General features: G+C 40.4%; 1 protein-coding gene across 1 annotated transcript; it reads right to left on the bottom strand.

Annotated features, from left to right (window-relative positions):
- Positions 1-28422: 28422 nt before the first annotated feature.
- On the bottom strand, positions 28423-135555 carry LOC128362608 (protocadherin Fat 4). The gene is made up of 17 exons (XM_053323425.1): positions 130459-135555; positions 77981-78112; positions 71678-71939; positions 70543-70893; positions 67403-68325; positions 65518-65692; positions 53908-54088; positions 51553-51803; positions 46957-51306; positions 45298-45402; positions 44576-44883; positions 40420-40505; positions 39009-39188; positions 38434-38558; positions 36640-36857; positions 33354-33615; positions 28423-31593 (listed from the first exon to the last, which is right to left on the bottom strand). Exons 1-17 carry the CDS (start codon positions 135553-135555, stop codon positions 29684-29686), a joined length of 14916 nt encoding a protein of 4971 aa, XP_053179400.1. The 3' UTR covers positions 28423-29683.
- Between the last annotated feature and the right edge of the window lie 8624 nt (positions 135556-144179).

Below are 144179 nucleotides of genomic sequence, written 5' to 3'. Positions count from 1 at the left end.
TTTCACTTCTGGCTTTGTTAACATTTCCAGCTCCATTGAAGAGCAGTGGATGAGATATTTCCAAACAGGGTCATAGCAGCAGCTGCTAGGAGCAGTTACTTGACATTTTTCACAACGATCAAAGAAATATGCAGATTTAAAATTTGTGCATCTATTTTTCTTTCCTCATTTTTCACAGATGTAGTTAGCTAGCAGATGACATCTCCAGTCTTCCTCGCGTCTATATATCAGAGATGTGGGCAATGATTCAGACGTCTGGAGTCAGGCTACAACAACAGAACATGTGCTCCACATCTACAATGTGAGAGAAGCTAATTCCTATTAAAGAGAAACATTTAAGAACATTCAATCTTATTGTCAAAAAGAGGTTAAATTCAATTACAATGAAGTTCTGGGTTTGTCTGTGTTTTTTTCTGTTTTTAAGCATGATTTGTAGGTTTGGGTTTAAGGGCTATCATCATCATCAGTAAACAAAAGGCCAAACCAAACAGATTTGTTTTTCACACACAGGCTGTACATCCTTCATCCCCTCTAATCCTGCCAAGCGATGCTGCGTTCGGGTCAAAACATCACCCTTAAACTAAGGAGCCGTTTCCCCAGGGCCAGATCTAATAATAGCCCAGCTTGAGATCACCTCCACATCTAACATAAAATGTGGCTGTGGCCCGGTTACGATCATATCTTCCCGTTTTTCCACTATTTTTTTGCCATCATGAACCAATCTAAACCAAGCTGGGGAATGTTCCCTGGAATGACAATTAAACGAACAAAGAGCAACCTGTGCAATGAACCAAAACAAATGGGAAGAGCTTGCCGTTGCCAAAATCTATAACCGCGCAGCAGCATTTTATACACAGTTTAAAAAAACAAAAAAACATAATAGTAAGGGTGTGTTTTCATCTCGCATGATGTAGTGTGGAGTGATACGTTGTTAATTTCCTGAACTGTCGGAGTCACACATATGAACACATTGCACCTGTCTCCCTCCCTACAGGTCATCCAGCAATGTGACAACTGAGGTCTTGTTTTGTCTCTAATATTCCTGAGTCCTTAATTAAATGATCCAAATAGGATTAGTATGAAGTCTTTGAAGTTCCGTGTTCTTTTCCTCTGGTGAAATATCGAGACACTGTGCTTCTTTTGATCAGTGCAATCAAAATCAACTTTGGAGTGGTCCTGCTGTGTCGGATCCAGTCCAGGAATAGGAGCTTCCGCATGGCTTCATCTGCACTGTGAAAGCGAAGGGATTCCCTTATTCGCCATAAAACGTGTTATGAGCTCATGATTATAAAGTGTTCAGCTGTTGTTCCGGCATGTATGAGGTAAGATGCGTCTTAATCACCACATTTAGGTGCATGCATTTAACTGAGGTAAGCTCATTGCACCAAATTAGATGTGAACGTTAACATCCTTGTCTTTTAGATTTTTTTTTACAACAACAACATCTTACCCCCCCCCACCCCCCCAAATCTCCCGGGGTGCTGTGGGGTGTGCGTTTGCCCGGACATCTGAGCTAATTAGCGCTTTCTTCCGGGATGGGGGGCCGTGTGTGGTGGGGGTATGAGTCCACATCTATAGCTCGATTCACAAATCTCACCTCTGGGGTTGTCGTGTGTGAGAACCGGCGTTTCAAACTTGTTTTGAGGCGAGTTCAAAGTTATTGAGGAAGGATGGCCCTTTGTATCCCCTTTCATTGCACTGAGGAGACTGAATGGAGTGAAAAGCGTCACCATGACGAGCTCAGTCATCTGTGAAAATAAGTGCCGGTGTAGTTTCACTATAGTTAACATGTAGCCACACATTATGATGCAGTAAGGTGTTTATATAATGTAGGATGATGGTCTTAACTTAACAAAAAACATTTAAAAAACCAACAGCTGGTGATTTTAGCCATTAATCAGTCATCTTATTGGACATTACATAACAGGCTATTCAGATTAACACCTTTGTGTCAAACCTTTTCCACTAGTTTATTTTGAGTCTTACTGAGAATGAAAAATATTGAGGATTCAGACCACAGTTGGACCGAAAGTGAAGGTCTAACTTGTGTGCATGTTATTACCCCAGCTTTGAGTTTTTATGATAGAAAACAATTGACCTGAAATGAAACAATAACAAAACGACACAAATAACATGTGCATAATGAAACACTATGGACCCAATCAACTTTTATACAAGCACAAGCCTTGGTTAAGTAATGTACAAGGCTTCAAAATGAGACTCAAATGCTCACACATGGTGGAGTAACTGTGGTAGCTTTTGATGTCCTGAGCATCTTACAAGCTGATTAAACACAAGCTTTACAAGGCCTGTGAAACACTAGAGATGACTCTCCACAAACTGAGCGGCATGTGGTGTTGCAGTAATTAAGTTATTAGGTCCTTGAGTTGAATGTCCATCCTCTGCAAGCTGTTGCGAGGCAAATTTATGGCTCAAATTAGATCCACAGCTTATTACAGCCTGAGTGGTATGGAGCTAATTTCAGCAGGGCGAGTAAGAAGTTGGGAAAGGCTTCGACCAAAATCTCAACAAGTGTATTTGTCCATATGGACCTGTTTAAGGCTGAAATGTGTTCCTTACATAGCGCAGCGCTCAAAGAGTTATGAATTAGACTGTGACATGCAAACAGGTGCACACCGCCAGAAATATCCACCGGCTAAGCTAATGTTTACTCTGAGTGAGTCACACCAGGCGTAATGATTATCATTCCACACCCTGTCCAAGATTCCCCTGTACTGTATTAGCAACATTACCAATCATAGTGTCATGCTCCGTGTTGATATCCAATCAGCTCGTTTGAATAGCATCAAGATGTGTTAATCCCAGATGCTGAGAGGGGACTGAGTTTGAGGGGCCAAAGGCCAAAAAGCGTACCGATATTTGAACTTGTGATTTTACTTTCTGTTACAATTTAGTTTCTCCTCACAGTTTTTCCTATTCTTTCTTCTATCAGTTTTATTTTGATTGTTACAATTTAGGACAATGTATGTCAAAACTTGATTTTATTTTTTTAAATGTCTGCTAAATGAAATGATAGTACTTGAAACAGAACTCAGTTATCTTATGTAAAACAAACATCCTGTCAAGCTTCACCATTGTTCAGTCTATTCATTGTAAAGAATTGAAGTTTTATTCCCATACATCCATATAGCAGCTAAATGTTATATGAAATTTCTAACATTTTGACATTAGTTTTTCTGTAAATTTTACTCGGATTGAAGTCACTATTACTAACTAGGCAATTTTTGTACATGAAAAAAAAAAAACAGGAGTAACCTCTTTTGGATTTGACACCACAAATGGAAAAGTCATGGATAAAGGTGCTGACATTTAAAAATACCACTCCCACAAACATTATCACAGCAATCAATCTGTAGTCACCTGAGGTTAGCTCGTCCATCAGGTCACACACGGCACATAATTGGAAAAATATCAGTTGGGAATTAGCTACATGTGCTATGTCTTTTTTTTTTTTTTTTTTTTTAAAGTGGGACAACTATAATAAGTAGGATACATTTATTTGACCTGTGTTTCAGTAAAAACACATTTTAATACCTTAGTATGGGGAATATTTTTTATCATAGTTTCTGGATTTTAACAAGATATCTGATGACAGAACAAGTAAACAAACCTAAGAACCAGACAAAGTATTTAGTGCCAACTTTCAATACTTGACACCAAGGATGCACTGAGCCAATCCACTGGATCAGTGTTTGGCTCGTTACCGACCTTGTTAAGCAGATCAGGTACCCGACAGACATGACGGATCCACATTAAATACAACTTTCTCATGAGCATTATTTCAAAATCCACTGTCTCTATCAGTCACATCCCTAAAGCCTAAGTGAACTGGCAACTCAGCCCCATGAAAAATCCTGACCTCGTGAAATTACATAAAAAAATATCCCAATAACTTGTCCACATTGTTGATTACAGATTATAAATTTGGGGAAAAGAGAGAGACAGAGAAAGAAAGGGAGATTTGCAGATACTAGGAGATGAGGTATTTTTTTGGAGAGGAAATGTTGGATTTGTGTGCCCCTGCTTGACTCACTTCAATTCTTGATGATACTGACACATTCAGATGGTAGTAAAAGAGTATTGAGGTTGATTTCACGGCCATTCACTTTTTCCTTCTCTACTGCTGACTGCAGGATGTGTTCATGATGCAGTACAGTCGTCAAAATGATGAAAAATGAATGGTATGTCATTCAAGTGATGTTATCAGAATTTCCTGCTTTCTGTTACCATTAGCATTCTCATGTGCTGACATTATCTCAGAGCAGGCTGACAGGCCAGCTGAGTCGGCGCTTGGCAGGCTGACCCACTAACCCAGACCCGCCCTTGGCAGGACTTTCAGCTACTGGTGAGATTTACTACAGGCAGAAACTGGCCAGGGCTTTCAGTTTAAGTAGGAGATCACAACTCTGGTCAGCGGATACAGACCTTTGAGTTATGACAAGGAGATAAGTATCTGCTACAGACCTTGTATATTTTAAATCATATGTGTTCGAATTGAGGATTTTCGGAGGATTCAAATGCCTGAGAGTCATTGCATATTCAGAGAGTAAACTATAGCTTCAACCACAAAAACTTAAATTGGTGTTTCCAATGAAAGCAGCAAGAACACATTCCAAGAATAATGTATGGATATTTCTATATCCATCTGGAAGTAACAGATACTGGGAGCTAAAGAGTGCTGCTGTGTGTCCTTCTATTTACTTTTGACCTTATCAATCATGCCAACATCTTACTTCACGTATGCACAGCCGTTGGACAATGTTTTTACTGCACGATACATGAGATCCACTCCAGCATGTATTTTTCATCTGAAGTGAGAAATACCAAGTTAAGGACTTAGTTTTAATGTATAATTACTTGGTTGTCATACAGCAATTTGACAAAATGTGCTTCTGCAGCACAGGAATGCAAAAACAGCACTCACGACTACATTGGGAAAGCCGTCTGGCAAGCTTCCATAATTTGGTATTACAAGTGTGCGATTTAACTTCACGGGAGAGAGATGTGATTTGTAAAATGTGTGAAATTGAAGAAATAATGATTTACGGTGACATGAAGACTGGGACAGAAGGAAATACAGCGTTCAGAGTAAAAAACACGTCCGAGTTTGAAGCCAGAGATCCTGCTGTAAATCTGTTATCTCTGCAGTCTGGTTGACAGAGGGCAGGGGGTTAATCGAGATGATGGAGTTTTAGAGATTGCTGTCCAAACATTATACTCCTAACTAAACTGAACTGATTTGTTTTATCTCCAGGTATCACTGCCCACATACTTTGGATCTCCAAGAAACTCTGCAGCTAAGAATAAATGTTAAATAAATTGTGCAAATATATACAGAATGGTCTATGATAAGAAATATTGCTGCTGCATATTTGACTCAAATCTAAGGTGTTATCACAAAAAGGCTCTCTTAAATTACACAGCACACAGCATGAAGGCAAGTTTTCATCTTTTCTTCAAACTGACCAAATATTTTTGAAACACTCTTAGGGTCAAAATCGTTTTTTAATACATTCCCTGACTCCTGCCTGCTCTTCTCACTAAGGTTACCCTTGACATTTGGGGGGAGGTTGTGAAGTTTTTCATGGACTCCTGGGAGAGAGCGACACAGAGCTTGGACTTCTCCAAGGTGAGGGATGTAATGTGTTTTCCAGAAGTGACGAACTTTAAACTGTAAAACAGAAATGCTGACATGCATAAGAAGTAGCCTCAGTAAGATAAACAAAGTACCTACAAACTAACTTCTTTTAGCCGCAGAGTTAAAATGACGCTGTATCTGTGCTGCCTTTGATCTTTTCTATGCTGTATTTGTGATGTTCTTAGTTATAGCAGATACTTTGCTGGTGCAGTGACCCAGTTTCCCCTCAGAGATCATTTAAGTTTTACTGTGACTAAACTTATCTGCAGATCTGAATAAAAAGAGTGCTGTAATGTATTTTCAGCAGTCTTTTTGGTGTAATTTCAAACCTACGCTTCACTGCTTTAACTTGGGTCCATTTATTGTATTTCAAGTCCTGAAATAATAATGTTTTAATCCAGTTTTAGTCCATTAAAGATTCTGACAGTCATCAAGTTTTCTGGAAGTTTTTTTAATATATATATATATATCCTGCCACAGTGATTTGTACTCAAACACTATTCAATGGAAGAATTATTTCTGTTGTGCAGGAAAGAAAAGAAAATCTATAAATCTATCAATTGTTGATTCCTGTAGTAGATCTTAGTGGCATTTCAGCAGTATGCCTGATTCATAATGCAAGCCGATTGGCCGCCACTGTCAACTGTGTATCATTCATATAAGTTAGTATATTTAAAAAGATTGTCAGATCCAGTTCAGTCAGCCAACTGACATTTTGACATGTCAAAAACAGAGGTATAAATAATAAAATGACTGATGGCTGAATTCCATTTAGCTGCTATGGTTTCAGGGTCCTGGTGTTTTGCATGCTGGCTCGCTATCATGGCTAAACCGCTGTTAATGTTATAAGACACACCTGAGATTTCAGTCAAATGTCAAAATGTCTGCTGTGAAAAAGGCAAACTATGTAAATGTATGTACAGGGTTAATACTTGGCGACTAGGCTCTGACCTTGTTGGTCCCCACAAGGAAGTAACCTACTTATCCTTATTTTCTCCAACATGTCCTCTCAGGCCTCTCCTTGCTGGACCATTTAGCCGTCCTGGGACCGATCTCTTTCCCTTGGCTGCCATTTCCAGGGGTTTTGCATCTGGATCTTCATCTTTCAGGAGAATCAGCCTGTAACTCTTGTCTCGTTCTCTCTTCCTTGTGTGCATGGTTTCCTTGTCTCTCCCCTTTCTGTGCGTGTGAATGGTGTGATGTGAGTTTTCCAAGTGTATGTGTACAGTGTCTTCTTCCCAGGTATCCATGGTGATGGAGGTCTTGTAGCTTAGGTTCTGTCTCTGTTTGGTGGTACCTGGAAGTTGTTCAATATCCTCCCAATATATTCTTCATATTTGTAACCAATTGTCTATAATTTTGTCATTTTGTTTCTCCATCCTGTAATTTTGTTATCTGGTCTTTTCTGTAGACACATGTATTGCATGTCTGCCCCTCCTCTTATGGTCTTCTTGAGGTTTCTTCCATTTTTTCCCCCTGTTAAAGGGTTTTTAGTGGTGTTTTTCCTCATTCAAATCAAGGGTCGAAGGATTTTGGAGGACAGGATGTTGTATTCTGTATGGATTGTAAAGCCCCACGAGGCAAATATATGATTTGTGTCATTGACTTGACATGACTTGAACACAACCTAAATGTGAAATGATGCAATTATGTTCATTGACTGGCCAATAATGTCAGCTGCCATTCAAATTTACTCTTGGACAAGGGAGATTTGGACATACACTGGTGTTTTCCACTTTTTTTGGGTAGTTTCGATTTCCAACAGTTAAGCATCTGTTTATTTGTTCCCCACAGGAAATGAACTGGAACTCTTTCACTGTGGGTTGGCTCAGTAAACCTGGAATTTACACAATGATGATATAGTAGAAAATGTGATTTCACAGAAACTTCAAAATGAACAAATTACTTGGGATTAGACCGATGCTTGTGTGCTAATAATGGTAAAAGTATATCAACCATTACAATGGTCAGTACAGTACACTGGAGGCGAAATGAGATTTTGCTTCATGGGAATTTAATTTATTTTTTCCAGGTTTTCTGTTGCCAGTTTAAAGCTGACGATACAGCTGACTACAGTTTGCCTTAAGAAGCTGCTAACCTGCCTGAAAAAGTTCATTAGTTTGTTTTTGATAGATTTTCCACCCTTCGAAATATAAAATTCTGCAGGAAACAATGAATCCACAGAACGTCTTTGAAAGTTTATTGCAGAAAGTGGTCAAAATTATACAGAATTTTGGCACCAATTATAAGCATTTGGCAGCTTCAATCGTAAACTATCACTGTCAGTATCAGCTTTCACATGCTATTGGTTTAACAATTACTCAGCCTGGCCTGAACATATAACTTTCCTGGTAGTCTTTTCTGTTCAGTTCCATTATCACAGTTTGGAAGTTGGAAAAAGAGAAGAGCAAGCACATAAATCCTATTGGCTGAAGGCAAGAAAGGCCTTGCTGACTGAGTTTTGCCACTATTTCAGCTTCCATTTATAGTGTGGCAGCACTTCCTGCTATTGTGTGCCAGGAAAACCCGGGCCTCTTGGCTGCTCTCTAATGTCCTGCCTCTCTTATCCAGCCTGAAACTTCACACAGGCACACACCGACCAACACAACCACACACACACACATTGAGTTCTTGGTACAGTGCCTCTTACCACTAACCAGATTAGTGAAGAGGGCTCTTTCTTGGACACAGCTCAGAAAGTGCTTTCTCTAGTCGATAAAAAATCATGTTGAACCACTCAAAATCCAACCAGCGGCCAGAGGTCCTCGACCAGGAAAGGTTCTGGATCCCCAAAATCACATGGGACTATAATTGGGATTGGAAAGTTTTTCAGTTGGGAAAACTTCTGGCTCTGGATATCACAAACAGGCAGCGCTGTCAAACACACTATAGAGGAAGCATTTCATTGCTACACCTCATCAATGAGCTGCACAGAACGCGGATTACAGATTCAGACTCCAGGCTTCACTCCTTTTCAGCTTCATTCACGTCTCATCCATCTGAGCAAATGGCAGCACAGACTCCTTTTGTCTCGGACGCCAAGGTCCTGGAGTTGGGAAAACCATCAAGACACTGTAAATCATCTCAAGGGCTGAGTGTCAGCCAAAGTATCCGCAATTACTGGACCACATCTTCGTGGATCACAGTTGCGGTCGACCTCTCACTGTAAATGTCTTTTAACATCTCTCTCGTCTCTTAAGTGGAAGGTTGGGCCTCTCAGCTTGAAAATGTGTTTTTGGAGATGATCTAATTACTTTTTCAGACAACTGATACAGACTGCAGAGTGATGAGCCACAGCTGATGAGATGACAGTGTGTGTGCCTTTACATAAATGTCCTGCCCTTCCATTTCTTGAGGAGTAACGTACTTTAAGAGTACTCCACCAATTTGGCATAGGCACTCCTATAACATTGTCTAGGCCACCTATAGCCTGTTTTATTCCAAGCAGTTCTTCCTTGTCAAAGCCTGGTACCAATACATTCATATGAATAAAAATGACCTGAATTTAAGCACATATTCATTTGGTTAAAACCTAAATGGAGCTGCCCATCAACATAGTTCAAAAAGTAATTAATCCAGTCATGTATAACCACCTATATATGGGTATACATGTGTATAAATGTCAGACTGTATTTTATGTTGTATTGTACACGTCCTGTTTTATTTTGAAAGTCTAGTCTTCCCTGTGCTGTCAGTTTTACTTCCCCTCTTTGTTCTTTTTCCCGCCTTAGTTGATTACCTATTTGTTTCACCTGTGTCTTGCCTCCCTGTGTATAGAAAATTCAAAATTGACTGTCATTTTACAGACCAAACAATGAATCAAGAAAATTATCAACAGATTATTACTAAATATTGAAAATCATTGTTAGCTGCAGCCCTAAAAGTGCAAAGGTTAAAGTTAGTGTCAATATAACAGATTTATGTTTTAAATGGCTTATTATAGAAAACTACAGGGAGGGTCAGCTTTACTGCCTCTAGAGGTGTCTAGAGGCAGTAAAGCTGAGGTACTATAATCACAAAACCACTGAATGCTGGAATGCAAAGAATGACCAGCCATTGTGTTATTCTTAGTATTTGTTTTTCTCATTTTATAACCATGAGAATATACTTCATCAAATGCAACAAAAAAAGCTAGAAAATATATGCTTGAAGTCAGTCACTGCTCATTTAGGATTTCTACCCATTTTCATGTCAGACTGGATTTGAAGGATTGGTCTAGAATATCTTAATAGAGCTAAAAAGTGTCAGGTTTAAAGGGTTAAACGAAGCACAGCAGAGTCTTTGGAGAGGCAGTATAATAAAGCATTATTAGATGTCAGTTATTCCAGGCAGCCAACTCGTGGAAAGGAATAATAGCGTGAATAGGTATCTACAGAGTTGATATTTTTGCGTCTAAGCTCTGGCATCACCACTTTCCACAAGCATACATCAAGCTCAGCGCAGCACAGATTGGGGGGAACGCTTGAATAAAGTTCTCTCCCCGAACCCCCCATTACACACAGCTCAGGATGCCAGCTATTGTGTAGAATATACTGTGTGTGGGCCGGCAGCTCCAAAAACGACCTGGTAGGCACCGCAGACCACAAAGGGAATGTGTAGAGTCAAGCTGCCATGTGGATATTCCCCAACAGATCATCTCAAGCAATTGCAGGACAAAATAATATCTAGTGAACTGAAAAAGCAGAAATGTAAACTTATTCAATCCAACATCAGGCTGAGACATGGCAGATATTTTTGTGCACAAATTGCTTAAATGGCTTAAAGCAAGAAAGTTTAACACTGATAAGTAGAAAATGTCTATTTTTACAGTAAGCTTGATGTTGGCAAGCACAGTGCAGCTGCAGCACAATGTGTACAACAGCAGTTTAGATGTAATTATGACATGAACAGTAAAGCAAAGTGACACATAAAACCACTGCTTGTGACTTGAAGTGCTTCTCTGATGCTCCGCTGAACATAAATTGTGTGGGGAAGATGTGAAAGTTACTACATAGAAAATGTGTTAATAGCTATGTTGAGATTTCCAAAAAAGCCGACATCACAGAGAACTCACAGCACTTAAACATTAGTTTTCATAGCTCAGCATTACTAAATCAACCTCGTAAAAGCATCACAGTGGTGGTCTAAAGCAACTAGCCAAATTACATCTGCTCAGTCACATCAAGAAAAGATACAAACCCCAATTAATATCGCACACAGTTTGCATGAGAGCAAAAATCAGCGGGCGACAGAGGCCAAAATGTGATATGATGCTCATAATAGTTGCAACTTGAAGTCAAACCAAGCACAAAAAAACAGTATCTGAACAGAGCCAACATCAACTCACAACATGCAGGTTAGCATAGGCAGATAATAGCCAGCTTACTTTGTGAGGCAATAGCAGCTCAGTGAGTAAATCCTTCAGGAAGAGGAAATGCAGCCCTGAGCTGCTAACAAGGCCACACAGAACTCCAGCTTCTGGGTTTGAGTGTGTATTTGAGGCCAACAGGTGATCACCGCCAACAGTACAGATTATTCCTGCATTAATGATCCGGAAAAACCTTTACCAGACTGCTGGCTAGCAAAGTTTATCATTAAATAAATGATAAAAGTGTGTAGGATTTAGTGGCATCTAGTGGAACGGACTTGGAAGAAATTAAATATAATAGTCACAAGTATGTTTTAATTAGTATATAATCTGGAAATAAGGATCATTGTGTTTTCTTTAGCTCAGAATGAGCCCTTAATGTTTGCATAGGGAGCGGGCCACACAGCCCACCATGTTGCACTGCCATGTTTGGGCCTTTTGCATTTGTTTGAGTTTCAAGGTTACTGTGGGTTAACGTTTAAATACCATTAATAAAAAAATAAATCAAGCCTCCAGCCCTGACTTCCTGAAGTCTTCCCTTCATTGCATTAAGGGAATGTTTGAAATTACTTTTATTCATTAATCAACATCATACAGTCAAATGTAATACAGGAAATATTCCAAGTATGTGCAGAATCAAGTCTTCTGTCTGCTGCTGTCCATGTCTGTGTCCATTATGAAGTATATTAAGGGTATTAAGCAGTATGAATCAGTGAAAGCATATGATAATATGCTTTAAAAATCATTCTGAATGTATTTCTTAGGGTTTGATTGATTATTGACCCCTACATGGACTGGAAAACTAGCTACTGTAGGTAAAATATCAACCAACTGCAAATTTATCTGAACAGACATTCAGGGATTTTTCCCTGGTTTAATGGCTGTGTGATTGATTGGGGATAAGTGTGGTCATCTTTTCCTCCTGATGATTGTTTTTTCCTACTTTATTTTCTTGTGAAATTATTTCTAATCCACCATTATTCCTGTCTTTTAAAGACAGCAAAGTTTACCAAGGTTTATTTTAATGGAAAGTGGTAAAACATCATCCAGGTTGGAAATGGATGGAGCCAGGCGAAATGGTGAATAGGGCATGCATGCTAAGCAAAACCTTTTCTGGATCAACAGAGATTACAGCAAAAAAAAAATGGTTCATTCAGTTCCTTGTTCTGCAAAACTTAAAGCAGTAATGCTGACACCGGCATCTACTCTCTCCAACTTTGATTACTTGAATATCTTCTTGTCTCTGATGAATTATTTTGTTTTTGCCAACAAAAGTAGCTTTCCATACTCATAGCCAGGGAAGACTTTGCAGGACCTGTAAACCTATCACAATCTATTATACGTGCCCTTACTCAAGATAATGGCATGAAGCGCAGGAATTTAATGCTATCTGTTAACCTCGGAGCCACCTCCGTTTGCAAAGTAGTAAAACTAAATGTAGACCATCCTGACTGGGGGACAGATGGAAATTTAGGCCTATGTGGGTTTCTGCATCCATGCTATCCATCTGATCAGATAATGTGATTGCTGACACTGTACAGTAAAGACAGGAACCATGTGAAGAAAATTTGGTGCCATAAGTCCTTTGAACCGTCTCATAAAAATACCTGAACACTATCCAAGATTGACTTGTTCAAGTGGTGGGTACAAAAAAAGCATTAATAGATCCCATAATTGTTGCTATATAGACTGTATGGCTTTCTGTCTCATTCAGAGCTGTTAAAACTTTTTTGACAGGCCACACCCTGCTGCCAAATCTCAATAAATCTTTTTTCCAAATGGCTTAGAGGGCTGTCTCTGCACCTCACCTCACCATCCCCGAAGACAGTTTTTAAATATCAGCATGTATTTTATATCTCAAAGAGCTGAAATCAAATAAGAGGAAGATGCAGTGTCCAAAGAAAGCAGATTGCGAGGATGGAATACGAACCAGGTGCAGAGTTTGGAGGGTCTTCACAAGACTCTCACCACTGAATTTAAGCGCCTGGAAATATTCAGGCAAAGCCTTCTCAGCTGACCCGGTGAACTCTCAGATGCAGCCCCTTACGCTCTGCTCTCAGAGTACTTATGAGCCCATTTGACATACTTTTTGTACAGTATGATATAATTATACCATTCCCATGGCTGCATACGTGTGCACATAATTTAAAATCAATCACTGCACACATATGTTCAGCTGCTGTAAAAGGAACAATGTGCTTGCGTTTTGTTTTTTATATGTTAATAACTGCCCATCATAGGAACCGGAGCTGGAAATTACCTTTGGCTTTGGCTTAGCACACATGCACAGCGCATTTGCCGTTTTCAGGCCAATACGCCAGTATGAAATTCTCATGTTTGACCCTCTCCAAAATTCCTAGCATTTTGATTTATTGCCGTTATTGTAGCACACCTGCTTCTGTTGGGAGTTTTAGATGCCAAACCTGTAACCTTTCTCTAACCATTACAATTTGGGAGTTTTTTGAATCGCTCCAAGGTCAGGAAGTTCAACACACAAGCTACTGTAAGCAAAGACACCACACAGCTGCTTACCCATAAACAAGCCAAAAAGTTCCCCCAAACAAAGGTAATATTAATATTACGAGAGAAAATACAAGTAACATGAGAGTAACTGTCTTTAGAGCGTATGCATCGTGACACTGCCATGAACCCAGAGATGAGATTCTCAACATACTAGTTTTGTTTTTTATGTGTTTCTGCCATTTGAGCATCATGGCAAGTGTCCATCTGGGAAAACACTGAGGTTGTATTATTTGGAAAGTTTTTTTATTTTTTATGTTGGATTGTATCATTTGTTACATAATAGTTTTATTAGAGTAGAAAAAGTTGGTTGAGAGAAATTAAGTATCAACGAAAAGGAATCTTGTCTTCTAGGAATTATGTTTATATACTACTGGTTTACAACAACAAATAAATATGTAATTTCATCTAGAATACCTTTTTTCACATAATTAGGTAATATTTTAACATCCACTGATGCCATTTTACTTTTATTTTCCCAACAAGACAATATATAAATGCACAGCAAGTAGAGCACAATCAACACTTGGTTAAGGAAAAGATTGTGGTCTAATTGTGATAATGATGATGATGATGATGATGACAATGAGTCAAAAGTTAATCAATGCACAAAGGATTTTATTAATGTCAAATAATCATAAATGCAAAATAATAAGATTATATACAAAAAAAGACCAAGAAACACCAAAGAAATAATACCTGACCAAGATAAAGAGTAGTAAAGTATGAAAGCTATGACGGTAAACTTAATAATACTAATCAAATTATTATTTTCATATGTTCTACATACCACAGATCCAAACACATACACACACACACACACTTGAGTTATTAGTGCCGAGACCACTCAACACTACTAACTCAAAACTTACTATATTGTAGATGGCATAAATCCTCATATACAGGTAATATATGTCTGCCTCACCTAACAAGAAACATGGGAAGCAGGTTTTCCAGAAAGCATCCCAGAGTTCATCAAATATTTCCCACGTGTTTCACTCATACAGCGCAGTATCACGTATCCTGATGTTGTTTACAGAATTTCAACTGCAGCCTTTCATTATAACGTTACACTGGGCCACGGCTTCTGATTTATGGTTTGCTGTACTTGTGCGGAAGAAAAGTATCCAGTTGCAGGACTTACACGAGACTGATACCTTCTTTCAAATTGTAAAACCTTGTATTAAGGAGCCACGGAGGGAGTGAGGCACAGAGGGAGGGTTTTTTTTATTCTGGATGTAATTTTATAGATCTATCCAAAAGGCTCTCTACTCTTGGAGAGAAGAGTGAGCTTTCCCAGCTGGAGATATAAAGGGCTCAGTCCAGCAGGACCTGCAGTAATTGAGCTAAAGCTGTTGTGGCAAACTGTGTGGGCTTTGAGTCAATGCTCAGCAGAGGTGAGTGTATCAGCGGAAAACCTGGGTGGTACTCCAAGAAGGAAGAGGAGTGCTTGTTTAGCATGAATTCCATTAGTTATTGACTCTTCTCTCTCTTGAAGTATCACATGCAGGATAGCATTATCATCCCATGCATAAATAAGAGACTGAAAGCGAACCCTGAAGAGGCATCTGCTTACATTGGCAGTGACTACTAGACAGAAAGGAGAGGTTCAGTGGTGGGTCAGCCATGATAGGAGCTTTTGAAAAGCAGGCTGAACTTGAGCATCTGTCAAGAGAGGAGAATCTTTTCCCTTTTATGCATGATTTCATGGTGACTGATGTGAAAGGAGAGCAATGTTTGTTTTTCTTTGATTGATCAACATGGAGAGGTGGGCTGGATTCAGTGTCCTAGATGCAGATACAGTTAACCTCACTCAAACTCCTTCTGACTTCAATGTCGGGACACATTTTTTCCAATACACACTCTGAAGAGGATGGGTTCCCAAAAGGTTCTTTAATCATGTTTTTTGTTTTAAATGTTGCGAAAATGCTTCTGATTAAAGTCCAAAAGCTATAAATGGATGCTTTTATACTTTTAAAACCTTTTGTGCTTTTAGTCTTTTTGATTTATTTTGTAAGCTTAACCTCATAGCAGACAGGAGTAGTAGTCAATGTACAGTAGCCAGATGTGCTGTGCTTGAGAGTAATTGTAATAAAACTGCTGCATTTCTGGACTATAGACATGCATCAAAGCTGGGAAATAGGACGGTTGTTTATGCATAAATATTCATCCTGATGCATGCGATATGTTACCAGTGTCGCTCTGGAAGCAGCATTAAACAGCTATTTTGGGTGTTGAACACAACTAGCTGAGCATAATACGCACATCTGTCATAATATGGCTTATAAAGTTGGTACTTGTATCTATATTAACAAACAGTTTCCTAAAGGCTTGTACACATCCAGTAGACATGGAGCAACATTAGCGCCCATTAGCGTCATCCATTATGTCACCTTACAAAAGTAAAACTAATTATCTCTCTCCTTCTATTTTCTTTTGTTTTCACCAACTCCTGAGGGAGATATTTGTCTCTTTAGCTGCTAAGTACTCTACTATGCTCACCAGCTAGTTGTTAACTTTCTCTTTCACAGTCATGTGGTGCTGGGCAAGTAGCAGATAATGTCTCAGTGGCTTTTACTGCATAAAACAGCTGCCTGCTTTTGCTTGAAATGGGGTTGCTGAGAGGAAGGTTGGAAAACCAGAATGATGAGCTGAAAGGCACTAAAACACTTCACTTCACTGAGGAGAACTGCAGATAAAAGTGATCATTCACTCGTTCCATTGTTTATATGAAAACATTGGTTAGTGCAGCTCTAAGAGCCTACAATTTCTTTTTTGACTGTTATTAGTTATGATTTTTATTGCATCAAAAGGAATGTTATAATTTTCTATTTTCATGAATAAAATAAAATGTGTTTTAGTGTTTTGCTCCGAACCTGTCGTCTATTTGAATTTATCTTTACTTTGTTTCTTTATTTAAAAAGCTCTGGAGTCTTTGGTTTTATACAGAGAAGTGATAACTACCAAATGACCAGAAAGAAAGTTTATAAGGTTATTTGATTGCAGGTTTTCAGAGAGCAAGAATTAATCTGATTCTAAATCTTACACAAAAGATGTCAGAAGTAAAATAAAACATGTATAATTTTGTCATATTTTTCTTTTTATTGTCCACTACTGCCAGAAAAGGTCCTGAAGGCATATATTGTACAGAAAACCAAACCAGCCACTTCTTACCCTTACTTTTTTATAACCGCTGAACCGACACCACCCAAAACAACCCTGTGCACTAATCTATAGGGACACTTATTGGAAATCAGCGTGCTTTCCCTCTGCAACTTGGATGGAAATTACAATTAAGTCATTTTTTGGCATTTTAATGGTCCAATGACATCAACGGTGACCAAGGAAAACATTCAAAGTCAAGAGAAGTTATGGCTTATTATTGTAACCTTCTACGCCCGAGACTGACAATTATGAATTGGAATTAGATGAATCCGACTGTGTAATAAAAGCTAAACTAAAAACCGCAGGAGAACAAAAGATGTCTTAAAGTCAAATGGCAGGCCGAATGTCTGGCCCGACTTGTTGAAAGTGTGTGGGAGAAGACAGTAGAGTATCACCGCGTGTTGAGGTTTTTAACCCTAAGGCGGCAAAAGAGGAAAGCTAGTGTTCATACTGCATGGCCATGCCATCTTTAAACCACATTATAATTATGCCTCTCTGGTGGAATAGATGAAACTGTAACCAAAGCAGCACAGGTTTGAGTCCCAGCAGGCAATACACTGAATTCCCAGACATGTAATGCAGATAGATGCTGTATAAATGTCAATTAAGGGTTAACGTGGGAGAGAAGCGGTGAGATTTTGTTTCCATTTCTGGAGATCTTGGTTTGTCTGATCAAAAACAATGTTTCAGGAGACGCTGGGAAAGAACCGTGATCCAACCTGATCCTTGCCGTCTTGTTTCTGTATTCCAAAGTGACTTCATAACCCAAACCAGACAGACCAGACAGGCTGCCCTTTATGAGCACCATCACCCCGTCCGACTGGAAACCAAAACCTCTCTCTCAGGCAGACGTGTGAAAGTAATTCTGGACAGTGTGTTACGGCACTTTCCCTCACTCTGCTCCTATTTTTAGAAAAATTCAAAATCAGTAGATCTCTCATTTAATTGGCAACTACGATTCAATAGAAATTGTTCATAGCTAAACAAATGCTGATGTTGACCATGACATTAGAGGTAAACTAAAGTCATTATTTTGAAATGTCACAGGCGCTGCGTTGACAGTTTTCTGATATGGATCAAAATCGTACACTGATGATATCAGGATCAACTGTTTCTGAGATAACATGAAATGTTTCTTTGTTTTTCCAAACAAAAACAGATGTGGATCCTGTGCAAAAGCAAATATTTATGCACCAGTTTTAATTAGCACAGCAATTTAACTATGAAATTAAGCATCTCCATCATAACTCAAGCACTCTAATGCTGAAGCCTGTACACACAATACACAAAAAAATCCAGAAAATGGGGGAGAAGAAATTATGTAAAAATAGCAACAATGTGGAAGCAATTTATGCTAATTAGGCTTTTATTTATGGTCCAATAATTGGGCACATTTGAATTGTTGATGATGTTTTTTCTCCTTATTTTTCTCCCCCTGTGTTCCCCCATTGCTCCTTCTCTCAGAGAAGATCAAAGAATATGCACTTGAATAGATGTTAATGGTGCATGGCTGTCGTCTTAGTCCTGAGTGGTTGAGATCTCTCCAGCGAAAGAAAAACAGCCAATTTGGGGTCTACGTGGACACAATTAGCACAATTTATGTGTGCCTTTCATGACAGCACTCCCGTTTAACCTGCAGGAGGGGCTCCGCATTCATGTCGTTACTATGATTTTCATAACCTTTACCTCCTTTTGCCTTTTCACTGCATTGGAGGACTATAGATCAAACTGTTGGCATTTGAATTGAAAGTGAAGCAAATTCAAAAATAACGGGTATGATACGGTAGCGCTGCAGCATGACATGATGAACTGTGTGATAATGTCGGCATGGAAAACTTGTAGTTGATAAATGATGTTTTGTCTAACAAAACAGCAATCACATGCAACTCATCCTTCAAAATGTCCCACTGGTCAGCCCACCCACAGTAATTTTCCTTCAAAACAGGGAAGCAAATCAATTTTTTTATTTTTTTTGTGCAAGTTGCTTTGCTCTGCATCGCCATTGCCTGAGGCATTGCTTTTACAGTCCTTCTCCCTTCTGAATTTAAATGAGCCAAAATGGTGCAGCCCAGACTGAGCAGAGGAAACAAGGTGCATTATGTAGGTGGGAGGTAACCGTGCCATTGAGAGACAATTAGCATGAAGCCCAGACCTTTGGAAATAGCGCAGAGGCTGCCGAGAGAGGGCCTGACAGAATGAAAAGATTAAGACTTAAGAAAAGATAGCAGGGCATGGGAAAATCCAAAGGGAACTGGGCGACTGAAGTAGCCAATGAGCAAAGGAGACACAATGAGGCAATGAACTTTTTTTTTTTTTTTTTTTTTTGGTGAAAATTAATGTGCTCCTATCAGCTGTCAAGTGTGCACACATTCCTCCATACCTAAAAAGTGCCATTTGTTTTGTACATGACTTTTGTTTCCCGCTCCATATACATGCAAGGCTGTCAACAGGCTGAAAGACAGGCGAAGTGGAGGCTTTTGCAAACTATTCAACTACCAAATTCCACCAGGTGTTAGCAAAACTGGGGATCTGTTGGATTGGATTGTGGTTAAATGGCTGTCATGTTCCAATGAGGAGCCCATATTGTGCTAATGGTTTTAATGAGCCGTCCTTTCAGATGTTACAGCCTTTTCTTTTCCGCGTGGAATTCCTGTTTGGAGGGGCAGATAAATTCAATCTGTATAGTTCCATAGTATAACAACGGGCACAGCTCCATCAAAATGCTGCCAACTCCTAAGCCACCCAGCACAGCCAATTTTCAATTTAGGAAACAGATTATCCACGCTGGTGTTGTGGATTGTGACATTTAGCCTTTGCCATTTCCTACAGGCATCACAACTAATAACCATCCAGGGTTACAACAGGCCTAGAAACAAACATAAGAGGAGAAGCAGAAAAGGTCACAAGGAGCAGTTCCAGCTGTTTTTGTGTACAGTGAGCTGTGTGTTTACTGTATGTGTGTACACCTGTGTGTGTAAGAGTTCATGTCCGTGCTTCACACACATTCACGCCTTCGCACCAGCATGCAGGCAGAAACACTTGGGTTGTATAAACATCCCAACAGCAGGCTGCAGACAAATATGTTGTAATTACATGTAGTGTAGAGCAGCTGTTTCTGTGTTTCCTAATATGCTGTTGCTAAGAGAAGACATTACTGTCCCATTTGTGTGTGGGTTGCACTGCCTGAGCTGTAAAATAAAGTGAAAATGACAAAGTTTGAAGGAGGAGAAAGTTTAGCTCTACATAGTTTCTTTACAAAGACATAAACTATTTTTAGGCGTGTGATTTCTTTTTTTAATTTTTAGGCTGTCCTAGTATCCAAAGAGTTTATTCTTTAACCCAAACGTTGCAGGTTATATTCCTGTATTTAAAGGTTCCTTCATCAAACTTATCTGAAAACTGTAGCCTACATCATTTAAAAGAAAGAAGCAAAGTCTGAAAAGTAAGCTTTATTCTGTGTAGCAGACTTTTGTTCTACCTACCTACCCTAACACCAGGTTTTGATTAATGTATCATTGTATCATTTGTATGTGATCTATACACTGGCATTAAGCACCAAACAGCTGTATTTGGTTCTGGGTAAATAAAGCATGAAGACTAAAGGATACAGTCATGCTACAGCTGTGTGACGCTGTATTTAGGCACAGCAGTGCTTTGAGCTAAATGCTAACAGCCATGCTATCAGTTGCAATAAACAAAAAAAGTACTACTGAGGCTGATGGGAAAGACAGTTTTGCAGGTATTTGGTCATAAACCAAAGTAATGGACATATTAACCACTTAACGCACGCTGTTCCGTCTACGGGACGGGACGGATGTTAGGAGGTAGCCACAAGTTCTTCTGGATGTTTTAAACACCAACCCTTAAACATATATATTCATGCCGTACATCGTTGGAAAGCTTAGATTGTCCTGATTCATTCAAGACCACTCACGACTTATATGGTTGCTCACAGCCGTAATAGTATTAGCGATTAGCTTGGCTAGCCACTCAGCTAAGTGACAAAAGCTATAATGCCTACATACCTTCAAAGTCTTCCCTTTATCCACAACGACCATCTTCTGACTCAGGACTTTCTGTACAGCTCGCCAAATATCCATTCTTGTGAAATATGAAATCCGTTTCCATAAAACCGGAATACTTTCCTCAATATGTCCACGTATTTAGTCCAACACGTACCGTAATAACACACATAACAAACCATATACAGTCCGTTTACGTCATTTCCTGACCTGCACGGCCAGCTCAGACTACACGTGACTAGATGTTTACGACCGTGAGCCCCTCCTGCTTCTGACGACACCACACACAAGCCAATCGGTGTTTAGGATTAGGCAGTACATGTCTCCAAAGCCAATGAGGACATGTGACCGACAACAATGACGACATGGCTTTTATTGACTGCTGTTCTAGCCTATGGAAATATTCGGTGAAATGAAGTTGATAACCTTTTAGCCAATAGTCAGAGGTATGTATAGTTAGAGGTATGACACTAAGCTATTAGGTTTGGCTGTCCATAAACAAACTCCAAGCGTAACCGGCGTGCGCCCGGTGCGTAAAAGAGTTGAACCATATATCATTACGCACTCGGCATTTTGGTACACGGTTGGTTCTTCTTCGACTTAACATATGACTTATACCACAATAAACAGATAGATAGATAGATAGATAGATAGATAGATAGATAGATAGATAGATATGGCCAAACAAAAAATATGGTTATATGTAATAATAATAATAATAATATTAATAAGAATAATAATAATATGGCGTCAGCTTTCATTTTGATTGTAGGCAAAGGGGTTGTGAAGTTATAGGTGTTTGATTGCGGTTATACAGCTTTGGTAACCAAGTGTCCATTTGGAGTCTCCAAAAAGGACCTGAGTAAAACGCATGGACATACCTGTTGAAAAATAATTCTGAAAAATTCATCTTTTGGTCTTTTGACTCCAAATTTGGACTGCATGAAGCCAAGACATGTGGCTGTGGCCTCATTGTGTCTATATCCTGCTGAGAGGTCCCTGAATGTCTGTACACATGTCATTGTAAAGGCAAACCTATGGGCGAGTAAACAACCCCATCATTGTAACCTCTGCCACTCTTTGTCAGTAAGTCACAGAATCACACAGACACTTTTACAAGAATCCTGAGAGTGTTTCCTTTCCAATGATACCAGACACATCTCTGAGTCTCAAACTATGTGGGATCTGTGCTGCTCACAACTTGGGCATGTCGTTTAGGCTAACAGCATAAAAAACAGGGGCGTGTGTTAAGTGGTTAACATTTTGACCTTATGATGGGGTTATACACAAAAAGTCAGGGGAGGATATGAATGCCTGTGTGTTAAGTTTAATGGCAATCTATGCAATTGTTGAGATTTCTCACTAAAATAAAAAATGTTAACCTCACGTTGATGCTAAAGGAAAAGGTCAAAGTGTTCATCCTATGGGGAGCATACATGTTTGTACAGAATTCCCTGAGATATTTTTCACTCTGGACTAAAATGGTCACTGGATCAACTAACTGGCATTAGCATTCCAACATCTAAACCTTTGACACGTATGACCTTTTTTGTTTCTTAGAGTTTCCTGTCATTCTTTTAGACGTCTTTTTCTAATGGAGAAAATGTGCTCTGGACTGCAGGTTGTTTTTCTTCACTGTGGTTGGCCAACGGGGCAAAATGGTAGCAAAGCTGATGCTGATACCTTATCTATCTATGCAAAATATATACTTCTTCAAAATGCATGGAAGAAGCAGATGCCAGCCAGTGTAAGTAATACACAAGTTGCAAAATCATAAAATCGGCCTCTATAAGTGTTTTATTAAATTCAACATGTTTGCTCAACCTGAAGGACACAGACAGTGTGTTTTCCAAAAAGAAAACCAACCGCATTGAGTGTTGTTTGTTTACAATGAAAAAACTCCACTGGGTACCTTTAACAAGAGGCTGAATCCCTGCTCGCTGCTGCTGCTGCTTGTTTCTGTGCTCTGATCCTCTCAAGTTGAATTCATCTTCATTGTCCCTGTGGGGAAATTCTCCTTGTAGCAGATGCATAAAAGCATATAACACAATACACAAGGCGTAATGCAAGACTCCAGAGCCATAAATTCCTGTGTTCCACATCTATAAAACATTAAAATTAAAATAAAGTAATAATGTATTAAAGTATGTCCTTCCAACTAACATAATAAACACATTTATGAAATGGCAATGGAAATAAAAGAGCTTTGACTAGATTGAACTTGTCTGTTGGAGAAAACAAATTTAGATGAAAGAAAACTTGCATACATATGTGCAGCAGGAGAACTACAAATTCCTATTTACAACATGTGTGACACTGCAGTTGAATTGTTTTGATATTATCTAAATTTGAGGTGAGGTATCCCTGTACCACACTGCTACACATGTGCAAAAAAAATAAACTTTTTTTTTTCTCCTACTGATGGTTTCTGATTGTGGTTTGGACTGAACAACAACCTCCCTCAGTTCATCGCGGATGTTTGTTTTGCTGAAGTAAGATCTTGGCAGCAGAAGCAGCATTGTTTTCAGTTCTGGGTAATCTTTTCCCTAACTCAGCACAATAAAAGGAACGCTACTGTCCTGACCGAACCTGTTGCACATGAGTCCGCTGTAAACTGCAAAAAATCCTCAGGAAATGTTGCCCCCACTGAGGTAGACACACAGAACTCACCTTTAATCTAGAGAAGTATGGAGGATCATGTGACACTGATGTTAACTGTCATCATTAGTGCAGTATTTAAACATTCAACTGAATTTCCTGAGTGACCACTGCAGTTGGAAATATTCAAGATGTTAATATAAAAGGCAAAAGTTCAAGTAAATAATCCGCTTTATCAATCAAAGAACATGAATGACTCATAATCATGATTAAAATATCTTGTGCTATAATCAGGATTATAAGAAATAATCATACATCTTAAAGCTTTCGACCAGATTGCTTTCAGAATAAGTTTTATACACAAGTTTTTTTAAACAAAAACAATTTCACGCTTTTATGTTCTCCATTAAACTGCAGCTGAGATCTTCAAAGTCTCTTCAGCCGGTTACATCGAAGCAGTGGCTGGAGGAACAGTAAACATTTAGATAGCCAGTCCACCCACACCACACATATTTAGCTTCATGGAGACTTCTGTGTGTGTTTGTGTGTGTGTTATATTATATACTAGTCCTGGGGTTTTGGCACCGCTTGTGCGATTTGCTTGTTGACCATCATTTATGCAATGTTTTTGTGTGTAAGCCACGGATCCCGAATGATTTGTTGCAGACCCCTCTGGCCGATTGTTAGCAGGAGTAGTGGTCCAAATGAACTCAGAAACTGTAGTTCAAAACTTTGATAAGAGCTGGAATAAAAAATCCACCTGTCAGACTGGTCGGCTGTATATATAAGTATAATGACATTTATTTGTTCAGCACATTAAAAAGTGAATGCACAAAGTACTTAATAATAGAACAGACAAAAAAATAAGCCAAAACAATAAAACGACATTAATGATTTGGACAGTATGACCAATGCTGAAATGTTGACCTTGTAATCCATACTCAGAGTATTTTTCTGAAAAGTTAAGACAGTTAATACATCAGAAAAGCATATAAATGTCTCAAATCTGTGCTATATAAAAATGAATTCATAAAATTTGATTTAGTCTCGTCTAGTAAAATCTGCATGTCCAGTGGAAATGAACACTCAGATTCAGACTGTCTGGAGAGCAGGTGTAGATATTCAAAGGGCACATATCATTCTTTTTGAGATTTTATATTATTTGATACTGCTATAGGTGTATGTTATAAATGGTCAAAGATCCAAAACATGAGGTCAATGTATGTAAAAAGTCAAAAGCCAGGGCTCTGAATGCTATGTTTAGTTTCCTTTTATTCCCCATTGAACTAACATTAGATTGTTTGCACATGCCTACAAAAGGCCATCTGTTTTGTAGTCTTTGTTGCTAAGGTTATTGCTAAGGTTGCTCCACGTATTGTTCACACTGTCCACTTGCAGGTTTCGGATGGGATTTTGCCTCAAACATGTACATATGGAGGTATTTGAGCAGTTGATATTTTGAGAACAGGAGAAGAAAAGAAAAGAAGTTAAATCCTACTACTATTGTCCATTTGTGTAAACTCTGGAAGTTGACCAATGAAGTAGAAAGGGCTCATCGGTAAGGAGGTCTTAAAGAAACACAAGACGGCCTGTTTTTTTTTTACTTTAAATGATGTAAAGACATTCCAATAGAGCCCAAAGTATAAATATATGCATGGAAACGTGTGTCATATGTCCCCTTTAAGTGGAAAATAGTGTCAGGGTTAGGGTTGGGGTTCGGACAACTTGTGGCCAGGTGTAGAATAGCAAGGTGTGAAATAACAGATGGGGTTAATGCTGTTGTATTGAAATGAGATCACGGTCAGGTGAAGATTAATTTCTCCAAAGAGCTTATGGGAACTGCACTTAAGGTTAATCACTAAGCATGTTTTTTAACTCTCATTTCATTTTAAATCGGGTCAGTGTGAGCAATAGCAGCACATCTGTTGCTTTGTGCAAAGTAAAGCAAAAGAACCCGGTGGGACCAGCTGGGAGTATCCTTTTCTTCCCAAAGAATCCATACGGAGTGATGGCTTTGCCTGTAACCAAACACAGTGAGCTAACCAGCACTTAAGTCAGCAGCATCTCCCTAAATTAGAAAACAAAACAAAGCTCCAAAATCGCTGAAACAGCAGGATGTCACACATGGGATCAGAAGCAGATGTGTTGCGTGTGTGGAGACTGACAGAGTGGCTCCCTGACAGCGCAGTGACACTCGACCCAGGGGTTTCGTGATGATGCTGTTGTCTGTTTAGCATCCATCATACACTTCTATAAATGCTCTCAAACTGGTGGCAACCAGGCCCCGCTTACTCCAAGCATACAACGCTGGAGTTAAAGCACGGTTTTACGGTGGCAGAGGAAGAAAGGCCCTTTTCCAAAGATGGGACAGTCATTGTCTTCCTCACACACTCACTCACACACACACACACACACACACACACACACACACACACACACACACATTTATCTTTCCCTTTCATTTCCCAACAACTTCGACTCTTTGAAGCTTTCATGTGTGTTGAAAGGCATCGGCTGGCTGCAGTACACACAGCATTAAAGAACACTTATCGAAGGGGAGCCTCGCAGCTTTGATGCAGATGTGAAATTTCTGAGCGCCCCCAAAGATCAGGCGATAATTTGTAGAACATTAATGTTGTTTCACATGTAAGCCTTCAGAGGATGAACAGGTAATTTGTCCATCAAGCTCCAGCGCTGTATGAAGACTCTGCTAATAAGTGGAGACATATTGAGTGATTTTATGAGAGCTGAGAATATGGGTACATAGTGCATAGGGTGAAAAGGTGTGAAAACTGTGACCCTCATATCTCCCACTTAAGTATGTTATGTGCACATATTTTTTCTTGGACACTTGGAAATTAATAAACAGAAAATTAATTGAAATGATAGAAATAAGGAACTATTCCAATAATGAATGAATGGATTTGAGTCATTTTGTTAAATAAATAATGTTAAAATGATCTAGTTACAGCTTCTTAAATGTAAGGTATATTTTAATCTCCTATACATAAGAAAGTGAGTAAACAATATGTTTGGGTTGTGGACTGTTAGGTTGGAACTTTTCACCATTTTCTGACATCTAAATCTGAAAATAATCAACAGATTCACTGATAGTTAAAACAATGGTTAGTGGCAGTGGTGAGCTTTTTCTGAAAAATTTCTCTAAAACATCTTTGCCTCTATTTTGAGAGCTGGCAGTATAGAAAGTAAAGGAGAGAGAAAGAAGGGATGACATGGTGCTCAGCCAAAGTCAAATCATGTTCAGTATCTTAACCTCGAAAGCCACCAAGACACTCTAATTGCTAGAATAATTAACTCAAAATTTATTAGCCGGGACTTATTTATGTGGGATAACTTAATTTTACAATTTATTTTGGCACTTTTCACATACATGCATTTTATAATCAACTCAAATATCATTGGACACTAACCAACAAGCAATGTGTTCTATGTCCATGCAAGGAATGCACTTTAAATTATTAGCCATTTTAGTCAAACTTAGGGAGGCACTGTAGCTGCATGAGGACACTGGGGATCAGAATAATCAATCTCTATAAGCAAACTTTTGGGAGGATTTTAGTAATTCGTGGAAGTCAATAGCAGCTCAATACCACATCCTTTTATAAATACTGGGGAAAGTCTTGAGTCAACATAGGAACCATCTTAATGGGAATTATGTTTTGATGACATTTGTGGATCCAAGAGGGAAAAAGGGCAGAACTCCATGTAAGCTCCATGGGAAATTGAACGGCGCCTCTTTCACACCTTCATTGAAGATGAATACATTCAGTGAGAAGATCTGCAAAACACATTACGGTGGACTTGTCAGCACAACAGTCAGTAACGCATTTGGAACTCGCTTTGTTCCATGTGAAGTCTGAATCATCATTATTTTATGAAGCAAACACATGATTACTCTGCTGCATGGTTTTTCCAAACTGCATTTTATCACGTGTGGTTGCGTATGATACAGTAATATGTTCCTTGTTGTATCTTTACTAACAGAAACTGCTTCTTGCTTACTTAAATAGCATACATCTGACTCGACAGGAATAACATATGTTGTATTTTCTCAACGACCAGGTCCTATAATGTAACATGCGATGTTCACACTTCAGATAAATACTGCAATTAATCCTTAAACACATCATAAGCTCCTCTGCCCTTCGGTGAAGTCCAGCTGCCATCTGGAAAATGTCCAAAAACAGCATTTGGGGGAAAAAAAAAAGGGAACACTCCAATGTTCCCCCCAAGAAAATCAGGAAGACAGATTCATGTCAGTCCTCATGAATGTTTTACATCCTACTGTACTGTTGAACAATGTGTCCTTTGTGTATACAAGCCTCTCCTGCTTACCTATATGGAGGTTGTGTGGGGTTTGCTGCTGAAGTTGCGGTCTCCTCTGCCTGATATCTTTCAGATCCTGCCATGTCACACTAGACGAGATGCTGTGAGGTTTATTTGAATTCATCTCTTATTTACTTGAGATACTTTCCTCCCACCCACACTCTCATTATCATTGTGAGTGTTATTATTATCTCAGCATCAGCGTGGTACAGCCTTTGGTCAACAGAGCTCTCTGCAGGACCGAGCCCCTCCGCGAGCCCATAGTAATTTACCCAGATTCAGGCTGTCACTCTTCGCCGAGTTCACGGCTCCCTGGGTTTTCTCTCGTGGCCTCTCTACCCTCGATGACGGAGAAGATAAGCATGTTGCATACCGAATCACTGAGCTATGACAAAAAAGGGGTTCTGCTCAATAAGGCAGATGTAAATAATTGTTGAAAGCAATATAGTGCCCTGCGTCGTGGAGTCCGCTTGATGTTTTGCTTGGCTGTGAGTGTGGTGGCTCAGTTTCATTCGGGTCCTGAAATGCCTTTTTAAATGTTTTTTTTCGGACCCGGTATCATTTAAAGACTGCCCACAGTGAGCCTTGAGCACAGAATATCTTACCACCCAAATGATTTGGAATGGGAGGTAATCCAAGCCTGAAGGTGACTAGTTTTTAAAAAATTCCCAACGCTTACACGCATCCTAATAAGTTGCAAGCTGCAGGAAAAGAAAAAGTAAGCAGCTTTTAAATAAATACTTTTTTATTCTGTTATTGGCTTTTTACAGGTACAAAGCATACAGCATGTTATAGTTTTATCAAAAGTGGAAAATACTGATGTTACATATGTAACAAATGTAAAAAATAAGTCTTTAATCTTACTTTCCCCGAAAGTAAGAACATACATTTCAGCATATGAAAATATCCATAAAAACACAGCTTAAGTAATTTAAGTTAATAAACAGTACAAAAATGTAGAAACCATACATGTCAAAATAATGGACAAAGACACCAACAACAAATGATTCCATGATTTCTCATGAATTAACAAAATGTACACAAGTTCATAGTGTTTTAGTTGGGGTCATGTTTATAGGATCCATACATCATCATCATCATCATCATTATCATCATTTTTGCCCGAAAAACACTTGGCAGGTCGGAAAATGCTAACTCGCTTTTGTGACAACACTATCCCCCCAAAAACCTCCTCTCCTACTGAACTTAGGCCAGAAAAGGAGGAGGAAAAGTCCTCCCCCAAACTGAAATCCTCAAATGTCTGTAAGGCAGGGGACTTGATTAATCCTCACTCTTGGAGCGTTTAGCCAGTCTTCTGTGAGAAAACACACCAGGGAAAAAACAGACAGAGAGAACGGGATCATAACATTGGTGGGGTTTACAATACCGTGCGAGTAAAATGGTGCACTTACTTTCACACCGAGGGCCGCATCCTGTCACCTACAGGTGCAGTCCGATCAAACACACATGCTTCCTTTTAAGTAAATTAAAAATTGACCCCTAAAAAGACAGAGGACGGGGGTTTTCCTTTGCTCTATGGCCCATTGGAATTCTCTTCCTGTGAGTGTTAATTTTATCTATCCTCTTATCTCCCAGCTGTGAATGTGATAGAAGTTTTTGGGAAGGAGAGGCAATATTGTTAATAAAGAACAGACATGTTTGATCAAGATAATGTGAATGGAGCTAAATTGAATAAAGACGTGGATTTCTTTTCTTTTCTTTTTTTTTTTCTCCTTTTTTGAGCCATTCGGTGTCAATGGATACATTGTAATGAGGCCTCTGAGAGATGAATGCACGATTGTACAGTCGAGTTTGTAGCTAGGAAAGACTGGTAAACTATTCCAAGGTGGCTAATGAAAAAATCTGTAATGACACAGGTGCCATTTTTCTGCCTTACTGCATTGAAAGTCGTCTTAAAATTTTGAATAATGTGAAAAACATGTAGTCCAATGTTCTCTTGAAATATACAGTCTTCTTTTTTTTAAATGGAGAACATCACCATATTCTACATTGTAATAAATAGTCTCATACATATTGTTCAGCTTCTCCTTCATTTAGAATGGTCACCGAGCCATCCCCACTGTTCATTTCAATGTCTCTTGCTGCTGCGTTTTCGGGAAGCAAGGCTAAGTCCTTGAACACGTCTACGTAATGCCCAAACCCGGGGCCCCAGTTCAACAGATTGTCCCAGTTGAAGCCCCCAGCTTGCTGGCCTAGTTTGTGGGGCAGGGTGTAGTGCTGCTCAGTAGGGGGCATCTGGGAAACACCAGGCCCTCCTTCTGCCCTCCGGCTTGAGTACCGCCTCTGCTTGAGCCTTCCTCCGTAATCCTCATCGTCAGCGTCTGACTCATTGACTTGCGAGAGCTTGGGAACCCGGGAGCTGTAAGACACAGGTTTTTCCCGGTCATACTCCATCTCCGAGCAGGTGAAGGAGTCATGTGAGTCACTTTCTGAAGAGGACTCTGGTGCAGGGATGCCGTCAGCGGGGTTGCGGACCCGCGACAGTGGCCTGCGGCAGTCCTCTTCTGAGCTGGAGCGCCCATGGTCAGCGCTGCAGATGCTGGGGTTGCGTGGACGTGGAGTGTTCAGCCGCTCCACCTCCTCGATGGACAGACCCACAGGAGGTCCTGTCTCCAGGGGGATCTGCTCAATTGGCTGTTTCAGCCGGCTGCCAGGCCTTGAGGTGTGGCCGTGGCTGGCCATGGTCTGTGGACTCTTGCTGCGCCTCCCCAGCCGGGTGGCGTAGTTGAACATGGGTGGCGGCTGGCACATGTCATTGTGCAGGTCCAGTGGGCTGCCCTCACGGCGAGCCAGGTTAAGTTCTCTGGTCGGAGTGTTTCGGTAAAAGGAGGAGGGCTTGGTGAATGGGGCTGGGGAGTGCCTGGAAAGCGGATTCGGGGTTGGGCAGGCTGAGTGGGAGTGGCTGAGTGGAGTAGACCTCAGTGCTTGGGTGTACTGAGGCTGGTAGGTGTAGCTTGTTGCTCCCAGGGGTAAGGGGGACTGTCTGGCGAAGCCCAGCGGGCTGTGTCTCTGGATAGAGAACTTGGGCGTGTGGCTGCGGAATTGCTTGTAGTGCTGGATGATGTCTGCATCTGAGGGGGCAATACTGCTCGCATTGTCTATGTCATAGTGCTCAATATCTGCCTCTGGGCCATTGCAGGGTGCGCAGGGTGCGCTGGGGACTGTCTCATTGTTGTGAGGAATGTCTGTTTCATCATAGATCAGATAAGGGTTCTCCCTCTCAATGATGTCAGGTTTGGGGTTTCCTTCTGGTTGTTTCCGTACTGTCATATCATCTCCATATGGTGGGATATTATCGGGGTCATCAAACGCTACGTTCTCGCTACCCTTCTTCTTTTTCTTTTTCTTCTTCTCCTTGGGTTTCTTCTCCTTGGGTTCCTTTGGCACTTTGGTCTTGTTGCGGTCCTTGCAGTGGTTGCACAGGATCAGGCTGAGTACTACCAAGGCTAGGACAGTGGCACAGCTGCCAACAATAGCGGGCACTGCCCAAATAGGGAGGACCATTGCCTCTGTTGTGGGGCTTGGGCTGCAGACAAACCCACCGTTGTTGGCTGTTTTGCAGACGGTTCCTTGAGGGCACTGGACACCCAGACAGGCCACCAGGGTCTCACAAGTCTTGCCTGTGTAGAACTCAGAGCAGATGCAGGTGAAACCTGAGTGGGGATCCGGCACACAGCTTCCGTGGTTCTGGCAGGGATTAGAGGCACAGTCGCCAGGCGGGACACACTGGTATGTGTACCACTGGTTGACGCACATCAGGCCGTCCCAGCAAGGGCTGCTCTCACACAGGTTGGGACCTCTGCAGCCGATCTTGACAGATGAACTGGTCTTTGTTAAGGTGACAAGACTGTGGTCCCCAGTAAATGGCAGGTTCTCCCCATTGTACTTCACAAAGGCCAGGCAGCCATCGAAACCTGCAAATGAATAAGAGAGGAAACTGATTCAGATAACAAGAAACATAACAGTGACCTGGAGGGGAATAATTTCCGTTTGTCACCAGACTGATGGGTTTTCAAAATGTCTGCTGATGCTGGATCACTTCCTGGTAAATAACAGGAACTGAGAGCTATAATCAGAGCTAAAGGAATTTTGTTTAGACGGGTAATTGGTTCAAGCTTAGGACAAAAAAAACAAGTGAAATTTTCTTGTGGAAAGCACCTCCTAAAAATATAAAAATTTAAAAACGGACCAAATCTATCACTGGCCAGTTTAAGAGAAGAAATATGAAATATTTCTTAAAGCAGAGAATCCATCATCAGAGCCATTATAGCTTCAAGACGTACATCTGTGTTGAATGAATGTCTCTGTGTCTAATTCAATCTTTTGCTTTGTGTATTGCCTAACAGCACTGCCTCACCGATGTAAATAGATTTTTATTGAATTTATCCCAGTGCAGATTAAATCCATTTGTGTCTTTTCATTAGCGCTTGAAAAGTGAGTACACAACTGCTCAGACACACATTGAGGTAAGGGTTGGATAACAGGCAGCCTGCCATGGATCTGCGTGCTCAGAATATGTTTGTTTTGAAATATGCCCCGGTCCTTGTGTAAAAGAGGTCAACAAATCATTCAAATTGCTCATTTTTACCATATTAGTCCATAGTATTATGTTAGTTTTTCCCTCCCCTGAAATTCTGAAATTTACTGTGTTGCATTACCTCCCTCTGGAAAGCCTCTGTTTCACCTCGTCCAAACTTTTCTCAACTCATGCTTGAGGATATCTGATCTCTGATTTAAGCCTAAACTAAAATGAGAGTCCACAGATATAAGATGAAAACACCCAAAACCCTCAAAGGCAGACGCTCCAAGACAAAGTCAAATTAAATGAATAAGTTATTTTGTCCATAAATGATACTCTGATAGAGAAACATTTACTCAACTACTGTACATTCATAGCAAGTAAATCTCTGCAGTGTCAAATAGAAACAGATTTCAGGCCAGTTTCACAGAGTCTTGTTGGACAGCCTCCAAATATGGTCAGCAGTTTGAGAAACAGACTATTAATTCATGTGGTTAAAAAGAAAAAGTACTGGATTTATAAGGGCTCACAAGGTCATAAGCACTGTGTCACACACATATGTTGTATGTGAATATGCACACACATGCTGCATGTTGAAGAGCTTTCCATAATATGTAAAAACACTGCTGCATTAGCAAACAACAGAGGGTAAAGAGAGGGTGTGTTTCTTGGTCAAATGCCAGTTTCTGAGGGCTTCAGCATGCATGTTTGACACTGCGCATAAATATACATGTACATGGACACACATACATGTAAATATAATGTACATTAAAAAAAATAATTTGACTTTTATGGTTAGTTTTGGAGATGGAAATATCCAAACTGAGATGTTTAGACTTAAAATATGACAAATTAGTTGACATAAACACTGAGATGGTGTTTAGATCTTCATGGGACACTAAAACTGTCTAATGTAATAATTAATGTCTAATTATGAAATTCATTGTCCTTACTGAGGTTTTCCTTCTGGTCCAAATATTAAACTGCTACCCCTGCAGTCATAAAGGTTTTTAACACTTAATTATAGACACAAATTATGATCTGATTATGTTTTTTGCACTAAATGTGTTCCACAATATTTATAGTTATAATTTAAACAAAATGAGTGCCTCTCTGTCCCATTCCTCCCCAATCCCAAACCATCTCGAGCCTCACCTGCTGCAGTTTTTTGCTGAGCAGGTCCAGGTGGGATCCCTCCCAGGGAAAAGGTCAAAACGCTGAGACCTCCAAAGTCCTGGGTGGCATGCTGGATCACCCTGGGGTGGCTGCCGTCCACCTGGAGTACAGTGGCTGAGCTGTTCTTGACCAGCTGGAGCGTGTGCCACTGGCCGTCCGACATAACTACGTCTCCAACGGTGCGCTCCACCTTCCCACTGAGACCTGCATCTGAGATGTAGTAGATGTTGCCGTTCCTCAGCTGAGGGAGAAAACAGAGAAGGAGATTGAATACTGAGCTGATGATGGTTTCATGGGTAATTTAACATAATATAAAACATGAAAGTAGACCAATGAACTTTAGGTACTTTGAATGATTTTGTTGGCTAAAGTAAATGTATCATTTCACACTTTGCCTCATAGCGGAAAAGCAAAATGGTTGTAAAAATGCATGAAAAATTGCTAGATTTTATTTAATATTGGGCGATACGGACACAATTTAATATATAAATTATTATAGCAGCTATAAATTCATATTACTGATGCTAAAATGTTCATTAGAAAATACTTGCACTATGAGCTGCTTTACACAGGTCGTTTGTGTATGAAGGTTTTTATCTTAAATCAACTAAGTAGAGTGAATGTAAACATGCACATTAAACAGCATATTTTCATAGATGAGCAATGGCTACTCAGACAAATACCAGATAAATACTTGATAAGTTACTCACTGACTGAATGTGCATACCATTTTAATTCTTAATTTCAAGCATAGGATAAACAACATTTTTGAGGGGACTAGGGTTAAAAATGCTGTTTTTCAGATTAATGCAATGAGTTATCATGTAAGCATTAATCATGATTGATGAAAGAAAGTCTCCCCTCAGTTTCCACAAAACTGCCACTGCAGTGCATTCAGTCTCTGGTGTTGAGGTCAGAGATCGAAAACAAAAATCCAGCTTGAAGCTCATAAATCTCTTTCCCAGCGGGACACACCGCAGTTAATCATGGTCTGCAAACTTGTGTGTAACTAATGTTATTCAGCCAGAATATGATCCGACGATGGTTAACAACACATTCAGAGAAAACACCCTAATTTAAGACACTCTCCAAAAAAAAAGAGAAGACACAGTGCCATCTTCAAAAGAAATTTAATCAATCTAATTCTAACATGTTTGTGGCTTTCACTGTGTATGGCAATCTCATATGTATATTCCCCACTTCGATGGAAAAGTAATCCTCCTTTTTCAAAGACCCCCAAAATCAGCAATGATAAGTAGCTTCCGGAAGAATTGATTTAAAATGGGAAAAACGGGAAGTCCCCTGAGCCAAAAAATATGGCGCGGTCTAAACCTGGAAAATCAATCACAAGGTTTATCTATTAAACATGTTGAGTTTTTTTATATCTCAGTATATATAGTTCTCCTTCTCAACACATGTACATATACAGTATGTATTCCCTTGATGCTCAACTTTTTTTTTTTTTAGGCGTCATAGCACTTATGATACTTTTCTGGATTGTTTAGGAAGTTGTGACGGTGATTCAATGAGCACCAGAGGCTGAGAGAGAGAGAGAGAGAGAGAGAGAGAGAGAGAGAGAGAGAGAGAGAGAGAGAGAGAGAGAGAGAGAGAGAGAGAGAGAGAGAGAGAGAGAGAGAGAGAGAGAGAGAGAGAGAGAGAGAGAGAGAGAGAGAGAATGACTGATACAAAAAAAAGTGGGAAAGGGTTGCTGCTGGTGGTTGAGGGAAGGGTATAAAAGGAAAATTGAAGTGGATGAATGAGTGTTCAGGCCTCTTTTTGGAAGCTGCCCAGGATCAGTTGGAGGGAGGAGTGCTGACCAGGATGAGAGAAGAAAAAAAAGACGAATGGGACTAAAGAGAAAGACCCTTAGAATTCTTAAAGTTTATACTAGAGGAGCGTGTGGGGGATGATGATTTGATGACTATGTTCAGATTTGTAGACATGTTTGTACACCATCCCCTTCAATCTTGCATAAATACGGAATAAAAACTCATCTCGGGAATAGATCCAAGCATCCAGTGGGCGATACAGTATCAGTGTGTGTACACAGAGAAACAGACACAAAGCTTTTAGTGATGCAACATACGTATCATCTGGCAGCTGTATTGGAGGTTCTCGGCTCTATCATCTGAAGTCATCAGATGCATGAGACAAAGCAGATTTTCTGTGCTGGCACTGTGCTGGCCGATGCTAACGTAACACTGGCTGCTTTGCTAAACTAGCCGGCCAGTTGGCTAACTGACAGCGCCAAACCCCAACCGGTTGCCAAATTCAACTGATTCCTCTGCTGCAATTTGTTGTGCTTTTACTAGTGATTGATGATGGGTGCATTTCCTGTATCACAATATCCTGAATTTGGACACAAAGCTTAACAGGCAAATCACTGCATATTATTTGCATAGATCTTGTTTTCCACTGAACCCCACAATGATGTATAAGGTTTAAAGAACATGGCTGGTGATTTTCTATATTTTTCCAATTTTCAACAAATCTCATGAGCAGAGCCAAACCAACAGTGAATTGATCTACTTATATGCATTGTGTGTGTATCCAAAGTCTGATATTTCTTATCCCTCTGTGGCGCAGGGCTCTGTTGTTGTTCAAAAACTATTAAAAACACGTCAGTGAGCCACACAGCTGCACTGGGTGTTATGTTCCTTTGCCCAGAAGAGTTCGGTCACTTTAGTTTGTTTAGAAACGGCTCTGAAGACTTTAAAAAAACCCATCACGTGTTCACTCTTCAGAGAGTAGTTCTGTGGAAAGCAAGATGCCACTGAGCAACTGTTTACAGAGCTTTTGCTAGCTTGTTGTGCTACATGCCACAACCTCTTGACTTTGTACTGAAGTTATTTACCATTTACAACGTAGTACAAAGTTAAGACGTTGCTTTCAATCGTTTTTCCACAACAACGGAGGTCTGCGACACAGAGATATAGATAAATCAAGTTTTGGATACACACACAATGCTTGTAAGTACACATTTATTTTTGGTTTGGCCTTTTTGAACATTTCTCTTGTTTGTATATTTTTATAGGGAGCCTCCCTGTTCTCTGATCTGCTCCAGTTTACCATGTTAATTTACTGTTGCTTTTGTATGCTGATAATGCAAATTCCCGACTCCCTCCAATTTTTTTTTTTTTTTTGTAAGGCTTTAACTATAAAACCACTACCGGAGCTGTGTTTCATTAGAAGTAGACTCAGTCAGAATTTACCCAACAATTTGTGAGCTGTTATAGACTCTCTGCTATCACTTCCTCTCTCTCACCTTAATAGTGGTGTAGTTGCTGCTCTCCTGCACATGCAGCAGAGTGCCGCTCTTACTGCGAGTCCTAAACTTGACCTCCAAGCTGCTGGGACCAGTAGGTTGGGAGGTCAAGCCCTGCAGTGAATGTCTCAGCAGGATGTCTCGTTTCGGGCCCTGCTTCATGGAGTAGTCCAGGCGTCCTGTGCCGTCCAGCGACAGGGCAGTGTCTGCTGTCATGTCTGGGGAAGAAAGACAGAGAATATCAATCTGTCCCCCTTTAACAGTCTGAAGTTGGATGGCGGACTTTCAACCATATATTTCCACTCTGCAGCTGGAGGACAAACAGTTCCAAATGATTTTCCTAATCTGACTGCCATAACCACAAATTGGTCCGTACATTCTCACCCGTGGTTTCAAATACCTTCCCATAACTAAGAGATGTATGTCAATCCCATCCCAGGAACAACCTTAGTGCCCTTGAGCAAGACACTGAACTCGTGCATATACCCTTTTATAGAAGGTGGATTAGGAAAGTAACTTATATATGGTTGTTGTTTAATTAAATACATAGAGCGTGGATTTATTATTCACTTATTAGCTGTGGCTGGTAATGCAATTTTATGTCATGAAAAAGCAACAATTTAATAATATGCAATATAAACTAAACAATTTCATCTAACAATAAACTTCACCATAATCTGGTATTCTAGTCTTTTCCTTCTCAAGCACTAAATCTGTAACCAATAGAAATGTTAATAAAACAGAGACACAAAGAAAGTTTCCAAGAGTGAGGAAAGATGAAGCTGTTGCCTCAATTAAAAGACCCCTCTTATGTTCCCTCCAAAACTGGATTGATGTACAAAACTGACATGAAGGAAAATACTTTTAATGGGTAAAGTGAAATAATAGATGGAATTCAAGTGTTATTTATGATGAATTATTGTCATCTTCTAATGCTCCTCAATACACTGCACAGAAGAGAGTGTATTGTAATGGAAATTGTACACCTGCATTTATAAAGTTGAATATCTGCAGTTTAATTCATTTAAATGGAACCACTGACATATGTGAAGGGTGCATGTTTGGTGACAGTTAAAAAAATTCAACTAGCTTGAAGCTTGAGCTTTGCGGTGCCGCTTTTGTGGTGGTGCACATATGCTTCTTCAAACATCAATTTTCAATGCATCGATATTGAATTAACCGTGATACTTTGCTAAAACTACTGTAACCATAAAACCATTGTGAAAGATGACTGAAAGCCTCTTTAAACCACTTCAATTATTACTGTCGGGGTTGGGGTTTTTACAAAATTTAGTAATTTCCCGTAAACATTTTCTGAATAAGAAACCCACAATTCAGAGAAGCAGTGCCTTCATACTTTTCGTGTCATAAGACAAAACAACAGATTCACCACAAAATCAAACCTGATGGCAAACAGATATAAATAAAGTCTTCCCAGTAATGGTTTTCCAGCAATAATACAAAAGCATCAAAATAAATATGGTATTGATTATTAGTAAAATTGCTACATACTATAGCACCTTACACAGTAGCTATAAGTTTCAGGAAGTTTTTTGTGAGCTTCAAAGGTTTCTGCAGTCTGGTTTAATTCTCTGATGTTGGGTCTGAGTATTTATATAATTAAATACGCAAATGCTTTGAAATAAAACTCAGAATGCAGCAGTGTGGCCTATATTAAGCTACATGGCGCAGTTCGATGACTCATGAGGGAAGAATCATAAATAATCATGACAGAATATTCCTGAGTAAGTGCAACCTCAGCAATAAAAAGACACTTCAAAGGCATGTACTTACATTTCTCACAGAATTTGCCAGTGAAGCCATCCACACACTGGCACTGCTGCCAAGACCAGTGGTCCAAACAGGTGCCCCCGTGTCTGCAGGGGCTAGCGGTGCAGGCTCCTTCCAGTCTTGGACATCTACAGACACAACGACACACAAACTGACAATCAGACAGTCAGTTTGACAAGTCATCCACACAGTCGGTAGCCGGGGGGTCAGCTGAAAAAGAAACTCTACAAAAAAGGGGCAGATGAGCTGTGATTTCTCTCCCTGTGCGGCAATACAAAAAAAAACCCTCATAAAGAACCCCAGAGAATTAGCATATTAAAAGATCTGTCCTCACTATTCACCATCGAGACAGAAAAGAAAAAAAAAATTCAGCAATTGGTTTCCCTCGTCAAAAATCTTCCATTTGTATTAAAAAAAAACATCTTTTTAAAAACTCTCGAGAGGGTTTGAGAGTGTGAACAGATGTCCCACAGCGAGAGTTGAGGAGGTTAGAGAAGACGGACAGATGGGAAGAAGAGGGAGAAGATGGAGAGCGGGTGAAAAGCGGGGAGCAGGGGGGTGTGGTTGGGGGCACGGACCTGTCAAGGATGCCACGCGATGCCAACGCCTGACTGGGCTCCAGCGGGCGGCCGTTGATGGCAAACTCCATGATGCAGCCGACAAAGTCGTGGGTGGCGACCTGACCGCGTCGATGAAGGACGGGTTCTATTGACCTGACGCCTCCCACCGAGAGTCTGTTGGGCTGCACGTCCAGGATCCTGCACACACACACACACATACAAAGTCACACACAAGACGGATGAACAGAAGCACACAAAGCCTTAAATGCATGCAGACACAAAAGCACATATGCACAGAACTCCCAAACCCTACACATGCATATATTCAGAAGTATGCACACACACACAATCACACTCACTAACACATACTTACACAGAAAGACACTGCGGGTCAGTGAGTTTCACAATAACATGGTCCCGAGAGACCCTTACAAAATAAACCTTCTGCAGACCTCTGTGGTCCTCATCTGCCAAATCCATCTATCCCTCTCACACACACGCACTCACATACTGTACACACAAACACACACACATCCAAATACACACAATAACACATGCATGGTCTCAAGTTTTCAACCCACAAGGCCTGGCACTGGGCTGTCTGCGTGTTGAGTCAGTGATCATTTTAATGAAGGTTTACATCATACATATTTACAACAGATGACTTAATTTTGACTTTGACTCATTTTTGCATTATCATTGTGAAAATATGTATCAGAATTCCATATAACAGTTTAAGCAATTGGCACATACAGTAAAGCCATGAAAACAAGCTTTGATTCTCCGCAGAGCTGCATCAGATTATGTAGTCGTTTTGTTTATTGTCATTTTGTTCATCATGACAAATATGAAAGTAGAACTTGAGTAAAATTTAATTATATTTAATACAGATCAGAGATTTTATGTTTTAGGAACATTTCTCAGAAGCAGAGCTGCTACAGAAGCAGCCAAACTTAGCGTTAAGAAAACAGAGTGTTTTAGTGCAGCTTGGCTACTGAATAACTGGATAAAGTGAATAGAATAAAAACTCTGGTATGGTGGTAATAGAATCAGGATGAATCTGAGCTGATAGGAGACAGTTCATATAACAGAAATAAAAAGAGGAATGATTTCAGCTTAACAAAATGACATTCACTTGTATTAAATTTCCCTTTAATCTTTCCTGTTTTCTTAAATCAATCAATCACTATATTTATAGATGATTTATAGTAAAGTAAAACAATGTACGGTACAAAATTGTGATCTTAACAGGTTGACAACAAATTTTGGTTTAATATTATTTCTCCAAACATGAAAAATGTCATTACGGTATTTGTCAAGTTTTCCAGGCCTTGGAACTGAAAGTGTCAACACTATTTTAATGTATGCATCATAGAAACAGAACAGCTGTGTGTGTGTGTGTGTGTGTGTTTTAGTGAATTTTTCTCACCATTCAGTATGAACTGCCACGTTGCTCACAGCACAGTAGCCTGGTTCCTGGTCATCACCGCACAGGTCCACTGTCAGAGATGCAGCCTGCGTGACGAGAGGAGCAGAAACACAAACGCGTCATGTGTGATTCTCCTTTCAAGACCAACAGCTGCTAAATCACACTGTCTGAGACTATTATTGTTCCTGGAGGAGTCTCAATGTCAGGAGTTTTTTGAAAGATTGTGGTTGCAAAACACAAGTCCAACAAGCTGTGTCAGTCAGTGTTGTTTGAGGCAGATGTTGACCCGTCAAACACTTAATCAAAGTCAGTCAGTCTGTTTCTTCCTGTTAATGAGTGTTGTCATGTGAGCATTGGACTTACAATACAAACGCTGTCAGACTTTACTGTTTGATTCCCTGCGTAGCTCAGCTGACTGGAGCTTAGTTATATGAATATTTATTGGAGGCATGCACAATTTCTTTGGCTGGGTTCAGTTCAGAAAAGAGCCAAAGGAAACACAATTTACAGTAAGATAAGTAGTCTAATAGTGCAGTTTGGTGATGGTGGAACAGTGTTGCTATTAAGTTAAGTATTTCTCCAGCTTGGTTGGGCTAGATGTAGATGAGGTAGTTCAATCCCAAATTAATGATCAAAAAATTAAGCATTCATCTTGTATTGGCTCTATTTGTTTTGTTTTTTTAAAGCCATTATGAATCATGAAACTAAAACTATTATTGAAGCTTGGAGTCATTCAGCTATATTACTCAGTTTTATCTGATCTGAACATATTTTATCTCAAATTGTTAAAGTTAAAAATGTAATATTTCAAATTAATTATATAAAACATAGAGTACATGCCTATTAATCAATAAAAGCAAAAATCAATGTCATTTTTGCCTGTTTGACAGTTGAAATGTGGCTTTGATTCTATAGTACTCTAATACTACATGTATTATTAACAGTTGAGAAAGGTCTAATGTAGACAACAATGCCAGTGTTGATGATTTGTCACAATTATCTTCCAATAAGTCAATTAAGTCCAGTGTGGGTTTTATCATCTACATGTTTCTACCATGCACAAAATGTGTCCAGACTAAATTTAAAAATCCCTAAAAGCAGATACTGACCACATGTCTAGAACTACAATCCCCTTACTTTAGACAGATGACTAAATTTGAGTTTCTAAACTAGACATAGGCTAGACTAAATATCTTGTCATGCACTGCAGGCATAACTTTCACTCTGAAAAATCCTGGGTCATAGCTCCACCCACCGAGGGTTCCTTCTACTTTTAATATTATTTGCTCTCTAAGTATTTATATAACTATGTCCTGTTCAATGATTAATGTTCACCAAATGGTTATTTTTCATCATTATATCACAATGGTTGATAGGAGGGTGGCATAAAAATGCCATTTTTTACAGCAAATATTTCCTATTTCCAGTTAAAGGCACTAAAGCTTTTGCCCAGATGTGTGTTATTCTCTTGCTCTGAGAGGGAATGACCCTACAATGAAGAAAAGAAATGGGCTGGTGAGGAAACTGTCCGGAAAAGTGTGTGAAAGTGTTGAAAAGCCAGGGCAATCACGCTCCACCTCGCCTGGATCTTAAGTAAACACGGACCACACTGGCCCGGATCTCCAACACAAATCATCCACGAGAGCACGACCCCACCTATCACACACACACTCCAGAAGCACACGCACACTCTCTTTTCTATTCAGTACACTGGAGTCACACTAGAATTAGACATGGAGACATTGACAAAACCAAATTCGTGTAAGAAACACACAGAAAAATACACTAACACGGTGACAAAACGATCTCTTGGACTCGTTCGTGACTTTGTCTGAAGAACCATAAAAAACCGTCAAAACCACATGAACATTGTATTAATGTCTTTTCCTGTGATCAAAGGCAGTATAGGCATGCTTTACATGCACTGCACTCACTGTCAAGTGTCTCACTGTGGTGGGGGAAATATGTTTTTCAAGAAATCCCCTTGAAAATGAATACCGAATGTAACACGAAGAAATGAGGAGCGTGTTTTTGTGCTTGGCTAACACTGGAGGAAGAAAGGAGGAAAGAGCCACTGGAGATCATTGTTTTCCCCATGACTAATATAATGGGAGGACCATAGCATTGCTCTCTGTTGTGGTGCAGGCACTGAGTAACTGCTGTTACATATTTGTTTTGTCCTTGTTTCTAGGACAAATATTTCAGCTAATCAAAAGCTTGATGATTTGCCACTGGTGTTAATCAGCTGCAGAAAGATATAATCTGTCAAAATTTGCATCTATTAAAGGGTTTGTTGTTTGTTCTGACTTGACCTCTAGCATTGATGTTCCCAGCATTGATCTTCCTCAGATGGTTAGGGTTACATGATGACAATAATTGTTGTTATATGTGTCATTTCACCCAAATTACACTTACTAACCCATATGGTATCAAGCCATGCAGATAGTTGTTATTGGCCTGGGTTTTAACATTACCCTCCTACAGTGGAGGAGAATGGAAATTATCTTTGCTGTGCTCTAAAGCATAAAACATTACATCTAAAAATCACAAAAGTACAGAGCTTGGGAGGTGATATGGATTGTTTTAAAATACAGAGTCCATGTGACTCACTAAAGCATACATATGAGTTACAAAACACATGCAGACTTTATTAAAAAAAAAAAAACTTTCCAGGCTCTGGACAAAAGCGACCTGTCTTAACAGAAATATTGGATGTCATGCAAGAACGTGTCACTGTCATGTAATTTTAGTCATGAATCTTTTTCATTTAGCAAGAAGTGTTGTGGTTAATAACTTTCCCTCTTGTGTTAATATTTAAAAGTAATTGCATGGATTTGTCAGCTGACTTCCAACAGCATCCCATACTTTTGATACATTTGGTGATCATGCTCATGGCATCAATCAGTACTGCTACTGTACTGTAAGATAAACTCTGGAATAATGATCCAATACTGTTTTTCTGAATTTTGATACTGATATGTTATCCAATTTTAAAGCTGGCAACAGCTAAAATGATGTGCCAAGATCTGATTGTGGTTTTATAAAAAGCCTTTAAACAGCATTACATTGAAACCTATAATGATAGAAAAACTTTTCCTTGTGCATTCCTAGACACATTGGCAAGCTCAAATATTTGACTGACCAAACAAGTTGTGTCACATTTATTGTATTTGATTATTAAAAAGATTAAAATCAGATGGTGATGATGATAATGACAACTGCAATGACATATGTGAACTTTCTGTTGCCTCTGATTACTTGGTGCCTTCGTGATGAAGCACTGCATGATATGACATGTCTGTGGTTTCTGTCTGCCTTTGACACTGCCTCAGAATTCGGGCGCAGCAACTAAGACCAGACCTCGAGCCTGACCGCTGAAATAACCCACAGCATCTTTTGCAAACACGGTGATCAGGTTCACTTTACACTGCCTAAGGGAGTTGGCACTTCAGGCATGACACACGCATTTTTCAAGAGCCCTTACACGGCCACCTCCGCATAATATTCTCACAGCACTAACTGCATACAGAATCACAGTTTTCAACGTGTGCTGTATTCCTTTCCATCCCGTCACTCTGCACCATCTCAAAACTGACAATTTAACGATTTTACCAGCTTCCTATGAAACTCCCAGTGCACGGTGGGAAATGACAGATTTGAAGTCCAGCAGGAGAGCTACATTATAGAAGGTTTGACAGGGCCTGGTTGGATTTTTTCCCTCCTTCCTTGCCACTGAATTGCTGGCAAGGAGAAGCCTCTCATTCAGAGCACAGGAGACAGAATTTCAACCTTCAGAGCCATTTTGGATCCTTGTATTGTAAATCACAACGAGCAATAAAATATAATTACAAACCATGAAAACCATAAGCTGGGCTACCCGTGATTTGGGAGAGCTTAATTATCTTCTGATGGTGCAAAAAAAAAAAAAAAAAAAGGCCAATCTGGATGCTACTTCCAGCTATAAAAGCGCAGGACATAAATGCTCTTGAAAGTCCATGTGTAGTCCATATAATGTGGCATTTCTCTGATTTTCCTAAATGTCTTGCTACAAGACCCTTAAGAACTATTAAGATGTTCCATTAAGTTTTTCAAGAATTTATTATGAAGAACATGTACGATATGAGCTAATTTCTAACATAAAAATTGTCGTTCTTACCATCCCAGCTCTCCTGGCGATGACTGTGTGGAACTGCCCATCTGAAACTTTGATCATGGTCATCAATTTATAAGTTCCACTTCCCAAGTTAAAGGAGAAGCGCATCCGTCCCTCGAAGATCTCCAGAGCCAGGAACTCAGCTTTGTCTCCGGTCTGGTTATCGTGGTTGTACATAAGCAGTGCATTGCTCTTCAGAGTAGCAAACTTGATGTATATGTAGTTATTGTTGGGATCAAGAGACGGAAACTCCATGAAGGAGAGCTCCTCAAAGCCATAACTGTTCAGTTCGCAGTGTTTGCCGAAAACCCCTGAGGACAAAAACAGACCAAAAGAGAAATCAGAGAGGAAGCCAATGAATGATTCACAGTGCTGCTGTTACAAAAATATCTACAGATAAAACAGAGTCTCTATTTGGCAGTATCATACCGTACATTCTGAAAATAGCTATATCAAAGCAAAAATCTTCTATTATTATCTTCAAAAAGTTATAAACACCCCATTTTTCATCACAGTTGGACACTTATTCATGACAGAAGCAGCACAAGCCATGAAAATGGAGACACAAAATGAAATGACAGTGTCCACATTTGTTTAAGAAATCACGCATTAATAATGGAATAACTTTCTCTTCTTTTGGGAGATTGCACGTCTGAAATTGTCCATCTTGCTTTTCAATTTACTTGGGCTCACTAATACCCTGAAAGTTTCCTACTATTACTTACCAAACGGACAATGACAGAAATATCCATCCACCCGATTCTGACAGGAACCGCCATTAAAACAAGGGTTACACTCACAGTGATTGATGATGGAATCACACGTTTTGCCTGGGTTCACAGAACAACACAAATTAAAATGGATGGGGTGGCAGACAACACAGGAAGACCCGGGGGGAACACTTTCCCCATAGGCTAAGTCATGCAGATCTTTCATCACATCACAGTTGAGAAATGCACTGCAAAAAAAAAAAAAAATCTGGGCTCTAACAAGTCATTTAACCTTTCACTGAGTCTTAAAATGCAATTTTGTGTTGGAAAAAGCATAGTGTGCACGACAAGACAATGTAATTACACCTGTTTTTTGTGCCGTTTCACTTTTTCTAATATGTCTTGAAAGAAGTGATGCTATTTTCGAATAAAGATCATTTGTCCAGGATGACATCATTTGATCCAAACCAACATCTTGAAACTTTCATAGGAAAAAAAGAAATGATCTCACACAATTGGCAGATTATTTGCAGTAAGAATAATCAGATTTTCAAACTCATTGCAAGATCACATTACGTTTGTTAGGGTATTTCTTTTTTTTGCAGTGCGGAAAGACAAACAGTAGTGATGTACATGAATTGCGGAACATCATAAACATGCAACATCATGAACATAAGGAATGTGATACTGATAATAATAACAAAATCAGACATATGATACTGATAATAACAATAATGGACAGGGCAGATGGTACAGTACAAAAAATGATAGCGAAATGTTGTAGATATATTCTGAAATCCTGAGAAAAGTTGCTTAATGGAGATTGATTCTGCTGCCAAAAAACAGGCGGGGAAAACAGGAAGTTGAGAGTTCACTGTGGGGACATGCAAACTACTGTAAGTCAATAGGTGCATTTCTTCAGGAGGGTCATTCATCATGATGAAAACTCAAGATCTGTGGTCATTTTTTATCGTCATAATAAAAAGGGACAGTAATGACTTGACTTGAGGCAAATCGCCTGCTACAGCCTGCTTTGAAAATGTCTTTCAGATGCTGCAGTCAGTGACCGGACAGCATGCAGAATTCAAATGTTCAAGTAATTACACTTAAAATCCACTCCCCTTTTATCAGGGCTAATAATGCAGTGTATTCATTTCCAAACTAAAAGGCCTGATTGGATCTTTTATAAAGCTGCTCATTTGTCATACAATTCAAAACAGAGCCAAATGAGAAATCCTTGATTAAAAAATCCTTCTGTATACAGCTGGATTAGAAATGTATCTGTGTGTGGTCATAGCTGTGTGCACATGAAGGCACACAATGAAATGTGATACTGGTGAACTGTGTGTGAAGTCTGCACTCAAGTCCTGAGTGGGGTCAGCTTCACATCATCCTTTTTATTAAAGCAAACATGGCAGGCTGATATGCATCACAGCTGATACCCCCCAACTATTAATCCAAAACCCAAACTGTTTTTGGCAGCTATGCTTGTATGCTATGGCTACAACACCTCTTGGAAAGATTCAGAAGCAAATATTTTCCTTGGACCAAAGGCTGCATGTGTGAGTACATTACTGTATGCGTGTCAGTGTGTGTCCCCTCATACTTTTTTCCAAGCCTAACATCAGTGACTGTGTGGTCAGACATAAAATGCAACTCCTGTGTGTGTATTACCTGCAAAGCCGGATTTGCAGAGGCAGTTGAAGCCGCCGGGGAAGTTCTGGCACAGTGCTCCATTCTTGCATGGATTGGAAAGGCATTCGTTGACATCCCTCTCACAGGCCATCCCGGTGAAACCTTCAGGACAGGTGCAGGAGAAACCCCCCACCAGATTATGGCAGGTGCCGCCATTGTGGCAGGGTGAAGGCTGGCACTCGTCGATGTCAGTCTCGCACAGAGCTCCTGTGTATCCTGGTCTGCAGCTGCAGGCGTAGGGCTGCAGGGGGTGGTTGGAAACAAGGATCACTGGGACACTTTCTTCTGTTTTCATATCAGGCCCGACACTGAGACGCCTCTTGCAGCTGCCTCCATTCTGGCACGGGTTACGTGTGCAAGGATCATGGTCCACCGCATCTATTTGCACCCCACTCTGTCTATATAAAATGTCTTTGATACTCTGGAAGAATGTGGCTACGCCGCTGGGGTTAACATATTGTCCCTGGCCCCGTTTCACAGCTGCCATCACGAAAGTCTGGTTGTTGAGCTCAAACACTCCATAAAGCAGTACCCCTGTGCCTAGTCCTGCTAGCTGAGAGTTGGCAATGCGTAAGAAGCTGAGGTAGTGGTTGGTAAGGAAGCTTTTGACTCCTTGAGAATGGAGTCGGATAAGGATGCTGTTGTCCACTGTGGCATTTGTGAAGCCCATGAAGAGGACTCGGGCTGTATTGCTGACTGGCCCATGGACACCATCACTGCTACGGACTGTTAATTCAAAAGTTCCATCTGTTGAGCGGGCTTTGGAATTGAGGTTGCATGTTCCAGTTGGGATACTAAACAGACTGGAGGAGGCAGGAATGAGAGAGCAGTGGAACCTATCCTGAATGTCAGGATCTTGGGGTTTGACATCTCCCAAAGAACCACCCGGAAACATGTTTCCAAAGTAGTGGACAAAGATTTCCATTGACCTTGGCTCTGAAGGGTTGTCATTCTGATCGTTTATTTTGACGTGAATTGTTCCTGTCGAGGACATTTGAGGCACACCAGAATCCTTGATCACAACAGAGAGGTAAAAGTCACTAATCTGTTCTCTGTCGATCTCTCGACTGGTGGTTAGAACTCCAGCTGGACTCATGCTGAAGTAGCTGTTACCAGAGCCAGAACTGTGGAGGCTGTATATGAAAGGGCCTTGGTTGGGTGGTAGATCTGGGTCAGAAGCTGTTAGTGTTGTGACTGCAGTGCCAGCCCTCTGGTTCTCCATTACCTCAGCGTATGCAGTTGTCAAAGTTGGACCGTTATCATTGATATCTTCCAGATTTACAATCACAATGGTGCTTCCGGTAGCAGGAGGTGTGCCAGTATCCACAGCCAGTACAGTTAGATTATACACAGGAGTTGTTTCTCTGTCTAGCTCTGCCGACACAGACACTTGGCCAGTTTTTGGATTGATAGTGAAAACATTTTTAACAAAATCTGGTGCAATGGAGTAGGAAAATCTGCTCCAGCTCGGTACAGAGTCTGAGTCCTCAGCACTAACAAAGGTAACCAGACCACCAGGTGAGAGACCTTCACTAACCTGCACATCATACAGTTCTTGGGTAAAAACAGGTGGATCATTAGCATCAAGGATTGTGATGTTCACAAATACCTCATCGATATCTGCCCCGCGGATGCTTCCTGCGTTTTTGGCCAACACTTTAAGTGAAATCTTTTCATCTTTCTCACGGTCTAGAGTACCTGTGACATAAATCTGGCCTGTTTTCTTGTTGATGCCAAAGCCCTTCTTTCTGCTCTTCCCGAAAATGAGGTAGTAAACCACTCCATCATCTCCTTGGTCTCGATCACTGGCGAACACTTCCCCGACCACTGTGCCTTTTGGAGCAGCTTCAGAGATTTCAAAGTAGTACTGTTTGGAGACAAAGCGGGGTACGTATTCATTGGCTCCCTTTAGCTGAATGTTGACATTGGCGAAACTGCAGCGCTCCTCGTCTGGGACATTGAAGGCTTTTACTGTTAAATGGTAGACCTGCTTAGCCTCGTAATCCAAGAAGCCCTGGGTGGTGATGGTGCCCGTGTTTGGGTCAATAACAAAGAGGTCACTGTCTGATGATTGTATTACGTAAGCCATTACAGCGTTAGCACCTGAATCGTGGTCTGTTGCATTCATTTTAACCACAGTGGTACCACTAGGAACGTTCTCCTGTACAATGGGGAAGTACTCATCAGGATCAAACACGGGAGGGTTATCATTCACGTCAGTCACACGAACTGTGACAGTGATATAGCTGGTTTTTGAAATCCAACCTCCATCAGTGGCTGAAACTCTAAGCTCATGTTGCTGCTTTTCTTCAAAGTCCAGAGGTTGAGCAAGGGATAACACTCCAGTTTTACTATTAAGCACAAACAGACTCTTGTCATTGCCTAAAGTAATATTGTATGTGATAAGGCCATTCATTTCTTTATCTTTGTCTCTGGCAGATACAGTCCTTATTGCTGTTCCCACAGCAAGGCTTTCAGGTACAGTAGCTGAGATTTGGCTTTGTGAGAATTCGGGTGTGTGGTGGTTTTCCTCTGTGACTGCGATTCGCACTGACGTTCGTGCGGACAGAGGAGGATTTCCTCTGTCACTAGCTGTGATGTCAATGCGGAAAACTTTATTCATATCAGATGTTAGGGATGAGGCAACAGTTATCCACCCACTCATTTTATCTAATCTGAATTTACTAGAGCTGTTTCCACCTGTTATTAAGTACTCAACCTCAGAGTTAAGGCCAAAGTCTTTTTTGTCATGAGCTACAACCCTAATCAGTTTGGTCCCAACCTTGACACTTTTAGTGACAGGTGTAAAGTAGCTAGGCGAATCAAACTCTGGAGGATTATCATTACTGTCTACAATGTTTACAATGACGGTTGTCTCACTCATTAAAGGCTTGACTCCACGGTCTGAAGCTGTGACAATGAAGCTGTGGCGATTGATATTTATACTACTCGCACCTGACGAATTCAGATATTTTAATTGCTGCTTCACAAATATCTCTCCAGAACTAGAGTTAATTCTGAAATACTCTGACTGGGACCGAATGAAATAGAATATTTTGCCATTGAAACCCTCGTCAGGATCGGTGGCAGATACCTGTGTGACCAGAGAGCCCACCTCTGTGAGTTCAGGGTAGTCTAGATAGTAAGATGGACGACTAAATCTGGGGGCATTATCATTGATATCTGTTATGAATATGGTGACATCTGTGCTCACTGTCCAGCCAGAGTCATGGGCAGACACTTTGACAATGTAATGATCAGTGTCTTCTCTGTTGAGTGGCCTACTTATTGTTATGTCTCCTGTGTTTGCATTAATACTGAATGGAAGGCTGGTATCTGTGATTGAATATCGGCTAATGGCATTTGCACCAGCATCCTCATCTGTGGTGGTGACTCTGGTGACAGTGTAACCCACTGGGGCATTCTCAGCCACAGTAGCACTAAAGATCTTGGAAAACCTAGGAGCATTGTCATTTACATCTAGTACATTGATGAGGACTTTGACTGCAGTGCTTTTCTGTGGCAACCCCCTGTCAGTCGCTTTGACTTTCAAAGTGTACTGAGCCACTTTCTCCCGGTCAAGTGGTCTGGTGGTTCGTATCTCACCATTGCCTCGATTTATGCTGAAACTGTTCTCCTTATTGCCATCAATGATGGCATATTCCAGCTGTCCATTAGGTCCATTGTCCAGATCCACTGCAGAGACCATAAGCACCCGCTGTGGTGACAGATTCTCCAGTATCTCAGCATGGAAGGGATCCTTATCAAATACTGGGTGGTTGTCATTCACATCCAGCACATTGATGTCCACTTTCTCATAAGAGGAATAAGGTGGAAAGCCTTGATCTCTGGCCTCAATCCAGAGAACATATTTCTGAATGTGTTCATAATCCAGCGGATGCCTGATAGACAACTCGCCTGACAGCTGGTCAATATGAAAGGAGTTATCCAGGTTGCCACTGGCGATGTAGTATGACAGCGGTCCACCTCTCATAGAAGACCCAGTCACTGTTGTGACAACGTGGTTGGTTGGCTGGCTCTCAGGGAACGTGAATACACGCTCCTTCAGCTTGATGACAGGGAAGTTTCCTCCAGTCACAAATCGGACAGTCACGGTGGTTGTATCTGTTTTGGGGTTAGCACCACCATCTTTTACTCGAACTGTGAGAGTAACCTCTGAGTTTCCTGTCAGTTTCTCATTGGCAGTGATGGCACCTCTGACAGGGTCAATCTTGAATTTCTCAGAGTTGCGTCCCATCAGTGAGTAGTGCAGCTGAGCGTTGGAACCTGAGTCCTCATCACTGACAGTAACAGCAAACACCAATGACCCTGAAAACACAAATGTTAATAATTTATATATATATAAATATATATTTTTTTCTTTTCTGTGTGATTGTTTTCATATTAAAGACAGTGACAATGTGCCATCAGAAAAAATGTATAGTAAAAGTAAAACAAAAATATTGGGAAAAATGACTATAACAATAAATCTCTTAAAGTCTTACTTCAATATGTGATGTGCTCACTACATTAACATTATAAATAGCTACGTTTTTCAGCATGCCATGTACTAACCTGCTGCGGTGGAGGCGGGGATGTGGGTGACATAGGGGTGGTGGTGGAAGCGGGGAGGGTTATCATTGATGTCAGCCACCGTCACGGACACAGTGGCGGAGCTGGACAAGCCCTGGGGCTGACCTCCATCTGTTGCCACAACCAGCAGCTGGTAATTGGCCCTGTCTTCTCTGTCCAGCAGGGAGCTGGTGATAATCTGTCCTGTAGCTGGGTTGATAGAGAACTGACCATGTCCTCCAGTTAAGCTGTAACTGTAGGAAATATAAAGGAGGACATGTTTCAGAAAAAAATCATAAACAAGAGATTATGGTTAATTTCCAGCTGAATATGTATTGGCCCATACATGATCTCAGTAATACATTATTTCAAAATAGGGGATATAAGTGTGTGAAAATCTTTTGCAGAAAAGGAAAATCCACACATGGTGACTAATAAGGTACCTAAGGAGATTTGTCCTGCATCTGTATATATTTCTATGATTTTTGTGTTTCAAATAAGTTAATAAAAATGTGAAATTACACATAATCAGTCTTTTAGTCCATTTAATTGTCATACACTCATTAAAGATGTAAATTATCAATATCAGTTGCTAAATATGCATTCACCATTATCAATATATCATTCCCTTACAACAGTTCCACATATTATTTGCTGCATACCCAATTACTGCCAAGTCTTGTTTAGTGCTGTCACAATGTGGTCTATAGAGGGCACTGTTTCAAACTTCACAAAATCAGATTTAATAGAAAAAACATGCATAAATATACTCAGTAATGGTCACCATATTGTACTGGCGTGACATCAGATCAGTAGTCAACTTCAGAAACATATTCTTTCAAATGCAGCCACTGTTTTCAGTTTAAGAGCATACAAAAAGTCACTGTGCTTCAGGTTGCCTCTTTTTGCTGAAGTTTGAGAACTTTAGAATTCTTTATCCAGTTTATCATATTAAATTTAACTTACTTTATTGTGGAGCATGGTAGTTATAAAGAAACAAACATTATAAATAGTCATTAAAACATGATACAGTATAAATAAACATAGACATACAGAACATACACATACTGTACATCACCTAAATAAAACTCATCTGTCGGACTGAAGAGGCCACATTTTTTTCATTTTCAAACAAATATCATGTTTCACCCCCTATCTCACAAGTCTCCAACAGGACCCAGACACAAATGTAAACTGACACATACATGTACACATCACTGCATATTTTGAAAGCTTCTTGAAAAAGCAACCCCCCCCCCCCAGGGATGGGACGACAAATCACAGAACAAAGTGCGAATGCTGAGTGGTAGCAAAGCTTGTTTAGACATCAGCAGCAACAAACTATCCACAGGAACTTGTGGTTTGAACACAGTTCAGAGACAAGTCCAGGTTTTGGACTTCAAGTTAACGGGCTGTGAGAATCAAAAGTAATAACTAACAGTAACCGGTTCTGGTCTCCTTTAAGGGCCTCGAACCCCTTAGAACCCCTGATGGGCACAACTCATACTGTCATAGACAATTATTATCCTCATTACTATGTTTTGGGAAACTGGAGCACGCTGTGGTACCCCCCAATGTGTACCCGGTGGGGTTACTGAGGAGTGAGGAGGGGTCGGACTTGAGTGAGCGTCCGGCTTGAGAGAAGCCGGCCAGAAGCTCTTACAAGCTCCCCCATGGAGGGGCCTGTGAGTGTGAAAAAGCTGTCATCCAGCTTGAAAATCGTAGCCCAAACAATGACTTTGGGTGTTGACTAAAACTCTACACTCTCCTATACTGCTGTCATCAATTGCAGCATCGGCCTGGAATTTCACAAAGCTAGTGATGAGGTAAAACGTTTCACTGAAGGCGAGAGGCAAGCAAAAACCCAGTCATGTATGGCCTTTGAAAGGGTATTTCACACCAGGGAATCAAATCAAACTAAAACTGACCTGATTACTCACAGTAGTTACTGGAACTGTAGAGTGTGACATAGATCTCCTCTGAATTGTAAAAGAATGGCCTCATTAGTCTTGTGCACACAAAATATTTTATTCCTGTGTAAATCTGTCTTCAAAGAAATCAGATTTGAACACACCCAGTGCAAATTATTTAATATTCCCCATAGAGGTCTATGAATGAAAGCTAATTAAATTGTGTATATAATATCTTATTGGTTTATAACTTTCTCTTCTTCTAGATTTTCTACTACTTTCTTTGTCCTGTCATTGAAAACTGAGGCACTGGTAGAGATTTCAGATTAGATTGCAATTTCAGCAAAAACTTTAGGCTTTGTTTTATTAATTAAGGAATCACCATAAAATGTACACACACTTCATCCCCATAAAAAAGGAAAACAAATAAAAATGAGGCAAAAGCTACCTTATAACACCGTTGGCGCCTACATCTGCATCAGAGCTGTTGACCAACAGAACATCGGACCCAGTCGGGGCATCCTCCGTGATAGTAGTGTGGAAGGTTGAGGAGGTGAAAACTGGGACGTTATCATTCACGTCATCCACCAGAACTGTTACTGTTCCTGTTCCACTCAGAGACGGAGAACCTGGAGACAGACGATGAGAGAAATAATGATTAGTAACAATAGCAGTTCACTTTTCTTACAGCTCACTCATTCAAAAAGAACTGAGGGAGAAATCGCCTCAACGGCCAAGACAGAAGTTACTCATCACACTTTCCATTCACATGACTGACCTGAACATGGAGAATTTTCTCACTGACAGAATTAGAAGCTACTTCTTGTGCTACAGCAAGATGGTAGAGGGGACACAGTAACATGTGAGCACTATTAAGACTCCCATTGACTTAACACACGTGGCGACTTATTGTACATGACTTGTCATTCGCAGGGAGATGCACACTGAACCAATTTATTCTCTTGTGAGTGCTCAGCCACAGTGTTTCTGCTGAACTTAATTCAAGCAAATGTCTCTGGCCACCGGTTTGGGTTTCCGTCTGCCGTACTGCCACATCAACACACATCAGCACAGAACACATCAAAAGGACTCGATGTCTCTGAAACCAAATCTTTCAGGCGTCCTTCCTGGGGTCTTGGACACTCATAGATTTAATCTCCACAGCGAGGTATCTATTTTAAGGTGCACGGCACAGAGTGAGTTAGTCTGTGGAATTTGAGGAGAAATGCTATTTTCAGCAAAAATCTAACCGTTTTTCTCCCAGAGCGGGTGACGAAACGGGCTCACAGGGCCCCGGGGGATGGATTTAAATCAATAGCAGATGAAAATGAGCTGCAATGCAGAAAAACCTGAAGAAGAGAAAGATTCAGACATCTGCCTTGCTAGAGTTGCCCTTTATAATCCTTCCATAAATGGCACAATGAACTGCCTGATCTATATTCCAAACATAAACAGAAGTTCAGCCTCGTTACTGAGAGCCACAATATGGGATTTGGGGACATCTTTGAAGGCTCGGAGGTTTTTTTAGTTCTTAATGATTTGCATATGTTTACAATCTTTATAAGGGCAAGGAGCACCTGAGGATTGAGAAAAGCTGAGATCTGCAAGAGGTAAAGTATGAGACTTTTTCCACCTCTAACAGTTGTTCCCTCCTGCAGCTCTCCACAGGAATCTATGTGAATGTGTCAACTATAATACACCCAAATAAAAACATACACAATCCTGAGCTCTAGTCTTCTGTGCCTGTGTACTCAGCTGTTGAAAACATCAGATGGTTGAACTTGCGTACCGTGGGGGCCTGGATTAATAAGAGATAATAAAAAACATTTGGATGGTGGCCACCAAAATTCTCTCTTTATGCGGTGCCGTGAAAAATCAAAACATAAGGAATTGAGAGAAGAGGGTGTTGTGGGGTGGAGGGTCAGGAAAGAAAGCTAGAGGGACATGACAGCTCTATTGCTCAGCCAGCCCGGATTATCTTATAAATACGATAAAATCAGGGCAGCATGCTCATTATATTTCGTGCCAATTCTTAATGATCTTTTCCCCAGTAAAGCCTCCTGAGAAGAGATGATAAAAGTAAACTGAATCTGAGATCACTGAGATTGACATGTCCAGCCTGCTTTAGTGAAAATGGATTTTAACACACAGGGCAAATAGATTTAAGTATGAAGAAATTTAATGTCATACTGAATAAAACCAAAAGATAGTAGTGGAGAAAAAGTGAGCACTGTGAAGCTGAAATTATTGTACATGTATCAGGATGAGCTATAATCGTATATTGTTTCAATTCTACTGCCTATAAGATATCTTATACTGATAAATTGCCTCAAGTAATGTCACCTGAGTCAGTCAATTTTATTAAACAGAACCATTTGAGAAGACGTCCTTAGAAAATGTTTAAAAAAGGCGGACATGTTCACAAATACTTGATTGGTGATATATCATTGGTGTATATCATTGCCTATCACCATCACCATCCTCATAGCACACAGTGGTCGGAACCAACTGGTGTTTCGGACACAAGTGCATAACTTGAAACCTGACAAGATGGACCCTTGTATGATCTTGTGATCTTGGGAACCCATCTTCCTCACAAGCTAAGACCTCTGTAGCCCGCTCCTCATCTCTCTCGAGGCTACATTAGCTGCTCCTAGCAAAACAATCCAGAATCTCTGACCAAATTTTTTAAAGGAGTGATCCTGCAATTTAGTACTGCACTTCCAAAAAGGGACTAAATAATAATTAATCGTTGAGCAAGAAATGAAATCCCCTTACAAGCTCTACATCTATTGTTAGGTTGCTGATGTTAAAGTCTGACCGCCCTGTGGGCAGAGTGGAACATTTCGTTATGAACATAAGAAATTTGAACATTATTGTGGGGTCTGAATACCACAGCAGCTTCTTTCAGGAGAGCAGGGGATTCCTTGCAAAATGAGATTTGATATAGTTTACTGTAACATCATTTCACTGCCTGGCTTTATTATAATAAACAGACATTCGACCTTAAGCTTGTCATCTATCCGGGTTTTCTGGTCAGAACAGAAGTGGCTAACATGAGCATTCAGAATAAACAAAGCTGAATTCCAGAAGCAAAATAAATGATACAAACAGAGGTAACAGTAAACAATTTTTTATCCAAGAAGAGGCCCAGAAACCATCCAACACTAATCTTTACTGACTCATTACCAAAGTGAGTCATGTCAGTCCTCTACAGTTCTAGCTAGGACCTTGATGACTTTTAAAGATCCTGTGTTTATAACCAAATATAGGCAGTGTTGAATTTTGAGGTGATTATGTATTTCCACCTTTACAAATATTTGTGAATACTGCTTATAAACAAGGTATTCCAAAATCATTGGCGATTTACACAGGGACATCCAATGATACATTTGGTGTTACATGCAAAGAATTAACGGCAGCAGAAACACAACCCAAGCAGAACATGTAAATTGTGGTGTTCGATTTAGGTAGCATCCAGTCCATACTGTATCATCATGGGACTATTATGCAATCAAATAACCATAACATGTGGCTAAGTGTCCAAACAAATGTAGTCAGCAGGATTACTTAATTAACATCAAACTTGATTACGGCTGTCTAATCCGCCTGTGCTCGAGCCTGCCTTGTCACACATTCAATGTGATCGTATTGACATGAGTCATCATTCAGGAGGTTGTCATGGCAACAGATTAGTGTGGCTCCTGCTTTTACGGGGCTGATCCTCTTAATTAAGGGACAATCCAAGTCAGCAAGGTGTCTCTATCACTTTAAGTTAACCGGTGCAGAGCCACTGCTGCCAGGCAAAGAGTGTTTGATAGTCAGCTACTCGCTAAGACTGTTGTTGATCAAAGATGTTCTGTGCAGGCTGGAACTGCTGGGCTGATAAGTGGATCTGAGAGGCTCAGTGGCTTTGTCTGCAAAAGCCATTAGCCTCTACCAAGAGACTGAGTGAATGAAAAATATTTGTTTTTGAGTATCAAGCCAACTGCTATATTTTTCTGAACTCAAACTGCCTTCTGTTACAAAGTGAGTGCAGTTGTTGCATTTCAATAGCATTGTTTTCCCCACTAAGAGCGGAAGCAGCCCAAGCTACAAGAGTAGCGCTGTGTGTGTGTGTATGTGTGTATGTGTGTGTGTGCGTGCGTGTTTAATACACTGCCCTCCTTCCAGGCGTTTCACTTTTGCACAGGACGTGATGTCACAACCTGTTTACTGCCTTGGGAGAACAGACAGCCTCCTCCAAACTGGCTTGTGCAACCTTTGACCTGCAATGCCTCTGTCACCAATGCATCAGGGACTCTGAGGTGCTGGACACTGTTACCCCAGCTAATCCTTACTGAGCATAACGCAGAGGCTCCCTGCCCCCTATAGCGAAGACCTAAACTGGGCTCAAATACTCCCAAAGCCTCTTGACGCTCCACTCTGCGACCCTGAACCTATACTGACCCCGCCATTGTCGACAGGAGTGTGATCAATCGGAGCATTTTTCACATCTTCCTCGGTGTATCACTTCGCACAGCATCATGCGCCTCCGTGCAGCCTTAGGACGTGCCTTCTCAGCCTCCTGGAGCTCACTGATATCACATAACCCTTGGCAGCTGTTTCCCCCCAAACCTGCTGTCCAATGTGTAAATAGTTCAGATCTATCTTGTTACATCACGTGTGCTGACAGATATAGTCATCAAAGAACACTATATCTTGGCAGGTATGCAAATGTATGTAAATGACAGTTGTTTCAAATAGTTATGGTTAGGGTGAGACATTTTTAAGATTCATATGACGGCGGCTGCTAAATAAGGAGGTCAACATCGCAGCTGAGCATGTCATCTGTTTCCGATTCTTAAATTTCCTCTGGATACCATACCTGTAATACTAAGAAAAACAATCCCTGCACACTTTTTTATGTACAAAATAACCTCCATCGACTTCTTCTATTTTTGGAAGGAGTGACTCAACAGGAGAGGAATGCTCTCCAAGAGTGCTGAGAAATGCCAGCATCTCCTCAAAACAGTCTTTGCTGGAATCTGGCAAAGCCCAAGAAGAGTGTCAGGGTCAATGATTTAGAGGACTACAAGCAAGGCGGGTGTCACCTCATGCACCGTGGCTCTAGCCGAGAAAGGGGGGGTGGTGGTGGGAATATAACGAGGAAATATGCCTAAATCTGGCAGCGCACAATCTGGCTCACTGCTATACGACAAATGACATAATTTTGCCATGGAAAGAGAGCTGGTGGAAATTTGCTGCAGGAAGTCAGCTGCCTACCGGTGGCTTCCATGCGCTGTGGTTAGAAAATAATTTTTTCCACTGGGCTTTATTCTTCTCTTCCTGCAGTAGTTCTGTAAATTTTACAGGCTTTATAAGGTTTCTACAACCTCAGCCTGTTCTTATGCCCGTAAATTATAGATGTTCATCAGGAAAAATGTGAGAAACTGTTAACATTTCTGTTCCTGCAAAGACTTGTAATTTGTTGATCACTTGTTGCCCGAAACAGATCAAGGTAATCAAGGCACTCCCTCACCTCTGTCTGAGGTCTGTGGTGTGAGCGTAATCTTATTTCAGGGGTTAATCTTTGGTCACTTAGGAAAGGAAACCGCCATCATACTAGTCTCGACCTGACACTACTCTGCTGGTGATTACACCTTCACATCACTGGTATTTGACTCATGCTGAGAAGTTATCAACACCATTGCTCAAATTTCAAGATAAACTGTGTATTTGCACACAAGGAATTTTGCTGTGGCCAGAAAATTGTTTTGGAAGCAAATGCCTCTCATTGGTTACAGTCTGCTCACTGCTTAAAGCAGAGTAAGTGTGTATATGTGTGTTTGATCTAAATTCATTGGTTATTATTGCACACACTAGGAAATGGGGTTTGAGTCCAGGGAAGCATGCTCCCTCAATCGGTAAAGAAAATAAAAGACTTTGTGGTACTATGTTTCCATGAGGTGGTTTTGCCCAAGAGAGCTGTGCTGGAGTCACTGAGCTCTGAAGTGGTATGGATACCATAATGGCTAAGTCCGAGCTAAACCCCGGTGATAACCTGTCTCCAAGACTGAGGCTTTTTATAAACGTTTCACCACGAGAAGACATCAGACTGATGGTATTCAGATAACTGCTTTTTATCCTATGAGCAGCCATTACACTGTGGGATAAAGTAGAAAGACACTGGCGTCAGTGCATCTCATCTCACACAAAGCAGCAACTCAATCCGTTGGGGAGCTCAAAGCACTTGAGCCACATGAGGATTCCTCCCTGCCTTAATTTAATCTAGAAACACCATTACCATTTAATTAAACACAGCACATTCCCTTCAGATCTGGGAATGACACAGTTGGGGCTGTGACAACCAAAACAGAGCGCCCTGTTTGATATTTCACAATAATCCCAAAGAACTTAAAGTGGTTGTTAAACTAGTGGTGGGAATGATATTCAATTCTGTCTGCTAATATTTCATTGCTGCATCTAAGCTCAGATCTAAGCGGTTCATTTCAGTGTGGATCACGTAAGGAGAAAATGGGAGAACCCAGAATAACCCCAAAGAATCAGCGTCTAAAATAACAAGCTTTCAGGACCCTGGGACTAAACTAGACCAGCTGACCATCTGTTGCCTCCTCTTCCATCTTAAAGATCCACAGACAGTTTTCTCTGTAAGCCTCTCAGCCCGAGAAGCATTGTCTAGCATAAACATATGGCAGGGTCTAAGCACCTTATTAGTGTACATTACCACCGGACAAATGACATTAACCTCAAAGGAGGTGCCGGGACCATACTTTCTGAACCGGAGGGGGTACAAATACATGTGTTAATAACGATTAAGCTATGTGTTTTCTGACCACTGCAGCTGCTATGAGGGTAGACACCGCTGTGAGAGCCACGCAGGGGGTTGATTTGAACGAAACAGCAGCACCCATCTCCTGGGAAAGGCTGCAAGTTGCCCTGAGTTGATCACTCTAAGCTGTGTTAAGAAGCAGGTTTGAGTGTTTCTGGTAGCACAAGAGCTAATCCTTCCCTTCAATATATGACATTGACATTGTTTTTTCTTTATTAGCAAAAACCAGAATAGATCTGAGCAGCAAACAGGAAGGATAAGTCTGGGATGTTCAAACAACTGGGTTCATTAAAGTGGAAAGTCCAGGACAGGTTGACTTAGGGAAGACGGATGAATGTGTAAATTTATGAGACAGCCCATCTGTAGCCTGAAGCTTAAGGCTAAACGGTTAATTAAGGTTTATGGACTGCGGCTAGATTGTGCTCTTAAGGGACAGCGTAAATAAAACACATCTTTACTCAGGGGGGAGAGAATTGGCCGCCATCGAGGCAAAATTGACATTTTTCTGCCTCTGAGAACCTGTTGCTTTGCGACAAAGCTTCTTTTAATGTGACCCTGTCCAACACCCATGAATGGCCTCGATGGAGCTGAGTGCAGGGTGCGAGCTGTCCCACTGCACAGTTTGCCAAACATAACAGAGTAAACAGAGGTTTTCTCACAGTTAACAAGCAAAAGAGTGAAAGGGATATCTCAGAAGAACACTCAAAGCTGCTAAGAGAGAGAGAATATTTCTAATAATGATCTCAGAGGCATTCGTCAAATTAAAGCAAAAATGTTATACAGCTTGCCAGTTATTTATGGAGTGCTGTGCCTGAATGCTTTTGCAAAAAATGTCTTTCCCATATGTTACAGATAGAGTTTGGTGGTTTGCACAAACAGGCGATGAATGCATATCTTCGGACAGAAAGCGTTGTTTTTTTCTCATATTTTAGGGCCCGTGGTGAAATTTAATGAAGTGATTTGCCTTTTGTGTTTTTATTACAATGGCGCTTTTATTTGCTGTGTTGTTGAAAATTTGGAAATCCCTATTTAGCAGTGCATCTGTGGACCATTCACTGACTGTTTTCCATTTCATGTTGACACTGCAATACCAACAGATCATAACCAATGTGAGAGGTGGAAAACATACACTGGGAGTGTAACTTTCTCATTATACAACTCAATAATGTTCATACATTGCCCATATAAACTGAAATATGAGTTGAGGAAAGTATTTAAGAGTCAAAGTACTCATACAGGATCAGACACAAATTATATATTATACTACGAGTTATTTAAATTGAATACATGTTATGAACAGCTACAACTAGTTACAATATAAAATAACATTGTGAGAACATGATGTGCTAACCAGGAGAAACAGAGAGAATAAACATCATTAAAAAGTGTATCTTGCCAGGCTCAAGGACTAATCATCCAACCCACACCACCTTTTTAAAACCTGTTATTACTTACCAAAGCTATTTACATAAACATCCAGATCCAGCAATTGTTAAAGGGTGTACCAGGGAGTGGAAAAGAGAAAACAGGCGATAGGAAAAAACTCTGCAAGACCACATTGTTACTGCAAAGTTTTTTAAGAGCTGATCCAGAATGTTACTGCTCTGTTAAAGTTCATTTGAGGAACCTGATATTTTATTTGGCTAAGTCTTGTGTTGCCACTAGACTGCAGACTGGCTGAAACCTTCAGAAATGGACCCCGTTAAAGATTTATTGTGGCGAGCATTGGACAGTGATCTAGCAATGTCCTGGCCACGTTTTAACACTGCGTTATCAGTGTTCGTACAGGACTTCGTTAGTTCTATTTGTCAGACAGAGATAGAGACAGATATATGTTGAGGTAAAGTTCTCCTTATTGTTCTCATTCATAGCTCAATGACAGACTGGAGATTGACATATCCCTATTTAACTTATCAAGTCAATGGAAAAAACTCAGGAAGACTGGGGGGGTTTACACACTAGATTCATGGGAGCCATTAAAGAGAATAAAAGATCCTGCTTTTAAATAGGGATGGTCATTAAAATTCTTTATCTGCTAAGCGGTCGTTTACCCCCCCCCCCCTCCTCCCTCCAAAAAAAAAAAAAAAAACCCTCCAAAATTCCCCTCACCCACCAGCCAAAAGGCCATATACAAACAGTGTGGCACTATGGAGTGATGTGCTGGAGGGATGTGAAAGACATGGGATTTCTATGCAACCGTATCCGCCATAATAGGAATGGGCCAAGGGATTTACTGTGCCTTCTCTTTAATAAATGTGACCAAACGTGGTGCATGTCAATGCGCCCTGAGGACGCTCTCACCACCACACGCAGACTCACGCAAACTCTCTCAAGCGAGCACAAAACACACACAAATACAAATGCATAAACACACAGCAAAAAACAAACAATACGTGCCTGTGCATAAATGAGCAAACATGCGTGAGTAAATGCAGACACATAAAGTGCACATTTACACACACTTCCTAATCTTTGACACCAACTAAACTAAACAATTTGATCTCAGTTTGATTTATTTAAGGATTCTGCAAAATAATCCAATGTTTGACAGTGAGAACTCATACTGTAGTTCCAAAACCATCTTAAACGTTGGCATAAAATCCCTAAAACCAAAATTATACCAGTTCATGATCCAGAGATTAATACCCATGTCAAAATGTGAAAATACAACAATATCAATCAAACATTGATGACTTAATAACGCCAAAGAAAACAGTCTGCTCAGAAAAAGGTGAAATATGTGTCTTAATGTCATTAAGTTTAGGAATGCTGAAAGGAAGAGTATTGTTTGAAAAATGGAAACACACTTCTTAATCCGCATAAAAGGTTCATTGTGCAAGAACCCAAAGCTGAGCAGCTGTATTATACAAAATATGTTTTCTACAATCACAGATGCCCACTTAAAGTCATTCCAGCAACACTGCGTGGTTAAGTGTTTTACTGTGCAACTCTGTTGGAGATCTCATTGATTTACATTCTTCCATGGGGGCATAACTGCTGAGTAGTGGTTTACAAATCTGATTTGCCTGCAGTGAATCCCAGATGTTGGCCCAGCAGTATGATCAGTCTGAGATGCTGCAGCCCTCAATATCTCCCCCAATCTGCACAACTAGTTAACTCAGAAATGCTGCAAACAGCTTTCCATAAACAAGGAAGAGAAAGAGAAAAAATGAAAAAAACTGCACTATCCCAAGTCTGATCTTTAAGTTTCCTCTCAACAAGACTCCTTGTAAAACACCTTTATACAGCTTGTATGGATGCCACATTACAGGGGCTATGCTCAGTATTTCAAATAATGACAGAAGTCTGCCAAATTCTACTGTTTGCTCAAGCCAGAACTCATTATGAGAACCAGCACCCGGTGAACTCTTTTTTGTTTCCATCCATTTCATGACAGTTTTCAGTCAGCACAGCAAAGACGGTCCTGAAGCTCTGCTCGGGCTGAGATTAATGAGTTTACCTTTGCTGAAAATGCTGAAAAGCCATTCCCAAATATAAGGAAGTCAGTCTGTCTACATAACAAGTAGAAAACTAAAGTGAGGACAGAGACACATCTGCCTGATCATATTTCATGCAGCACTAGTGTTAAAACACAAAAGTCTCTTTTCTGCTCATGATTAAGTGTTTGTTTGCACAGAGGCTGCTGCCTGAACACCACATATGACAATACAACACGCTTTCTGACAGACAGATAGTTTTGTCTGACAGAATAATGCTTTTGCAGAGTGAAGACACTGGATGATAAATCCTCTCAATTCCTTTTTTTTCTCTCCGTTACATGGTGTTTTGGAATAGAACTAGTCAAATGCCTGAAGATAAAGGCAGACTTTAACATGTGAAGATGAATGTCTGCGGTTGAAAATAGGTCATGGTAGACAGCAGACTTGGAGACATGTCTGCACCATCCACCTTCAGCATTTCCTGCCAGATAGTGCCTGGGAGAACCATTTCCCCCGACTGTCTCAGCCGAGGCCTCAAAAATGTGAGAAAATGCTGCTGGGTAATTTGGCCGGTACTATGATTATGGGGTTTTTGATATTTTGATATTCTACCCCAAATCCTTCTTTCTGCCTCTCACCAACATTGTACTGAAACGTCTTGTCAAAATATTTTGGAATTGTTGTCAGGGCTCTAAATATGGACTCCTCGTGAAGCGTACAAAAAGGGATCGAATCCTAATTAGTATGTTCGCTTGTTGGGCAACTTTGTCCATGTGGCACAAACCTCTAAACAGTATATGAAGCAAGAAAATCTAAACATAACATGAAGAAAAAACACTCTTTCTGTTACTTGGACTTGATCATTTGAAAATGTGTCGCATAGTTTATGATTAATATATACTTTTATAATAAAAATGTACTAAAAAAAAATCACCATTGTCCTAAAAAATGCACATTGACTAATAAATCTTTTAAAATTTCCCCAAATTTTTCAAAAACAAGATACTGCAACATTGTCCCAATTCTCACCAAAGCCTTTGCACATTCAAAAATACACAGCGTTATGAATGGTCACATGGTCAGTCCAGGAATGAGACAGAACCACCCTCAGACCATGACGGCCGTGCCAGAGCAGCTCGGGGAAACATATACTTAACTGGGATACCATGTGATTTGGCTGCAACGGGGATACGCATGTACTCCTTTAACTGCACATTAACTGGCCTCTATGCAATAACAAGTTAACCTTTTATCTGGCTATAACAAGCTCTACCGCTGTATCCAAATAAACAGAGGATGCTATTCAATCGAACCCGCTGAAAGGACTGCTGGGGAATAGGTCAAAAAACACCCACTATTTTGCAAGCTAAAAACTCCTGAATGTTTAGGTTATTGTGCCACACAAAAAGATTCTTGTGCACACTGTGAAATAAAAAATGCTGTTTGTTGACATTGCTGTTAGTTTATGAAAATATTCGTTTTCGGTTCGGTTTTGCTGGCTGATTACAAAATATGTTGGAGCTTTGCTGAAATTCAACAATGTCCATGTAAGGACATATTACATGGTACTCAGTCCACACCAGATACGTCAGATCATGGATGATAAGTTGAGCAAGCTTAATGTGGTGCAAGTTCAGACATAAACAACTGATTTTGGAACACTATAAACTGAAACATTATGCTGGAATACTAAAATCATCTTTTACTTAAACGCTGTTAAGTATTTCAAGATGGTGTCAGACAGGCACCCTCACAGTTCAAAACCCCCACTGCAGGCGTACTGTACCTGAGTCGGTGGCTGTGATCAGCAAGATGTATTTCCCCTGAGCCTCGCGGTCCAGAGTCTGGGTCAGGCTCAGCTGGCCACTTGATGACAGGCTAAACGCACCCTCGTCGTTCCCACCACTGAGCATGTAGCTCAGCTGACCGTTGGCACCTTGGTCATCATCTCTGGCAACAACCTGGACAGAAAGAAGTGAGCTATTAGAGATTTTGACTAAAGTTCTCTTTTTTGTCTTGCACAAGAAATGTGTTTTCCATTTCCAGCAGTAGATTAATAGTTGGTCTGGAATTAATAGAAGAACTGGAGAGATAGCTCTAAGTGTAATATCATGGTAGCAACAAAACATAGAGAAACACAAGTCTTGCTCCAAGCTTAAAATTATGATAAATATGTTATTATGAATATACATTTTTTTAGTTTTTCTGATGTAGCTTTAGAGAGAATGAACAGATGATGTCCTATACTGTACAGATTGTTAAACCCATCAAGGCAGAAGTGGAGGATACAGTCAAATCACTTACTTAACAATATCCAAATCCTTAATGCAGCCTAGAAATTTACTTAAATAAACTTATAGAAGTATAGTTTCATCAGAAAAATGTAGTTAAATTATAAAAAAGTAAAACAATATTGCATAACAATCCCTTTGAGAGTATTGTATTACTAATTGTATGATATTATTTGATCATTATTATTATCATTTTGGTGCAATAACACATTATCAGCTTCATAACGTTGAAGGTGGTCGTGATGGAGTCTAATTTTATGCAGAATGCAGTAACACCAAGGCCATGACTGATATATCATGTCTGAAAATCAAACAATTACATTTTTGCAAACTATAATTATGAAATTGTTTTTATTACTGGAGGGGTTTTACTTTAGCACTCTTGTGAGGAAAATATTGCTCAATTTAGGCAACCACACTAATTCAAACCTAGCTGGGAGTAACCCTTTTCAACCTCCATCCTCACTGAAGCAGCTGAGGGTTAATTACCATCACGGTGCTCACCGGCACCATGAAAGTAATTGTTGAGGGAAGGAGGATCATTACTTATTCACTTTGTCTAATCAGACTTTCTCTGGGAAAAGAAATCCAGAAAGTCACCAGAAAACCAGAAATGTGTCTTTAGTACTCTTTAGCTGCTCCTGGGATTAAGGACATTCATTTAATGGCTTTCTGAGTATCAAACTATTAGCTTGTCTAATTTTTCCCTTCATGCTGCAGCATTAAACTACCCCGCTTCACTGGTGTGCCTGAATGCATCGTGGGCTTCCCAGACCTTCCTGCCGTGCATACCTCAGACAGGCATAGAGAGGTTAGCATACAAATGTGTGTTCTTGTGTGGCAAAACCAACCGCGTCTGGACCCTTTCCCACCACATAACTATAGCCTCATTTCCTTACAAGGTGCACAAGCAAAAGAAAATGGAATCGCTCCGTCACTGGAAAGCAGTCCTTCCCCTCCATTTTTTATATATGGCTCATTTAAGTCACTGGGGTGGTTTGGATGTTAATTGTGTAGTCATGCAATTGAACCAAGTTTCATATTTCTGTGAAATTCTATAAAGCTCTAATTGTGCAGAGTTAATTGCCGTCATATATCATATCTTTATCATTTCTGTCAGGTATTTGTCATGGCATTTAGCAAAATTAGACCACCGTGTCTGTGGTTTTATACACTGATACCCACCACATACCTGGACTTATTAAGTTAGTATTACTACAAATTTGGTTAAAGCATTAAATCATTTAAGGTCTTAGGACTGTCATTCAAAACATAGCTTTCTTTTCACTCGGGAGGTCCTGTCTGTGAATGTTAATGACATCCTCACTGCTTAAGTTTCAATGAATGTCATGACAAAAGAGCAAAAGCAAACATACTGACCTGCAGAATGTTTCTTGGTAAGTTCTCCAGGTTCTCCTGAACATTTACAGTGTAAGGAGAAAGCTCAAATTCAGGTGAGCAGTCATTGACATCCAGCAACACAATGTTGACTGTTGCACGGTCCACCCTCGGGCTGCTGCCACGGTCTGCAGCTTGGACAACCAGTGAATAGGATGACCTCGCCTCACGGTCAAGCTGCTTGGCCACTGAAATCACCCCTGTGACTGAATCTATCCTGAAATCAGTGTTGGTGTTGCCTCCTGAGATAGAAAACCGGATCTGCCCGTTGGTGCCCTCATCTGCATCGCTGGCAAACACCTGGATAACGTCTGTCCCGGTCAAGGTGTTCTCCTCAATCTCAATGTCGTAGATATTCTGTGAGAAGCTCGGCGTGTTGTCGTTGACGTCTAGAATCATCATGGTCACGTCCATGGTTGAAGACAGCCGAGGCTCGCCTTTATCAGTAGCTACAACTGTGAGGGTGTAGTTGGAAAGCTCCTCTCGGTCGAGTTCTCCTACTAGCCTGACGTCTCCATCGATTGTACCGATGCTGAACTTGTTTCCGAAAGGTCCTCTGAGGGAGTACTCGACATAGCTGTTGGGGCCGCTGTCAGCATCGGCGGCTTGGGCTTTGAAAACTACTGTGTCCACCGGTGTGTTTTCCTGAATATAGGTCATCTTCTGGGAGGTGAAGGATGGCGAGCAGTCGTTGACATCTAGGAGAATGATCGACACCTGTGCAGTGCTGGTGAAGCGGGTCATAGGAGGTGGAGCCAGGTCGTTGACTGTTACCACCAGGTTGTAGAAGGACTGGGTTTCTCTGTCCAAGGCCTTCTTGGTTTGGATAACTCCCTCTTTGGTGATCATAAAGTGGCTCTGGGGATCACCTGATGCAATTTTGTAGAGGAGCTGGGCATTTTGACCTGGAAAACATACCAAGAGGTAGATAATTAGTAGAGAGTAATGTGGGATGACTAAATTATGTACATATATTTGAGTAATATTTCATTCATAGTGACATCTTAAAGCTACACTACAGGCAGGCAACTTTACATGTTGGTTACACTCATAAATCCCCTAAACTGTCATCAGTATTAAGCAACTAGTCAGTCTTAGGTGCTTTAAATCACAAGATAAACAACAGCAAGACAGACAGAAGGTCTAACATCTAAACATAGTGCTAACTCCTGCTCGGTTAAATTGAGTTTGCATTTTGCTCCAAGGCTTAAATGTGCTACTTTCCTTGAGTGGAGACTTAACAAAACCTGGTAGCAAAATTTAATTTGTACAAATAAGAGGAATCTAGGCAGGAGCAGGATTTAAGTGGATGCATCTTTCTTGTTACATCCGCTACTTATATTTAGAGAATCACAGTGTATTTATAAATACAATCTTGGCTGGTGATAGGAGTGCCAAAAAGACAATCTGCAAGGACCTGTTTAATACGACCTTGAATTTAACCCCCCCTCCCAGATAACAAACACATAGTACAATATAGTGGAGGTCAAGCAATGAGTGGCATCCATTGTTCTAGATGAGATTGTTACATATGCTGTATGTGTCTGAATTAAGCATTTATATGCGTTATCAACATCCATTTCCACAAATTGTGCATGTACAACAGCTGTAGCTCTGGCTGCTACTCTTGTCCTCCAAGTGGATGATCCATTTATGTAGCATGACAGATTACTATCAAAAGAGAAACACCACAGCAAACCACTTCCGAAACTGATAGTGCGGTTGTACAGTTTTGGAAAATTCCTCCCAATTGTAACATTTATTTGAATAACACAACTGCACTGTGACCGAATGGGTGGATGCAGTAAATTATCTAACCTTGAAATCAGGCCTAATCCACAGCACTCCCCTGGAACTGGGGGTTAAAATGAGCTTAAATTGAGCGTCTGTAATTCAACTCAACGGGGTATTCATGTGGAAAGCGCCGGCACCTTCCCACACTCCAGCATGTATTTACAGTACACAAGTAATCCCTTATCAAAAGCATGAGTGCTACTTCCATCTGAGTTTAGGCTACTCCGTCTGCCGACAAAGTCTGGGGGTCGTAGGTCAGGGCTTAGGAAGTGCTAACAATGGCAGTGTTTTATTTTGACAGTGGAAAGCGGCCACTATATATCTGAGAAGACGGCGCGGTCAGATTATGTGGACAGTGGAGGACGAAGCCAGACTCTGGTTGAGAACTAGGCAGCATATTTCCCAGGAATGTAGGTCACAATAACCACATTAGGCCTGGATGAAGCGGTAATTACAGCAGAGGAGAGTAGCGGTGACTGTTCAAATACCACATGGCACTTCACAAACACGAAAACCCACCACCTGAAACGTAAAAGTAACTCAACCCACTTAATCATACGGTGAATATGTTGTATTTCATCAAATCATTCGTGCATAAAATAAAATATAAATGAAAAATAAAATGTAGGTTTAAGAGCTTCTGTTTAACCAACTGTCATAACAAAATGACAGGCCTTCATTAAATTAATCTCCTACAGCTAACTCACACTTGATTTATATACTTCGAAAGCACTTTACAGCTTTATACTTTCTCACAGAACAGTTTCTAATACTGTGATGCTTCTGGGATATTTAACCCGGATTTAAGTTAACTATAGTTTAAGATATTGGCCAAACAACAACTTTGGCAGTACTGCTTAATGCGTCTTTAACTGTTAAAGAAAATGTTTGCTTATTGGCTGCAAAATCCCCAGATTAAGTCATTTTAAATCTCCATGTAGAGTCAAATCAGAGCCAAATCTTCCACAGTCATGCTAACATTTTGATTGTGTTGTTTTTTAAAGGAACATTTCATGATTGTCAAACTGTCAACAAATGTATAAAATCAATGATAATCCTTAAAATTTGAAAAATCAGCTAGTACTGAGAAAATGAATATGTTTTATGGAGTGAGGAGAGACTGATTGATAAACTGGCTGGTGTGTCACAGATATATAAGAGATATATCAGTGTCAGTATATTTGTGGTCAGATATGCAAATGGGAATTAATAGAAAATCAGTTAATTTTATAATTTTATAATTCATAGTATAGATTATTTATCTCTATGATATTGATATTGGCATCTCAAGAATCAATCTGTCTATATTTAATCCCATATATACATACCATCATCAGCATCACTGGCCCCGACGGTGACAATACTGGATCCAGGCGGCAGGCTCTCTGAGACAGACGTGCTATACACAGAGGTGTTAAAGATGGGCGCGTTGTCATTCACATCCAGGACATTGAAATACACTCTAACTGTGCTGGCCTGCCCTCCTCCATCCTGCGCCTTCGCGGTCAGAATATAGTACTGCTGAGTCTCATAGTCCAGTGTACGTGTCACGTTGAAAACTCCCGTCACTGGGTTCAGGAGGAACGTCTCGTCCTCGTCGTCCTCCTCCAGTGAGTACGTGACCTCTCCATTCACCCCTGAGTCAGAGTCGCTGGCCAGGATCGCCGCCACGATGGAGCCTGTGAGAGTCAGACGGGCAGTAACACAGAAGTGAGAAGTTAAATTTTACTGCACAAAATGACTTTAACATATCTGCAGGGGGTTATCAGAGTTGTTTATTAATACTGCTGAGTCAGTGATCGCTCTGCCAATTGCTACAATAACAATTCTTTGGTCTCTTCTGTTTTGGAACTGCAACTCCTCCATTCATTAATGTTTACTGAATGTTTACTTTTATGTGAAGATACTAAACAAATAGCCTAATGATAAAATGTGTTTTTTTTAGCACTTTTTGCACTTAATCATATTTTTTTGATTTCTCATGTTATTGAAAAAACAACTTATTTGTCTCTTTTATTTTTGTAACTGAAGCAGCTAACAGGGATGAAGGGTTTGAGCCAGACGGTTGTCAGCATTGTTGTAAATCCTGCTGGTCGCTGATAGATTTCCATATAAATCAAATATCAGTTAATGTCACTTTGATCTCTTAAACTCTTGATCTTCCCCTTAAGGAAGATACAGAGGGTTTGGGAGGACTTCAAGGGTCATAAAAAAATCTTTAAAAAATGTAAAAAAGCAATAGAAAGTCTTAGAAACTACTACAAACGATCTGTTCCTAATAATTTAGGGCTCTTGATTACCTTACCAGAGCTGTCTAAATCCAGTCTAAGGCCTTTTTACAGAGGGCAAAATAATCACTGCCCACAGTCTCCTACTGTATGTCTCCGGTTTCGTGTCTAAAATGCTGCATTGCATGCCACAGATTGTAGAGGGATGCTTCATTGCGTGACACTAAGACTTTACCTGCTGCCATATCTTCAGGGATATCAAATGAGTATGTGGCTCGAGAGAACTTTGGCATGTGGTCGTTGACATCCTTGACGGTGATGTTCAGCATCATGTCAGATGACTGTTTTCCATCATCTGCACGCACAAGGAGAGAATATTTTGAACGGCGCTCCCGATCCAGCTTCTTGGTGGCAATCAGATCACCGGATTCAGGGTCGATCCTAAAACTGTCATCCGCCCCGCTGATGATGGTGTACGTCACAAGAGCATTTGGACCCTGAGGGGGAAGAGAGTAAACAGGTGATTATGATACAGTCAGCTACTATTAATGGTTATGATATGACACGTGGCTTGGAAAACTTACAAACTGTTGTGTCTACATGTTCATTGTTTGAAATCGGCTGATAAATCAAACCAAAATGTCAGTTAACATTTGGTAGCTAGGCTCTCTAGGACATTATTCTAACTCAAGATCTCGGGATGCTGAGCGAAAAGGAGCCAGTACTGTAGGTTAGATGAACTTTGCTGAACTTTGTCTCAAATCTTAAGTTCTCAGGCTACGGACAGGAAGAGCATCATGATTACAAGCATCAAAGCAACTCCATCTGATAGGAAATCAGATTGTTTACCACACATTTTGTCATGTGTCAAGTCTTCAGATCAAACTACTGACTTATCTCGCATGAATGAAACCCTTCACTGTGACTTCTTCACAGATACAGCCCATAAAGATCAGGCTTAGGATTTAGAAAAGACCATGTAGTAGATAAAACAAATCTAAATCAAGATACCAAAAGAAGAGCACCAAGAAAACAGATGTAAAGGTATGACACCTAACTGACAAAACTAAAAACTAAGATAAACTACTGTATTCAATGTGGATGTTGGATATAAAGTGTCAGTAGCATTTTATCCTATTAGATATTTGTGTAAAACATTATCAAAATTAGTCCAAGAAAAACATGTTTTGTGTTGTCACATTGAACTTGATCTTTGGCCACCAAATTCTAATCAGTTCATCCTTCAGTGGATGTTTGTGCATATTTGGAGAGATCCCCTCAAGACATTTTGAGATATTGTGTTCATGAGAATAGGATGTTATTATTATTGGAATTAAGCCCCATGTTATCTTCTCTTAAAATAAATGAAAGAAAATCTGCCAGTGCAGTAGCGAAAAGGGTGTCAGTAACCTTAAAAGAACATACAGTAATTCAAGTTTTTGCATTACACATAATGTAAAACATCACTTAACTAAAAAAAAAACATAAACAATTTGATTTGTATGGGAAATCAATTACAGACAAGTTGCTTCATATGACAGAGATTTTAGATTCCAAACACCTTGAATCAATCAATCAAAAAAAAAAACGTTATATCATTTAAAATACACATCATTCATAGAAGAGGAGAATGTAGAAGAGCACTGGTCACACTGAAAAGAAAAGGAAAGTCTGTCTCTTGGTCTTTGAACTTTTGGGGGGGGTATAGTATTCCTCTATAAATGCAACTAATAGATCCCCTGTTACCTTGGACAAATACAAGCGCAACAACATATGTGATGGCCATAGCAAGAGGCTTTGGAATAGGAGAGGAGGAATAAATGTGATATGACAACTGAATGAGGCCGGTGACAGAGCTTGACGTTTATATTTGTGCCGTGGACAATAGAAGATCAGACAACTGTCTCACCCTGTGTCTTCTGCCAAAAAAAGAAAAAGCAACATCAAATAGCTAGTGCTATTCAGTGAGATGAAGCGAGAGCTCTGGTTACAGCGGGTTAAAAGCTAAGCTAAAAGAGACTCTTTCAGCTATGCCTGATGTTTGTGTGATGCTTTTTGATCCTGCCCGGACCATGGGAAGGTCTCTAAAGAGAGGCGTCACATTAAGCTGTTTCTGCATTTCAACACATCTACTGCTTTGGTTTGACAATAGCGCTCACATGACAAAATGTATTTTAAATATAGCATCTGCATGTAAGAGGTAATGCAGAAGGGTAGCATTAGCTGTTGGAGAGCCTGAGTTGGCCTCACTGTGCAGTGACTGTAGCTTTCAGGTATGTGTTTGGCTTTGTTTTTCTTAATATATTCAACTCCTACTAGACAATGAGGTAGTTTTCTGTAAGGTACTTTTTTGTAATATTTGTTTAGCTTTTCTCAAGTTCCTTTTTTCTCATTTCCTTGTTATTGAGCTGCTAGCTGCTTGTTAGCATCTTTGCATATCTGAGGCTAGTGTCTCATGGCAGGTTCCCATTGAAAATGAAGGACTTGATGCTTGTTGCATGTTTTTTGCTGTACCTCTCAGGTGTTTTAAGGGTTTTTGATACATGTATGCATTCAGGTACATTTTCATAGTATTAACAGTCTGTGTGAGTTCTACATAGTGCTAACATCCAACAGGCAGAACAGCAGATGGTTACAAGTGTTTAAGCAGTAGAACAGATCTGATACAAGAAATGTTTCTTTCTGTCACAAAATCAAGTGAAGCATTTCTTTTCCCTATACACTTCTACAGAGACAGACTTGAGGCCGTTCGCCAAAAGCTTTAGACGAAGTCAATATTGTAAGGCCAAGTTCATGACTTGCTCTTATCTCTTTCCCTTGGCCTGTTTTTACAACAGATAAAACCTCTGTCTTCTTGACCTTGTCTCTCATTGCATTACCAGAGACCCGCTCTGAGATCCAGGTCCAGTAAAAACCAGGGAGAAGAGGAGGTCGGAGTGAGGCTCTGCTCATCTAAGGACCCTGCTGTCATCAATCAGCGGTCCCAGATCTGGCAATCCCATCAGCCACCTGGGCTGCAGTCCGGAACCCAACACCCATGGTTTGCCAATTAATTTTCAGATAGGGTTCAAAGGCAGAGCAAGGAAGGTGGGAGAGGCCGAGCAGGGGGTCCATCTAGGCCACAGTCCAACACACACACACACCTAACCATGCAGATAATGAACACAGGCAAGCATTTACACACTTATAAAAATACAGTAGGGACCACTTTCTCATTTACTTGAATGAGAAAGTGGTCCCTCTCAGACTTTCAATCCTACTTTAATGCATCTATTTGTCTGACTCAGTCTCATCTTTCTTTTTTTACTAAACAACAACACTGATTAAGATCTTGCATGCACCCAAACACACACTCACACACCAACAATGGTCACCCCCTTGACCTCCACTCAAGAGTTTGACTACTTTACAGCTCTCCAAAGACACAGTGGGTTGTTGGGGGGGAAAAAAAGAGGGCTGACCAATTAAACAGCAGTGTTCCAGGGAGCAAAGAGTACCAGACTGCAGCAGAAGGAAACTCATTTAGCAGATGAGTGGTTTTTGGGAGCACGCAGTTCCTATGAGAAGTGAGAGGTGCGAAGCAGACAGCGCCGGCGGGGATAGTGAGCTTCCTGTATGCAACAGCACCGAGCGAGCAAGCCAATCATAACACAGACTCTTGAAAAACAAGAATTGTGTTGTCATTGAGAGCTTAAAAATAAAGCCTTTGAAAGGTAGAGATGGCCAAATCGGCAACACTGATGGTGTGTAAATTTGTTTTGTGTGTATTCACAACTGTATGAAGTGGCTAGAAATATGCTCGGAGTAGGTTCACGTCTCTGGAACACATTACCGTTCATTTTGAGGCTACGTTTACTTTCAGAAAACTCTCCTTAAACACCCATTGTTCCACTTTTTTTTTCATTAAGAAAGCTTTTTTTTTTTTTCTTTTTACCTGTGACATATTTTCCACATCAGGTCAGAATTCTAATAAAACATTCACATTCTTTCCAAAAAAGCACAAGAGGCAGCAAATTTCGTTCAAATGAGGTGAGAAACATTTTCAGAGAGGCCTAAACCTGCATTAGACAAGAAAGCAAACGTTTTATATTGATTTTCTTTCAACCCTAATATAACCCCTTCCTTCTTATTGGTGTGGCAATGCACATAGCTAAAAAAACCCTCCAAAAACGGATGCGTAGAAACAGCATTTTAATACCCTCACACATGAATCCCACATGTAGCACTGTTAAACATGGGATCATTATGATGTCTGAATTCAGCCCATCAGCTGGCCAACAGCTTGCACTCTTGGCTACTCTGCACTGCCTCACACATGTGGCTTTCTCAACAAGGGCTCCAATGCGTTCCGTACGCTCAGTGTCAGCGCAACTTAAGTTTCCTGCGTAAGGATGTGGGCAAAAACTTGGCTGGCCTTATATCTGGCTCCGAGTGAATGCTGGAATGAAATACAGACTCCTATTTAGCAACCTATTCATGGCAGGACTGAAGTTTGGAGTAAACATCTCTAGAATCTGTAGTTTCTAAAAGATTCCTCTAAATTCTCTTTACATGGTTTCTATGTTTTCTTTTTTATGTGAATTCCTAGCTAAAAGCAGAATCTTGCAATAAGTCTTGATCATTTTGGAAGACATATAGGCATATATGGTCTGTATCCATTTTTTTCTTCTTTTTTTTTTTTACTAATGACCAAATGCGTGCTGCCCTACAGTAAATTTCAGCTTATGAACTGCAGCTCAGACTGACGCTCCTCTTAAATTCAGATATGAGGAAAAAGTGAACAACTGCACAGTTTGATTTCAATACCATATGCTAAACCTTTCAAGATCAAAGCTGTGAATATTCTGGCGCTGAAAAAAGAAAATAATCAAATAATGTCCTTAAAATCCCCCCACTGAAAAGACTGACCTGCCTCCAGGTCTCAGATTTACAGTCAATATACTGTACCGATAAAAGGGAAATGGCCAGAAGTGGGACTTTGTATGACTTTTCTCACATTCGGAGCGAATAGATGGGGGTGAGGCAACAGCTGTGCAATAAAAGACGTGTGGCCTCATAAGTTACCATTAAATTTGAGTCCATATTCCCTCTTTCTAATCTCCCTCCCCTCAATGGCCTGACTTCTTCCATTCACTTCAACTGTGTCCTTTGGCTTAGGTGAGGGACCGCAGACCTTGGAGATGCCGGCAGGGCCAGCGTTTCTCTCACTGCAGGATATAATGTCAATATCCTGCCTAAAGCAGCTAAAGATGGAGCCTTTAAGTAATTGAGAGTGATGCCAATGATGTAATGTGAACTAGGTGGACCGCGGAGGGTCTATCGGAGAGGCAGGCCGAAAAAATCAATCGCTCTCCTCCAGGCTCTGTGACACCAGTGGCCTCCACACGTCTCAGGTTACATCCAAACTTGAGACAAAAGGACAAATTCTTTATGTGTGTGTGTGTGTGTGTGTGTGTGTGTGTCTAGGGGACAGAAATATAACAAGACAGACTAATGTGTTACTGCGCTAGACTGAAAGAGAGCAATCTGTCTTGGCCACTTTGTGTCACTGTGTAAGGTTAGGTGTTGCTGTAAACTATGATTATTTTTATTATTTCTCAAGCTTTGGATTGTTTTTATTTTTCTGTCGGATGTCATCTGAAAAATGAGTGGCAAAGTTGTGAATAATGTCCTTCACAATTTCCAAAAGCTCAAGGTGACATGTTAAATTTGCATTTTTGTCTGACTAAAAGAAAACAACCCAAAGCTGTTTTTGCTTCAATGATAAATCAATTATCAAGATAAAACACTACATTTCTGTCAAAGACTAACTATTTATCAGGTAATTGTTTTTGCACTACTCTAATGATATATGTTTGACACCATAAACACTTGTCTAACTAATAACTATACCATCTAAAACTGCTTTATAACTATGAATTTAACAATATTTTGCCTAATTTTACCATTTAACATTTGTTGCCTGTTTTTGGCAAACAGTCCTCTACAGTATTAATCATGCTCTAATCAAAGTCAGATGCTTCCACTCTTTTGTTTTGTTATTTGGGTTTTAATTCAATTTCATTCTCATGCTTGTTTCTATCTAGTCTGATATTTTGTCCTTAGCTGTTTTAATGGTTAACTAATTAGGAAAGTGCTGTATAAATATATCTGTGCTTATTCACCACCCTCTCCTTCATAATGAATATAACAGGTTGACCGGTTGAATATAACAGGAGTTTAGCTAGTTTCCTAACATGGTCTAAATGGCTTTTCTGTCCTAAATATTTGACATTTTTGGCATGAAAATGATCCAACGTAAAGATACTAAATGTCAACATAGGAGGGAGCAGTTTCATGTCAACACTGACAGCTGTATAGCCCTCATAAAACCATTTTAATCTATAGTGGCTTCTACACTGTAGGAACAAAAATTTAGAGCATATTTTTAATTCAAATCACTCCCATGGTATCAATTCTGAAAGCACTGGAGTGGAAAACGGGCGCAGAAAAGTACAAAAACACTGTCAGACAGAATAGAAACTTGGGGAGTCATTACCTCGTCTGCATCCGTGGCTGTTAGCTGCATTATCTTGAAGCCATCTCCAACATTCTCCTCAATGGTCACATCAAGAATATCATTAGGGAAAACAGGCGGGTTGTCATTGACGTCCTGCAGCGTGATCTCCACCTGCAGAGGAAGAATAAACACCACAGTTTCCGTGAAAGGTCTGCCAAACTGGGCCTGCAACAGATGTTAAGATCACTGCAAAGAAAAAAAACAAAAATGTGTCCATCTTCTTGGATTTCAGATGATGATGATGAAGCTGCATTAGAAGGGGAAAGTTATCAGTGTCAGACTCCAGAGAGGCTAGAGAGGAAAAACAGTGAAATAATGAAGGGTAGTAAATTAACTATAAAAGTGAAAATGTAAGGAGACTGAATTATTGTTTCATCCAAAGATCATTTATTTAGACATAGTAATAAAACTATTCTACTTTAATCTGAATCACAGTGAAAAAGTAAAAACAGGAATCATAACTTTTTGACATCTCATCTTAATAATTATTAATATATGATTATGCCATAGAAATACCTCTATACCATAAAGCAGAATCTAAATGTTATTATTATGGTGACACTTCTTAACACTACACATCTTCAGCCTCTTACTCTAGTGAAACTGATGTGATTTGATGTGGTTAAGCTACTTTTAAATGATATATGTAATACATGAACACATTACATCCACTTGAATGAGTAAGAAAAAAAAACTATAATAAAATATTGAATAAAATATGTTTATAGATGCTCCATTGTCCCTTCACTGTTTAGATTGTCCAGATACGAGTGGAACATATAAATCTATAATTGGGTTTTATGTAAGGTTTGTGGCAATGATTAACACTTAGCCTAAAAGGCATATGATTAAGCTTTTACAACTAATATAACTGTTATATAGTGCGGTTAAGAACCTTCAAATTTCATAACCCCTTTTTTTTTTGTCAGCTTCACTGTTTCTGCAACTCTCCGTCTTTTTAAAACAAAGGAGGCGTAAGGAGCAATAGTCCCAATAAAATACCGACATCAACTTTCATAAACTGGTGTGCTTAAGAGATCTGCACTGTGGGTCTATGGTAGACCTCATATACCCCACTGTCACTAGAGCTGGATGGAAACTATACAATTTACAAATTGACTTGAGGCTCTTTTCCATAGAGACTTACTGTGAGTGTAACAGTAGAGCAAACTAACTGCAGCTCGGGGATTTTCACTTTCATGTCTTAGAAACCAAAATAAACACACATTACAGTAGACCACAGACCCCCCATGCGGATAAACTTTGTTCCATACAGTGAGATTTCTTCTGATAATGTAAATTTAAGACAGACAGTCGTGGTGAGAGTGAAACCCATGATTATACTGCTTGTATATAGAAATTCTGTGATTTGAAGTAAATTAGAGTAACATTTAAATATTTCACATTTCACACAAGATCATGTGGAGCCCACTTAATGATCGGTTGTCCAGCCACACTTGGGAGAACCCTACATCACAGTCCTAGCATGTGGCTGATATACTAAATGGCCAAAAGTACATGGACATCCCTTTTCCACATACTTCATACTTGTGAGGTTTTGTATTTCATGGTTTGGGCTAGACCCCTCACTTTCAATTAAGGGAAATCAGAATGCCATGTGCTTCCAACTTTTTATTAAATTTTGGTAAAGGTTCTTTATTTTTCAACATGATAGCGGCCCCCATACACAATGCCATGTCAATAAAGAACTGGTGTTCAGAGGTTGGTGCGGGGGGGAACAGAGCCCTGACCTCAACCCCATCCAAAACACCTTTAAGATGAACTGGAATGCCAAATGCAAGCCAGACCTAATCACCGTACATCATTGGGCAACCTCGCTAATGTTCTTGTGGCTGAATGGAAGCAAATCCTTGCAGCCAGGTTTCCAAAATATTTTGCAAGGGCCTGAAGAATGAAAGCAGTCATAGCAGTACATTATTGCTCATAGTTTTGAAATAAAATATTTAACAATCACATATGTAATATTTGGGTGCGCAGATACTTTTTGCCATAAACTGTATTACTAAATATTAGCATCAGAGTCATAGTTAGCTGACAATATGAAATTAAGATGTTAATAAAATTATAGTTTTTTATGTAATTTCCTTATTTTTCTGGATTACTGGATGGTGGAAGATGTCCTGTGCCTTTAATGTTTTACCTGCAACAGTTTTATAAGCCTGTAATTGAATTATGAATGACATTGACAGACTATGACAGCTCTTGAAAGCAATTAATTTGTTTTCACATTTTCACACATAAAATAAAAGTGAAAAACAATAAATATATTCAAACAAGTTCCAATGGGAATCAAATCAACCACCTTTAGAAAGACAATGACATGTAGTTACACAAGCGCCATTATGCTAATTTCTGAGAGAAAGTGGAGACCCAGGAGACAGTGAGAGTGAGACATTTATGGTTTGAGATGTTCTGTGTCTAGTGAGGGGTATTGCATTTCCATTCATATCCCACAACTTAAACTACGATCCCCCCCGCCTCATCCACTAACCCAAATATGCATTTCAAAGTCAGTAAACACAGCTCGCTTTTGAATCATAACAGACATTTTGCTGCGCATTCTCTGTTTATTGCTTCTATAAATATGGAAAAGCCGTGTTTAAATTCTCCAGTGATAGGATCTCCATTAATGTTGACAGTGATTATGGTAATTCTTGGGCCAGGCATCACATGATGCCCCCACCTCTCTTTCACAACCCCCAAAAAACACATACAGATGAAGCTACGCAAGATGAAGTAGGAAATGGGTAAAGAATAGTTGTCACACGTCAACAATGGGTGCAGTTTTTTAAGGCGGCAAGAGTTTCCATGTGGACAATGGACCTCAAGGCCACACGACAACCGAAGTGGGGAAGGTCACATACCGTACAGTAATCTATTCATACCCTATTGACAGGAAAAGCAGACTTCACATGCCCCCCAACTCTTTTTTGCAACCAACAGTAGCAGGAAACTCTTCCTAATAGCTGCCACTGACTTGTTGTGGAAAAAGCTTCATTAAAGATGACCCAGAACAAAAAGCTTTAGGGAGACATGGCTGAAATGGTGTCAGAGTCTGACTGAATTAAACATGCATTGTGCTGTTTACCGCTATGACACCAACTGTAGCAATCTGCATAAGGTCATAATTACAACAGATCTCATCACTGAACTCTTATTCATTTGCTCCGCGTGTGCCTGGCCGAGGATGTTGTCCACTTATTAAACCGACTCTGGGTTGGTGTCTGCGTGTCTGCATGAGTGGAGATAATTACAGAAGAACAAGACAGATTATAGCCTGGGCACCAGCGATGCAGAAGTCGCATAAACAAGCCACAGTGACAGCAGCTCTAACTCAACTTGCGCCTGAGCTGAGGGACCGGGGCAAAGTCAACAAACAATGAATATTTATCTCCCACCCTGCGTGTCCCCTTGATGTGTAAATAATGCAAGGCCCACTTCTGAAGAGTGTACTAATTAGGGTAGAAGTGCAGTTTTGAGAAATAATTACGCCTCACGCTTCCAGTTTGCATTACCCATGCTCTCATGGGAGAGGGATATATCAAAGAGCTTTGGTGAAAAATTCATCGGAGGAAGAGGAAGCAAGGTCAATAGGGGGGAGGCTGATAGAAGCAGGAAGAGAGGTTTTGTTCCCTCCACCTGTCTGCGGCTCATTGCGGGCAGGCGGCGGACCAAGCACCCCAGCCGAGACAGGTGAAACACATTAGTTTACAAGGTAAAAGATTGTGTTTCACGAACTACTGTTTCAAGTTGCAGGTGCTGCTAACTGGCTGCCAGGGTTTTATTATTTATGGGGAGGTATGAATGATTCACGCGTCAAGTGGTTCCTGAGTGCTGTCGATTATGAGACCTTAAGTGATGGAAGGTATTTGTCCAAAAGGTTGATACTGGAGCTTATACAGAGTAGTAATAAATTATATCTTGTTGCAAAATTCCCAGCGCTTATATAGTATACAAAGAAATGAAAGGTGGGATAATTCAAATGTCGGAGCTCATGTTATGTAATCTAGCCTCCAGATTTACTCAGTTCACTCATATATATTTTTCCTCAAACTTCTAATAGTGTCTTGCAAATATACATTACTGCAGTGACCCCAGTGTGAATGGGATTGTCTGGGATTGTCTTTCCTGTAAAACTGTCCTGTTTATTTTTTGATAATTCCCAGACCTCTCTGGAACTACGTTTTTTTCTTTCCAAAGAAATAGTGCCTATAAAAATGGTTGAAGGTCAGGTCTGTGGAATATCCAGAGTGACCAAAATATTGCCTCTGGAAACATATGTTGTTATTTTTTTCAGCACATTTTTCTGTCATTCTTTTTCCCCATTCGCTTCCAAAGTAATCCACGTCAAAAGAATTAGGATTTTAATTTGAACTGCTCAACTTGAATCACTGCATTAAAAACTCAATTTCAATCATATAATTTGAAACCCATTGAAAAAAGTGAAATGAAAAACTGAATCTGGGCATAAATTGTAATTGAATGTAATAGTTTGGAAGTGAATTCCAATAAACGAGTAATTGAATGCAGGATTATGAAATTGAATTGTAGTGACACATATTTCTGCCTGTACAAAACTTTCATAGGCATTGGCAAACTATACCAAAACTTTTTTTTCCCTGGCTGGGCTTAGGTGTTAAAATATGCCTTTTTGCAGTTTGAGTGAACCAACCCTTTAAAATCATTATACCAGTGTTGATACGTCAAGCACTTGCTGACACTTCACATTCTGACATCTTGAAAAAAGACTTGTGAGAACTTGTGGGAACAAAAGCAGACAGTAGACATCAAAGTACAGACATTTCCTTCAAGAGTAACAGAATATACCAAAATAACTCTTCCATCCTACCACAATGCAATATTCTAGGTGAGAAGAAGCATGAGTTCTGGTTACAGCTGAAGGTAAAAGCATCACCTGTATCCCTCAAAGCTAAAAACAACCGTGGCCATTTTCCCCACATCTAAAAAGTGGAAGTAGCACAACGTTTGCATAAGTTTCCCACTTAAAACGTCTTATACTTGCAGGTCTGCCAAGTTCTCTGCAGACAGACAGACAGGGAGAAGGGGGAGGTGGGGTGGGGGGGTTACTGCAGGAGCCAGAGATCTATTATTTGAGCAAAATCCCATATAGGCTACACACATATTTTGTCAGTTACAGAGTCAGTTGTTTTTAATAACCGGTAGAGAGTCTGATTAATTAAGTGAACAATGGTTTACATTACAGATGAGTAATACAGTGCATGCATGCTCCATTGAACACCATGAAACTCTGAGTGAACAGTTTAAAATTCACATCATTAGCACAAACATTTCTTCTAAAGCAGACCTTACTGAAAAAGAAAAAAAAAAACGTGACCTCTGAGTGCATCTGATGCAACAGTTGGCCTGTAAAAGTTGAGCTCATATGATCATAAAACTGGAGCAGGGTGCGCCTCATGCAGGAAATAATCATTCAAAATGATTAAATATCTCATCAGATGCTGTTGACGACTCGGGGTCAGGGGTTGGTAGAAGCATTGACTTCCAGCTCTCATTATACTTGGCCTCTGAGATTGAATGATTCCACTTTGCATCATCCATTTTTCACTGGTGTACATATGAGCCCAAGTTTGACCAAAAGTGTCAAAAACTGGGATCACAAAGCAATTCCAAATATAACACTTCATCACAGAGCCAGAGCCAGAATCATATGCTGTTAAAAGAAATTACTCAGGCTTTGGCGCAGTATAAACATCTAAACGGCACAAAGGAATTTTTGTAATGCCATAAAAAAAGAGTCAACACTAAAAAGCTTTGAAACATGCTGATTCTGTTGACGTATTATAAATAAATAGCCAAAACTAATCCAATCTGATGTATAATGCACTGTTTGTTTACAATGACATGATGGTTATCCAAGGTTACACTTGTCTAATGCTTCAGCCGGGCCTTGTGAAAGTGAGGACAGTGCTTTGAGACTGAGAAGAAGGGAAGGCTGGTATAGCCCGGGCTGCTTAGCAGAGTATTCCAACAGAAGCAGAAAAATATGAAGGATCCAATTGCCGTGCTTTCCAAAAGGAGCCGGAGAGTCATCACTGAGCTTTCTCATATTCAGGTTACATCCCTTCCAACCGCTGACTGCGAATCCTTCGAAGAACCGCGCCCAGGTCAGTAAGGACATCCTAGTTAATTCCCACAACTTCTTCAACAATAGATCAAACTTCCAGAGGTTTCTAACTAACTCTCTGCACATTAGAAATTCATACTTTCCCCCAAAGTTCCTGTACTATTTAAGAGCCACTGTATTGTATGAAGGAATCTGTCATCCACTCTGCTTTGGAAATGGATTACCGACCGTCTAGAAAAAGCCCAGGCCTCGGTCTGTGTTTGGCTTTCTTAATCTGAAAACCGTATGGCATGATCCGCGCACATCTGATGAATGCTCTGCTATGTAAGAGAAATTGTAAAGTGGGACCTGGGTGATAAAACGCCACATTCAACATAATTCATTTCCTGCAACTCCGGAGACACACAGACAAAGACTATCCTTATTTCACTTCATCTTCACATCCCTCTCTACCTCTTCTTGTGGTTGTTTCAACTGTTTAGATGAGATGTCACAGACTCTTGGCTCGAGATTTATGGAGCCTAGGAACTGATGGGCTGTGCGAGTCAAGGACAGAGGTAAAAGTGCCATCACAGACCTGTCTTTTAACAACAAAAGGAAACACAACTAAATAATTAAGACAAGGTCAAACTGATCTCTTCCATACAGCTTCTTTAACACAAGTGCAATTGCAACTGGCTCGATCTGTCAAACAATTGCCTGCAGTGTAATTCATCTTCCAACCGCAGTCATCGGGCTAGGCAAAGTGCACGCGCGCTCCGGAGACAGGAATTTGAGCGTGCCGAAGATGGGAATGTGCCCGGGAAAAAGCAGACAAAGCTGGATGTCAGCCAAACCTCAATGCACTATGCAAGAGAGAAGTCAGGATACGATAATATCCCCCTCAAGTCCCCCCAAAATCTTCTGCAGCCCCATGGAAAAAAAAAGAAGCAAGAGTGAGTAAGAGAAAGACAGACAAAACAAAACAAAAGAGGAGAGTCTGCAAACGATCACAAAGCACCTTGGCCTTATGTAACCAACAAGGGGTGAGAGAGGAGAGACAATGTTGGACAAGTGGTTTTAATAAAGGGGATCACTGTCCTCTCGACGGACCACTTCACCAACTGTTAAAAGATTGTTTGTCTACACAGGCCCCTTCAAGCCCCCTGCAAACTCTTGCCAAGCAAGGTTCCCTCTGAGCGTTTCTGGTGGGATATATAATCCAACAAAACGAATAACCCACCAGGTCGTCTGGACTAGCATATTCTTTCAAAAACATATTCTTTCACGAACACAAAGAGCCTGTGCTTGTCGAAATCTCTGCACACAGAAGAGAGAAGAAAAATCATGATGGATAGCCATTTTTAATGGTGCTGTATCCGGCCATGAGCGTTGCAAACTGAGGTTCTTCTTCACTATAAACAGACATAACTCTTTCCTTATTATTCCTACCTGGGAGAGTTAGATGGAAAGTTTAATTAGACCTTGTGCAAGAATGAGAGTATAGCTAATGGAAGTGAGACAAGATTTAGCTCTCCTTGAAGCTGAAACACAATTCAAAGCCATCACTGAAATTACCATAGCCTATTAAATGCAGCATGTTTTGTATCCCTGAATTAGGGGGTTAAAAGAACATCAAAACAAGCATTTTCTCCTTCTTGTGAGAGATGAAAGGTAAAAAACAAAATAATATTTGTGAAAAGTATGCTTTGAAGATGTTGAGAAAAAAATGTATTTTATTTTTATCAGTTATATGTCTTTTTTAAGGACTTCTTAAAAAATGGAAGGAGACCATAACCAGAGACAGCCGTCTATTGGTCTCCATGTTGGTGCCACTGACTCTGCGTGAGTCTACGGCCTTATCGCTCCACTTTCTCCACAATTACCTCCAATTACAGCATTCAAACCTCGTAGACCATGGAAAGGGGAGAAACTGACAAACACAGTGCATTGTAATTATTTTTAAACCCTCAAAAAGCATCAAAAACAAAGATTTATTGGATTTTCAGACAACTTTGACACTAAATACCTAAAGGGCTAAGATATAAACAACATTCAGAAGTGTAACAAACTTACTCAAGTAGTCTACTGTCAAGTACTTGGTATGGGAATTTCCATTTTTGGAGACTTGACCTTTTTGCTCCAGGACATTTCAGAGAAAAAAAAAGTTTTTCTTCTACTTCTGTTGGCTGTTACCACTAACTGAAGAAAAAAAGAATTACATTCAACGTGAGAAAAGAGGTTGAACAATTTTCTCCAGTGTGTAGCAAAACCTGTTATCCTTCAACTGATATTGAAGGAAGAAAATCTCCAAAATTGGAAATACAAAACACACATATAATATAAATCACAGTGGTAGAGTGTAACTTCTCCAACATTATACTGAAGTAGTCAGAGTCAGCACCACGTAGACCAAAATGTAGCACTTGGACTTTTACTTGTAATGAAGCAGTTTTCCAATGTGGAAAAAATAATCAAGGTCAAAATCTTGGTGTAGCCCTTTCTAATTTACTCATACTAAGATGAAGTTGTTTCTTAGCCAGAGAATTTTGGAAGGATATTCATTTTAATGATGTTGGTTTTCCCTGATAATGTCAGATAAAGTGGTGACACAACCTGGTCCAGATGAATCAAGGATACACCGATCAGACCTGCTGCTTCCTCCCATTTTAAAATTAATAATAATAATCGGCCCACTAAGATATGGTGAAATGGTTTGATGACCAGACCAGATTCAAAGTCTAGTCCAAGCATGGCTGGAGTAACCTCAGTTAGGAATGGTGCTTGGTATCTATCCTCAGAGTAACGGGGGAACCCTTGGATTCATAGGTGAGCCTGGATCTGTCCTCTAGGTCAGTGAGAACACTTGGTTTTCAGTGGCCAGTGGAATTTATTTTAACTTCTTCATCCTCCAAAAAGTCTAGCCTGCTTTCTGCATTTTCAAGGTGAGTAATGGCTTAAGCTCCATAAAGTTTATTTTCTATGGAAGCAGTACATTTCTTTATCTCACCAAGGTTCAGTAGCCATTTCGTTAACGAGCATGTGGATACTAACAGACTCCTCAGGTATGCTGGCTAGTGACTCGATTCCAGATGTTCCAACAAGCTTGGCATCCTTAACGGGGTCCCGCAGCCATGTTTTTGGAGGACCTGACCGTTTATAATTCATTTTCGTGGAATCCCCAGACAACTTTATACTAAAAAAGTTACTTTAATTGAGGAATCATGAAGAAATCAGGTGCTCCTGAATCAGCAGTGGTGCTTCTCCATTTCACAGGTTGTAGTACATGACACCCTCACATCCACAAATCTTGGGCAGTATTGTCTTCGTCTAATGTAAATTTGATTTTAACAGTCTGAGCTATCATAAATACATGCAAGATGTGGAGATTGTTCCAAATGGCCCAGTTTGTAACATCAGGCTTTTACATCAGTGGGATTTTAACAGATAAATACTAAATCTAAGTGATATATAGTACATATCAGGCATTTTACTCTAAAGCCGATGTTGGTTTCCAAGACCCTGGATGGGCTGCGGGAGGCTTTAAAGACTATTATGGCATCCATTTCATACTTTGTGTCAACCAGTGATAAATGCATGAGATTTACAAAAGCTGGTGGGATGAAAAACACATTAGCGAAAGATCTCTGTCTGTATTTGACCTAATTATTAATAATTCACATCTGTGATGACATCTCCTCCTTGCAGTAGGCTAATTCTTTAACCAAAAAAAAATCTAGGTTAAACAATTAGACTACTGTAATGATGTTTGCCACTGATTTCATTAGATCTTATTCACATCATGGTTAATGTGAAGGTTGGAAGTCCGGATAGCATCAGACAACATGTTTTTCCTAGACTCTGTCTGGTCTACATGTTTGGTAGCGACAGGATTGCAGTTTTGAAACCTCTCCCCGTTCAGTTCAGGAAAAAGAATTAGATGCATGTCAGCTTCTACTGTCAGTATATTTACATATTACTAAGAATGAATGCATTACAGGTTACACAATAATGCCAGTTACTAATCAAATCTTGAAACACAGTTTTGCATTTAATTTTGAATTAAGGTAAACTGAAGAGATCCCTGGCTGGCAGCGGCTATCACGGTGAAAATAGTGTTGATGTGAGAATTGAATATTTAATTGCTGTTTACTTCATTTAAACAAGCGTGAGTGGAGAAGTGGAGGATGGTGAGTCAAGAATGTACGTATGTGTGTATGTGCGAGTGAGTGTGTGTATTTAACTGTGTGTGTGCGTGTGTGTGTGTGTGTGTGTGTGTGTTTGTGCGCGCGTGTGTGTGTGCATTTGTGTACGTGTGTGTGCGTGAGTGAGTGGTGGTGTAGAAATCGGCTTTAATCCAAAACAGGACTTGGATTGTTGTGTGAAAAGCTCCAGGCACCCCCCACAGCCGCTGTTTATGTGAAAACCCCCTGAAAACATTAACGTTGGGAGGAGAAACAGAGTGGGGATGGGCCGGGTGTGTGTATGTGTGTGTGTGTGAACGGGGGGAGATCAAGTAGTCGAACCTGTGTTCAAGCAGGAACAACCTCCTGCTGACAAAACTAAAAATAATAGTAACTTTTGTGACAGCTTTGGAAAATGGACAGAAGTTAAGACTTTACATCTGTTGCACTTTTGAGCACTTTTATGTTGGATACAACTATAGTCCTGCATCATACTACAGATCTGCAGCATTTTAGAGTTCAGAAACACTAAAGTTAAGACGGGCACTTCTGAATGAACTGATTCATATATGTCCAAAGAAAAACAGCAATTTCTCACATTTAATTTAAAACTTGAAAAGCCCTTTTTGAAAAGCTTAAGCAATAAACTAATTAATAGTTGAAGATTAATTTTCTGTTGATTGACTAACTAATCATTGCAGTTCTAATGCTGTGATATCACACTCTGTGTACACATACTTCAGTGTTTAGTTTAACTTTGCATTAAAAACTGGAAAAACAAAAAAGAAATGTAAAAACAAATTCTTAATTAACATGAACTATTATCCCTCTGCCAATCATTTTGCCAGTTGCCTAGCAACCTCACTGTGATGACAAGAAGCTGTTGTTCGCTAAGACATTGTTGGGTCCACAGCATGAAACTCCCCCTAAAACCACAAAGTGTTGTTTTTATGTTTCTGGATTTTTAAAACATGTAATGCTATCCCTTTAGTTCAAGTTAATGCTGTTACATCCTGTAGATGGTAGCAACAAATGTGATAGTATTTCCTTTTAACAACTTTACAGGTCAATAGTTTGTCAGCTGTTTTTTCATCTGCCCCCTAGTGGTCAAATGTGTATTGATGCAGTTTTAAAATAGATACAAAAGGCAAGTCTAGTCAAACCTCTGTAAACACTGCTTCAAATCACAATATTCAGCCTGGTTATTCCTAATCAGAGAAGAAGTAACCTTTTTTTTTCTTTTTGTTTAATCATAATGAAAGCTAATGCTCTTTTTGGTGCACCATACATCTGCCGTGGCCATTTAGACCTCAGCAGGAAACCGTTTGCCAAGAAAACCTGATCTGAAGACATTCTGAGGGGCAAAAAAAAAATGACAGGGAAATGTTGATGAATTTAACATGAGGTGGTGTAAAAAAAGACTTCTGCCAAATAACTTGACAATGAGGGACAGTTTCCCCCTGCTGAGGCCATTCATGGAAACAGACTGGAGGGCCTCGAGATAGCTGTGCCTTTCTTTTCTCTCTCACACACAGACAGATACAAATAGGTGAAAATGCACCAATCACACGGTGGGCTATGACATGCTCATTCATACATGTGTAAAAAGGCACCTCCCCCCCCTTAATACCTCACACATACTTCCATACGTACTTCCACCACACTACAAGGAGGTCTTACAAGGCTTCACATGTTTAACTCTCTCTTATTATCATGAAGATGGGCCTTTTAGATGTACCATCCATCTTAATTAACAAGCCATTTGTATGCACTTCAGCCCCTGAGACAAAATAGCATGGGAAGAAATCCGGTAGCCAAAGACGAATTCTAGGGCTCTAAGACATCATTAGTGGATTAAAAAAAAACATCAATAGCCTTCCCATGTTGCCTGCACATTTCATTATCTCCCACTGTTCATGGCAATTCCCAGCTTCATACTTGGTGTTTTACGGACGCAATCCAGAACTTTCTCCATGGAGCAAGAGCCTCGCTTCCCATTCCTTTAGAGTTCCACATAATTTGAGGCACTCTCTTCATGATTTACAGCCCCGGCCGTAACATCAATGCCTCACTGTCTCTAAAGCGAAGACGGCTGACGCGTAGCATGTCTTTCCGCGGCTACTGAAATGAGTGAATATAATTTCTGACTTCAGACGTCAAGTACGAACAAACAAATGTCAGCCTCAATATGATCTGTTTTCTCTCACCAGTTCGGGTCTAAACAGCTAGCAATAAGAAGAGCTGTTGAAAGATCACTATTTTAAAGTGGCTCCGTTTTGTCAGATGTCTGGCTCACGAAAATGGCGACTTCACTGTGTGGTGTACAAGTGAGTGAGTGCATGCAAGTGAATGGGGGTCTTCCCATAGGGCCTGTGTCTGCAAAACAAAAAGGAAATGTTTCAAAAACAGCCGTATGGGTAATTCACCTTCACAGCCTCCGCTTCTTTTTCTTTCTTTCTTTCATTCTTGTATTTTTTTTTTGTCTGGTGGCACGCTTGAATGCAGCTGAATAGCCGAGAGACAATTCGTCTCAATTCCCCATTCAGGAAACCAACAGAGACTATTAATTGTTAACTCATAATGGCCCCAAAGACGCCCCATGAGAGATAAAGCAGCTCATACTCTCAGACTTTTTTTTTTCTCACTCTCCTCCTCCTTTCTGTCCGTCTCTACTATCATCCATAACACCTTTAGCTTTTCTCCAGGGTTTAGAGGGTCAGCGTGCGAGGTCAAAAGGTGACGATTAATTCCTTGGAGCAGTTGCATTGTGGGAGCCCTTAGTTCCTCTGAGGTCAAAACCCCAGTTTAGCACAAGGGTGTCATTTGTTAGGTGACCTCTCCTGCAGTTCTGACATGCATTTTGTGGCTCGGGACAAGAAAAGAAGAGAGACTAGACAACTTCTGTTCTTCATTTCTATCACTTCTTGCTTATAATAAATCCCCCAGACTTTTACCCTAAAAATGAGACAGACCGCCCAGACAACAAGACTTGTGGGTATTTGGGAATTTGACAGAAAGAAACACTCAGACAACAAAAGAGTAGTGCTGGTCCTGTCCTGTTCTGACTTGGGAAGTGAAACCACTCAGCAATCAGCAATCACTCAAACAAAGGACTTCTTTAAATGACGAACACTAAAGCCAGTGTTTACTAGTGAGGAAATTGTTTAGTCTAACAACAACAGTAACGCCTAAATTAAGTCATTATCAATATATGTGTCAAACAACGGGGGGATGAAACATAAGATATACAGTGTGTCTTAAACTCACTCTACACCCAGGCAAACACAAAAACAGACTCCTGACAAGTGACAAATTAACTCAACATTTACACAACATTTTAAACAATGCGTCCAGAGAAAGGCAGAGTGTGTTTAGAACCTAAATCTCTATGAGATGTGTTTAGAGTGGACAGCTTTAGATAGCACAAATACACTAATGTCTTGTTGGGAAACAAGCAAAAGAGACAAGATCTTATCCTTCCTGACTGTGGACATTGTTATAAAAATCAGATCTGCTTTTATTTTCCCCCCGTTAGTGTTTGGGACAGTTTTAACAGGATGTCAGTGATGAATCCTTGTAACAAAAGCAATATTTACCCACAAACTGTCAGTACTACTGTCATGACTTTTTGTACACAGTTTCAGGAAAAGCATCTATGACCACAAAGTGTCCCAGTATCACTACCAGACAGCCGGTCATGGACGATATGTCAAAAAATCAAAGCATTGGTTTGACGGTTGCGCGTCATCCAGGGCAGGAGGGGGGGACAACAAAAGCTTCTAAGCTGGAGGACGTCTGGCTGCTGTCAGTCAGTGCAGAGAAGAGGATTTAAGAAGGCCTGCGCCTGGGTAAAAGGGCTTACAGTGTCACATATGATCTAGTCACCGACAGGAACAGTCACCACCTCCACCTCCACCCGTCTACCCACCCCCCCGACATGCATGGACGAAACCAGCCACTTGGCACTATGGGACTGAGAAAGAAGGGGGTTAGAGAGTGGAAAAGGGGAATGAGGGCAGCAATTGAGAGACCAGAAAAAGACAAGTGAGGCCCTAAAGTCAATCGGGCCTCTTGTCTCTCCTCTCTTCTCCTGCTTCTTTTCTCCCTCGACTCTCCCCTCCTCTTAACCTCCCCTTCTTTTCTTGTAAACTCCCCCTTCACACGTTTTTCAGTCCTTCAGTCAGCTGTCCTGCTGGCTTTGTTCTACAATGTCCCACTGTGGGTTAGACCGATATGTCAAGCCGATTTCACTGAATATCAGATATCAGCCTCCATTTAATTAATGCTAACTGTATTTATATGCCACTTTTATCCAAAGCGCTTTACAGTTTTGCCTCTTATTCATCCACTTACACACACATAGACTAGCATACAAGGCACTGGCCAAACTGTCAGGTTCAGCGTCTTGCTCAAGGACACTTTGACATGTCTACATCTGTCACATATTCAGTACATTTGTGAGGTTAATTCTACACTTTAAAAGCAATATTCAACCTCACTGCCACTGTTAAGTATCTTCTAACCCTTAATGAATTACAATTAGATTTTAAAGACCCCATTTCATTTAAAAAAAAAGGGAGGTAACATCTTGAAAAGCATTTTTGTTCGTGACCTCATGCCACACTGAAAAAAATCCAATAAAAGCCATTGTATCTTTTTAAACAATGCCATCCCCCCTTGCCTTCAGTCAAACCGACTGGTTAGTTTTTAAGACTAACTCCTTATTGTGTTATATATCCTGCCCCCACATCCTCTATCAACAGGAAATGCATCACATTAAGGAAGTAATACCTTTTCTTTTAACCTTTTAAGGGGGACCAATTTTACTCATATTTACCCTTTAGCATTCAGCCTGTGAAAAGACTTTAGTATAATGCCCTCTGTCGCTCCAGGGGGAGAGCCACAAAGAGTCATAGGGCTTATTTAGGGCTTATGTCATAATGCAATATGTAGGATCCAGTGTTTTCAACTTTGACCCATTTAAGAGAGTGAAAGTCAAGGTATAAGCTTTTTTTCCTGTTTTGTGCAAAGCCCCCCATTTTCTGGATGTGCATCATTAAATGTCTTGCTTTAAGACCCCATTAGGGTCTATATGATGCAACAAATGATTGACAAGAAGTAAGTTATAAAATAATCCCTATATAGAGCATGTCGATGAAAAGAGTTACCGGAAAACATAACAGGTAGACAATACAAAAATGTTAATCCCTCCAGTTTTACTTTGTCCTATCCTTAAACTACCCTCACAAACAATAGCATGAGTGTTAGGAAAAATAATGGCACGGTAAATGCTGTATGTGTATGTCTCCATTCTGTAGAGTATAGCACACCAGACTGTGACACAGCGAGAGGTTTATTTTCCATTACGATGATATAATTTCCATCTGACATAAGTCTCGGTCCATCGGTGAACCACTAAATTCTCATCTTTCTACCCGGTGAAGAGTTTTGCTGAGCACACATTCAAGTAGTCTCCTTCACAGTCATACAGTTACACACATTCACACCTGGGAGCTGCTCACAGTGAGTGTAGCCATCTACTGTTGGCAGCTAAGAAGCTTTATTGGAGCAGTTGTGGCTTCAGTGAGTGGTTAAGTGCCTTTCTCAAGGGCACCTAAATGTTATTTGTTGAAGAGGTGTTTCTCATGAAAGATCTTCTCATGTTTTCCCAGCTGGTCCAGGTTCAATCTGTGGAGTTTCTGGTTGCACACTGGAGTTTGTTGCAGATGGACAAGCATTTTTTTTGTACACTTAACTAACATTTAGCATAATTTTAGAATATTAGCATTTAGCATATTCTAGAAATAGTAAAGTAATTACATTTTTTTAAAAAGCTAAAAAAGCAGACCTAACAAGTCACAGTTCTCCAAGCATAAATAGCTCACAAGGAACTTAAATCACAGTCAAAATGTGATTGAAAATATAAACGTCAAGGTATGTTTTACCTATTTATAAGCGTATGACATTGCAATAAGAGCAAGCTAACTGCCAACCTCACCTTGATAGCTGTAGGCTAGAATGGCTTGTTTGAATATAATGTTGGCAAACTAAAAAATGTAGCTAGAGTGAGTTCTGCTTCTCCTCTGTCCACTTTGTTTATTCATAGGACTACAGGATATTATGCAAGAGAAAATGATTCTTTCTGTATTTATAAAGCTTGAACTCAAGCAAAAAATTATACTTCAGAGGCATGTTTTCATAGTTAAGACTGTCTCTCACAGACAGTCTTTCTGAACTGTTAACTACCACCTCCTGTACGTCTCCACATTGTCTAGGAATGCTTTTGCATAGCACGATGGCCCTAAACCTTGGTAGGCCAAAAAATTTTCTCCAGGCCAGATGGTTTGGCTGGACAGCAGAGACCTGGATTCCCACGGAGGAAACACTGAAGTTAGAGCTTTTTCAGTTACACTCTGAGCACCCTGCAGTACTCTGTAATACCGTGATTCAAACTCATTGGGCTGCATGATGTTTAATTGAACCACAAGCTGTTAATCCAAGGAAAGAAAATCAACTAATCCAGATTAAGGTCAGCCAGACGGGGAATGGAATTGTCAAAAGCACTCCCCGGCCTGCTGGGTACCTTTTAAAGACTAGGCTCATTACTAGAAAGCCAAACATGCTCACGTGAAACAAACACCAAATGGACTGGTGGGTTTTTGTGGCGCCGTGAGAAGATTTTGACATAATCTCACACCAATGACTTGCTTGTTTGTTTGTTTTCTGCTAAACTAAGGCAAAGATCTGTGTGAGAAATGTGTGACTGGACTGATCCATGAATGGAATTTTAACAAGAGAGTTGTTAGGTGCAAGAGGCGAGCAGACGGAGGGGTTATTTGATAGAGTTAGCAGATGCAGTTGGCGAGCAGTTTCATTGCATCAAATTCACTCTCTCCTTATCTTTTTGCATTAAGACACACTTTCTCACTTTCTCCTATAAACACACACACACACACACACACACACATCTGAGTATTGTATGCATACCACCATCTTTCTTTCACCATCCTTCTTATCTTCTCTCACTTTGGGAGTGTTCTTGCCAACAACGTATCTTAATGAACGCAGCGTTGACAGGCAAAATTCGTAAATAGTTATCCGTTGCTCTGGTGACAATCCCATTCTCTGAGAAAGTTGCAAGATTATGTCATTTTCCGTTCATCGCTACAATGCAACAGCGGGACATTTGGTCAGGCTCACACAATACTCTCTGAATACTGATAAAGTGTGTGAAAGTATTAAAAAGTGAATACATTTATACAGCTGGATTGTTTTTTATACTTGAAGGGGACAAATTTGCTTTGATAAAATGCACAAAAAGTCAATTATGTGTAGGTTGTGCATGGGAATATTGATGAGTGATCCACCTACCCAAATGCATTACATGGTAAATCCCAAATCAACACTATTATTACAGTACTCATTTTTGTTTGGCTTTTAAGAGTTTTTACCATCATCTTAGAGACCTTGGGTTGCTGCTGTTATTGGCTTGTAAAGCTTACTAAAACCTTGTATGATACAATGGAAGTTTATTCTCGACCGTGGAAATAATAATTTGACAAAACAATCCCAACTCCAAGTCACATTTGCAGCTTTTATAAAGATCAGCAGCAGAGAGTTTGCTAAATTCTCACAGATTTTGTGGTGATGTGATGGTGGGACTACTATATTTCTTACTTAGACCTGTGCAGTAAGTTCAACAAGTGTAGCTGTATTTCCTATGAATAGCAATTCATGTTGATGTTTCAGATGAATACATTTGAGTTACCGCCTCACTGGGTCAGTCTGAATTACTGTGGTCTATTGCAGTTCAGTGAGTATGTCATGCACACTGGGGCAGGTTCGTAAAGGTCCCATGGCACTGCGAGGTGCTTCGGATTAAACTCAAACAATGACAAATGCCATTGAGTGCTGTCATGCACATTCTATTGCTAACACTGCATACCAACCAATAATAGACTTAAGGTACAGAGATGTAAACCCATACCAATGCAATGTAGAAATAACACAACAAATGTAGATTTCTCATGTCAGTAATCACAGTGTTAATTTAAAGATTGTGAAAAACTAGTTTAAATACAAAACACTTAAGTCTGAAAGCCTTAACTACAACTATTAAATTATTTTTCAGCTGACACTTCTCTACATGTTTTTACGTCTCTCTCATAAAATAATTTAAAGGCTTTAAGGGATGTCAACAGATGGAATTACTGCTCGATAATTTACGGTCGAGGACGGTCAAGCGTTGTTCCAGAGGCGGACATGGATAATGCATCCCACACTGTATCCCATAGGCCTACAGCACCTCTCAATACACCACTGAGTGATTTCAGGTGGGACTGGACACTAACATTTATCCAAAATGTCTCCGTTATTCTTGGGGCAGCGGCAAAGAGGGGGAAAAAAAAGGATCCAAATGTGACTAGGCAGCTGTGTTTGGGAAGGGAAACTATTTATCAAAAACAGGGAGTGATATATGCTAGCCTCTCTGCGCTCTCCCGAACTCTACACGTCGCCTCATCTGCGACCAGTCTCATCTGCAACTGTTCTCAGAGATCCATCACGGCCTTAAAGACAGATTCGCTGTGCTCGGAGGCCTTCGCAATTAGTGCATCGACAGCTGGAGAGACCATTAGACACTCCTGGGTGTTTGCTTCATCTCTTCTGTTTAGAAAAGCACCGACAAAAACAGGACACTAATGAATGGTGTCTGTCACTGCGAGTGGGAACGCCTGGGGTAGAAGCTAGGGGAAAGTTTTTAAGGGCACAATGTAAATTTTGGGGCAAAAACAAAAAAAGGCAGGGGAGTGGGCTGAAGTGACGTCAAGCAAATTGTGGAGAGCCGTTAGGAAAATCTTGTTAAGATGTGTAATTTTTGCAGATGTTCATTATACTTTGGCCAGGGTTAAGAAAGTAAGTGGTATTACAGTTTTGCCATTTGTCTTTGGAGAATAGATCATTGGCTGGGGCTACGAATATGAGCCATTTGAGGCCATTGTAGCGTATGCAAGGCAATCAAACCCAAATGTGAACGTAACGCTAGACTAATGAATACTGTGTACTCTGTGACCATGGAGTCTTACTTTGGAGAATATAAGTCATTTGACTGGTTGCCTTACTGTCCGAGTATTGCTGCTTACAACACTTTTGAGTGCCATTATGTGCAAGGATAGCAAATTCCCATCGCTGACACTAATTCACATGCAGGTAGGATCCAAAGCAGCAAACATGGAGAAATAGTGAGAGTGTGGGAGTCTGAGAACTGTCCACCTTATCTTAAAGAATTAAGATAACCCAGAAGTGAATCACTCAGCATGGTCTAAACTTAATCTAAGCCCTAGCTGACGTATTCTGCATTATCTCACCTACACACACACACACAGACAACCACACACACATATAAAAACAAACACAGATTACATATGCCATTTATCCTCTATAAGTCAAACCTAGGGCAGCGTCCAGTATATGCACAGATGATAAAAACGTTACCCCAAATACCCTAAATATGGTAAGTCTACTTATAGAAGGTAGTGGAGGACTCAGGGCACCCTGAGAGATAAGGGCAGAGTGTTTGCATCATGCTGTCATGGCCTCCAAGAGAGTGACAGTGATCTTCTTTTTTTTTTTTGGCTGAGTTGAGCAAAGGTTGTAAATGTAATCCATCCCAGAGAGGAGTGAACTCTCTTTGCAACAGACTCCCCTCGATGTTGTGTTTGGCAAACGCCCTAGTGCTGGCAATTCAAAAGAGTGATGCTATTTTTTGTTAGACACGTTCCCTCTGACTTTCTTTACATCTTTCTTTCTTTTTTTTTCTTTTTTTTTGTTTGGTCTCTCTTCTCATCTATTCTTGAAATGTTATACAGTAAATATGTTGATTCTTTGGTCAAGTGTGGGCTAGAAATCGAAGGCCTGTAATCAGTTTTCCAAACCTCTCCGCCTTCGCTTGGCCAGGCTGTTTATTTCTATCTTGATGACATTGTCCAAAGTTGGTTCATACTGAAGTATGAAACATCGGGACTTCCAAATCCAAGCTCCTCTATTATGATTAAAAACTATGTCAGAATAGGCCTGGTTTCTGTTAAAATTAAATCTAAAGCAGCATAACTACAGAGTATAAAAATGAACTTTCTCCCCCAGTCTGATCAAGATCTATTTGCTGAGTATGGGGACGTCAAATTTTAAGGGTACTATGTCTTGGTCATTTTCCACACATTCCACAAGTGTAACACAAGTGTATTTATGCAGCACAGCACGTTGCCCATAACCTATGACATGAAAACGAATGGGATAATTAAACCACTATTGACACTAATTAAACGTTCTCCAGCATCCAGATTTAGAACATAAACAGAGCTGAGCCAGATTTAGTTCAAACTGTAACCGACTGTGGCCATTATGTCTGTAAATCAGCTTTACAACTTGTATGTGGGATTTACTACCAAACCAATGTTACACACCACTGGGAGCTATATATGCTCATATAAGACATGCTATATGTGTGAAGATTAACGGAGGAGAATAAAAGGTTTAACGACGCAATGCTACAATTAATATTAAAGAAAATATTATTTGAAATCCATGACACATTTTGAGACAACAGCTGGCTCAATTATGAATCACATGACTGTTTATAATAGATAAAATAAGCCAGTAACTCATCCGTTTACTGTGTTGTCAAGTGTCATTAAGTCCTACAGTTTCAAATGGTTGGATTTCTTCATCTCAGAAATGCTTCAAAGGAAGAAAAGCTTTTAGCAGACCACTTTTACTAAATACTTGGAAGAAGTGTACATGGAAAAAAGATGCCTCTGAGTCAAGTAAGGAAGATCCGAGAATGTACCGAGAGTTTCCAAGTCATACTGTAGCTCTGCAATAGGAATAAATAGCACATAGAACAGAAAAAAGATACCTTGACAAAGAACAGCTGAGACTAAATAAACTACTAAGCTCACAACAATCCAGAGTGCTGATATGTTTTCTTTCTGTTTTACTGTCCTTTTTTTTTTTTTTTTTTTTTAATAGGCAATACGTACATTGACTCCTCTAATACTTTTCCTTTTTTGGTCTTTGTTTCTAAATTAAGAAAAAATTTGAGAAACAAACAACCTCTGAGTCACAACGTGGTCGAAACAATACCCAGCATTGCTGTTTAGTGTCAAACCACTGCGGCCCTGGTCTGACCGAGGCGACACGAGGCTGAAGGAGGTCGTAAAGTTAAGTCAGCAAAAGAAGGGAAGGAACGAAACACAAGGGTGGGGATTGTTGGAATTCTAACAGCACAGCCAACACAGCTTCCTGTTATTTGTTTTGTAGTAAATGCTGAGCCTCAGGGGGATATGACTGGCCGTACTGCTGGACACAAGTCGCCGTCTGTCCTTGGTGTGTCTGTGTGCGCGTGTGTGAATGCATGGGTTTGATGGAGAGTTAATTGTGTGCATGTCTATATGATTTCTTCAAGTGTTTGTGTCTCTGATTTGCTTGTGTTTGTTTATGGTGAGTGTGTAAATTAAGTACTTACTTAGTAGCTGACAAAGATTGAATTGAGTATTTATTTTTTAAAACTGTCACTTAATGTCTTCCACATACTGAAATGTCACCTTCAGACTCCAGTTTGTATACACAGAGACTGAAGAGGAGAGAGAAATGTACTGCTGCAAAACAGCACACATCTCAGTCTAACTAAAACTTAGCTATTCGTAGTATGGTGTTTTTGAAACCAAAACTACATAACTACATATCCATGGTGGGAAGGTTTTGGTTTTTTTGTTTTGTTTTGTTGTTTTTTGGGAGGTTTTTTTATTGGAAGTTCATTTATGGAGGAGCTACTGTAAACTCAGTGAACCATTGCACCTAAACTGGCTGATCAAACTTGTATCAAGGGTGGAAAACAGACGATATCCAGCCAACACCAATCCCTGCACTAACACTGCAATAAAGCTGTACCAGCTGTGGTAGCATATTGCATTTGCTTTTCTTCTTGTTTACTGTGGCATTGTAGAGATTGTGAAAACTGAAGTGTTGAGGATGATGTTTTGTATTTGTTATTAATCATCTTCATCATCATCTTTCTTTTTTGTGTTGTCACACAAGCAGCACAGCTGGAGACAAAAGAGCATATCTCATCCTTTCAGAAGAAGCAATTTATCCTTTATCTATTATTTTACTCGAACAAAAACAACTTCCACAGAAGATATCTCATCAAAATAAACATAGTTTTTATTACACTCCCTCTGTTAGACCTAAAGTCTTCTGAGGATAAATTAATTGCATGCAGTTGCAAAAAAGTGGTAAAAAGTACTTCAGGCATAAAGAGAAGTAAACAAGCTACAACTTTAAATAAAATCAATTCAATATTGATATCGTAGTTGCAATTCTGGTACCGAGACAACAATGGCCTGTATTTTTCAGTAAAGAGATTCTGTTGTGTCTGTGACTGAATCAATGTATTGATATATTAATCAGCAAGTGATTTGACTCAACTGTCTTCACAAAACAGTACACAATAACTCAATTTTAACACCGTAAAAAACACAAGTGTTGTACAAATCTGCTGCTCGCCTCCATCGAACGCTAATGGCCCGAGACCTTTCTTCGCCTCGTTATCTGGTTCTGCTCCTTCTCAGCACAAGGAGAGAGAGAAGAAAGACTTTAAAAAGACAGAAAGAGATTACAAGAGCATGAAGGTAAAAAAAAAAAAAAATAGAGAGAGAAAGCATGAGAAAAGAAACAAGACAAAATAGAAAAAAAGTGACAAATAAAGAAAAAGAAAGAAAGAACAGAAAGAAAAATGAAAAAAAATAAATAAATAAAACGACAAAGATGTGAGGTGAGAGCAGGCTGGGCAGGAATGAGCAGACTCCATGGCGTGAGTTTTATTGTCTAACTACTTAATTGTAAATAACAGGCCTCAGAGATGTGAACGACCATTCATTCGCCCAGACAGAGTGATTAATCCATGCTGGGCTTTGGGAGAGTGGGCAATGTGTGTGTATGTGTCTGTGTGTGTGTGTGTGTGTGTGTGTGTGTGAAAGGAAGGGAGGGAGAGAGAGAAACAGAGAAGGGTCTTTCTTTCCCTTTCTTGTCTCTATCTCACTACCCTGCAGGTCCTAATTGGTTAATTTCATAAACTTCTCAAAGGGGCGCTCACTGAGGCCCCCCATTCCTTTTATTGAAAAAACCAGACCCAGTTTAGCATCACTACCTGCAGCTCCTCTGGTCTTTGTTGCAGAGGGGGATGAGAGTCAGACAGTGACCGCAGGGGTTCCTTCACTGGGAAATACAGCAGGGAGATAATGGGCAGAGTGCTAAGTCCAGACAGGGAGGGAGTTATGTGCCTGGCTTGAAGCTGGTCACTTCCCAGTGTTTTGTCCATGGGAAGAGTCTATGACCTGCTCATTATTTCATTAAGGGGTTCCACGGTGATATTATAGCTTTCAAGCTGGTTGGAGAATTGAGTAAATCAGATGTAGTACCTTGCAAAGTGATGCTGAATGCGACGCTACCTGTTATGAGTTCACATCTTTTCTTCTAGATGCACACGTTTGCTGTTTCATCACACTGAAGTTCAAGAGTTGGCTGCATCAGCTCTTTGAAACTTCAGACTTAGCCTACTTAAAATATAAATGTTTAATAAGCAGGTATTTATATATCACTGAGTTAAAACACATTGCACCATAGAAATATTAGTAAGTACATGTATACACCCAGATACTGCCAATTGTAAATGTAGAGCTAACCAAACAAGCTAACAAAACAAGAATTAGCTTGTTAATATATGACCTGCAAAAGTGATTCTATGAGATATTATCAACATATCTGACCTGACACTTGATCAAGATATGATATTCACTGGAAAGATATTAAATTACTTACCAAAACAATAACATTAACTCACAAAACGTTATGCTAATCAGGCTAGGCTAGTGTGGTCAAATATTTCCCCCTCTATTCTAAAGTACATGAACACTGCTATAAATCATACAATTTTTCTCCATGTATTCATATAAATATAACAAAGTATTAAATACACTAATAAAGTATTGGCAGATTAAACAAGCCCCCCTACAACTGCTACTTTTGGAAGTCATGCTACAACTCGGGATGCTTCAGTGACTTTCTGTTTGTTGCTGCTACACCTTTCGTTGCAACCGACTTGCAAGATATTTTTTGGTTTTTATTGGTGCAACCTGACACAGTATATATCAGTAAAACCACTAAGTAGTTGCACACTAGCTATACACATACACAAATGTAATGCTACAGCAGTAATTGCTTTACAAATAACTGGTGCAGCCCAATCCAGGGTATTCTTGTTCTTGCACTAGTGCCACCACAGTAAATTCCTATCCAGTCTATTTCACTTGGTAACTAAAGTGACTCAGTTTCTAATTTGGTCAAACTGCATTATTTTCATGCAAGACAGTAATTTGGCTTTGCGCACAAAAGTGTTAATGTTTAGTGCCAACCGACCAGGAAAGTTGTTTCTTCTATATGAGGCTGAAAATAGATTTGATACGCTTGAAATAACATTCAATGAATGAACCATAATTGTGCATTACCAAAACAGCCAACTATAATCACTCAATAATAACTGCATTACATGGCCGCCTTCGAAATTGGTGCAGCCAGACATTGAAGCGTCTACATCAGTTATTCTGCCCGCAGGAGTCGCCACGCAAATGCTGCTCTCTTGGAAGAAAGGCATTATGGAAACCTCCCTATCAAAGCCTGGGATCAGAGTTTTTAAAGTGTTTTGCCCCTAAAATGAGCAAGCGAGCCGAGTCTCTGAGGTCGTGTTTACACTCCTCCTCCATGGAAAAGTGGACCCTGCATGTATGTCTGGTCCAGAGAGCAGATACTATCGATATCCTTTTTTGTTGCATGCGACGGGCGTACTGCTGAGTTTCCACCCACCTTGACCGATTATTCCTTTCATTTATTTATTTACGTGATTTTGCACTGCAGTATCAAGCTTTTACGAGTGGAATTCCAGCCTTTGTACGGTGGAGGGCCCTTCACAGCAGATAAAACCCAAAGTATAAACACGCTCCCATTAGGGAACTGGCGGCCAACCAGCCTTTACCTCAAAGGGATCTGTGTTATCTGCAAAGCGGCCTCGGTCTGAGTCCAAATGATTCACTGCAGGGACCGCTGCAGAGGACTTTGAGATGAGCCAGGACTAGGTACAGCCACAGTCTAAAGGCCAATCTGTCTCCATAAAATTGACTTGTTCGCCCAAAATAAAAGAAAAAAGGGGTGTCAGCATGTTTGGATCCATGTGTATCTTCCCTCAAAGGAATCCTGCACTTGCTATGTGTGAACTTGGGGTTTTAAAGGTGCATTAAATCAACAAGTAGAAGTCTCAAGGAACATTAACAGTGCAGCATTCTCATGAAACAGCGAGAGAAAAATCCTAAAAAGAAGGATTTTCCCACAGGTGGCATTTGTCTTTGGGCTGTTTCACTTAAGGGTTGATAAATATCATCCTCAGTTTGGTATTGAAGAGGATTTTAAATCGACCCCTTCTGTGGTCATGTGCAACACTAGAGGTACTGTACAGCCGCTGCCATCCATCAGCATCGCCAGAGCAGTTTACAGTTCTATAAAAGTGTTACTGTATCTTTGCCTATCTGTAAATCAGGTGTATAGAAGACTGACATCATAAGTAACATTAGACTAATAAACCAGCAACTAAATCTGAAAGACTTTCATAAATAACATATATTAAGAAGGTAGGATGGTAATAAAAATGGAGACTGGTGCACCATGGGAATGCTGTCCTGCTGCTGAGGCTTTTTTTTTTACTCCTTGTAGAGACTAACGGAAGGATGTTTAAAGATTTCACTTGAATTTAGAAGTGCAGAGGTTTATCTATAGTGGTTGCTTTGAAAAGAGGCAAAGTTTTAGACTAATGGCCTGTAACATCAGCGACTAGAACAAAGTTTTCAGGATGTGTTTCAGTGAGGGAGCAAAAAAAAAAAAAAAAGCAGAAACACAAACATTCGCATCTGCAACTTTCTTTCATCTTAACTTTCCGTGCCGTTAGCCATGACCACTGTTCACATTTGCATTTACATATACGACTCTGCAAAAGCCATCTTAATTTTTGCTTATTGAGGCCGCTTATCAGTTGCTGTTCCCAACCCAGCATAAATCCTGAGGATTAAAGGACTTCAAAAAAAAAAAAAAAAAAAAAAAAAAGTTTTTTTGGAGGGTGTAGGAGGGTGCGGGGGGAAATGGGTTTTTTTGGGGGGGAAAAAGCCGACAGGATGAAAAGAAGTTGGGGGCCCATAGAAATGCTAAGGAAGTGGCCCTCTTTTTTTTCCCCCAAGTCGCTCAGGGGTAGGAAGTTCCCAGCTCCGCCACTTCATTAATTCATGCTATTTAACAAGCGGGATTGTGGTGGGGCTTCTTCGGCCCCCTTCACACTGGAACCAACAACAGTGCCATCAGTAACTGACAACCCCCCGGGCGGAGGGGCTATGGCCTCCGGGGTCCACGCTGCAAACAGAGCCACGGGAAGCAGAACCTTGCCATTCAAGAGTTCAGCCTTTATTTGTCATCCCTGGTTTCTCCCCACCATACACATCCCCAATCATGGGCCTCCGGGGGTGGACAGCGGATTGGAGGATGAATCTGCCCTGTTTCCTATTAGGACAGAATAGAGTAAGGGGAGGGGGGGGGGGTTGCTCATCAGAGGAATCAGTATGCTCATCCATAACTTCTTAACGTTCGCTGACCACAGGGTTTGTGAGACGCTGGGAGGGGAGGAGGAGAGTAGAGGTGGCAAGTGCCAAAAAAGAAAAAAGAAAAAAGAAAAAATAGCTGTGCGCCTGCAGCCCGAAGCATCCAAAGTTTTGTGGGCAATTTTGCTATGTTTTTGTGGGTAAATGATTCACAGGGTGTTTTCTGTTCCAGACGCAATGAAAGAACCAGAGCTCTGAGCAACAGCAGCACAAAGTCATTTAGAAGAATCTTCACGGATAGATCTAACCATGTCCCACATATATTCTTATTAACTACTGAACTGCTTCCTTTACGTCTTGGGTTGTCGATATGTTCCGGAATATTTTTCTAGATAGGTAGATCTGAATACAATACATAAATAAAAACTACTCAAAATATGAAAAAGAGAGACTAAATTAAAAATAGGACAATAATCAGTGGGGTTCAGGAGCTTTCAATGACTCACAGAACCAATTAGAGGAATCACAAAATGATTACCAGTGTATGAATAAAAAGGGAAAAACATTATATTAGCTTTTTTCACTTGATTAACCTTTTGTCAATTTATGTCTACATCTAAGCTCTTTTAAACAATAATTCAAACTCTAAAAGGTTTTTTAAAGGAAAATCATCCTTAGTGAAAATGCTTACAATATATTTGAGGAGAGATTGCAAGTAGACATTGCTCAATTTTAAGAGGAAACAAGCCACAAAAAGGTTGGGAACCACTGCTCTGACTCTAAATATGTACAGAATATACACTGTTCAATTATAGTGCCCAGTCATATAGTGTACATATGTGAATTTCGTCCAAAAACAGCTTTGTGCAAACATGCTAAGAACCCCCAGGGGAGCCTCGTAAGGACGTAAGCTGACAGATACTCATGGCCGTTAAGGCAGGCTTGTAATTTAGCCCGAAGAAACCTGCACATGTGAGTTTATGATTGTGACATGAAAGCTGGGTTATCCTCTTGGTGAATTAGGCAAAAAAAAAAAAAAATTGCGTTAAAGCCTGTCTGAAAGAATGTTACCCAGAATTCCTCATGAGATTTTGCCTGGGCCCCACATCACTCACCAAGCTTAAAGGTGTTGAAATCAGGGGTAAATTCCCATATCTGTAACCTCAACCTCTAAATTTCTGTTGCCCTCAGCTGTTCCACAATCTGTTCATTTATTATCTTGCGCAACTGCCGAGGGACGGCGACTGAAAATAAACACAGTGCATAGTGTTATATCATGAAGTGACACTATCTTAAATCTGTTATCTATTATGGTGAGACCATAATGAATGAGGGTTAAAGAGTACATGGATGATGTCTTCTCACAGGCCATTAAGCCCGGCCGCAGTTGTAATGTCTGCGGAGATAAGAGAAAGAGGGACAATTTGGGAGGGCGGCTGGAGGCTCCGATTGCGGCTCAGCCTCGTCTCTTAATTGCTAATATAGTTATTAAGGGACGCCAATGGGGGAGACCACCGGAGTAGGATTGTCCCTGAATTATCACAGTTGCCTTTCAGGGGCCGTGGAAATCCTCTAAAGGCCAGTGATTCAGTGTCACACAAAGCTTTTATCGTCTTCACACTGGGCCCCGCGAGGATCCCCACTAAGACCGACAAAGCATCACCTCAACCTCATGCTCACACACACACAGACTTTGCTTTCACATACACGACTACACAGACAATTATTAGAATCCATGTACAGTACCTAAACTAATCTATGAGGCGTCAAGGGTTTCTGTAGTCGCTCAGGGGACTAGCTGATTGACAGAAATATAAACATCAACTATTTTGAAAATGAATTGTTGAAGTCGTTTTTTCAAGTGAAAAAAAAACATTTCTTGTCATAGATTGTAAATTGTGAGGATTTGCTGCTTTTCTTTGTATTGTGTGATAATAAACTGAGTATCTTTGGCTTTTGGAGTGTCAAATTATTGTCTCACGATGTAATTCAAAATGGAAATGAAGATATAAATTGTTGTGAGAAAGCAACAGGAAAATCTAGAATTAAACATTTAATCTTCATAAAAACATTTTGTCCTTTTCTTCACTCCTTTTCTGAAGTCATAACTGTATCACTTACTGTTAAAAAAAGTAAAACAGAAAAGTATGTTGAATGCTTGTATGCTGTGAAAATGAGTTCAGAGTACACTGCATATTATTTTGTACTATAATTAAGACAAAGAGCCTGTCTTTTCTCCCCATGAAAGAGGTGGGACCTGCAATAGGATAGGGATGTTTAGTTATGAACAAAATTGCCACAGACATCCAGAACTTTATAACAAGCCAAACCATCAAAGCTTCAGACAAACAAAACGCTGATACGTCTTTGTAGAAGACAGCTAAAATTAATGGCACAATTTCACTTAAGAGAGGTCATCTTTTAGCTGAAATAGATCTGAGCAGAATCAAAAGTGCTGTTTATTCTTCAGATGTACACAGAACCGAATGGAAAGACGGGCAATTAATACATACATGTCTAGTCCTTAAGTAAACTGTATTCCCATTATAAGAAGGTAAATGAATTTTGACAGATGTAAAAAAAAAAAAAAAAAAAAAGAATGTACCATTTAGATGACAGACCTCTTCTATCCCTTTTGCTTCATGTCTCAGTTTTAAAACATTTCCCAGGATGGGACACATCTTTTCTCAATGAAGTAATGAGCTTGCGCATAGCAACCTCAATCTTTTCTTTTTTTTTTTCAACTGGCTGATGACTTTAACATGCATGGTTGGGTAGAATGGGTAGACGCTACTTTTTTCCCTTAGCCAAACAAGGGGAAATGCCTGGGAATTACCTGTTGGACCCAAGAGATCTTGGCAAGTCCCATGCCAGGGCAAAAGGGCTGCAGTGAAAACACTCCCTTTAACAAAAAAAGACAGAGGCGTCTCGGGCCTCGAGGGCAACATTCGCTCATTAATTCCACTTAGCGCAATTTTGCATGGTTTTCAGCGAGCATTGACTGACAGAGTTCCTTACAAAGACAGCATTGAGACATCTTCACTTCTGTGCCGAAAATCGTTAAAGTTTGATAAGGCTACTGTCACGCTGTTGGAGCAGAGAAACTGTGACTTTGACCGCTATTTTGGCAGGGAGAAAGTTTCCGATCCGCCTCTTCTTACTACAACTTAAGCTCAAAGAAACGAGTCCTTAACACACTTTTTCCAAATTAAACACAATATGCCGTTACATCTGATTGCTGGAGCAAGCTTTGCTCAGCTGGGTTAAGTTAACCATCAAAACGGGTCGGTGCTTTTTAATGAAACTTCACTGCCAGGAAGGACAGCAGCCCTCAATTAATTGTCAAGGGAAAAGCGGAAATCCTGCAGTAAGAGTATCTAGGACGGTCCTGTCAATAGGCTGTAAAATGGAATGGAAAAAGAAAGAAGAAAAAATTTTGGCTGAGAAGATGTGTCACAGTTCATGACTCCTTTCTCCTATTTCTGCCCTGTATTGTTTCATTTGAATAAGTGTGATAACTAATGGTGGAAACGACTGACCGTGCAACCCTTTGAAGGCCACAAAAGCCCCGTGGGCCTGTGACATCTCAGACTGGTAACACGTAATCTCAGCGGTCCCAGGCTGTGCCACTATTAGCATGGCAGCAGCAGTGTGCAGAGAGCCGGCCTCTGTGCTTGCTCAAACCTCAGCTAAATCTGTCTGATTCTCATCAAACACCGAAGGGGGGGAGGGGGGGCTGAGGGGAAAAAAAAAACTCTGGCCTAGACTCAGTACAGACACTGCACCACACAACTCGCCTGGCAGGCAAAGCTGTCACCATTCAGTTTACTCCAGTCTTCCAATGAGGCAAGCCAGCTACGAAAACAGTCTGGTGGTGCTTCGAATCATGAGAATTAGTGAGGATACAGGGAAAGGGAGCGACAGGGGTGAGGTAATCGCTGATTGATGGAATATGATAAGGAAAAAGTCTTTTTTACAGCAACAGGTCATGATGACAACTGAAAGAAGGGCGGTTTTAATGGCATTATCTCAACTTTTTAGGTAATGGTGTGTATGAAGAATCCTTGACCTCAGTTTCTGGGACGTTTCACTTCTTCTCAAGTGGGACAAGATATTTTTTCCACCTTTCATGTGACCCATTTTATCACCCCTATTCGTCCACTACGCTTGCTCCGACTGCTTTTGTATTTTTACCCCACCCCACCCCCTCCAACCACCTCTCCAAGGGTTTAACCTTGGGTCACCACCAACTTCTTAATCAGTTCAGCACATGACCATTCCTTTCAATCCCCACATACCAGGAGAGAAGCACTCCCTGATACAGTAAATTACGATAAAGAGCTCACGACCCAAAATCGAGGGACCATATCCCCATATGAAAGCTGGGGCCCTGATACATCAATAGACAGATTTGGGTGTGGGGCGGCGGGGAGGCGCTGCGAAGCACTTCTCCAGAAAATCCACACTTCAAAAGAAGGCAGTATTAGACTGAGGGGGTGAAAGGAGGGAGGAGGGTGTGTAGGATGTGTGTGTGGGGTGTGTGTATGCATGTGTGTGTGTATGTGGAGGATAGAGTCCCTCTACAAAGTCTGCCATGCCAATCCACTGTGGTCACCAAGAGAAAAGAAAGAAAGAGGAAAAAATCTGAAGGGAACCAAGATGTTAATGTGTGTGTTCTCAAAATTCTTTGAAGGATACAGGCCAGAGTTTCAAATAGCCTAATGGTTACCAGTTGGCTTATCATCATTTTGATGTCTCGAAACAAAAATTCATGGACTGTGATCTCCCACTGTCAACACTGCATGATTTCAGAGCATTAGACTCTCCATTGTGTTCTCATTACCGCTCTTTCACCAAACGTCGGAAAGGATGGTACTGGAGGTTGCACTGACTAGCTGTCAAGGGGGGCCGGGCAATTTCCTGGGTTAGCCAAAGAGCCCAAAGGTTAGAGGTCAAAAAGTGCTCTTAAGGGTTGGAAGCCAAGTCAGGAGGGTTAGAGTTCAGCCTCCGTAGTTGTATTTCTTTTTCCTGCTCATAAAACCTGCAGGGTCAACCCCCCCCCCCAACCCTCCCTTACCCTACCCCCACTTTTTCTCCTATAAACGCTAAATGCAAAGACTAGCAGGGTCGCCTTTCGTCTCAAACCATCTTCTCCAACCATGTAATTCTTTCTGTTTGTTGTGTTCGTTTAATCTGTGTGCAAGATTACAGATTGAGCTGTGAAAGAGTACGACATAAATAACCCTAATTTGCAATGTCAAGCCCCAGGATTATGCCAGGTTGGTGACAAATGTCTGTTTGTGTAATTTGTACACAGTTTAACCTCGAGTTCTCAATTTGCAGGTAGAAACAGTAACCTGAAGGCACTGAGGTCTATAACTGAACTGTGTTGTGCACCCAATAATGTATCACTGCATTCTTCAGCATCAAATCAGGTTTAAAATTATTTTTGGCAATCTATGGCAATATATTAGTTGCTGTTTTGGAACACATTGAAACACGCACCACCAGAAATTATTCCATCCTTCACACATGCTGGACGTCTGCCCAGACTAAGCCCACATACAGTATTTATCAGGAGGGAAACAGAGCCAGGGCTTACTTCAAAGAGAGGCTTCGATAAGAGTGACCTGATAACCTTAAACCTAGACTAGTGTACTACATCTCTGATCAGTGGCCAAGTCTCTCTGGCTAACATGGACTTGTAAAAACAAGTGCAAGGGCTTGAAGGAGGGACTTGACCAGTGATCCTTATATCAGTGTTTTATGCAATTTTTTTGGACACAGCTGTTGATATGGTGTTACTGGATCCATTATTTTGAATGTAGATGATATTTTATTATTTATGTTATTAAGTTCTATGTCATAGATATTTTGGAAATTCCAGATATTCACACAAAGGATTTTGATCTTAAGATTATCTAAATGTTCTTTTCAGTGGAGCCTTTAAAACAGCATTTGTCCAATAGATACAGACTATTTCAGGATGATTTAAACCTAGATCATATAATATGGTGAAACAATTAAACTCAATACAGTTAAGGCTAATAGGTCAGTTTGCATTTACATGTCAGGCTTATATAAGGTTTTGGAGACAAATACTCATGAATCTGTTGAGTCCTCACCTACTTCATCATTGGTGAGTAGTCTACTGATAACTTCTGATCTCCTCAGTATTTTTTAAGGTGATCAAATGTTTTGTAATCTGTAGTAACTACAGCTATAAGATAAATGTGGAGTTGAGTAAAATTGTTTCTCTCTAAAATGTAGTGTAGAAAGCACCAAGTAGCATAATTGATGTAGGCTACTATTACCACAAATCTGTACTTACAACCTATTTAAGACTTCCAACTACTGTAGAGCTGTATTTAGTTTTACCCTATACCCTGACATTAAGTATCAGAATCAGTACTAGAGGACAAAAACAGCATCATCAGTGACACTGGCAGTTACATTACAGTAAAAAGCCCAATATCAGCCAGTGGGAACACCAGCGAGGCCCCCCTATGTGGTCCACGATAGATACAAGTGAAGAGCCCTCTTCTGCAAATGAAGATGACAAACAACCTCTGCACTCAGAGGCGATGCGACTCAGAGGGAGGGTGTCAGGGGTCAGAGAATGAAACGGCAACACCTCTGCAGCCACTTGACAGAATGAAAAAAGAGCGGGAGACGGGGGTGGCGGGGTGTTTGAGAGAGGGTGGGAGTAGCACTTGAGGCCAGAATGGAAGACACAAGCCTCCCAGCAGCAGCAGTCAGAGGCAAGGGGACACAGGGGCTACTGTTCCCATTGAGGTCTTTGTCTCCCAGGCGCTCTCTTGTTTTTCCTCAGCAAACCGTGGGTACAATGAAGGCGGCATGCTCCCCTCCCCTTGCGCAAAGGGCTGTCAATACTGGACCTATCAGACCCTGAATGGCCCGAATCAGCCTTCCCATGAAAATCAAGTCAATGACCTGCTTCCCCTGGCTCTCCTCCTTGTGAAGTGGGTGACAGCTATAATTTCAATAAGTAAAACAGAGGGAGAAAGAGAGAGAGAGCAAGGGCAGAGTAATAGAGAGAGAGAGAGGGAGTTTTCTCACATGTTGCTGAGGGGACTTTGCCTCAATCTCAGCATCCTCATATAAAATGCATTAATTCCTTCGCTGTGAGCTCACCGTAAATGATTTGATTGTGGCCGATTCGACATAGTTTTCTGAGCTTCCCTAAGCGCAATAAAAAAAAGAAAGGAAAAACATGATGCCGGGAATGCTAAGACAATTTTGAACCAAACATTTAACTTCAGCCTTCTGACCCAATCAAGTGGAAGAGAAGACAGGCTTTGTCCACCTTGGCCCATCCAAGAAAAGTTAGAGAAAGGAGGGGGGAGAAAGGAGGAAAAAGAAATGTAAAGATTTTGCCAAGCTTTTGTCACGCCTTAAGGACTGGCTTAGTCAATTGCTGTCAGATCAAGAAGACAGAAAGAAAAACAGCCGTGGTTGCCTTATATAAAAAAACACTTTCTCTCGCAGCCAAGTCGGGAGAGTCCCCATAGACAGAATTACACAGTTACTTTTAAAGGATTTGCATTTAAAAGATTGCGTACAGGCCTGAATGCGGGTCGTTTCCCCGTGACCATAGAAACACTAGAAAAGGTGGAAAATTCAGTCCGCTGAACTTTAAACGACTTTATTAAAGTGTCACTAATCAGACGTGAAAGACACAAGGTTTTAGTGTTTGGGCAAACTTACAGAAAAACTAAAAGAAAAAAAAAGCTTAATGACCTGTTAAGAGCATTACTTTGGAAAGCCTTGTTGATGTCCTGCTCCATAATAAAGAAAGGACCGTTGTTCACGTCGCAAAAAAAAAATAATAATACCCAAAATATTCCAAGAATTTGACTTAAGCATTGTGTTAAGGAATTCTGATATCAGGCCTGCAATAACAGTCTGGTAATACCTGCCTCGTCTCATTTTATAACCATTTTCACGATAATTAAAGTTTTTTTTTTTTTGCTTCACACAAAGAAGCACGACATGTCTTTACATTTAAATAAAGGATATTAATGTCTCAAAGAAATAAATAAATATTTGTCACATTGGATCCAGAAGACAACTGAGGAAATCTTCTTATAAATCACCAGCCCTGGGAATGTAATTTACAATTTTTACAAATTACCGATGATAAACGGTTGATTCAAAAACATTCTGGCATGCATTTCCCTCAAGAAAAAGCCAAATTCCTAAGCAGAAAATTGCTACCATTACAGCGTAATGGGATAACAACCCGAAGAATAATCCCTCGCTAACAATGGCGAGGTTTGAAAAGACTCCTGTGAGTCTGTTTGGTGTCTGCCAGCGTAGCGCTGCATTTTACAGCCACCAACCGGCGATGTAATCTCCGCTCAATGGAGACCTGGAGAGGGAGCCTCCACACTGGGGTCTCTATCCCCCTCAATCCATCCATCCACTGATCTGTCCATCCCATCTCTAAAGAAATGGATAAACCTCATTTCCATCCTACACAAACCGTGCAAGGGTGTTGGAGGCCTTATAATCAGAAAGAATAAAACCTCAACAAGACAGGAAGGGATTGAGAGAGGGAGGAGAGCTGTAGAGTTGGGGTGGGGGTTGTTAGATGAATTAACATCGGTGCTACAGAATAAAAAGAGCCTCTGATCTTCCAGGCTGGTCCTAATCATATACACCCTAAATGAATCATCTTGGGATTTCTCCCAAGTTAATTTCGGTGCAAGAATGAATTAAAGCGAGCGTGAACTGATATATGCAGAGCAGCGGAAAAACAACAATGTAAACAACACCAACAATGGGGTAATGATTGCATGGGGCTAATTTGTGTCTTACTGATATGAATCTGATTTTGTGAGATGAGCATGATTAATGAGGGGAAACAAAAACGCTTTTTTTTTTCCTTCTTTTTTGAAGATGAGAGGTTTTCAAATGGTGTGGGAAGGATGTTGGTACTTATTTCATCTTCTTAGCATAATTTCTGAATAATGCACTCCAGATTGTGACACACTGCAAGAGGTGCTTAACTTCGTCCTCATCAACTGCAACACCCACATCCTCCTTTTATTCATCTTTAAGACTACACCAGTATGTTTTAAGTTTGATCTTTTCAGAAACACATCAAATAAACTACTTACATTTCAAATGTAGTTGATTGTGGGTTTCTGTATGGTATAAAAATCAATTAGTAGGCTGTATTTTTCCATTAGTGAAGAATATGTGTACCCACGTTTGCATTACATTACCAGTTGTATTATCATGCAATAATATTATAAATTTGGCAGAACCTAGTGCATGGACCCTAGTGATGGATTACACAATTCAATTTTCAAGAGTCTGATAACAAATGTAATATCAAAAGGAAAGTAATAGAAACAAATAGCTGTCTGGAATGATAGAAAAACTACACTCACATCTCTAAAACTAAAAAAGCTCCCTACCTGGCCCTAAGCAATAAGCGATTTTAGTGAGAGATGTGGAGCAAAGCTGTCATTGCTGTGGTGTTTCTCTACTGAATTCCACTTGTTAATCAAACAGTGTGGGCTGTACTGTATTATTATCATTATTCATTTATTTATTTATTTATTTAGCTTCTCAGTAGGTGTCACATTGTTATTTGTCTGCCTGGATAAGGTGGCTATCAGCTACCAAACTACTGTTACCAAGACACATTATCTCCCTGTGCACCAGATCATTTATTCAAGGACTTCCTGCAAACAAAAAGCAACAAATGTAAAAAAAAAAAAAAAAAAAGAAGCAAAATATGAACTTATTTGCATGCGAATTATGTGGATTATGCTACGATAACAACAGGCATGTACCAAGAATTCAAGAGAGGGGAAAAAAAAAAAAAACTCAAATATTTTGTCAGCATTAATGTCAAATCCACTTCATATTTCAACATTTGCCTTCTTAGTCATCAAACCCTCATGTGGGAGAGAGAGGGGAGGCGGACATACAATCCAAGCTCTTGTCAAAGACCTAAAAGAGCACCATGTCCATGCAGCCTCCATATGGAAGTATAAACTGGGGGCAGACTGGGCATTTGACAGTGAGGGGATCAAACTGGTTCCATATGACCACAGCTGGCATTACTGCAGGCCTGGAGCAACCACAGCTTCCTCACAGGCAGAGCAGAGGTCTCATGCAACCCAACAGCCGCGTCATATATAAAGCTTGAGAATAAATCTTGAATTTCAAAGACGATTTGAAATCGGATGCCCATGCCCTATTACGCCTTGATTCCACTGGGGACGGCTGAGTCGCTTTCCGGCTGTGACGAGGTTTTGTTCCATCCTCCACAGGACTTCATACCCTACTAGGAAGGTTTCAGAAGCAAAGCATTTTGCCAGAGAGACGAGAGCTCCCCCCCGGCCCTCTACCTGGAGAGGAACCAGGGACTGGGATGTCTCATGAATTGTTTTGATTTTCCAAGATGAACCTCTTGTCATCCATGGTGACAAATATCCTCTGCAGCGCTGCTTCTAAAACCCACTTCTGCACGTCTAGTGGGATAACAAGAATTGTCTTGAGTAGCAACGATCAGATCCGGCAGCCCCATCACAGCGAGGCAAACACGCCCAGAGAAATAAAGCCTTCACTGATTGATTTCCATGTGGACAGTTTCATTCTTAAATAAATTAACTAGAATTCAAAATGACATGAAAAACCTCTTACTTTAAAAAATGAACAAATGACATCACCTATATTTAAAACCACTTTGTGTAGAGTTTCACATTTTCTGATGGCCTAAGATTTTTTTATGTCCTAAATGAGGCTTACCTTCATGAAAATGCAACCTAAACATTAAAAATGGCTTTATTTATGTCAATTACAATATATACTTGTAAAGAAAAAAAGATAAAACTATAACTTTTGAATTAATAGTTAACTGATCCTTTAAAAAAAAAAGTTTACATTTATAGCATGTTGGAACAAACGCCTAACAACATTTTCTTATCTCTTAGCACTTTAGCTTTAAAAGATAGATATTTTTGTATTCATGTATACATTTACAGCTGCATTTATTGGGGGTCGTTTTGGCCTCTGGGTGGCACCAGAACAAGCTGACATATAATCTTCTTATAAACTTTCTGTCTACCGGATGAACTTAAGTCCAACACTCTCCATTTAGTTCTGCTGAGGTCATTAGCAACTTATATCTGGCTAAATATTCCACTATGTTAACAGCTGGTCACTAACTTTGTACGTCTGTGGCTTGGTGCTGATCAGGTTGAATGCAGTGGGTTTATTAGAGCTTTTTCACTGAAAACAGCTGCCTACTGCAACAAGATATGCAGTTGTGAGAGTGTGAGAGTGAATCAAACAGTAAAGATACCGGCCACAAAACCAAGATAATAAGCTGAAAGAAGCTAAAACGCTCTATACTTTGTTTGTTTCTTGGATATAATTATAGGCTCATTGTTTTAAGAGGTCCATTTTTCTTTACTCACTGCAGCTTATTTAAATATCTCATTAAAAAATACAAATAACTTCTAATACTATAACAGACATGTGAATGGGGCTACATGAGTGTGTCAGTGTCTCAGTGGAGTAAAAAACACTTCATAACAGAGCAGCGATGAGGGACAAAGAGAATATACTGTGCTGTTTTAAGGTTGGCCTGTAGCGAGGCATGATGGGAAGTAATAACCACATCATTACCAACAGCGCCTCAGCCTTGTCAGACGTCAGAGGAATAAAGGAAGCATGCCGAGTTCACGCCCGGGCTGCCAGTCTACTGCACTGTGGGACTCTGTCACACATATGCACATGCTCACACACAGATATACACAAACATTTATCTGCCTGATGAAACACAATCACACACACCCACACACTTAGAGAGAGACACACACACACTTAGAGACACACATAGCTCGTTGTTTAACAGCCAAGACAAGAGGCAAGGCTTCCGCTCAAGGTCTGCCAACTCAGGTCAAAGGTCACATGATTGACTGAGAAGTGAGAATGAGAGCCATGCTTTCCATTGGATCGCTCATTCATTATCAAATAACTGCATCAGATGGCATGAAACTTCTGCAGGATCATGTGTAAATCTGCAAGAGGAGGGATTAACACAGAGGCAGCTGGCATGCCTCAAGACTGCAGCGGTTTTAGGGTAAGATGCAGACACACACACACAAAGTCACACACAGTGTACACAAACACACGCCTGATTTCGCCCTCGTACACATGTAAGGGCTGTCTGTTCTGCTACTGCCTCTCTCACTCAAATGTACTTTATACTGTAGGAAGGATTGGTCATTTAGCCTATGGGATGAGATAATGTAATGTTGCATTGCAAAAACATCTTTTCCTGTAATTGTAATAGAGTCCTATTCAAGCACTTTGGTATTTTACTTCCATAATGCTGGCCCAGATTTTAAAAGACTTATCCAAATCACAGCAGCAGAGACAGATACATCCTGATTTTTACTCCCTCGTATTGGTCAAGCTCCAGAAAACTGATCCTAGACCTCCCATTATGCAACTGAGCGTCATCTTTGATTGGATCATCCTTGTCTAGTAAAATTAGACTTTTCAGGAAAATAAAAATGTGTCTCCAAGTTTCAGATAGCACCGATGACATCAGCAGGGTTGATTATTCTGACCTGACTAGAACCAGAAAGGAGACTGTGACATTAAAAGTAACATTTCACAGACTGAAAAAGTACTCCAAATGACAAGTAAAGTGATCCCTGTATGAAAAATCACCGGAGTTTCCCTTTGAAATCTTATTTTTGTAAAACAAGTGAAAGAATCTGCCTGAGTTGTTTAAAGTATTCATGTTTCATTTTTTTGATTCTACTCCAGCAATCTGCCTTACTCATTCTTCCTCAAAATTGCTGACATTAATTTCTAGAAAACATTTGACTTAAGTTAATTTTCTATTGAAAATAAGTTGAAATTACTGTGCTGGCAGTTTTTCTTCACTTGTTCGAGGAAAGAATGGAGAGGATTCAGGACTGAAATTGGGACTCAGTTGCAAAGAGTAAGGACTTTACAAGGTGAAGATTTTGCTGTGTGAAAAGAGTATGAGGCAGATTTTAAGGGGCTGCTATTGTTTTACACCCCCTCCTCTCCATCTCTCTCTCTCTCTCTCATATATCCACAGGCTTCTGCATGGAGTCTACAGACCTCAGTGTAAGTGAAGCCCCATTAGCAGAAGCCCCCTGGAGGAGAAAGAGACATATTGTAATATCTGATCACCCTTAATGTAATATCATAAGGACACAATGTCCTGGGAGGAAGCCTTCATTAAGGTCTGTCCGTCAACAGCAGGGCAGCCAAGTTTAGACAAAGTTTTGGATGATTCATTTTTCAGTTGGCTGGTTTTTTGGAGTTTTTTTTCCATCTTGGTAAGCTACGTGTCAGTGCCAGACACGCCAAGTGGGATAACCTCAGGAAGATGAGAAGAAGGTGCCAAGATTTGGTAGATTGTGCAAAAAGTATACAAGAACAGTACTGTTTAAGACTCAAGACATGTACATGAGAAAGCAGACACGCATGAACACACATACACAGCCATCCACTCATACAAACAATGCATACAAAGTCTAAACATCCCAGTGTTTGAAAGGAAAGCCCATAAAGTCAACTTTGAGAACAGCTGTTAATTTAACTGTTAAATGACACCTTGACATCTACATACAATAGAAGTCGCTGAAATCAGGGCAATTCACTCTATTTGCATAGGAAAATCACAGAGTGGGCAAAAAGAGGAGAAATAAAAAAGAGCAAAAGCAGCACATTGTCGTATGTAATCAAAACCAGAGCCACAGCTTTCTCTTTTGCCCTTTCAGAGCTCCAAATAGTCAAACTTTCCCTTCCAGCTTGAGATATCACCGACTTTAATAAAAACATGACTTTTGTCTTACAAGAGAAACAGGGAGGGCAGCTCAGGTACCCCGAACAAGAGCGAGAGCCTGAGTCACGTTGACTAGACGCTCACATCGCTTCCCAGAACCCTCGCCAGCTGTTTTCAATTAAACAGGCCCAAACTGCAAAGGGGAGAGGAAGGCCACATTCACCAAAATGGCTAGCTATTTCAAGCCAGGAGCTCTTTGTGCTCTCAGTTTCTGACAGGAGATCAGTTGTTCGAAATTTGTGTAAACACAGTGTTTTGTTTGCTATCCAGAGCCAACCTTTGCTAGCTGCCATGCTGAGCCATATACCGTGCAAGATGGAAATGTTTGAACGCAAACCTTACATCCAGTATACTATATGATATTTCAGTGAAAAATCTGCTCTAGGATCATTGCTTTGGAAATACAGAGTAGCCGTGCCAACATGAGGCCGACTGATCCAAGAATCTCCTTGAATGAGATAATAATCCTCCAAAGTGAGGCTCACGCTCAGCTTATTGTCTTGGTGACCACAAGCTATTTTCCCGAGACATTCCACTCGGATACATTCTCCAACAACCACAGCCTCTTCTGAAAAACGACCCACAGGAGTGGCGATGTCACTGGTCAACCGTTGATTGGTTAGCCACAGAGAATATATGTGACCAGCGACACATGTCAGGCTACAAGCTATTTTGCACACAAGGATTGGATGCTGAATTTCTTATTTCACATCAGTTCGGTGCCAGTTTTCAGTACCTTAGATTAAATACAGCCTGGAATAGATTTTATAAACACACATTTACTAGCCGAAGCATCCGACATTGACAGGAGCGCCAACCAATGGACACAAAGAGACAACATGGATCCATTTCACCAGCTAGACAAAACATTAAAAACGACTATAATAAGAGGAAAAACCTGTTAGATCACACTAGACAGGTCAACCATTGTTAAGGTTTAAGACATGTCTATTTCATGTTTGATATTATTGGCAGTTTTCATTCTCCAGTCATGCAAATAGTGAATGAAGTTGGATGACGTGAACACAAACCAAAGCAGGAAAAAGTGTAGACAGTAAACATGGCAGGGACCTCCAAGGAGGCGCATCCTTGTTGTCCCCATTCCCTCAACCAGGGTCGCGTCTGCGGTGTCTGCACAACACTACAACACAAGGGCTGCTTCTGTTCCATCTATTGTTCAACTTTTTTCTTCTTTTTTTTTTTTCTTATAAATTTCTACCAGGAGGAGGATAGGGAATAATCTCGTTGTAGTCTTGCGAACAGTAACCCTGTAAGATCCTCGAGTCTTTATGACACTTTGTCTTTAGATGTGAAAGGATGTCAGACATTTTCAGTCTTCTAATGTATGGCAGGGATAACACTCTTTTTGGATGATTTAAAAACTCTTGCAACTTGTACAGAAATTGAGTGCCGGAAAAGTCATGCAGGGACATTTTGAGAGCCGAAATATTTCAATTCCGAAATTGAAAACAGCTGCAAATCGACTGTGGCTTGGCTTATTTTTTGAGTTAAGACCTGCACAGCACAGAGCGAGGAAAAGCACGGGATTTTTTTTTTTTTTTTTTTTTGCAAGCTTGAAAAGAAATATAATCACAACAACACATCTAGAAAACACAAAAAATAAGTTCTGTACAAATGCTTAATCACAATATGGTTAACCTCTGAATAAAGCTAGAGTGTCTGCTTGCTGCATATAGAGCAGGAGCTACAGTGGATCTCCTGATGGAAAACTCATAAAATAAGAGGGGAGATAACAATAACATGGGCTCTCGCTCTCTGGTGCCAGTCTATCTTTGCTTGTCTCCTGCCTCTGACACTAAAGCCCTACTCCAGCCTTCCCTCCCAGCTCAAACCTCAGCGTTCTCCCTCCTCCCTCCCTCCTTCTCTCCCTCTTTCCCTCCCTCCATCTCCCATCTAGCTCCTAAATTATCTATCCGGGCTGTGGGAGATACCCCTTCCTGCCTGGGGTCGCTTGTCTTACCGCAAGCTTGGGGGTGGGTGGGGGGGGTGTATGCGTGTGTGTGTGTGTGTGTGTGCGTGCGTGTGCGTGCACATGAGAACACTGCATACGATGTAGATACGCACATCCTCTCTCCCCTTCTCGTTTGATGTCCCTGGAGGTGGAAGAATCTGTGAAGGAGGCGACTGCACTAAATGTCACTTTGGAGGTGCCGTTGATGGACGGCCAGGGGAAGTGAGATGTGCAAAAGAGCAGGAGCAAACTCTTTTCTTTTTTTTTCCTCCTTCTTTTTTGAGACAAAAAGCAGAGAGGCAGGGCAATGAGGCACCATGGTGAAGTCTGAGCTCTGAAAACAATGGAAATTTGCAGTGTGTACTTCTGCATGTGGATGTGTTCGAGTGTTTGTTGATGCTAGAGAGCTCAGTAAGTCACGTGTAAGAACAAATCATTCTGTAGCTGGGATCCATTATTACCGCGGAGAATATGTGCCAAAATCAACCCTCCGCTCTCTCTCTCTTTCTCTCTAACCCCCTTCGTTTTACAAGTGAAAGTAGTGGAACATTTTTTTTTTTTCAAAGCTGGACAGACTTGGGCATATTTTATGGTCCCTTCACAGTCAGAGCAGTGCAGAGAAAAGTGATGAAGAAATCTCTGGGATGTAGTCATACTCCAGGAAAGATTTATTTCCCTATGTAGCACTTGCTGAGGGAAAATGCATGACATCAAATCATAGCTATACCTGATCATTCCCACCTCAACTACTCCCAATCAACCTTGCTGCGGCTGAGTGACTATAAAGCTTGGAAACTTTAGATCACGGCTTCTGATGGACCTTTCTGATTGCATTTGAAGAACCCCCGCCCCCCCCTTGCTCTCTCCCACTACAAAAACGGTAAACAGCTCCCTTTTGATCACGCCTGATTCTACAGACCAAAGGAGAAAGGCATTCCCGGGGGCGATTAATACTATTTCAGTCGCACATTTGGTCGGAGCATGTGTGCTTAAGACAGAGCAATGACCCCTCCCAAATGAGGCATGACAATCAAAGTCACAGAACAGGAGAAATGTATCTCTGATGTGAAAATAAACCCGATGATGCAAAACTCTGCAGAGCATGCACAGCTCTGGCCACATGCATTTATTATTCTAACCGAAAGTTCAGCGTTGATTTTGCATGAGGCAGAAAAGAGGAAAAAAAAGAAGAAAAAAAAAAGGCAGCGGACGGTCAACCGCAGCGCTGAAAGAGTTTTCTTTTAATATACATGTATATTCCCTTTATAAACAGAATTTCGCGGCAAACCAAGTTTAAAATAGAGTGTTTAAATAATTTTTTGTCTTAACCTGTTTAGAGTAGCAACAGGGAGGGGTTACCACACCAGGACAATTCAGTTTGCCACAAAAGACAATACAATGAGTGTTAGAAACTTTAAACAATGCCATTGAAATCTCAAGGTGATTTTGTGTATTTTTACTTGTGTACACTTTTACTGGATCCAACAATCTCTAGAGTTTCCTGATGCAGTAAACCTCAAACAGGTCTGGAGCTGCCTATCAAACCTCAATACTTTTTGGGTATGGACCAACATGTGTTAGAAACTGCCAAGTACCAAAAGCTGGATCTGGAAGTCTAGTCAGATTTGTAATCTAGCTTGCTTATTTTTTTGATAGTCTCTGATTTAAATTAAAATTTGGCCAGTTTTTTATTATCTTATTTCAAAGAGTAACAGTGCTGAAGTAAAGCAGCTTATCTTCAGACAACTTTTAATGTGAGTAACTTTCCGCCTCTTCTTTAAAAACATGTGTGAAAAGTATTTTTCAAACTAAGGCAGTGGTTTCCAACCTGGGGATCAGGACCCCCAGAAGGGGTCGCAAGACAAATCTGGGGGTCACAAAATGGTTCACAGAATAGGAGAGTTGAAAAAACATTTCTGCTGCACCAAATTATGTTTAATTGTTCAGATGTTCCTTTGATCTTTGTTTTAAAAATGTATTCAGTGAGGAGGACATTTTTTGTTGAAATGGTCACAAATTACTTCATTTTTAGGGGTCACAAGCCTCTCCACTGTCAACTCAAAGCCATTGTTTGTTTCCGCATAATATCTGTCAGTACTGGTGAATGAAAAAGATTTGGATTGAAAATTTATGATTTTAAACAAACAACACATGCTGAACATGAGAACAATCTGGCAACACCATCATGTAATCCTCCTACGGGTGGAAACTTATGCCACAGCTCTTTAAATTGTCTACTCAAACAGCTAACCAAGCATGTCTAAAGATTTGAATGTCTTCCAAAACTCTGGTTGGTTGGTAAAACGCTGAAACTGATTGGTGAATTGTGGGATCTAACAGCCTTTGTGGCTCATGGCCAAAAAAAAAAAAAAAGTTAGTTTTGCTCTTTCATTACTAACATGAGGCTTGGCTTAACTTTATAGAACATGGCACAGTGAAAGAATATGATATGACCCTGCTTCTGACCTTTCAGCCTGAGTTTGACAAATGTGTATAATGAGCTGTGCCAGTCGCTGCTTTCTAATGAGAAAAAAGTTAGTGAAATGTGCTTTTTTGTACATGTACAGTTAAAACCTGAAAATACTTAAATCTATTCTGGTGAATATGAGTTCTGTAGAAAAACTCAGTAACTTCTATATTCATTTGAACTGGTAAAATGAGGTGGAAAGCAGCTTAACACTCTTCCAAACAGTTTGCCGCAAAATGAAAGGAAAAAGACAAACACTAACAAACAGTCTCATATAAAAAGACGACATAAACCGCTGCCTCCATTAAAAAGAAACTATGCTGATTTTCAACCGGCATTGTATCATTACAATGTGAGTAGTAGATGAAAATGAACAATGTTTAACTTCTCTCCATGTTGCCTGAGATCAGAGCTCCCAGCTCATTACGCAACAAAAGTCCATTGTGTGATGAAAAAAACGTCATTGTGCAGACTTAAAACTGACTAAAACAGACCAGAAACTACATTTCTGTACTTTCTATAGTGGTGCCTTCAAGACCATAAAAAGTAATAGATGATAAATATAGTGTAAAGCAGACACTAACATCTGATATTATTAAATACTTCAAAATATATATATATAAATTTGGGAGAAAACTAGTTGAATCATTCTAGGCAGAGTATTGTGCAGTTGAATCAGACACAACAGGAAGCAACAACTAGACTAGAGCGTCATAGCTGCATCCGAGCTAAGCTGCTAAATGACTCTGTGATTTATCCAGAAGAGATTAATCCAACACAAACAAACAACTAGCTTTAATACTTGAAGTCAGAGTAGACGTGTGGCACAAGGGTTATAATTAATAAGGGCTGAATATAGTGGTGTGTAATCAGACTAAACAGAGTACGGAAGAGGAAGTGACCACTGGACTGGAGCTACATTATATCAGCACCCTGACTTCAGCTGCTGACTTTCTTTGTGATAACGCTAACACAAACAATTAGCTTTTTACAACGTAATATAAGAGCAGAGATGCAGCATTACTATTTTAACTTATGAGTAAGCATATTGCATCGTGGATGATTGTCAGGAGAATGCAAACAGACAGAAAACTCTGCGCTTGAACAAACTTTGTATCTGATTTTGTTTTCTGACAGGATATTAAACTGGACTTTGGCAACACTGAACTACAGCACAACAGTGACTGTGCTACCAGTAACTTGTGGCTGAATTGAGCAGCACTGTGCAGCACTCATATAGTTCATCCACATGACGGAACTGACTCCATTTGTCGAATGATTGCTACACAACGCTATGGTACATCCAGAAAAAAACATTTTCTTAATAAAAATAAGCCTCAGTAAAGAGACATAATGCTGCAATGTCTCTGCTAACTTTGTCTGAGGTGCTATGCTGGCCATGAACACACCATCAGCAGAGTCAGTTAGTCTGATTGGACGAGACGTTGGGCAAAGCGCATTTCTACTACATAGGTGACCTAGTTTTAAGAAATCATCTTATTCACAGTGGTGAATTTTTCCTTTAAGGCTAATTTTAATTCAGTAGAATGCGAGTCACAAAATATCCAGATGATCTTATTTGACAGTAATGTAATCAAAATAATCTAAATGAAACTGAATTATTTTGACTGTGGCTACCATTTAAAGTTTTCCTGCACTTGAGTGTATGTGAGTTTGAACTTGACTTGTGGTCACTATGTGTGTGTGTATGTATGTGTGTGTGTGTGTGTGTGTGTGTATGTGTGTGTGTGCTTCTGGCAGCGTTTGCTTGCACACATCTATGCATGAGCGAATGTTTATCCAAGCTTTATGGCGATTGTCTCATAAAACGGACAGGCGCTCTGAGACAACCGGCACTCCTCAGCACTGGTTCACCCACAGGTTCACCCAGAGCGACCACCTACCAGGACAGCAGATGCGTCACCTTTCCTGAATGACCATATCAAAAACCCGTGTCCAGCTTGATTACTGCGTGACTTACAACCTAGGTTACAGCAGCAGAGGACCGTTACCACCCTGCACCTTTCTCAAGCACATGTGCAAACTAACAGATACAGTCAAAATATTGCAATTAGACCATGAATTACAATACACAAGGATGCAGTTTGTTCTGCATCGTTCTTCATCCAGTTCTTGTAAGATATCCCCTCTGAGGAAAATAAAATTTTAATACTAAGCTTGTATATGATTCAAGTGTAATCAAATCCTTTTTTCTGTCCGGTTTGATTTGACAAAGAGCAGTAAATGCTTCGCTTGAGGGGATATCTGTAACACTGTTTGACCTTCCTCTTGAATCTGCAATCATCAACATTTCAGTTTTTATTAATACTCATACACAGACACAAAAACACACAAACCAGCATCCGGATCATATTGTCCAGAGGTACATGACCTTCTCCTCCTCGCTCCATTGACCTGACTAGATTTACAGGTTTTTATAACTCAGCGAGGCTATATCTTTTCCACACAAGGCAACCTCAACACCGCCTCTGATGCCTTAATCACATTTCACTCAGAGTTCGTGTTGAAGGAGGTTCAGCATCACCAAAACACAGAGAGAGCAAAGAGGGAATGAAAGAGAAAGCTCGACTTTGAAGTTCGCTGCCAACGAGATTTATGAATCAGACTGATCCACAACACAGAGACACAAACAAACAGCTTCCCAGAGACTGAAAACAGGCCGACAGACACAAAAGAGATGCAAGGGAACTGAGAGATTCAGTTTAACAAAGGGGAAGATGAATTTAACTGAGCTCAAACTATCCATAGCAACAGAAATCAACACTAATTTCTCAGTCATTTGCACTCCTTGACTATGGTGTACAAAAGCTCTGGGGAGGCACATTGAGCACTCTTTCTCCCACCTGCTCGGGACATGATCCAGAACCCTGCCATTGCCTCTTCGTTCCCATAATACCTTGCAACACTGCTTGTGTCTGGCACTTTCAGAACCTTCCTAAAATTGTTTCCACCCCCCAAACCCTCCAACCCCCCCCCCTTTCTCTTCATTCATTCCCACAACTCCCAATAACACAGTCTGACAAGTCCTGCACCCTCCCAAAACACCCTTTTCTTCCTTTCTTCAATCTCACAACTCCCCGTCAGCTCTACTGTATGTCCCTCACTGGTGAGTAGAGGGGAGGAAGGCTGGCTGACAGGGGCATCCATACACACTCCTAAATCTGCCAAAGCAAGACGCTGGCACAGACAAAAAAATAACAAAAGCCTCCCGAATCACGGCCGGGGCAGCGCACTACTTTATCTGCAAAGGCAAAACAAAGGAAGGCCTGTTGAACACTCCGACTGTGTTTACTTTCAAGGGGGGAACAATGCCTTTAAGAGGAGGGGGCAAGGACTGATGTGGCACTTGAGGGCCTCTCCAAAAAAACATCACTTCATTTTGATTCACAGTGAGTTTAAGAAAACAAGTGTAGCAGTCCAGACTGTAGGGGTTGGACTCCTTGAATGTGAGGAGGAGGCAGATGGAGGGTAACGGTATGAAAGATAAGAAACAGAGATAGCCAAGGTGGAAATGACAGGAAGAAAGAAAATATTTTGAGCTTGTTCTCTTTTATTTCTTTATTATCCTGTTTATTTATTCCTATAAAAGGAATACTCCATCAGAAGTGTTCTTTTCTGAAAGGTGGCTCTGAAAACATTTGCAGGTCGACAAATGTGCACAAATGCCACAAATGAAGCTGTGTAATATAATTGTGCTGCTATTCATTTATGACCCTTTCAGAAAAGATATAGATCACAACCATGCAGGCACAATGAAAGTCACATTAAAATAAAGTATAGTCAGCCATACATTTTCCATTTATTCATTTAGCAGATGCTTTTTTCCAAGGCGACATACAAATGAGGTTATGCTGAAAACATGCTGAGCATACTGACTGACAGGGGAGATGTGAATTCGGCTGCTTGAGTGGCTTCAGAAGTTTAAAATGACATTTTGATGGACTTTACTTTCTACTGTGAACCCATGCTGACTACAGTCTTTCAGGCCTGCTGGTAAAGAGCGTTTTATTCTAACATTATGGATTTTTGTGGTGGAGAATTCCTTTAAGACCTCAATATCACACATGATCTGTCTGGAACAACAATATTCGCTCTGCTTTCAGATTCGAGCTTAAATGATTTGTCAATTAATCAACTTTAATGTGAGGATTTGCCAGTTTTCTCTTTTTACTGTATATTTTGGGGGTTTTGCACTGTTGGTTGGACAAAACAAACATTCCGAAGACTGAACCTTGACTTCTGGGTAAATGTGATGGATATGTCAAACGGTTTTGTGATACTTTACAGACTAAATGGCTGGTCAATTAATTGGACCAGCTGATAATGAGTCTTCAGTGCTGAGTTTGAGCTTTGCATGTGTTTATCTGGTTAATCAAAGTAGATAATTCTGCTGTTTGAAACCATATGAAACCTAAAATTTCAAAACAGTATGATCTGCAAAATCATGGCTGACATATAAAACCTCCCTTAACATTAAAAACATAAATTCAAGGTTAAATCCAACCATAAACCTTCCCCGTCTTTCTAAAAGTTAAAACTTTCCAACATAATGCATTTCTAATCACACACAAGAGAGTGCAGGTGTTTCATCTTCCAAAGCTGATAGGAAACACCTGCTGTCACATCACTGATTAGGTTGCGACCAAAAGTGGAACCAACACTTTCATCCCATACAGAGACATCTGCCCTCAGACAAGCAGTGTGGATTGACTCAATATGAAGGGTGGGGGATGAACTTCTCTCCACCTCTTAACAACGACATTGCAGGATGTGATGAATCATAGCTTGGAGCGAAATTAAAAACATCCTCCATAAAACTATGAATGGAATCTGGATACTCCAACAATGGATGAATCTGCTCCAAGATATATTTTTTTCTGCTCAGTTACAGCGACACAACAGGAAGAAACAAAAAGATTTCTGGGTAATGAAGTCATTTGCACACCATTCCAAACTGCGAAAGTGGACCTGCCAAATGTCATTGTCTAACTTTCAGCATGAAATGCCCATTGCACACATACATGGCCCATATAGACCAGTGGCAAATCTAAACAACAATCACTGACAATCATCCTGTCCAAGATGCCAAGAAGGTTTGAAAAAATCCCAGGATCCCCTTTCGCCACTCTCTTCACAGTAGGCCAAGCAGGGCCCTGAGTTGTTTAAGATAGTGATTGTGGATAAGGCATGTCCAGCCAAATTCTCTTTGTTTGAGTGTTTCCAAAACATCACACATGGTGCATACCAGATGAAAAAAATGCCAGCTTTCCCTCATGCATCCAATCAATGGGGAGAATGGGAAATGGAGAATGTGAAAGGGTCACAACCCCAGGGATGGAAATAATCCCCCAGTTGCTACTGGGTATCTGGTGTATAAACACTGCACTGAAAAAACATTAGTCTAAGTCTGAAGGTTTACACTACTGTACCACACTGTGCTTTGAGATCCCATTGACAGAGTAGAGATACAACTAGTGTGATTTTTTGCATTTTAGCAATAAAAGTTAAAGCCATAAAGTCGACTAAAGTAGACCATATATAAAATGTGGAAGGTCATTTGAATTCCTACCAGTTATTAGATCTCACGCTTCTCAAAGAGGAGAGATTGACTACTCAGCCAGGTGGTATGGTAAAGTCATCTCTCCATGGGGTGAGAAAGTTCAAGCTTAGCATGAAACCAATCTAGAGTTTAAGGTTTGGGAATGGAGCACCGAAGCACTATATTCTCTCATTAGTCCGACAGTAGAGTCTGTAGGAAAGCAGATTGCCATCTTTGCTTCAGGCAAAGTGACAGAACATTTGATATTCCCATTTGGCCCCTGCAAACCTTTAAGTTAACTTAGCTAACACGATTTTGCCAAGTAATCCTTGATTTCCATAATATGCAAGTTTGTCTCCAAATAACTGATTGCTATATTGGATTACAGTTTCAATATTTGCAGTGGTTGAAAAGGCATCAATAACAACTGTCAAAGGCATCCTGCTAATCTCAAACTCAAATCATTTCATATGAGCCACTCTTTAAATGCAGTAACACAAAACATATTTCTTTGGAGGAGGAGGCTCACACCTTTTGTTTTGCTTTTGCTCCGAAAAGTCTCATTTTTATGCAGTATGTGTGTCATCAAGCTGCAATAACATGGAATTCCAAGTCCTGGTTTGAATTTTCAAAACATATATAAAATCACATTTGTTTTTCATTTGTCTAGAGGCTAGGCCTTAGCCACCCAAAATTGGGTTTAAGGTTCCTGCATTACACTTCAGAGAATTTAACTCCCTGAAAAAGCCTGAAAAAGGTACATCACATAATGCAAACTCAATGGACAGCTTAAGTTTCACTCTCTCTGCCCTTAGCATCTTTTCACAGAGTCTTAAGAGGTCACCCAATTTTAATGGTCACTTATTGCCTGTGGAGCAGTTGCTGGTGGTATAAAGGTACCCCAGGACCACCCCAGTGCCAAAACAGCCTCAGGCTCAAAGGCTCAAAGTAATACTGGCACTGATGACGCATACCTGCACTGGAAGACCTTATGAATTACTCTATTTTTCATTTCTGCTTGAGACACTGAGGAAACCATTGTGGGCCTTGAACCTGAAACAGCAGACTGGAATGATTTATGTCTACAGTGGGGTTATTAAAAGAGGTCTGTTGATAAGAATATTTCAGTGCATGAGAAGAGGAGGAGAGGAGCTTGTGTAGAAGACATGGAACACTTATTTCCCCTTCCCAGATTGCTCACATATTAGACAAGGAACATTCAAGATGAATTGCTATGGCTAGTGTGTTTTTGGACACAGGAACAATGAAGTTATCAAGCCAAAGAACAATGCCTTCTTTCTTATATCCAAGAAAATTATGATTTAATATAATGCAGATCCATGCATAAAAAGGGAATTTAATTAATGAGCAGACAAATGAAATAGGTGGCTCTGTATTATGTGTGATTTGGATAGTCTCACTCCCCTTTTTTTCCACTTCAAACCTTGATCTCATTACACTTATTCTATCCAAATGTCTCTAACAAATGCCAGTGTGTGAGTTCATGCCCTCTGCCTGCCAAACAGATCAAATAGACCAATACAGCAAATATGAGGTGGCTTTCCAATACCTGTAGAGAATAGAAAAGTCAGCAGTGTACTAACCTCAGCATGCTGTGTTCTGGGCTGGCTGGCGTCTGTCTCGATTGCATACACATCCACCAGGTAGAGGTCGGAGCCTTGTTCTCTGTCCAACTCGGCAGCCGTCTGTATCACTCCAGTGTGCCGGCCAATGGTGAAAAGGCGTCCCACTGCTTTCCCACCGCTGCGAACCGCCACGATGAAATACTCCACTCTGGTCGCAGAGCCCCGAGGGCTTGAGGCATCCAGGGAGATGACGTTGGTGCCTGGTGGCTGGCCTTCTTTCAGGATGGTAATGTATTTGGGCTGGGTGAAAACAGGACCATCAAGTCCTTGGAGGATTATGGTCAGCTCAGTTCTGGAGGTCTTCCTGGTAATGCCGTGATCAGTGGCTGATACTGCCAGAGTGTACATAAGGCGGGATGGTACCAGCTGGGAGGCCAGACGAATATCCCCGCTGTACCTATCCATGATGAAAGTGTCTGAGTCCCCTTCTACAAGCTCATACTCCACATCTCCATTTTCCCCCTCGTCAGGGTCAAAAGCCACCACTGTTGTCAGAATGGAGCCGATGACTATGTTGGGCTCAGCCACAAGGGCGTTCTGGGATATAAAAGTGGGAACATTATCATTCAAGTCTGTGACCCATATTGTGACATTTTTTAGAGCAAAACGGCGGAATTCAACTGGAACTGCCTGGTCAGTGGCTTTAATTGTCAGCTCGAACATATTGGAAAACTCCCTGTCAATTTCCTTGTTAGTATATATAAGCCCACTGCCTGGGTCAATGCTGAAGTGGCTTCCTCTGGGGATCTGCTGAACAATGGAGTACTGCAGCTGCCCGTTTATGTCTGCGTCTGTGTCATGAGCTGCAATGACCATGACCGAGGCAGCAATGGGAAGATTTTCAGGGATGGATTTAAATATGTCACCAGGGGCAAAAATCGGAGGGTTATCATTAAAATCTCGGACATGAATAACCACAGGAATGGATGAAGAGCGGGGTGGCCTGCCATTGTCTTTTGCAGTTATGTTCAGTTTGTAATATGACTGAGTTTCAAAGTCCAGCTTTTTAACCAAAAAGATGCTGCCAGTGTTGGGGCTGATACTGAAAGTGCCATGGTTGTTTGTAGCTGTAATGCTGTACGTTATATCTGCATTCTGACCCGAATCTGCATCAGTAGCAGTGACAGAGGCCACCAGCTCTCCAATCCTCATGTTCTCAAGGACGTCCACAGACAGCGAAGATTTAGGGAAGGAGGGGGAGTTATCATTCTCATCCAGAATGCTAATACTTAGCATACATGAAGAGGACAAGGGAACAGCTCCAGTATCGACAGCTATGATTTTCAGAGAGTAGGAGGATGTAGTTTCATAGTCCAGCTTTCCATTTAGAGTAACCTGTCCAGAGCTGCTATCAATTGTAAACTGTCTCTCCTCATTGCCCTCCGCGATATGATAATGAACTAGTCCATTCTTGTTTTCATCCACATCGGAGGCAGAGACCCGCAGCAGTTGTGTCATGTTTGGAGCTGACTCTGAGATGGAGGCCTGGTAAATGTCTTTGGTGAATTTAGGTGAGTTGTCGTTGATGTCTTGAATGTAAACTTGCACTTTAGCCTGATCTCTGAGGGGCTTGGGGAGACCCTGGTCTGACGAGACGACCGTGAAGCTGAACACAGCGGCGCCTCTTTGTCTCATGAGCGACTCGCGGTCCAACTGCAGCGTGCTGGTCAACTCCCCTGTGATGGCGTTCAGCTCAAAGTTGGGCTGCGGAGTCTCAAATGTATATCTGACCTCACTGTTTGGGCCAAAGTCCTTATCCTCAGCAAAAACCAGCCCAACCGCCGACCCTCTCTTCTGCTCTTCCTCAAAATGAAACACATAATTGGTGCTGTTAAAGAGTGGACGGTTATCATTTACGTCATCTAGAATCACGCTGACATTGACAGTGGCACTTAGCGGTTCCACTGCTCTGTCTGTGGCTACAACCACTAAGTTATATCTGTCCTGGATCTCTCGGTCCAGCTCTGATTTGATGTACAGCTGCCCGTCTGGAAAAATGCCAAAAACATCACCTGTGTTACCACCAGCGATGTCATACATAATCTCCCCATTGAGACCAGAGTCTTTGTCGGTGGCCTCCACTTTGAAAAAACGACTGTTGACAGGCTCAGACTCTAAGATGATGACCTCATAGGAGAGCTGATCAAACACGGGTGAGTTGTCATTCACATCATAAACGCTGACAATGAGGATGAGGCTAGAGGTGTGCTGGGGGACCCCCATGTCTGATGCTATGACCTCGACCTCGTAGGAGCTGGTGGTGACCTCCAGTGGTCCAGTCAGCGTGATGAGGCCATGCTTCTCATGAATATGAAAAAGGCCTTTGGGGTTTTGTTTGAGGCTGTAGACCACCATGCCATTTGTTCCTTCATCAGGATCTGAGGCTTTAGCCTGGAATATGACATGACCTGTGCTCCAGTTCTCTACTGCGCTCACATGCTCCACAGCATGAATAAAATGAGGAGCATTATCATTTAAGTCTTTCACAGTGATGTTTACAAAGGCCTCTCCTGTGATCTCTCCAGCTCTGGCTACAACCTTCAGCTGATAAAATCCCTGCTCTTCTCTGTCAATCTGGCTTGATGCTATGATCTGACCTGCACTGTTTAGAGCAAAAACCCCTCTCTGGTCTCCTGAAGTGATTAGATATGAAATATTTGTGTTCAGATCTACAGTGGTAGCTGACACTGTCCCTATAACTGTTCCAGTTCCTACATTTTCAAACATGACAAAGCTGTATACTTTCTGACTGAAGACTGGTGGGTTATCCTGTGTGTCTATGACAGTAACAGTCACAATGGCCGGGATGTGTGAGCGTAGGCTGCTACCATCTGCTGCTGTCACCTGCAGCTGGTAAGCAGTTTTCTCCTCTCTATCCAAGGGCACAAGCGTAGTAATCTTTCCCGTGTTACTACTGATTTTGAATTTGGATGAGTCTCCAGCTGTAATGATATATTTGACCGTGCCATTTCTACCCAAATCGGGGTCTGTGGCTGAAACAGTGGTTACATAAGAGCCTGGGGGTTCATTCTCTTTAACATTGGCAAAATACTGCACAGGGTAGAAAACTGGCCTATTGTCATTGATATCCCTCAGGGTGATGTTGACTTTTCCAACAGAGTGTAAAGGGGGGCTGCCTGCGTCTGCTGCCTGGATGTGGAGTAAGTAGGAGGCCTGATCCTCCCTGTCTAGCTCCACGGCTGTGCTTAATCGCCCTGACACGGCATCCAGGCGAAACAGCTTCTGGACGCTGGCTGGAGTCTCTGCATCAAATGAGAACCGGATAGTTCCATTGGCCCCGAGGTCGTCATCTGAGGCAGACAGCACCACCAGCTCAGTGCCGGCAGAGGCATGCTCCACCAGGGAAACATGATATGTGTTCTGTGTAAATGTGGGGACTTGGTCGTTCACATCAGTGATGTTGACTATCAGCTTTGTGTAAGAAATCTTGGGCTGTAGCCCCTGGTCTTTGGCACTAATGTTGAGCACAATTTCAGATGCTATTTCCCTATCCAACAAAGCGGCGCTGGTAACCAGACCACTGTTTTCACTGATGGAGAACCAGCCCAAAGCGTTTCCAGACACCAGGGAGTAGCGCAGGTTGGCATTCTGCCCAGAGTCACCATCTGTTGCAGAAACCCCTTTAATGTAGCTGCCTTTTGGTATGTCTTCACTGATATCTACTCTGTACAGTGTTTCCTGGAATATGGGTGGGTGATCATTGATATCATTCACAAAAATAACTAGACTGGCAAAAGAAGACCGAGCCATAGGCTTGCCATTGTCTGACACAGACACAGTCAGGTTGTAAGATGAAATTCTCTCTCTGTCTAACACACTGGCCACTTTGATCAGACTTAAATTGGGCACAGGAGATGTATGCACTTCAAAGTGTCTCTGCTCGTTACCTCCTAAGATTGAAACAGATATGTTACCATTAGCTGTAGAGGAGTCTGAATCTGAAACAGTGAGTAAAGCCACAACTGTGCCAATTTGTGCATTTTCATCAACAGAGGCAAATTTAGAAGTGGTTGGAAAATATCTAAACTTCACTACAGGGTCATTATCATTCACATCTAAAAGTTTGATAGTGGCCTCTGTTCTGCCTGACAAAGAAGGCACCCCATTGTCTACTGCATGAATTGTCAGGGAGTACTCTTTCTTACTTTCATAATCCAAACCCTCTTTTATGATAATAGTACCTGCTTTCGGATCAATTTGGAAAGGTGTCCCTTCATCTAAATAGTACCTAATTTCAGCATTGGCTCCCTCATCCTGATCTGATGCTGTAATCTGCATAATATTAGAACCCACTGCTGCATCCTCAAAAACACTAGTTTGATATTGATCTTGGTCAAAAATAGGGGGGTTGTCATTTATGTCTTGAATAGTGACGTTTACTTGCAGGTAGCCAAACTTTTTCGGGTCTCCTTTGTCCTCCACTTCAATCAGGAGCTGGTAGAAGGGAGTAACTTCCCTGTCCAAGCCTCCTGTTGAAACAAGGTGCAAGAATGCCCCCTCTCCACTAGGATTGACTGTAATATCCAAGCGGAATTTCCTCTGGTCGTTGCCTTTCACTATTCTGTATGTGGTGTGATCAACTCCGTTACTTCCTATGTCTGAATCTGTAGCAGTGTCCAGGATAACTTGCCTGCCGCTGCTGGCGTCCTCCTTAAAAGACACGACAATTGACGCGTCTGGAAACACCGGGGAATTATCATTAATATCCAAAACTACAATCCTGACCTCAGTTGGGTAAGTGGGCTGGCTGGACAGCACCACGACGTTGATGACATCACTTTGCAAAACCTCTCTGTCAATCACCGAGGAGGTGTAAATGACTCCCGTGGTGCCGTTAATTGCAAAAAGTTTGTGGTTCTCGCTGAAGCGGTACGTGAAGCTGGGCTTGGTCTCTATTGTGCCCACGTAGGTGCCGATGGGTTGCTCCTCCAGGATCTGAAACTCTTGACGGACTTGGCTGGATGCTGAGTACTGCGAAAGAGTCCATAACATCAGTAAAACCAAATGAAACCGGCCCCTACCTGTGAGCGCCATGGTCAGATAGCCAGTCCACCTTTCTCAGACAGAGTCCATGCCTATGATGCATCAACTTTACTGAAGTTGGACGTGTCACTAAAGCATTGTATTCCAGCAAATTGTGCAGAGAAAACTCAATGGGAAACCCAGTAACGGTTCTCTCCACACTTGTTCGGTGTCCCAAAGTACTCCAGAAGTATTTTATCCTGCGCAGCGCTGCGTTTCAATGCAACGAAATCCTCTGAATGGAGAGAATGATTCCTGCAGGTCAGGGAAGTTTCATTTCAACTCCTCAAATATGCATGTTCAGGACGGAATTTAACAATCCCTCCATAAACAGAAAACAAAACAAAAGTTCCCGGCTCCAAGGAAATGCGTAAAAAAAAGTTTATCCAAAGTTAGGGCGCAAGTGAGCAGGGTTGTGAGTGTGCAGGCGGCAGACCTACGCACCGTCCCGTGGAATAACGGTGCAGGAGCTTCAGTCATATTGTGCTCAGGAGTCCCAGTAAGTTAGGACAAAGCTGGAGTTCGGCAAACTCCCTCCCATCACTAATCCCATTGGATAGCGGTGCTCCTGCCCGCCCTCCCACCGCCCCCCCTTGCATTGTGCAGCGCAGCCCGCAGTCTCCGCTTGTTGAGGAGGATGTCAATCAAATAAGACAGGTAACGATGCCCTGAGCGCTCCTAATTACTGCCATAACACATTTATATGTGCTAAAACTGTCTTAATGAACTTAGGATCTGAAAATCGCTAAGTCACCCTAGGAAAAAAAAAGAAAATTGAGACGCTGTGATAGAAATACTCCAGAAAATATCAGAAGATGTTCACAACACTGAATATTACAACAATATTTTCCAAATACGCGGGACAACAGGAGATAAAACAACAGGAGATAAAACGAAAATGTAAATAAGAAACTTTCAATCACATTTGGGCACTACAAAGTCCTCATGGGAAAGTTTTACAGTTATAGTGATAACATAAGAAAATTAAAATATAGCCTACTCAAATATCATCTTGATGAAGTCTAGATACTATTTTCATAGTTTAGTCATTTAAATATATTATTATCATGTGATATAATGTATAATTCATGTTACGTGTGGCTGTAGAATCGTGCATTTAAATATAATAGAGAGAGAGAGAGAGAGAGATGCACATATAAAGATTGTTGTTGTTGTTGATAATTGAATGCACTTGTAGCCTACTATAGTTGAAAAAATAAAATATTCGACAGCTAATTAATCTTAATTAGTTAGTTACTTCTCAAAGCAGATGAGTCAGGATCAGTTGCTTCCATTTCCTCCTAAATCCAAGCCTATTTTCGTATGTATATGTCATCTGTTTTATTTCTTTTTAAACAACATGCTGCAAAAATTAATATTTGACAGTTACAAGGTGTCTAATAAAGCTCCATGCCTGTGCCACTTCCAAAATTCATTACTGCAAGTATGAGAATGAACATAATGAAGGTTGAGCAAGCTTCATATGTGTGGTCAAGTAGCTCCATCTAGCGACCGAGTGGTGGTATCGTTTCAACCAATACACATTTCATCATAGCTCTCTGAAGAGTAAGAGGGGCAAACTTTTGAACATATAACTTATAACCCAACATATAACACAGTGTAGAGAACTGTGATTTGCTTTATGTTTATGAACTGTAATTGTAATACTTGACTTATTTGTACTAGCAAAAATATAACTGGAAACAGGGGTATGAATGTAGGTGTGCCAGTTTGCATCAAAGCTGTCTGAAGTAAAACAAAAATAATGTAATAAAATCCCTAAGTTACTTTAACTTCTTAAAGGATAGGTTCACATTTTTTCAAGTCTGTCTTAAAACAACAGTCAGGTGGCCATACAAACAGTGAAAGAGGTTTTGCCTTTCTAATGCACTAATTAAATATATGTGTAATCCAAAGACTTCATTATGTGCTAGAATGTATTCTGTAGTTCATCTGAGGCTAACACGAGTCTTCAGCTGAGTCAAATCAAGTCAATGTCTTTCAAAGTTACTGTGTTTTTAGAACAAACGTCTCCCTTTTTGTTCCCTCCACTGCAGTTCAAGAGGGAAACTGGCCAGACCAAAAGAAAGAGGGAATTTTGAACTGAAAACACTTGGAAAATATCCACTTGATTTGACTAATTTGCCAAATTGTCAGTTGACTGTGGATTTTGTCCCCGCTCACTTACATTTAAAGCACATTAGGAAGGGATCATCTAATGGTCAGTATAAACAGGAGGCATGATGAAAGCAAGCGAAACCACTTTCATTGTTGAAATGGGCACCTACTGATTGCTGATTGATGACAGACTTTGTGAATATTATTCAAGTCAAGTGTAAAAACATTACATTTACTTGAAATTGAGCACCATAAATGTAAATATTTTACTAAAGTAAGTAATACAAATTTAGATATGTTCTATTTCTGCCTGATGAACATAACATTTTCAGAGTTGTGTATTCTTATTCCTATAGGTGTCATTAATTGTCAAAGCAAATGATGTGTTCTTTTTTTGTAGTTAATCAATCTTTATATCTTCTCCTGCAGGACTGATATTGTACTTTCACTTTTATGAAAGGGCTTTCTTGTGAAATAAGGTAAATCATGTGACTATACTGTAGTTTCAAGAACATAGACAATCCAACACAATACTGTAACAAAAAAAACAAATACTTTAATTACCTTCTCAAAAATGACAAATTATGCCTGTATGCATAAAATTATAGTAGGATTGCATGGTGGGAAAAGACTTGCTCACATAGAACAGAAGGGAAGGGATGGATAAGTGCCAAAAGCACATTTATAAATGTCTATAGACTCTGAGATGAGGTTGGGTCCAGGTCAAATGAGTTCATTAAAACTCTAACTGCAGTAGGAAGCACTGTTTAAATATCCATGTTGATGATGAGGGAAGTGAAGCCTGCTGGACTCCTGCACTGCACTCCATCTGTCCTGTGAAATAACATTACGGAGGATAATTATAACCCTCTTGGTTTTGAAAGACATAAATGTTAATTCAGGTTTGGTATTTGACAATTTGTGGCTTCCGTAATCAGGCTGCTGGCTGCCTGGATGTTAAGTAGGACATGAGTCAACTAATGTAATTGAATTACACTGGAAAGGACTGGTTGTAGCTGCTCAGCCTGCGTTGCTTGACACAGATTCTATGTTTTGGTAGCAGACAGAGCATCAAAGTAGATTATTTCCCCACAGGAGACTTTTAGCTAACCTGATTACACCGGCTAAGCCAGGAGCTCTCAGGATTCTTTTGATATAAATATCAAGTTGTTGTTATGTTTGAGCTAATTCCTTTATGCACTACTGATGTTTCCTTATGCTGTCACTGATCCTAGCATTAAGTTTGACGCAGAAGAGATGTTGATCCGACGGCCTGCACCAATATTGGAAACACGTGCAAATACAGTAGCAAAATGAAAGTTGAGATGACATCTGTAGGAGTCAATTCTACCATTTGCAAAGATGATTGTACATGAGTTTGTGACTTGCCATCATTTCATATTATAGAGATATTATGATTGCTTGAGCTGGCAGTGAACTCAGTCAGTTTTGCATTGCATCAAATCCTCAGGAGGGATTCTTGTCCCTCTTGATTTCTCTAGTTTTATTTTGTGTCACTGCTCTTATCATTGGCTGTTTGTGAGAAACATGTTGCATCCTCATAGGATTTCTGGCCTGCTAGTGCCTACCATTCAGTTATTGAAAACTATGCTGATCAATATTGATCATATCTGTTATATTCATTGTATCTGGAGGAGGATTCTTAATCATTTTGGTGACCCCTGTGACCCTTTCATCTGTGAATCTTCTGAATTTAAATGTTAACTTTAGCCTCAATAAATCTCAAATTAGAAGAATTGTTAGCATTCAGTGTTCTGACACTTCTGTGTTGTGGTAGTGCCTTGATAGGTACCATTAGTTAGGTATATGGCTGCAAGTCTTATTTTTGAAGTCTAGGAGCCAAAAATGGTTTGAGAATGGTGTAAATGTAAGAAGCGCTCACGAAAACCAGGTTCTTATGAATAACCAATCCCTACTACAAGATTTTGCTCCACTATGAACATGGTTACAGGTTTAGAGGAGCAGGATGGAAAGAGAGACCAAACAAATGACACAAATTGAAACCCCATGCCCAAGTTTACAGGGGTCACCAAGTTCACTGTCAACAGACAACTGACCAACTGAAGTCCCTTTTGAGTGTTTCTGTCAGCTTTAAGATCTTGAAGAACATTGTACTAATAAAGTATCTCATTATCTTAACCGCTTTTAAAAATACAGCTGAGAATCCAGTCAGTCAGTCAGTGAACTGCAAACAGCACACACGTTTTTTCATGAGCTAATAAGGTGAAATTAAAGGAGACTAAAGGGACAAGAAAGAAAACAGATCCAAGATTGGAAAGTAAAATCAGTTTCCTGCTGTTTAGGAGACAGTTTGTATTTTATATTACTTACATTTGGCAGATGCTTTTGTCTAGAGCAAAACTTACATTTTATTACTAAACATATATCACGAGTCATCTGGGGTTGAGTGTGTTGCGCAAGGACACTTCAAAATATGCATAGAACAAACCAGAGATCAGACTATCTATTCTACAATAAATGGGCGACCTTTTCCAGCACCTGAGCTACAGTCACCCACTCATAAATGTTTTTGATGTAACTTCTTCAAGGATTTGATTGATAATGTTCAGGGAAAGAATAACCTATCTTTGCTGCAGCCCACCTTCTCATTCAGGGTGATCAAATGGTTGGATTTTACATAAAAACAATGGTGCTTTCAGATTAGTGTCAGTGCTGAACCAAACACCAGGGAGCTGCCTTGTCAATCTATTTTTGGTGCCATGTAGCAACCTGCATGCAATACAACTTTATGAAGATATTGAAATGAAAGTGAAATGAAATTATCTTTAGCTTGGATGATAACCAAACATATGGACCATGTGGATGGGATGTCATATAGAAGAGTGAAATCCCCTCAATAAGATTACTTCGGAGCATCAAAGGCTGTTTCCTCCACTCTAAAAATGCACGGTGCGAGTACAGTGCCTACTCTCATAAAATCTATCAACATATTGTAAAGTCAAAGCTCGGTCATAAAGATCAAATGCAGGAGTCAATGAGAAGATGAAGGGCTGCAGTAATCTAAAGCAGCCATTCATGCACCATGTTCTGTCTTCTGTGAAGTGTTCGGAAATGGGATCTGACCTGAATGAACTGATGAGTGACGCAAAAGGGACAATCAAGTTTGAACTTGAGTTAAATTAAATATGAGGACAGATAATGAGATGCTTATCATTGTCGTTTCATTTAGCAGAACTTATTTCAGGTTCGATCCTGTCTCGTCCTTCAAGGGTCGCAGAGAAACAATGTTGAAGAGGAAAGCAAATTGGTACTTTTTACGAGCGAATCATTGGTTTTGCTCTCAGGCAACTGGAGGGCAGTTGAATAGGCTTTTAAAAAGTGAGCTACAAAAAGGTTATTGTATGCCTCGGGGAAGTGAGAGCCAGCAAAACAACACTGCCCTCTTTTCTAATAACGAGTGTGTGAATGGCCAAGAATTAATGCTGACAGTGGATCTATTGCATGTTTAATGTGCTTCAGGGTTTTAAATCATCATCCTGGTTTTTTTATGCAGAAGTTTTCCCAGCGACCCCTTGTTGCTGGAATCTAATGTGAGGGCCTGCTGTTTCCTAGCGTGCTTCTCTTAGTTTCCATCTCCCTCGTCTGCTCACACTGAAGAAATTTCAGTGCGAGGAAATAAATATCAATCAGTTAACTCCACCGTTGAGTACATTACATGTGCGTTGAATGAGATATCGTTTGCACCAGCATTTGCCAAACAAACCAAACAGTCATTCATTTTGGGGTGGAGGGACGACATTTTCAGCCATGTTGAAATGTAGAATTACAGCATACAAATCTTTTGATGAAATAAACAGGGGATATTTCAGTATTTTCCACACTGTGAGTGAGTCAGAAGGGAAACTGGTGGTGTAATGACGGCATGTGATGGAATCGTTTACCTAGCTTGGCATTTTAAGGGATCATGTCATGTTTTTTTGTGATTTCCTGTCATTTATAAACCAGTATGTCATATGTCTATGTCAAACATGGCCTTTGTTGGTGAGGTTGCTGCTAGGTTTGTTCCATGAATTGTTCATATTGTCCACTTGCACATTTTGGATTCTGGCTCAAACATATATTTGACAAATTTCCATTTTGAGTAAAAAAAAAAGAAAATGATGTGAAATGTGTTTGTTTACATAACCTCTAGAGCTGGTTAGCTTCTGGAAGCTGGTGAATCAGAAGAGTGGGTTCATCGAGAGGTGAAACGGCCTGTTTCAGACAAAGACTGAACTGAGGAGCTGCATAATAATATTCCAGTAGAGTCCCAGAATAGTATAGTGAATATAGATATGGAAATGTGCATAATATGTCCTCTTTAAGAGCTGCATCTAACGCGCTAATAATGCTGCCAGTATAGTATGACTTAATGCATGATTCATCACTTCACTTTATATTTTGTTACAGTGGATACAGATGAATACACTATGAACACTATATGGTCAAAGGGATATAGACACCCTGTGTATTGCATGCCTGTTTTGCTGTTTTGAAAAATTCAAGTGGCCTGCACAAAGCCCTGACCTCAAGCCAGAAACAAGAACAAGGCTGTTATAGCAGCAAATTATTGCTGGTTTTGGAATGACAGATTCAACATCATTATATATTGGAGGGATGTGTCTAAAAATTTCTGACCATGTGCTGAATGTGAGTGGTGACAAGAATGGCAACTCAACAGGCCAATAAAAGGAATACCTTCATCATAGGAATCAAATAAATACATTGTAAGTTGGGTTTCAATAAAGCCCCTAAAAGATGATGACTTGATCTACAACCAATCACTTCATTTGCTTGATCACAAAGCCAAACTGCCTTATTTACCTTTTTTAAAAAAATATATAATTAATTAATTGACTGTTGGGATTTTCAGTGAGGAAAAAATAACAATAATACATGCAGCATGTCACCATGACAATAATTTGCATGTATGCTATTTAACAAGCAATACCACAGCTGACCTACAAGTGTCACTGTTGTATCATTAAAATCATCTTTGATCAGCACTCCACAGTGAAGACACAGATTATATTTTCAAATGCTTTTTTTGTTTTTTTTAAAGCCATTTAGAGTGTTTAATCCTCAAGACAAAGGACTGCTTATAGCAGAGTCATGCTTATGGAAAACTGCTAGATTACAATACAATATTATAATACAATACTATAAATTTAGCACCTAAATAAACATTTTGATGACATCTGTAGTCATCAATTGTCCATATCTGCATTATTTAATTATATAAGGTTACAAAATACCATAAAATCATAATATAATGATAATAATATATCATAATGTTGGGGGAAAGCAGTTGCTCAGGTGTTTTTTCATATTCATTTTCACTGTGTCATTGCTAGAAATGATTCCTGCAGATTTGCATCCTCTGTTGCAGGTTACACAAAGCAAGCAATCAGAAAAACGGAAGTAATTTCAATAACAATTTGACCTTTCATAGATACAGATGTGGGGCCGCTACCATTAACACACACTGCAAATTGCTCTTCTCATGTTGAGTTGATCCCATTTCAAGATAATAAATGAGGAAGACGGCGCTCTTTGATTCCTTTGAAACTAATATGAAAGTCTACACTGAGGCTGCAGAGGAGTGAGGGGGACAGTGACAAATTGCAGTGAGTGGAGTGTGGTACTGTTCATTAGACCCCTCATCCCATTTCACACTTGCACTGGACCCTGTTTTTCGGATGCCTTTTCAAAACATAGTTCTGAGGTGGGGGAGTTTGTCAGGGTTTCTTCAAATACCTTGAGGTACAAAAGATAAATTGTGACATCTGTTGCCTTTGTTGGAAATGTCCTAGTTACACAACATTAGAGCTTGGATTTAGAAATAAATCTCTGGCAATAGACAGTGACCTCTGACATTGAATGAAATCTTTGTTCATGAAATGTTTGCTATAAATTGTTCCTTCTAATTTCAAGACAATAAGTCTTTTATTTTGCCATCTACTACAATTTCAGCCACAGTACTTGTTTTATACATAGTCATAGTCCTTGTCAACACTTTAACCAAACAAACAAATCACCAAATGCTAACTGGGTTTGCTGCATATAACTGATAAGTGCAATAGAATAGGGGGTAAATGTTTTCAAAACTTTGAATTTGAATTTGAATTTCAATATTTTTGTAAATTTTCCTCCTGTCCCTCAGCTTTTAACTCTTTGTTTTCAAAAAGGTAGTCTTTATCTAAGCACAGCAAACAGCTTTTTGTCCTCCATCTTGAATCTCACAATATCATGTAAGGCAAAACGGCGTGAAATGGAATCCAGTTCCTTCAATTTGTACATCAAAAAGGTGTTAATAGAATATGAATAGTAATAAATTCATGTCTTTGACTTGGGGAGTAGGTGGTTGGGTGTGGGGGGCAGTGACCTCATTAAGGATCAGGGTGGCCTGAGGATAGAAGTTCTTCCTGAGCCTCTTAGTGCTGGCCTGGTGCATCCAATACCTTTTTCCCAAGCAAAGCAGGGAGGAAAGGCTGTTA

Source organism: Scomber japonicus, chromosome 8 (assembly GCF_027409825.1).
Source record: "Scomber japonicus isolate fScoJap1 chromosome 8, fScoJap1.pri, whole genome shotgun sequence".
NCBI classification, from domain to species: Eukaryota; Metazoa; Chordata; class Actinopteri; order Scombriformes; family Scombridae; genus Scomber; species Scomber japonicus.
Note: the sequence above shows the minus strand (reverse complement) of the source record. Positions and strands in the feature narration are given on the sequence as shown.

What these genes read in the sequence shown, in the direction of transcription:
- LOC128362608 (XM_053323425.1), bottom strand. Translation starts at nt 135,555, where the DNA reads ATGGCGCTCACAGGTAGGGGCCGGTTTCATTTGGTTTTACTGATGTTA. An exon ending in CCCTGAAGATATGGCAGCAG is followed by an intron (nt 70,894 to 71,677) that starts GTAAAGTCTTAG and finishes TGACTCTCACAG; the next exon opens with GCTCCATCGTGGCGGCGATC. An exon ending in TCGCGTGGCATCCTTGACAG is followed by an intron (nt 38,559 to 39,008) that starts GTCCGTGCCCCC and finishes TTGTGTCTGTAG; the next exon opens with ATGTCCAAGACTGGAAGGAG.